The 139338-nt window shown below is 40.8% G+C and overlaps 1 protein-coding gene across 3 annotated transcripts; it reads left to right on the forward strand.

The window, feature by feature from the left end:
- The first annotated feature begins 25440 nt into the window (after positions 1-25440).
- MET (MET proto-oncogene, receptor tyrosine kinase) lies at positions 25441-116398 on the forward strand. 3 transcript variants are annotated; one of them, XM_062609611.1, is made up of 22 exons: positions 25493-25624; positions 26888-27025; positions 45322-46536; positions 60819-61010; positions 71883-72017; positions 73410-73583; positions 79346-79506; positions 81216-81318; positions 81526-81662; positions 84076-84240; positions 85119-85218; positions 93687-93905; positions 99940-100086; positions 101994-102150; positions 102950-103090; positions 105444-105674; positions 108072-108152; positions 108770-108951; positions 110378-110487; positions 112724-112889; positions 113795-113931; positions 114053-116398. In XM_062609611.1, exons 2-22 carry the CDS (start codon positions 26957-26959, stop codon positions 114261-114263), a joined length of 4233 nt encoding a protein of 1410 aa, XP_062465595.1. In that variant the 5' UTR covers positions 25493-25624; positions 26888-26956; the 3' UTR covers positions 114264-116398. The 3 variants fall into 3 exon arrangements, with proteins under 3 accessions (XP_062465597.1, XP_062465595.1, XP_062465596.1); XM_062609612.1 differs by lacking the exon at positions 25493-25624 and adding an exon at positions 33849-33931 and having other exon boundaries at positions 26927-27025; XM_062609613.1 differs by lacking the exon at positions 26888-27025 and having other exon boundaries at positions 25441-25624.
- The last annotated feature ends 22940 nt before the right edge of the window (positions 116399-139338 follow it).

Below are 139338 nucleotides of genomic sequence, written 5' to 3' on the forward strand. Positions count from 1 at the left end.
GGATTCAGGGGAGACTTAGCAGATAAGAAGTGCTTATTTTTGGCATAACTGAGTAAAACCCCTTTCTCTTGCCAACAAGCGAATGATTCAACATGTGTACTGCTTTGTCCATTAAGATGGAACAGTCTTTCCTATATTTGATTGCTGTTATTATTAGACATACTAAACCAACAGATAAGATGCATATTAGCAAGAAAAGCATCTAAGGTTTTCAGCACAAACTGAAACAAATTCCACAAGTGCATGCTTGAAAACGCAAGGCAGCACAGCAAGGCAATGTACTTTAAGATTACTAAAAAGCTCTTGTTCCATCAACATCGGGCGCTGGTGTTGTTTACCACTATGGGATTTCTTGGCAGCTGTGAACTCGTAAAGGCTCTCAGAAAGTAGGCACAACCTTAGGGTCATATTGCAGCATCTTAATGGAGTTTTTCCAGCAAAATATTTGCTGCCCAATGCTTGTAACAGTCAGGACCTTTCTTTCCTCTCGGTGATTTTTCAGCACTCTCACCAACCATGTAAGAGGCAGGATAAAAATGAGCAGCATGGCCCTGAAGAACATCACCAGAAGATGGGTGACAGCAAGCTCCAGCCCCACAGGCCGGCACCTGGAGGGGTGCAAAGGACAGGCGACCAGGACAGCCAGCCAGCCATGAAGCAGCCAGGGAGTCTGTCTGTAATTGCTACAGCAGTCCTGATGTTTCAGCAGCCCTGGGATGCAGAAAGGCTGACAGAGGTACATTAAGGAAGGGTTAAGTAATAAAGACGGTGGCTTGCCAAGAGTAAAAGCCAAATCCAAAAAGGAAAGCCTATAATAGCTAGTCAAATCTATATCATAAATCAAGAAACTGCAGGCAAAATCCCCCATTAAAGGATTATATTTGAAGAGCTGCCTAAGAGAGGAGAATGTCTGAACCTTCCTACATTGCTGTTGACTACAAAATTCCTATTACTTTTTCTAGGCCATTCAAACTTTCAAGACAGATTTTTTACAGGAGTTCTATACTTACAAAAAAGAAACAGAATAAATCAAATGAAAAAAGGTGCAATAAGGAAGGTTTGAATGATCAATGGTTCATTTCTAAGCTGTCTAGTGTTTGCTGCCTAAAATTTTTTACAGCAGAATTTATAGATAAATATATTTCTAATTTTACAGCTCATAGCACTTAGCTCTGTCTCTGTATATTCGTTCTGCCTTAGACTCTAAAAGATCTGTTGGAATCAGACTCCTTTCCTAAAAACTTTATACCATCACTGATTTACATTTCCAGTCTTCTTTCAGATAAAACATAGTCCTAAAATACAACACTTTCTTCCCCAGAAGCTACATTTGAAAGAATATCTGCATACTATTCCCTAAATCCCACTTGTAAATGTTCATCCTTTAGTTTGTCTGCTGATAGATGAGAAAAACATGAAACCCCACACTGTTTATGAATTCATAAACTAGCATTAGGCTTCTGCTTATGCTGTGAGATCAAGACAGGCTTGCAGACAAGCATGAGGACATGGAACCTCATGTCATGCTCTCCATCTACACAGAGATGCTTTCCATGCATATCCCTGCTTATTTTTTCATTCAAAGCAACTGTGTTTAGGGCAACCCACAAACAAGCTCTGGCCATAGACTAGCCTGAGGAGCCTGACCTCCTCATGCACGTCTGTTCAGGTCACCCAAGAAGGCACAGGTACCAAGGTGGTGACCAGACCCAAGCTTTCCTCCCTGGTATACACCGGTATACATTCAGATATACATCTGAGTCCACAGCAAAACTCATACCTGCTCATAAACAACATGGAGGCTGGACTTGAGCAAGAGTTTGAAACTAAAAGCAAGTTAGACACAACAGTGGTGTTTCTTCTACACACAGCTGCAGAAGTTTATTGCACATCACTCATCCATGTCCATAATTATTTCCTCAGGAAAGAGCAGGTCTCTGTAAAATTCATTTTATTTGCAAATGTATGCGATCAGTCAGGCACAGTAGAGAAAACTATTACTTGGATGCAAACTGTGCAGGTTGTATCTGCCTATGACAACAATAAAAATACAACACTTAGGTGAAATTGCTGACTCCTTGGTCTTTTGGTTTTAAAATATGTTATTGGTATTGACTTTAGATCTTGCCTGTTCTACTTTAATTTGAGCCAGGCCTCTACAGAAACCTGTTGCCTAGGTAACAAATGCTGTGCATCATAATAAGGCAAATTGCTGTTGAAATAAATAGTAATTATGCCCTGGTTTCAAAAGTATTATCTTTCTCTTGATTTTAAACTATCCTTGGGAAAGCTGTAAGCAAAGGCTTTGTTCATTGGCATCATCTCATTGCACGGCAGCTGGGGGAAGGGGGAAGCCTCCGCACCCTCCCTCTGCTCCCATGGCAGCACTAAGCCTACATGTATAGATATTTTCAAATGGTATTTAATTCCTCAAGGGTGCATCAATACAAAGTGCAAAATTCCCATCCGGAAAGAGCAGGGGTTGACTTTACTCCTCTTCAGCATCTCTTACAAATGAGCACCATCTCGGAGTGTTTTCCACTCACCCTGCGGAATCCTGCCCTGACCTGGGGCCTTGCATACCTGTTCATATCCATCGGGTGCTGGATTTGTTCAGTGTATATGGCTCTTATAATAGTTTGGTGATTCACAGACAAGTAGGAGCCTGAAGGAGTGAATAACAATGTCATGCCTAACATTCATCCATTTGTACTCATAAAAGTATTTGCACTGGAAAAACAAATGTGAAAGAGAATGTGGATGGCTGCTTCACTTTTTCCCTTATTCATCAGTTTTTAGCAGAGTATGGTGGTCTCAGTTTTCATAACATACCAAGATCAGCCACACTGCGGCTGCCCATGGGTGCCCCAAATCAGCCATGAGGGAGCACTTGTTCACATGTGTCCTGAGACTCCTGTCACAGCCCAGTACAGCATGCAGCTGAGCCAAAGTCCCCCACCTTTCTCCATAGTAATCAGGCCCTAGAGCAAGGCAAACTATTGCCAAGCAGACATGTGAGGAGTGAACTGCAATGAGACCACATGAGAAACTGTAACCCCATCAGAAGTGGGAGCCATCAGCCAACACATCTGTGGGAAAGGAGTATACAAACTCCCTGCTTGGTCCTATTGCACACTCTGTGAAAGAAGGATGCTCAAGCTATCACTCCACACAACAGCCCCTCTGCAATCTGCAGACAGGAACTGATGCTCCCCATGTTTCCCCCTGCACACAGTAGGGTGCAAGAAGAAACACTTACTCAGCTGTAGAAGAACCCAGTCTGGAAAGAGTGACAGCAAGTCCATCCCTAGATATACTTTCTACTGACACCAGATTTACTGAGTTGTAATGAACTAAAACAGCTAAGCTGCAGAGCTCCCAGGTTGGTAAACCTCTGGAGTAGTGGCACTGTCTTTAAAACACTCTTCATCTTAATGATTTTCTTGTGATTTCCCCAGTGTTTCTACCTCTGTCATGTGTTTGCTTACCAGAGCTTTCAGTCATTCTGCCTGATAAACTACTATAGATCCCAATTTAATAACATCGATGTGACAGCAGCCAAGGAAGTAAGACAATATGAATAAAAGAAATGTTCAAAATGCCTCTTTGCTCAGAAAGATGTCTTCTTTCCTTAAGGAGAAGCTAAGTCCGAGGGTGAGGGTGGACTTGGCTTCAGGCAGAAGGCATAAGGCCAGTCCTCCTCTTGGCTTCGCCTCCGGTCTCAGAAGGAGCTGCAGCCCATGGGGACACCCCTGCATCAGGTTTTTCAGGTCAAAGCTCCTTCAAAATGAGACCAGAAGAACATTGTGGGTATCCTTATACACCTACTCCTGGTAAGGTTTGCACACCTCTTTGGAAATTCAATAGGACTTTTGAAAGTAAATGGAGCTGAAGTGGTGACAGTCATTGTGGTGTAAACTGGGATACTGCCCAGTCAATGGCTGCTCAGTCAGGCTTTAAGAACTCCAGGCTAGAATAAAAACTCAGCCATGGAAAGTGAATTTTCACCTACTTTGGCTACTTTCTGAGGCTTCCAAAAAATGTGCAGAGCATGTATTCATTGCCCTGTTGAGAAATAATGATATTTTCCAGAGCTATCAGCCCAGCTTATTTAATGAGCCCTGAAAGCATTTAAAAAGTGTGTGTGTGTGCGTACATGCATGTATGTACTGGAAGGCAGGGAGGCACTGGGAATCAGAGACACTTTATCAGAGGACATGATCTGTTCTTTACAGAGTTTGACACACACAATCTTATCTAATTGTTCAGAACATTTAACATCACCTAACCCCAGATAAAAATCTCTTACCTCCTCCCCTGCCCCCTCCTTGCTGAAACTTAATACACAGAGACTAATACACCACAAAACCATCTCATTGAGCTTTAAGATGCAAGACGACAACTCGTGACCTTTGCCATTGATTGCTAGCCAAGTTACATATGTCTCAGAGTCTCAGTGGGCCACCATTTGTTACCGTGCTGACAGTGAAATACAGCTCAGCCCATTGTTCTGCAGCAGTAACCCAGCCCAGGCCACCGGTGATGGGGGGCAGTTTGTAGGACACTGTGCTGTGTTCCCCCATGGTGTTCCCCCCAGGAGACCCTGTTCTGCTATGCACCCTGGATAATCCATGGAGTTTGGGAGAGGCCACAGACATCCTGGCAATGATGAGAGCTATTTCTTGGAGTAGTTTTGGAAACCAGGAGTGCCAATATTGCCAGACCAGAAAGGGTGAATAACCATCATGCTTTCAGAATGATCATTATATCTTGGATGAAAAAATGAAAAAGAAAAAAGCCTTCCTCACCAGTACAGTGTATTTCTGCATTAAGCTGCTATTTGTGATTCCTGTGATCTCCAGACTGGGGGTTGCCAAGTCCTTCCTGTGCACATTTCATTTAGGCAAAGGAAAGAAACTCTGAATCAGACTGTTTACTTGGGTGTAGCTGCTCTCCCACTATGCTGGCCAAATTTGCCTTGCAGGCTTAGAAGAAAAGCTAAAGGCCAAGCAGCCTGTCAGACAGCTATTCTTTATCATTTGGTGCCCACAGCTGAGCAGATACAATTATGAGGACACTTTGCATTATGTAAACCAGGCATGCATGCAGTCCAAGCAATCTGACTTACACTGTGTGGGAAAGCTCTCTGACTCCAATCACTGTCTTCACAACAGGGACTGAGCCTCCTACCTGACTCCTGAAGTCCCAAACTGACTTCCTTCAAACCTCCACTTAACACTAGAGACACACACAAAAAAACCCCTCCTACCTTTCTACATTTCTGTAGATGGGTATACCAGAACCACCTACATTTTGGTAACACTGAACTGCTTGAGCACACACACATCTTTCATTTAAATCCCAATAGCACTGCTCTCTACCTAGCACCACAACACTGTGGTCTTCGGCCACCCTTTGAGAACTGACTTTATAACTGGGATTTCATTTAATCCCATTAAAACCATGATGTGATGAATATACTGATATCCTAATTAATGTTCTGATGAAGTACCTATTTGCACCTATTTGGGATGGCAGTGGTGCTTTCCTATCAGAAATAAAATATCAGAAATAAGAAATAAAACTGCAAGAAAGCCATGTGCAGCTGGATCAGTGGTCCAGTGACACCAGTATTCTCCCCATCAGTGGCTGCGTCTGACCTTCCAGTGTTATCAACTGGACTGCTGGGACCTAAATAGAGGTACCCTTAGTTCTTCTCATGTGAGGATGCTTCTCATCACATGCATAAAACATTCAGGGGAGGCAGAGACTGGCTTTTTTGCAGCCTACATGAAAGCTCTAACTGCCATTCTTACAATGCTAAATATTTATGCAGAAGCATATGCACAAGAGAAAATGGCCAGAAACAACTTCAAAACGTGAGATCTGGAGTCCCACCCCACCAGGCAGTGGAAGGATCTGAGTTCTGATCCTCTTCACCTCAGGTGAGTCTGCAGACTGCCAGGTTACCAGACAAAAAAATAGAAGGAAAGCTCTAGATGAGAAATGAGAGGGGGGAATCGCAGCTCCTAACTTAGCCAATGTTGCCAAGCTTCCAGCCCACAGGGTTGTACCTGGATATGATACCTTGCTATCTTCTAGCATCCATGGCTGCCAGGTTTACCTCATATGTGATTCTATATTTAAAAATGTACAAGCGCATATGCTATGATAAAAGAATAAAAGCCTTAATTCTAAGTGCAAATATTTGTACTTCTGCTTCTAAGCACTATGGTATTTGAGACTGCTCAAATTAAAGCCCCAAATGTTAATCCGAGGATCTAGTAGCAGCAGTATGAATACAAGCTTTCTTCTTTGTTTTCCCAGTGACCTTAACCATTCTCCCTAGAAACAAAAATTCTTCCCTAGGATGCCGCCATGATTCCTGGCTCGTCAAAGGAGCTGTGATAAATCCAGTACGAACTCTTCTGTCACATGTGAAAAGACTGACTATTTCTCTTTCTTGCGTTTAGCCATATATCATTGCAGCATAAAGAGGAATGGAGTTTGGTGGGTTTTTTCTATTTTGGGTATTGGTCTTTTATTAGAAAAAAAATGCTAATTATTAATTACGCTGGGGTTTGTAATTCATGTCAGTATTTTCAAACTCTAAAAAACAGATTAATTAGATTAGCCTCCCTAAGACAGAATTCAAATAATTTAACAGTAGAGCAGCCATCAGAAGAATATGATAAAACCTGCGACATGTCAGATGGGTAGGTCCACCCAGCCCATTACTCTATCTGACAACAAGCTAGCTCAGAGGCCTGTGAAAGGGTGCTGAAACAGGGTCAGCACCCAGTTATACCCACGCAGCCTCCAGCAGTTCGCAGATGCTGAGATTCAGTTTGTGTATAATAAACCTTGGTGGGTTTTTCTTCCTTGGGTATTTCTGGAGAGAAAAGTCATATGTAAGGCTGGAAAATACACCGAGGAAATGAGATAAATATCAGAACTCTGCTAAAGTCAATAGATTTGCATTTGAATAAAGCTGGTAGTAAAAAAGTAAAGGTACATGTTAAAATAGACTAGGCAGAAGAAATTGTCTTGACTGGAATCACCAAGAATATGTCATGTATTGTTTTATTCATCTTCAGGCTGGCTCCTAGCTTCTGAATGTAAACTCCAGACAGTTTTCCTCCATACTGTTGAACATCTGCATTCTTTCATTTTATTTTATTTCAGCACAATTGGGGTGGTTTTATCACAAAAAAGCAAGGTCTATAGCAGTACAATTTGTGATTTTATTTCTGTTTGAAATCAAGCTAATACCTCTTAGACATGATGCAAATCATACATAAAAATAAATAATACTGCCATTCATGTGCATTATAGGTAAAGACTATGGTAGAAAAGTCAAACCATCTCAAAGAATGTAGTCAACTAACTTCTGCCTTCCCTATGCACAGAGCTGAATCAGTGGTGTTAACACTCCTAACCAGCTGTGCTGACCACTTCTGAAGAGTGGGTTTGTTGGTTCCACCATCTCCCAGGATGCAGGGAAGCAGTGAGTGTGCATAGCTTGTAACTAAGACTTGGGTGCATTGCAGAAGTTCAGAGGAGCAGACAAGAAGCCTGGCAGCCAAGGGTGGGATAATCTGGAAGGTGGCCATACAGCACTGGCTAGGTCTCTGCCAACTCCTGTGCCAGGAATCTCTGGAGGATTAGCTACAATCCATCTCCTTCTGATGATACAATTGATTATTGTCTTTCTTACCTTTTCTCTTGAGAATTATCCAAAGCAGAGTTATGCCAGCAAGAGCAGAGGCTCATGTAATCATGGCTATAATACGTAAATGTGCATTTTTACTGTCACAAGCAAACTGTGCTGTCCTCCTAAAATCCTTTGCATATGCATGTGATCAAGCTAAAAATTGTCCTGAGAAATGAGAATGTTTGAAATCTGAGTATCTCGAGGATACTATAACCCTAGGATATATCTCCACTATACTTACTATGAATTCTTCCAGTTCTGAAAGATGTTTCCAAGATAGTTTTAGCTTAGTTACGTTGAGTACAGACAACAGCAGAGCTAAGGAGACATGGACTATAACAGGTCAAAATACTTAAGGTTCCTGGCAATTTTACAGTTCATAATGAAGCTCATTACAAGAAGGGCAGTTCCTTATTGCCGAGAACACTGATCATTAACTTGTGTTGTGTAAAACATGAGGAAGAGGTTCAGTGCTGGGTATAACCATCCATCAACTGCTGTCTTCTGAAGCCATTTCAAGAGTCTAAGCCCATTTTCAAGTAAACATGTTCAGACCACAGAAACACTGTCACACCTTGTACCTTCTCACATCTCCCATGAGCAGTTCCAGAGGGACCGTCCTTTTGCTCTGAGAAATAGCTCCTCTTTCTCCCACTGCAGTTCATTGATTCAACAGTGTTAGGGAGAATGTGATTAACTTCTTCAGAAAGAAAAATTCATACTTGGAGTGGCATTGCTTCAGGGAGTAAAATTTTAAGCAACCCCTCCCAATTTCAAGGGTATAAACAAGTCTCTAAACTTCTTAAACTACAACTGCCTGAAATAATACATTCTCACCTCCCATATTTCTTAAAGTAACAAGAACAGTGTTTCTGTGAAAAGCAAGACAGGATAGCCAGTAGCAGACAAAGTCTTATTCATGAACTCAATTGCATCTTTGCAGCTGAAATGTAATCAGGGTTAGATTATGTACCCATATAAGAGTTTCTCTGGTCTTCACAGTCAAACAAAGCCAGATTAATTAAGCAGCCATCTAGTGAAATCCATTCCCTTCATCAGGGAAAGAAAGTGTATGTATTTATATATCTGTATATGTATATATGTATGTGTGTGTGTATATTTGGAGAACTAAGTATAAAGGTAATTTCAAATAAAGCAACACTGGCATGTTACCATGCTGATGACAATCCCTCTAGTCCCAAGCTGTGTTTTACAGCACACTCTGTGAACCTTTTTATGGAATACCTACCTACAAGTTTCTTGGTGCTATTTCAGAGGAGCTAAAAAAAAAATAAATAAAAAAAAAAATGGAAAAGAAAAAAGAAAAGAAAGAAAAAAGAAAGGGAGGTGAGAGAGGTGTTCTTTTACAGGATGTCTTTCCTGTGTTAAAGAGAAGATTTGATTCACTGTCAAGTACAAAGGTGGCTCTTCATGGAGGAGCCTTGGAAGAGAAGGCCTGAGGTAGTTCTCTCTGATTGTATAGGCCAGCTACAACATACATTGCATAATGTTATTCTGTGTGTTTTTTCCTGTGCTTTCTAGAGCACAAGTTAGACTGTATCATGAAAGGTGTCAGTTATAAATGTATAATTATTACCTGGAACTTCTTTCTAAAATAGAACATCAAAATGGCAATATCAGATTTGAGGTGACAGTAATCACTCCTGTTCTCACACTTTAATATTTATTGCAAGTAATAAAAAATCAACTAATATTTAGGATAATTTAAAAAATTAGCAGTAATAAGCTTCTGGTATCCATTTTAATAATATTTGCGTCATCCTTGAAGAAAAAACAATACTCTCGTGTGGAAAATGGGAAAGTTTACTTGGTAGGCAGTATACTTGCCTCAAGAAAAACAGCTGTTTCTCTACGAAAAGGTAAGTTACAAAAATTGCCAATTCATTCCTCAATACTTATTTTTTAGAAAGATTCTGTTTATCCAAATTTACAAACTTTCATTTTAAAATTAAATATTACAAGGTATATCAAAGATGACTTGCATGAAACAAAATGATGAAATCTTTTTCTAATGCACTTCCTAAATGATTTCCAACTCTCAGATTTCTCCAAAATACTGTTTAAAGTGCAGTTATCAGGAAAATTTTGTTATCAAAGTCTGTAATAAATTAGTTTTATGGTTGCCTAATCATGTAAGTCCTCTCTGCCTTCATAAAAACCATTGTGCCTCTTCAAATAGTTAATTACAGTTGTAAGAGTCAAAATATTATCACAGTTATTACAGCTGGGTTTGCCTTTCACTTTTACCTGCAGTGGTTTATTTGTTGTCTCAGGTTTTTTCTCTATTTTTGTTTTATTTTTTTTTTCATAGGTTCTTTCTGGAATTTATGGTGCTGTCTTGCCTCCAAACACTCTTTTATAGCATACTTCCACTCTCAAAAGTATTATGGTAGTTTCTTCAGGTTATGTGAAGCGTTGCATTAAGAAGTGCATTTCTATTTTGCAGTCCTGGGAGTTAGCCTTGAGATAAGAGCCACTGCCCTATGGAGAAGTCAGCCTCATATAGACTAATTCATTCATCGTCTTGCAGCACAGCCACACAGCCCCAAGCATCCTGCACCAAACCTACTCCTTGACAGGTAAGGTGTGCCCCTGGGGGAAGGGAATGAAGGCAAGGAATTTGAGCTTTCTGAGGATGCTGCTCCCTTCATCCAGCCCCTGAACTCAACCAGAGCATGCATCCACATGTCCACCCAGTGAGCTGCTGGGAAGAAAATAATACCAGTCTGAAAAATGCCAAGAGAAAGCTGAAGTTGCAAGAAAATAGAGCTATATAGGATGTTTAATATCTGCTGTCTGAGAATCACTGCTGACTTACCTTTTAGTTTACATCTTTCTGGGTTACACCTTTTATAAGAGTTTGAGTAATGACCATCTTTCTACTCCTATACTTTGCGCTTCGAGTGAGGAGTCTAGTTACAAGGTGGCTCCAGCTGCCTTGACAATAATGGGACTGGCTAGGTTATGTGTCAGGCTTCCCCTTAAGTTTCTCATTTTCTGAAGTAAGCTTGTCCCCTTTAGAAGTAAGTTTGTTTTCCAGTTGAGTACCAGTCACAATGGCTCTCAGGATGGGATTCATATGGCGTTAATGCTAACTTTCTAAGGAGTCAGCTCTACATTTGTTGTCTGGGCTGCTGAAAAAACTAAAAGTGGAGGCGGAAGTAGGCAGAATGGTCACTGTCCAGATGAATCCATCTCTCTTTGTAGACTACAGATAGGATTTCACTAATTTACATTACTAACCAGACTTTTTACACTCTCAAAATTAGATGAGGTGAATCTCAATTTTCAGCAATTACAAGAGCTTGAGCTTTACATTTTGAATTCTGAGGTGATGAGCTCTGTGAAAAGAAGCTCATCAATGAAATCTGGGGGCCTATGTCAGCTTAACAGCCTTGGTGAGTATCAACAGGAGGCAGATCCAAGCACATGGTTTCTTCTGAGCCCTCTGCTCTGTTCAAAGGTGAGGTGTTGACCAGCACCTTTTTTCTTTACTTCAGGTTTTAACCTAAGTGTGCTCTGGGCAATCTTCTCACTATAACTATTTCAATGGTAATAACAGCAGCATTTTCAGAGGTTAGTAAATATCTTCACAATAGCCTGTGAAGACACAGCAGTATAAACCAAAGCACTTCTTCAAATTTTCACTCTGAAGTCCACCTACACACAGAGACAAAAAATGTTACCCTCCTGTGGAAGTACCTTGAGAGCAAGTAAATTATCCCACTGCAGACTACAGTTAGACTCATTTGTTTTTTCTCAACCTGGTATTTTGCAGCAAGGATGCTGACTAACTCTGTTGAAAGCTGATAGTCTGCTAGTACTTTGCCATAATTTCCCTTGAGGGGTAAACAAATTTTCCCCAAACTCACTGATAAAGCACAAGGGCTGGGAATTATGCAGCCAGATAAACTAAATCAACTGTAAAAACAGGGAAGAAAGTTGTGCACATGTGGGTGTGCAGTTTACACCCGGCTTGTATTAATTTGGCTTCTGAGACCTGGGTGATGAACTCTGAGGCTAACTTTGAATGAAAACATACTCCAGAAGAAATGTGTGTATTCTCAAAATCTGAAACATTACATTATTATGAAGGAAAGTTTATTGGTTTGGAAGAGGTTTGTTTTCATGGGCTTCTGGGACTGACATAAAAGCGTGGTGGAAAATAAAAAGGCTTCAAATGCAGTGACAAAGATGATGTCCAAAAAACCTAAATTGGTTAAAATTTGCCTACCGTAGTACTTTTGAGAGTGGAAAGATGCTATGAAAGAGTGTTTGGAGGCAAGACGCCACCATAAATTCCAGAAAGAACCTAAGAAAAAAATACAACCTAAGAACAAAAATAAAGAATGAAACTGATAAAATAAATAAAACACTGTAGGTAAGATTTAAAGCTTGGAAAAGTGACAATAAGAGGAAAATGTAAGAGGTGCAAAGAAATTGAAGCATCACAGAGAAAAAAAAAAGAAAAAATATTCATTATTTCTTAAATTACAGGAGAAAAGATCAAACAAAATGACAAGGCAGAGGGGTTAAAACATACAGGAGGAAGTGTTGGAGATTTTTTTCGCATGCAGATTTTAGCTTAACAGTAGAACTCACTGGCAGAGGACACTCAAGGCAAGAAGTATACACAAGTACAAAACATGACAGGAAAAATGGGTTGAAGAAATGTCCACCAAGAGTAAAGAAACAGAATCTTGAGGAATCAACAGTGAGCTCAGAATGTTCTCCAGACACAGACTGTTGGAAACTGGGCAGGAAAACTGGGGAAAACATTCCTCTATGTTTTCCTTGTTCTTGTGCTTCTTCCCCAAACATATGCTGTGGTGACTGTCAGAAGTTTGATGGGTATTTTGGACTTTTGTCCTAATCCAGTGTAGCAATTTTTATACACTTACGTATTCGGTGTCTCTTCACTGCCATGTCTATAAATACTTTCTGAAGTTTGCCAGTGTAACCACACTTTCAAAGTGCGTTTTGTCAAAGCTGGTGAATTTTCTAATATTTCCCAGGTCCATTCTTCTCAAGTTATCTATCAGGCCTTTGTCTCCACAAACTCACTAACTTTGTCGTATTGAGTCACTCTGATACATATTTCTTGATACAAGCTTTTGGATATAATGAGACTTCCTCCTCACATGTGTCCTTTCTTAAACCTTATCAAAACAAAATGAATATTTTTTGTGAGGGAAATAGGAAAAATATATTTACTGGTATTCTTGCCAATATTAAACAATCAAACTGCAGTAATGAGTAAGCATGGTATGAATAACAAACAAGACAAAAGCAATGATCAAAATACATAAACAGAAAACTCCTTTCAGCAATTTGAGGACCATATTTGATGCAATGCATTTTTTAACTAGCCAGCAGAAGTGTGATCATGAGTAAGATGCAAGAGCTAAAACCAAAACAATAAGCCAGTGTTCAGACTTTCAGAAAAAGGAAGTATGAGCAACTTTAAAAGCAAGCAAGAACCGGTAAATAGAGAAAATAATAAATGCAAATAAATCACAGCTGCGGAGGGAATTATAGAAAGTTAAATGTTTGATGATGTGAAATCTAAGTAGTTTAATTCTAAGTGTTAATTATTTCAAGTGCCTTTTGCAGCATGCTGAGTCTAGTGAAACAGTATGAATCACTGTCTAGCCTTAAATATAAACCGTAATGGAGTTTATCTTAGCTCTGGTGCCTGTTTTCCCATTTTTCTACTAAAGCAGTCTTCAGGCATTGTTTCTTTAAGGGTTTAAGGTCCTTCCCCTAGCTTCTGCTTTGTCTTTGTACAGCTAAACAGCTCTTCTTTCACAAATGTCTTCATAGCTGATTTTAAATACGCAGAAGTACTATTTTTCATTCCACTAAAGCAAAGAGCTATCTTGATACAAATATTGATATCACTGTTTTATTACAGCTGCCAATATCTCAGTCTCAGAACAGATCCATGCTGCACATCAAGCTGCAGCAGTGCTTTACAAGAAGCTCTGCTTCAGATACTGGCTGCCACATGTAAGGGGTTTGGCCATCCTGGTGCTGTTCTCAGTAAACTCAAAAAGCAAGGACAGCACTGAAGTTGCTGTAATATGTGTTTTTTTCCTTGTGCCTCCATTCATTAGGCAGTCACTGGTGAGGTCCTGAAGGAATAGCACAGGAACAAAGAGATTCTGTTGGGGATTTTTACTTTTTCTTGATTCATTGGGTCCAACAGACTAGAGAACTTGTCAGTCCATGTTGTTTAAATACTAGAAGACCACAAGTGAAAGTATTCCTCAGATGCACATACCCCAGACTTTCTCATAGGTGAATTATGAAATTCAGTTTATATTACAATGAACAATTACACATGGAGAAGTCTTTTATTAGCAGCCTTCAACAATTTTAGAAGAATTAAATCCCAGGCACAATTTGCAAGAATCACAGAATCATAGAATCATAGAATCATAGAATAGTTAGGGTTGGAAAGGACCTTAAGACCATCTAGTTCCAACCCCCCTGCCATGGGCAGGGACACCTCACACTAAACCATCTCACCCAAGGCTTTGTCCAACCTGGTCTTGAATACTGCCAGGGGTGGAGCATTCACAACCTCCCTGGGCCTCACCACTACAATCACTACATCTCAATGCAATATTAGTTTTTATGGATGTATAGAGGAACTAATTGGCAAGTTTAGACCACTACTGCTTTATAAAACACTGTTTATGTGAGAATATACCTTCTAACTTTCAAACAGAAAGAGGAACTGAACGTATGGAGTTGCGTACATAAATCATAGTAAGATGCTCATTTGTACCATTAAAAGTTTAAATATCTAAAAAAAAAAATGGATTTTAGATTCCAAAATTCGGAGGGTAAGAAAAAAGCTATTATTTGGCCGTGAAGTGTGACATATTTATGCCATTATGTAAATAATGATTGTAAAATATGATCTAGATGTTATCTTAGAATCCACGAGGTGGCAGTGTCACAGTTTTCTTAGTATTGCACCCTGAAACATGAATTTTCTTTTTCAATATCTACATGTCATTGTGATATTTATCACCTCAGTTTTGACAAATTTTGAAGTATTTGAGACATTTCCCTCATTTCCAAAACCTCACAATTATATTCCTAAGAAAAAGCAGAAACTACCGTGTAAAGATGAGGAGCTGGCTTCCTATGAGGCATCTGTCCTGTTCCTGGGTGTTCAGTGCTGGGGTGCCTATGGAGTCTTGTGAAGAATGCTGAATTCAAATGTGATCTTATCCTGCACAAAAATCAGAACATCACACCCTGAAATCCACTAGTCCTCAAAGCATACTTGCATTTACAGTAGTAAGAGTAAAATAAAAATTAATGGCAATTTCTCCCTATTTCAGTCTTATTTAGAAAGCCTTGACTTTGTTATTTAGCCAAACTAGTGAATGTTAGGCCCGTGTTTGCTTATATCAGATATCTTTATAAAAGGCTCCTTATTTTAAAAGTGGAATATAAAATATGCCCCTATATCCCTGAAAATGTAGCTGCATCATATTTTGAAAAACACTGAGAACGCAGAACTACTAAGAATGTCTAAAGGGAGAGATACCCTTGTCCTATTCTAGTCTTCCCCTGGAAACACAACATCCCTATTGCAAATGAAGGAAAAGGTCACACAGCATTTAGCAAGTGGTTTCATTTGAATTCCCTGGCTGCCATTGCCTTTGCACCCGCTGTAAGGCAGCTCACAGACTGTTTTGCTCTGTCCTAAGGGCTGGGGTTGTGGCCATCACCCTGGCTGCTGGCTCTGTGCCACAGTGGAGCAGGGTGGCCCATGCAGAGTTGCCATCACATTGAGAAAATTAATGAGATTGGATAGATTGCATCCGTCAGGATCTGTCGGATTCCCAGGAGAATGATTAATTAGTGTAATCTTATTTAAACACAGTATATCAATTCCAATCTTTCCTACATCCAGTGTGAGTTTTCCAACCTTATTCTAGCAAGCCCTTCACAAAATGCCAGGGATGTGGGGCCAGGAATATACAAACGTTCTCAACAGAGCCGGCACCGGGATTTCCTAGCCACCTTTTGGAGCAAGGGCTGCACAGTTGGCTAGCTTAATCTGCCACCTCCTTCCAAAACAACTTGTTAGGCTCCATGACAGTTACAGTCACCTTCTTGAAAACTCACATCTGTGATTGTACCTCTTCCTTCTCTCCTGACCATTCGTCAGTGTGATCTTCTCCTTCTCTAGCTCTCCACATGTCTCTGCCTCTTAATCCCCTTCTCTGGTCTCTCTCCTAGGGTAATCTTGCCAACACGTAACATCCCAGCTGTGGTCCCAGCTCTTTTGCCATTCTTTATAAGCTCAGTGATGGCACCCATGTGGAGGTGCCCACTTGCAGCTGCCTGTGTGTGAGCTGGGTATGGAGGTGTAATTGATACAGTCAATCAGTTCAGGAAACATCCAGACATCTAAAATGAGTCTCAGCATCCACAAGACACACTTCACCCTCTGTCTAAGTCAGCTTTTCAGCTTCTCCAGCAGCTCAGGTCAAACCTGGTTAAGACACAGCTTTCAGCCTTCCTCAAAGCTTTGTCACTCATGTCCTGCCACAAGCCCAGAGCACGCCAGCACCTCAAACCTACCTCCAGATGCTCAGACCTGACCTGTCCCTAAACCGAGGGTTCTGTCTGAGGGAGACCTCTGTAGCCTTTCAAACCCATCTGTAGGTATTCAGAGCAGTGGCGCTCAGCTCTAAGACTGTGCAAAGTGAATGGGGACAGCAGAACCAACTCTGAATCCTGGCAAAAGGCATGGAGGCTGCTTCCCATCCAGGAAAGAGGCATGTGAGGTTTACACTCAGGCTGACGAAAAAAATATCAAGAATTGATTAGGAAATACTTTACTGGAAACTTGCAAATTTGAAACTGGCAACCTGATCCACATAAAGTAAATGTTGAACAGACTATCAGAACTGCCAGGATACAGCAGCAGAAGAGAAACAAAGTGGTCCATGAGCAAAAATCTCTGTCATCTCTTCATGTCTATTTAAGAACTGTCTCCAAAACCACTGTGTCAGAAATATATCAGTCCAAAGGTTTCTCATTAATCATACCCTTAATGAAACTTTCATGATATTGCTAATTATCACAACTAGTTAAATTATCCCTGTATACTTTGCTGCATCTTTAAAAGACAAAAAAAAAGAGACAGAACTGTACAGCAAGGTCTAAAGTTACCTTTCATAATGAGAAAATACATCAGCAGTCATGATCCAAGAAATTTAGGAGAAATCTAGGAGCTGTGTAAGTGTTGGGGTTTTATGTTTTTATCTTTCTCCCTTGGAACCAAAATGACCTGCTTAAAAATGCCTTGGACAACATTAGAAATAGCAAAACTTGGCTAGAATATTTACATGGAGACTTGATCTAAATTAAATGGTTTTGAAACTTCCATCTCTTACATTTGCCTGAGTGCTTCCTTCATAGCACCCCAGGCAAAAAACCTAGGCTCTTCTTGTATGACTACCCATTTTTAACTGAGACTCAGATAGGAAGCATTAGATGTCCTGCATCTTGAATGTAGTGTGTATGAAGAAAAACAGTGAGTTGTATTTTAGATATGCTGAATTACATTTTCCAGGCATTTTTCTCTGTGCTGCTGTTTACTATAAAACGAGACTAGAATAACAAGATTCCTACCTTGGGCATCTCAAAAGGCACACAAAGTGAGCTGAGTCTTGCCCAGGTGAGAGGAGAGGCTGGTGGCAGAGGCAAACCCACTCCAAACACAGAGGCCACCCTACAGCGAGTGGGGTGATGGGGCTGGAGACCTTTCTTTCCGTCCTAGAAAGGAGCAGTGTTTCCTTTCTATCTCCAGCCACACCTCCACCCTAACTACACCCCTGACATGTTTGGGTTGAGATTAGGCCTCTTTCCTGATTAATGCCAATAGGATGTGTGCAATGAGACACATTGCAGCCTTTTAGGATAATGTTTACAGTTATTACATCATTATTGTCATTAAAGAACACTAACACATACCAGCAAAATGTTTGCAATACATTTTAGCTCTGAGAAAAGCATTAAAAACTACTTTAAGATGTAAAAGATCTGTCTAGGCTTGCACATTCAGAGGAAATTGAAAGCCCCCAACAAATTGCCACTCTTCCCGCATTGTCTTCAGTGTAACTTGTGAGAGTTCTGCAGAACTGACCCTTAATTCCTCAGGGGACTGAGAGGATAGGCTGAAGTGACCAGGATGCTTCAAAGTGGCCAGCTGACTTCACAAGCTGACTTGACCACGGCAAACAAGGTGACCTTCTTCATCTGGTGATCAGGATGCTCAAGGCACATGTTCCAAGTAATTCTGATTTCTTCTCCATTTCTCTAGAAACAGTTGCAGACAAAAATCCATGGTTTTCACAAAAAAACAGATATGTGAGCAGCTGGCTAAGAAAATAAGTTACTAATGCACAGATGAACAACACAACATTGGCAAACTGAATGTTTGCAGGATTAGCTTAATAATGCAAGGTCCCAATTTCAAAGTTGTCTTTAATTTTATTTTCATATGAGTCTTACCACCCTGATATATTCAGGCATCAACAAAAAAATGTTTCTCTTAGGATTTTTGGACCTTCGGAAAGATAATTCTACATTAGACCTACTTTCCTCCCTCTGCCTCTCTAGATATTTCCTTCCTGTTTTACCTTTGACAAGATAGTGGTTTTCTCTGTTCCTCAGTTCTTTGTTAGTAAATGAATCTAATAGGACTTCTCAGCAGTGGTTTAGGGGCAGGATTAAGGCAGCATGAGTTTGAGATGTTCTTCAGCATGTTAGCATGGGAGACAGCTATAAGGAAGAAGAGGGTATATGAGAAAGAAGGAAAAAAAAAAGGTAAAACCTTTCTTGGGAGTCAAACTTTGGGAGCTAACGTGGGAGTCAATCAGAACTGGATTTGTCCTGATGGTAATTGCAGCTTTTATAGGATCATTTAAATTGTCTGTCAAATGAAAATATTTCTGTATAATGAGCATGCTATTAAAAACACCCCTGCCAAACCGAGGGCAGACACAGTCACCATATCTATGAGGGGACTGGCACAGATGCACAGATACCACTGAGCCAGGTGAAGAGCAGCACACAATGCCCAAGTATTCCCTGGCCCTCTGCAGCAGGCTGGGCAGGTAGGCAGGGCCAGTACTGTGATTTAACTTTAAACAAAGCATCAGCTTCCAGTTCCTCGTATCTGATGTACTCATTATAAGGCTATATCTCCTGAGCTGGATGGGTTTGTCCTACCAGTCCCCTCTTTCCTGCTGCCCAGTTCTTGGTGGGGTGCTTTTGTTCCTTCTTAGAGATAAAATTAAACCTATGAAAGTGACCGAAACCAGGAGGGTGTTCTTACAAAACCCACATTTTAACTTTGAATTTTGCCTTTGTTAAAAACTCATAGCAGATAGACGAAAGTGAAACATAAAAATACAGTGCTGAAGTAATCACTTTTGGTTTGGCTCAGTATTACCTAGAAACTCCTAGTTTCATTTGATTTGAAAATGTTCCCAAACTCAAAGTTAAACTTTAAATTCGTCTAAGTCTGTGCTGGTGTGTTAAATGTGCCTTCTCTTTGGATGTTATGCAGCAGTGTTACTAGGTCCCAAAGGAATACAAAAGGTAAAATCTTAATAATCGTACAAGGACATTCTGATTTTTACGTTTATTTTTTTTAAGAAACATATTGCTAGCAGTATAGATGGATTTTGAAGGGCACAAATATTTCCTGGCTACACATTATGGGTGTGCTCCTGCCTAATGTAAAATAATGGGATTTTAACATTGACTTTATTCTCCATAGTATTAGATTCATGATCAACACATGTGTCTGATTAAATTATGAAAGTTATTGAAAGGAATAATGGCCTATCAAGATTCTTATGAGCTGGGCCATATCCTAAACCAGCCTTATGAAATACAGCTTTTGGCAAATACCATATACTTACATCACTACAGAATCAACAATGTTATTCTAAAGTGAACTTAAAAATGCAGATTCTTTAATGATAATGAACCAAATCCAGGCCGAACTTACAATAAATTGGCTTGGCCACAGAATACATTTCGTTATCTTTAAAAATGTATCAGAATACATGTTGGACATAAAATGCAATACATTCTAAACCACATCTGTGAAATAGCTCATATTTAATGACATTAATTAAAAAGTCACTATGAGTTGTTAGAACTGTGTTCTTCTTCCTGGCTATGTAGAAGACAAATTTGATACACTCATATGTGTGTAAAGGACCAGGTTTTCCAAATCAATGAATAATTCTGTGTATAACCCCCTAGAGGTGGTGAAAAGATGATGATGAAACCTAGACACAGTTCTCAAAAACTAAGCATGCCAAGCAAATTCCCACTATAAACTACATCGGTCTGAGCTTTTGCCAAAGACCTCCACTTTGGTAGTTGCAGAGAGCTAAGATGCAAGCTCCCAAGTCTGCAAGAACTTCTGTATGCAGTTGATTTCATGAACAAACATGTTCTATGATGCCTTGCCTTTCTTTATACTTGATGCCTGGTCAACAGTATGACAAGGAAATACAAGTTGTATATATAAGGATCTATTTTTTTTTTTTTTTGTGCATTCACTGGTGTTTTATGGAAGTTTTACAATGATAATTTCTCTTTTTTTAAAGTGCTTTCCTCTCTCTCACATGTTGAACAAAATAATTCTTCAAGTTAATCTGGTAACAGGCAAGTGCTATAAATGCAAGAAGTCAGCAGAAAATAAAGGGAATTCTCTTTCCCCTCAGATCTGTCAGTTTCACTCCTCTGAGACAGTGCAGCATAGTTACAGCAGCATTACCTTAGGCAGTAGCATTCTGAGATGCTTTCAGATAAAGCACTTGACTTTGGACTTTGTGATCTTAAAGGTCTTTTCCAGCCTAGCTGATTCTATGAAAGAAGAAATCTGAAGGTGACAGCTCTCTTTCAACGTGCAGGAGCTCACGAGGATAATACTTGTGCAAATGGCACACTGTGGAGCTGCATCATGGCCTACAATGATGAGCACAACTGCAGAAACCAGGTTGCAAATGCCTGTGGCTCTTGGCACCATCAAACCTAGGTATGTACTTAATTTTAGGCATCTGATTATCTCTAGTGAAGCTTAGTCTTTCAGAAGTAGTAATGTTTCCCAAGGAATTCTGCCAACCAGCATCCTAAATAGGCCAAAGTCATCCCTTCAGAAGTCTAAGGTGAAGGGTTTGCTGACCTTCATCCTGATTTCTCCAAGGATTGAAAATCCAATTATTTTGTGATCACTTTTCCCAAGATGGCCTCGAACCTTCACATCACCCATCAGTCCTTCTCTGTTTGCAAACAGCAAATCTAGCCAGGCATCTCAACATTAGAAAGGGAGGCAAGGCTAAGGTGGGGAGCAGCCCTGCAATCCACACCATCTCCTCCCAGTTCCCCTGCTGCTTTCCCAAGGGTCAGGTCCCTCTTCAAACTCATGTTAATCTCAGTTGCTACAAGACACCCTCCTCCTCAATCTCTGACCTCGTCCTTTTGCAGGCACTAGCACTCATGTTACTGCATAGCAGATGGATTTGAAGGGCTGATCTGTCTGTAAGCTAATCTTTGTTCTTTTGAGTGATTAATTTTTGCTGGGTTCTTGAACTTCATGTATTAGCTTCTCACATGGTCACTGAGGCTTTGGGGCTGGCACAACAGGGCCACAGACAGTGGCAATCCAGACTTCAGATGCACTAACCCCATCCATATTTTTTTCCATCCTCAAGCAGTCCAGTTAGTTGATGCCTGCACTATCCAGATTTTGGAATCACCAATTTGTGGTGTTCATTTACAAATAGAAAGATAATGAAGGAGAAAAAACCCGTCAAGTTAAACAAAGGGCTTCCCTTTGCTCAGTCAATAAATAGAGACAAGAAATCACCTGTGATCCACAGTGTAATGAGTGGAAACACCTTTGGTTACTATCTGTACTTCCATGCAAACAGAGAACTGCCCGGAGTATCTTAGTGGTTAGAGATTAGGATTTCTAACTGTGGTCTTCTATTTCTGGCTTTGCAAGGAACTTTTGCAACCTTCAGCCACAGGCTGAAATTTCTTCTGGTGCCATTGTTGACCCTCTCACAAACAAACAGAAAGTACTTATTTAGCTTGCAAAATCTACAGGCTTAGTTAATAAATGACTAGATAATTAGTAAATAGCCATAAAGCATAGTGATGATCAAATCTTTGGAGCCTACAGATATAAGTAGTGATTATGATACTAAGTCTGGTTTCCAGAGAGGCAGAACAACCATCACAAGCATGCTTTCTCCACAGCCCAATGCCCCCATCAGCACTGTCTGTCCCTGGCCACCATATGCTTTTAGAGCCCAGGAAAGAGTGAAAGCCAGATGGTGTCAGAGTGACTTGACAGGACAAAAGTAGTCAGAGGGAAATGTGCCTCAGGCATAACCCCTTCACTGAGCTGCCCCTGGCATTTGCAGCCAGGCTGCCTTCCAGTAAACATGGGTCTGCAGGAATTACAGTTCCACATTGCCCCAGCAGCCTCTTGCACTGATATTTTACCCTTGGATCACTGGTTTGTAAGGCAGTTGGTTTGGATGGAGTCATCTAACGCTCCTTTCTTTGTGTATGACCTTCCAGGGAGACTCAGACTGAGCTACTGGCAGTCTGTATTGCAGGGTACTGAGGTAGGAGGGTACCTGTTACCTACCGCTACTGAGCTCAGGTCTAGAGATCTTTGTCTCATGTGTTCTTAAGCATTAAATTAATTCCTTTCCAGAGTCTTGCTCTTCATGAAATCATTTACTCATGAGTAAGCCCCGCTAAGGCAGAAGTCTCTGGAGTCTCACAATGACATTTGCATTTTATATCTGCTCCCAAAGGTGTGAATGACTGCAGCAGAGGGCAAAGAGCAAATCCACTGATGGTATCATATAGCTGTGATGCTACTTAGTGTAGTGTGATCCTGCAGAAATGCATAGTACACCCATGTTTGATTCTGTAGATTTAAAAAAGGTGGTTAGATCAGATTTACAGAAATGTTTAAATATCTTCTTCTTACTGAAATTAAGTAGAAATCAGCTACCTAGGTCTTTGGACTCCATTTTGCTACCTGCAGGTATGATAAATCCTTTTTTAAGCTCACAAAGCCACAGTCAAAAGCATAGGACTGAACAGGGCCCCTTAGTGTGTTGAGAGTGCACTGCTGCCAATGCATGGAAATATAAATCGTCCTGTGTTTTCATTCCTCATCTTTATATTTGAAAGTTTAACTTAAACACAGCCTTGCAATTCACTTTTCTAACTGTATGTTTGTATCCTTGGACAAGCAATAGTGTTTTCTCATCAGCTCCCTATCTCAAAACACGTCAGGGCTGGGAAGCACATGCCAATGCTCTCTCCAGTGTGTTCCAGTTCTCTTGCTGAATAGATCACCCATCAGACTGTCCTTTACACTTTTGAATTGTTTTTTCCAGTGCCGTCAGCTTTCTAAAATGTGCCACACTGTCATACCTATTCCAGATGCCTTAACAGGTTGCAGAGGAGCAGCTCCATTTGGGCAGGAGAGAGAAGCAAGGAAAAGTGGTAAGAAAAACAGGATCAGAAATAAGAAGGTCATAGTTTCTTTTTCACCAGTTCCTGCACCTTAAAGTTGCTTCAGGCCCTGGAGAAGCTGTTCATGGTGAGGCCATACCATCGGAAGCACAGTGAAAGGACTATCTGAGGATTATCAAAGCCCTGCTGCAGTGTAGTTGTCTCACACAGCTAACCTAAAATAACATGGCATGAGCATGGTCAAAATGGAAAGGAAACATCTGTTTCTCCTTTTTATGTTAGTGACAATCCATTTGTTAGCTTTAGAATAGCACAGGCTGTCCCACTGATAACAGCCCGGGCTCTGGCTGTTCAGCTTGGGCAGGTAAACGGGGAACTGAGGAGCAGACCAAGAACAGATAACATGCGGGGCTGTCCCAAAGAGGATGAACACCAAGCTGAAATCCTTTTCTTTACCACTTTCCTTCAGTATTAATAAGGAAGATTCTTCTAAACCTGGTGTAACTGTATGGATGCACACCAATTAGCTGATCACCAGCTGAAGCCCAAGGAGGACTGCAATCTAACCATAACCATGCCCTTTAGGGGCTGGCACTGTGTGTGCCGCTTCTCAGTCTTCCTTTTCTAAATACTACTGACTATTGATTGAAGCAAAAGTCATTGAAGCAAATGGACAGATTTCCAGGGGCTTCAAAGAAATGAGATCAGGTCAGAACATCTCTATCACTGGTTAGCTTTCTAGCAGTGAAGAGAAGGGACTTGGCTTTATTTTCAGTAGTATAAATTTTAGCACGTAGCTAACATCAATGAAATTAGGAGGCAATAAGTATAACCTCACTTGTAGCCATCCTACACTTTCCTTTCCTTATTGAAATAGGCTGTCTTGCTGTCTGTTGTCAGAAGATAACGTAGAGTAAGAATTTCACAAGTTAAATACATAAAAGGTTACATGCTGCCTTGATCACACATTTGTTTTTGTGGAAAATTGGCATATAGCTAGGTTAGATGTCTTTATTAGTAGTGCCAAAAAGCCCGTAGGAAAGAGGAGGCAGATAAACAAATTGTGAAAGTGCTGCTGATGCAGATTAGTGGAAGGCTGGCTAACTGCTTTTTAAAAGCATTTTGTTCTGATGTACAGCTTTGCCTGTACACACATCACGGTGACATCCCAGGCTTAAACCAAATACATACAATACTTTATTTAATTTTCCTTTTAAAATGTATTGATGTGAAGTCTGACATTTTTCCCATGGTTAATCATGAAACCAAGCAGTGTTTCTTGCAGTTCCCCGTACTTTACTCATGCAAAACACTCATCAGTTTAAACGGTATGATTAAGGGCAGCAGAGCTGGGGCCAAAAAAGGAGGCATGCAAAGGGAAAATAGATGTCTCCAATAACTTCGATTGGAATATGGAACCTTCCACTTAAAATCTGGTTTAAATCAGGAGCTCCTGAAACTTATTACCACAGAAAAGAGGGGTTCTCTGGTGCAGGCCCCAGTGTTGAGACTTGCAGACCCTCAGCAGCCCCGCAAGTGTACATGGCATTGCTTAGTCACTAGGTTGCTCTGCACCACTAAAAGATGATGACACCATCTGCTTTGCAAACCTAGAGAGGGATTGATCCCAGCCTGCGCAGTTAAGTACCCAAGGGAAGCACATATAGGTGGGAAGTAGCTATGTGATGGTCCGTATGAACTGAGGTCATTTACTCTGGGATACACGTGAACCAACGTTCCGTGCACAGCCAGTGCTGACATCATGACAGGGGCAACATGGGCTGAATTTGCTCACTGCTGCACAACCTGTACCCCGAGGGCTCCAAGGAGAACCCTGGAGGTGCCCAGGTCTTGTCCTCTCAGGGTAAGGCTTCAGCATCAGCCTGGCGCAGACACCTGCCGGGCCCAGCAGCCGAGTGCTCCCGAGTGCAGCGTACAGTCCCCCAGGGTCCCCCGGTGTCTCGTGTAGGGAGACAGCCGTCCCTCCTGCCCCCGGGCTGGGGGAGTCTGGCCGGGAAGGATGGGGGGAAGGAGGGAGGGAGGGAGGGGAGAGGGAAGGAGGGAGGGAGGGAGGGAAGGAAGGAGGCGCCCCCTCCCTCCTTCCCCCCGCCGCGCACCCGGGCTCCTGCGATGTGGTGAGTCACAGGCAGGTCAGGACCGCGCCGGAGGGGCGGAGGGAGCCGAGGGGACCGGCTGATTTACCGCTGGGAGCCGCCACCAGCGCGGCGGAGGCGCCGGAGGGAAGGGCGCGCAGAGCCGCTCCGCAGCCCAGGTGCCGGGCGGGAGGCCCCTGCTCTCCGGGGCGCGCAGCCCCAGCCGACACAGGTAGGGACGGCGTTGCGGTACTGGGATGCTGCGTCCGGGGGGGCGGAGGGGCCGCGGGGCGGACTGGCGAGGGCAGAGCGACGCGGGGTCGCGGAGGTACGCCCCGCCCCGCCCGCGCCGGGCAGGGTGAATGGGCGAGGAGTTCAGGAGGGAGGGAGCCAGCCCGCCCGCCGGGGTGCAGCGCTCGCCTCTCCGGGTGTCGTGCTGGCGTTCAGCGCGCTCCGCTCCGGTAAGGACCGAGGGGAGGACGCGGGAGCGGAGTGAGCCGGGGGAGGGGGTAGGACGGGGAGCGGCCCAGGTGCTGTGTTCTGCCCCGCCCGATAACTTCGAGGGAGCCCGGCGGCCGCCGCTGCCCTCCCCGGGGCAGGCAGGCGCAGCGCCGGGCGAGTGCCGCGGGGCAGGTGAGTCGCGGTGCGGGGCTGCCCCTGCGTGGCCGGGCTCCGCCGGATGCCCGCACCGCAGGACGGCCGCCCAGTCGCCGCCGCGGGCAGGGGCAGGACAGGGCGGGCGGAGCACGGCGAGCGCTCCAGGGCTGCTCTCGGCGGCGGCCGCGCTGGTTGAGCGCTCTGCGCTGCGCCCTTTCCTGCGGGAGCCTCCGCGGGCGCGGCGGGAGCGCGGAGCGGGGCCGGCGGCAGCAGCGCCCGCGGCTGTTTAGCGGGGCTTTCTGCAAGCGCGGCGGGGAAGTGCCCTCTCGTGAACGGTGGCTCCGAGGTGGAGGCTTGTGGTGGCCGGTCTGGCAGAGGCTGTGAGGCTGAGCTCTCGGGGTGAGCCCTCAGCATTCCCTGAGCTGGGGACTTGTACTTTGTGGCTGCATAGCGTTCGCAGCCTTCCTCGCACTCGTATTGCTGTTTGGCCTTTTTTCAAATATTTTCTTCCATTTTTAAAAGCATAATTTGCTTAAAATGGTAAATAACTTGCGCTATAGAATGGCATTCCACACTGTTTCTGTGTCAGCGTTAAACTAGGTGGTCTTTGGCTTTATAAATACTCGATGCACTCCTGAGAAATTGGAAGTTTGGCACATACGTCTTAAAATAGGACTTAATAATCAAGTGACAGCGATGTTTAACAAACTGTGCGTTTGTAACCTGTAGGAGGTTATTCAAGCTGCAACGCATGCTTTTCCCAAAGAACTTACGCCATATGCAGTAGTTCATTTGCTTTCATCCTACAGGTGCTTTTTGCATTGTCCGCAAAAAAAAAAAAAAAAAAAAAAAAAAAACAGCATGGTGATTTTTTTCCTCCTTTTTTTTTTTTTTTGAGATCTGAGAGGTTTGGATTCATAATCAGGCAAGATAAAGTGTCTCGCATGGTTCTCTAAGAGCTGGTTAAATGTTTACAGATCATACACTGCAAGAGCAAAAAGCCAGCCTTTGGCAGGAGCTGCACACTGAAAACAAAGTAAGTTAGAGAATGACTGTCTCGCTTGTTCTTTGTGTGCCCTAATCCTTCTTAGCACTGTCGGATTCTTTTTGTGACTGTCTTCTAATGCAAATTGAATCATTTGGAGAAAGGAATATTGTGTAAAACATTCATCTCTCTATTTACAGAAAAGGGAGTCAGCTTCTTTGCCTTTTTGGTGGGGAGGGAATGAATTGTCTTTTTTTTCCTATAGGGCTTTCTTGTCCTTCCTCCAAAGGATAAACACTGCATGGCAGTTCTTTACTGGTAAACTAAATTGCACATGTGGCTGGAGTGTGGTTCGTGGAGGTGCCGTTTGCTCCGGGGAGATGGCAGTGCAGCCTGTAGATGGCCGGGAGCACAGTGAGTCAGGGCAAGCCAGCCAGGAAGCCAAAATTCAGCAGAGGTTCAATGAACAGCTCATGAATGCAAAATTGAGTGGCAAACGTTGTCATCCCAGGACTGCCTTTCCCATCCTGATTTTCCTGCATTTATCGTTTTCTGGTACCTTAACTGATGACCTGTAACCTCCTCCTGCTGGTCCAATGCAATTGAAGGGGCCAGCCCACCTACTCTCATTCATTTGTGATCTGCAAGGAACTGCTTTGTGTTTTTCAACTTGGAGGAGAAATTCAAAGGCTGCTGCCTCCCAGATCTGGCTTCCAGGACTTCAGAGACCAACTGGCACAGCTGGCTGCGGTGCAGGAGCAGCAGCCTTGCCTTCACAGCCGCAAAGGGAACCTAATGCCAGCAGCATGCTGCACTGGGGTAGCCAACTAGCCAGAGCTATGGCGGTGGGAATCCCAGGCCTCAGGGTGATATGCTTTGTACCACAATTGCTTTGTGGTGGTGGTGTGTCTAGATTTCATTCACTTCAGGCGGAAAGCAAGGAGAGGTTCTGCATCTCCATGTGTGTTTGTGGATTATGTAGTGTAAGGAAGATCTTGCTTGGGCTCTCTCAGCACTACAAAAACACACATCATCTCAAGTGAGAAAGCAATAGGGTAGCTGAATAGTGTTCTACAAAACTACAAGAACACAAAACCCAGGAGGGAGTTCCAGGATCTGTTTAGTGCAAAAGAGAAGGAATGGGTTGCAGTGTGTGGTGTTTCAAACAAACCTTCCTAAGATTTTGGCTGGCAACCACACCTCCGTGGCTGGTTCCTATGAAACCATTGCATCCAGGCTTCTCACTTCCCTGTTGCTACCTCTCTGGCTGGCCTTTGGGCCGAAGTCACAATTTCATGTTTCACTAGGCTGTTACCCTCAGCGGAGCCATCAACCTGGGAATCTTGTCCACCATGGCCACAACCTGTGATTTTGCCTTCCACAAGAAGGCTGTAGCTGGTGATTAAACCCGTGCGGCTCCCCACTGACAGTCACACCACGTGGTCCTGAGCAGCACACCATCAGCAAGGAGGCAGGACCATGGCTCGGGGAAGACTCTGCAGATGGCACCTCTTTGCCATGGCCAAGCCATGCAGGTTCTCTCCTTGTAAAAATGTTGTGTTTCTCTTGGCAATGGTTCTAACAAATCTGTATATCATACATAGCGACTGATGCAAGCACTTTCGCAGAAGCCATTTTTAAATCAGTTTCCTTACCCAGGGGAAATGTAGTATAGACAGGGCCTTCAGGAAACAAATAATTAGGTGACCTTTTTCCCCCCAGAATATCAGGTCTGTTTTATGTAGAGCTGTTTGAAGTCACACAAATTCTCATTACTCTCCAAATCTCTAACCTTGCCTTGTTTAAGATACCTTTTAGGAAATCAAATCAGTGTTTCAATCTAATTTCCAAAGGCATTCAAACACATGGTATGTGTGCTAACTTGTTTCCTCTAGCATTAACAAATCTAGCAAATTGCCAAGCTATTTGCCTTCAGGAAAACTATGATGTCGTACAACTAGATAGAGGTGGGTTTTTTTCCTCCAATTTTAAACATTAGAAAAATAAAGGAGAGGTAAAGTTATCAGACCAAATTGGTCTAGGATATAACTCTTTTGAAGGAAACACTGTTCCCAAGTAGACTGCCAACTTTTTTGATCTGTTCTGAGACCTTTTAGTCATGCTGTGATCTTTTTCAGCCACTTGATGTGGCTGGATGGTGACTGAGTCCCCTTGGCTCAAATGGACTTTCCTTGAATTAGTTGTGATTGAGTATACCAAATAACAAAGTGGAGAATAGAAGTGGAGATGAAGAATTTGAGGTGTTTATAACCCTCATATTTTAAGGAGAAGCTGTGTGCAAGCAAGGAAGTGGTGAATGCCCTGAACCCTCTCTTCCACCTTTCCCTGTACACCAGTCTCCAGGGAAGCAAATGCCTCAGAGCGTTTCATTTTTCAAGCAGGTGTCAATAACAGAATAGTTTCTGTAATGCTGAGGAGTTTAATAAGCTCTAAATACTTAAACAGAATACTGGGTTTTTTTGCACCCCACAGCTCTATGATAGTCTTTTGTGCTTGTCCCAAGAAAATGAACATGCAACTGGCCTTTTGAATGGGAGGCAGCAGAAGGAATCTTGTTTGAATTCATGATAAATTTGGTCACAAATGCATGCAAAAGGAAAATTGCTGAATGCTTTCAGAAGATTTTCATTTTGCTCAAGTGTTCACGCTGTGGCCATCACCATGGTATTTGATAGCTATCCATTTTGTTGTGCGCATTGTAGCTTTAACCTCTCTCAGAAGGGTCACATCGGCATATCTTTATTCCTGTAGTCACAAAGAAATAACAATTTCTATGTAAGTTGCTTTCCTCTACCATAGCTCCTTCATTTTGACGTTTATCCAGCTAAATAGTATCAGAACCTTTTTGACATGTGCGGGTATCGTTTCTGTGAAGGCTCAGTGACCTAGCTTGATAAATTAAAAAAATCAGCAATATAACTAAATATGTGACAGTTATTGAAATTCATTCTTTGCATGAAGATACTTTCTTTCAAAAATATTGAGAATAGTAAGGGATTGCATCTGCAATTTGATTAAATCTGCAGTTGTTACCATTTGCCTTCTGAAAATTGATTCCCTCCCCTCCCTGTCCCCCAGCTTGACATGCTTATTGATTAAAAACTCTGCACTGGCCTAAGCCAGCACATATTTGTTAGTGTTTGTGTGCTTCCCATGCAAGTTTGGACAGGCCATGGAAGCCAACTCTATTCCTAAGCTATTGGAAATGGTAAGGTTCCTTAGCAATTGTTTTAAACTATATGATGACACATCTTTGAACCCCATTGTACAAAGGAAAAATACCTTCTGACAGGAGAGAGATTTCCTGTTTATGTGTGTGTTTGCTGGAATTTAGCCTTCCCTTGTGTGCTGGCTGAGTATTTTTACTTTTTTTTGTAATCCAAAATGGCAACATGGCAAGTCACCTTCAGAGTTTATTTTTTGGACAGGATACAGGTCTTTTATTTTCAAAATAGCATGGTGCTGGAGTTGATGATGAAGCAAGCATAGAGGCTTCACAGTTACACTTCTGCAGGCAGACTCACTTAATTGAGGCGGCACAGTTATAAAGATAGCTAGATTTAGGCCATAAGTAATTAACTTTTATTGACAATTTTATACAATGTAAGCTCTCCACTTCCCACACGGGAAGTTTTTTGCTTCAGCAGAAGATCTTTTAGCATAAGGATACGAAATTTGCCAAATGTATGATTTATTTTATAAAATGGTTAGAATCACAGCTTTGGTTGCGCTTTAAGTGAGTCTCATAAAAATCTGTCTGAGCAAAGAGGCCCAACAGGTGGCCTCCAGGCAAAAGCCCAACTGCAGGAGGATTGCATGCAGTACCTGAAGGGTCTTCAGCTGTGTAGACATGGGCAGGTGACCAAGGAATAAAGCATATATAATACCCCTGCCTCTCACTCTCTGGGGTGCCTAGGTTTGTGACATTATAGCTTGCCTCCACACCCTACATGCCATAGCTGAACCCCCTTCAGAAGGGAGGGATGGTGTTATGAGACTCAGAAAGGCATGTTGCCTGTAAATGCAGCGAGTCTGGACCACCCTGAATTTAGGCAGTAAAGTTATAGTTATTTATTAAATAGAGTGTTAAGGCTTCTGGTTTGCTTCAAATGATGCTCATTTTAAACAACTGTCTGGGACTGGGAGAAACCTGGACTAATGGACTGATTACACCAAGCATTTGTTAGGGCTGAGAGCCACATGGCCCTGGTGTGGGATGTCTGCGCCCAGCCCCAGCTGTGCCGCTGCTGCCCCTGCCCACATCTGGCAGAACATTGCCCATAGCTGAATTCCAGTCCCTCTATCACCCACCACAGTGGCTCGGACCTACAACACATGTGGATCTTAAGCAACTTCTTGCTTTTTATACCTCCTTCTGTGGTTGTGCTACTTGGCCGGTAGGAACCGTGAGCAACACTGTGGCCTCGCAGTCGTCCCTGGGAGTTCTGCCACTGACTCTCCATGGATGCTGGGTTTAACTCTGCCTTTAGGTGTGTTTGCACAGTATTGGCAAAAAGATTTCCTCTCCTTCAGCTTTAATAGGAGATTGAAGCATCTTTTTCCACATGAAATTTTTCTCATTAGTATTTTATAAATTGATAATTCCTGCAGGAATTATTTATTTTTGTGGAAACAGAAGTCCTTTCTGAGCATGTCTAAAGAGCAGATGAAAATAATTACCAGCTACAGATAGAATTCCAAACTTACTTATTTTCCCCTTATTTTGGTATAAAATATTTGTTTCTTTGTTTAGTTTTTAGTGTGTTTGAGCTGGATGCTGAACCTCACCATTCATTTACTTTTTTTCCTTATTGAAACTATTCTAGCTAGCATGGTTTCAGTCTTGGTAGAGGTCTGCTCTGCCATGAGAATGTCTGGAGACATACATGTTATTTTGTCTGTAGCATGAGTAAGAATGCTTTTTGGATTGTTTGGGCCAGTCTAAATCACTAGAATTTCAGGACCATTAGAGATACTTACTAAGTCACTGTGGTTGGCTTCTCCCCCACTCACACCCTGACCATGGATGATCCTATGAGGATAAAGGTAGAAGGTTTCCAAGTAATCCTAGCTTTTAAGAAAATTCCCAAATCTGTGGGTTGTCCCACATGCATGACTAGGGAAGAGCATGTTTTGCTCCATAAGATGAAATAACTTCACAAGCTTCACCTGTTTTCAGATATGTGTTGGGTTAACTGAGGCTTGGATTTCTCTGTAAGACTTACGCAGCCAAAATTGTGTTAGGATTTATGTTATGGAAACTGTATATCCTTTTATCTGTTATTATATATCTCCATATCTGTTATGGGTATTATTATATCATTTTAATGTGTCTTCGTGACATGTTTCTTCTCATCCAGAAATACCAGATTCTCTTAGTTAGGTCTGAGAAAGCAGGATAAAGCAGAGAGGCATCTTTGCTGAAGACAGTGAAAGGTGTTGGTAATTGAATTCATGTCAAAAGTTGATTAATTGCTCTTTCCTAATGTTGCTGAAAGTGTTAAATGAATTGCTGGAGTTATAGTCAGTTTTTCTGTCTACTTCTAGAAAATGGGTACTCATTTTAAATGTTGTATATTACCATCCTGCAAAACCTTTGCTTAAACTCTAGGTTTATTGCTTTTGCTCTTTGGATTAGAGGCTTATCTTTTTCTGTTAATACTTGGTATTCAGTATCATTCTTATAAATGCCCAAAGCTGCAGTAAAAAATAAATAATAAAAAGAAAAATAAAATCACAATATTAATAATGCATTAAAGAGTCGGTAGAAATCAAACAGTATTGGACTCCAGTGAAGCAGTGAGCCACTGTGGAGCTCCCTATGAGGTTAGGGAGAAAATACATCTGCAGCAGAGAAAATAATCCAAATTTCACTCTGAAAAATGTGTTTGCCTTCCATTCAAATCAGTGAAAAATGTTGTGCGTGTTTGAAGATGCAGTTTAACCCACAGTAGATGACAGAAAACTTTATCTTAACTGTTGTTTAACCCCTCTGATAAAGAAAAAACTTTGGCATTCACTTTGCTGTTGCCTTCCCGTATGTGCTCAAGGCCAGAGTACTGCATGATAATGAATTTTATCCTTGTTTAAGTTTGCAGTGCTTCCAAATATTAAATGGAGTGTTCCCTCAGCCAGGATGCAGGTGCCTTTAGTTAAACTCAGGGTATCTGGATCACCTTCAGTGGAAATTATGCAAGTGCTGAGAACAGGTACAGGATCCACAGTAGTACTATGGCTTTATTTCTATGCTTTCCTTTGTTTTCCTTATTTCATAGTATTTAGTGTTTATTAAGTATATTGTAATCTGAATCTGAAATTCCCAAATGTCTGGTTTTCCTGGTATTGCAAGCACTGGCCTTACATACGCATCACCAGAGAACATGACACAGTGGCAGAATTTCACTGTATCATTTTGCCTTCCCAGAGGATTAAATAGCAACTTCTCTGGGGTTGTCCTCTCCTCTGACATTGTCTAGAGCTTGCCACATTGCCACCTTGGCTCATTGGTCAGATTTCCACAATGGGAAAATCCTATCGAAGATACTCATCATAGGAACCTTACTATAACTTTTTGAACTATTCTATGAAATTTAATATTGATTCTGTTCATGCTTCAGAACTGCAGTGTGTTAAAATCCCATTACATTTTATTTTCCATTAAATCCCATAGAATTCAGTTACTATTCTTTATATCGAATTCCATTGGATTTTTTCCCTTATTATTCCAACCTTATGTATACAAAAGAGATGGATTGCAATGCATGTCCGTTTGTGAGAAGGGGATGATTCTCTCCCTCTCCTGGTTATATTCAGACAGATTTGACCAACGGCAGTTATCATTTTTCCTGGATAGCTATGGCAGGCTATGTGAGAGGAGGAGCTCTGAATGCAGAGCGTGCTTGTAGCTGCTGGGAGAGATGAGAGCCAGGCAGGAGGGTAGGTAAAGTCATCACAGTGCACATAAAATCACAGAAATCATTAATGACCTTCTAATTGCAGAACTGAATCCCACGGAAAACACCGTGCAACATCATTATCAGTCAGAAGGACTGTTTACCAGTTCTCTGGAGTTTTCTTTCCTTCTGAAAACACATTTACGAAAATAAGTACGTGTTTGTTCTTCAGATGTAAGCTGCCATGATAAAATCAGCTGGGGGAGAGCTCAGAGACATCTTTGCTGCTTCCTGAAAATTACCGTGTGTTTTCTTTTCCTTTGTTTGTTTTCAAATCAAGAGGTTTTCATATAGCATGCTTTGAAAGAACTCCTTTTATGCAAATAATACCGCACTTCTTTTGTAAACTAAACACAAGGTGGGCCAACCTCTGCCTGCAGATAAGCACCCATGGCTTCCAAAGTTCCCCGAACTGCAGCAGGAGGGCTTCCTGCTTATCTCAGGAGCCTACGAACCCGAAATCCCTGTAGGGCACTAAAACAAGGTAACAGCCAGTGAATTGTTTTCACAGTACAAAAAGCCTTTCAGGAAGCAGCAAGGAGCAATAAGAGATGGCTAAAGAATAAGAAAGTACCACTTTCCCATCTGGAAAAGGCAAATCTAAAGGTAGGTTATTTACTAAGACCTCCATCACATGCTATTAATAGGGGTAAAAGCCCATCAGTCAAATATTTGACTAGGCATGGTTTATAGGGATTTCAAAGACATATGAAAAGATAATGCCTGTGTCCATTAGCTAGTTACTTGGAAATGCAGTGTAGGTTAATTCAGTCTTTCTTTAAAGAGTAATGATTATCTTCATTAACAATATATAAGATTTTTAAAGATTCACTCTTCTGCACCTATCATCCCTGTTAAGTTATGCCTTCTACATCTCAGTATTTACCTTGTATCATCTATTGCTCATTTTAAATGAGGTAATATTGAGATTCTGTCATGTCAACAGATCTTCTGCCTTTCAGGCTGTTTTAAGCACCCCGTTTTCTAGTCCTTAGTCAGCTCAACTATCGCAGAAATCAATGAGGATATTGTTTGCATGAAGACTGTGGAGTCAAGTCTTGGAAAAGGTGGCAGCTTCACAGTAAAGGAATGTAACTTACACTGACAAACCTTAGGTCCAAGACCAGGCTTTTGTGTGACAGTCCAGTTGCATAAGAGTTTAGATCTGCCACACTGTCATCCGCAACAGCTGGATCTTGTTCAAATTTAAATTGCTCAAGTGAGTAATTATTAATGGCATGAGTAGTCCAGTTTTTTAACTGAACAGGACATACCTGGTGGTAATATTTTAAGGAGGAGCAGGTGTGTAAAAGAATGTGTTGAATTAAGTGGTATCAACTGCTTAACAAAAACCTCATGCTCAGAAGCAATTGTAATATACAGTTGTACATTAAATGATGTTTCCAATTTTATCACTGCCATTTTATTTTCCTTCTGGGTAAGCAGACCAAGCTTAAAATTATGGGTAACATCCAGACAGGCTGCTTTGGCATCTAAAATAGGGTTTAGAGTGAGTTCAGGGCATAAGTCCAAGAAAGGGATCCAGAAAGCTAACACTTCCTAGCCATGAAGCTCTCAGGTGCTTAGATTAACTGGTGTCTGGGCTTTGTGCTGAATATTCCTTGGATCTCACCTGTGCTTGAGTTCCACAGGAGAAAAAAATCACGTGGAGCAGTAAGAGGCCCTCGGTCCTGGCTGGGTTACAGCTCCCAGTTAAGCTCGCTTGCAGTGCCCAGACAGGGTGGAGCCAGCCACCACAGACGGGTCCCACTGCTGACAGACAACCTCTAGTCCCATCCTCAATCCTCTCTTTTCCTGCTGGCCTACTCTGCTCTAAGGCTTGGGGACCACTTTGCCTGGGAGGATTCACATCCCTGCCTTCCACTGTTTGTCTGCATGTTCCCACCAGGACAGGAGGAGAAAAGCAAGGAATGGCCATCAGAGTGGGATGCTGGATCTCTCATGGCAGGAGGGTGCAAGCATGGGCTGCCTACACCCCAGGGAGGGCAGGTGGCAGAGAGGGGCAAAGCCAAGCCAGGTGGCAGAGAGGGGCAAAGCCAAGCCCTAATCTCAGGTTTAGATCTTTAGCCAACCTGTTCTTGTGGGGGTGAAGATCATGGTTTCAAATCATCCTTTTTATGGCAAGCACTGTCCTACAGCTCAGCCTTGCTATGTTGTGCCTGTTGTAAACACCAGCACTAAGCCCTTCATATTTTGGAGGTGTTTTGTAAGAGTAAGCTAATTTATCCTCATGTCACCCCTATGAGAAAGGTAAATACTGTCTGAAGTTTGGAAACAGACTCTTTGCTTATCTCACAAACTCCTTGAATCCGGCTCCAGATTTCCAAGGGAGACACTCCAGGATCTGAACAAGTCCAAACCCTGGTACCAGGCCCTGTACAAACGAGAACCCCAGCCGGTTGCACGTTTAAGTTCCTCTGGTCTCCCCAGGATGAGGGGAGGGGACAGGCTGAAAGGAAGTAAATGAAGCAGCTGAAAAATACGTTCAGAAGGAAAAAGCCAAGGCCCTATTAGCATGTAAAATCTCAGGCTGCTCAGCCATCCCTGAGCACCTTCTTCAAACTGTCGAGCTTTTCAGCATCTCTTGAAGGTCAGCATGATATTTCAGGCTAAAAGCTGTGGCTGACAGACCCTCACTGAGGGACATCTGCCAAAAAACAGGAGCTGAGGCTGCTCCAGATCAGCCACTCTGCTGATTGCAGCTGTGACACCGTTGCCTCTGGTGAGAGCCAGGATGTCAGATAGGCTGGTCCCAGGCCATTTCGGGATTTATGAACACCAATACCGTAAAGTCCTTGGAAGCAGATCATGAATCACAGGTTCACAGCACAGCAGCAGTCATGCCAATGAGCCATCATTAACTCAGTTTCTAAACTGAGTGAAAGTAGGGCATCAGTTAAAGTGCATTGCAATAATGTAAACTTGCAGTGACAAAAGCGAGGTCAGCATTAAAAGAAAAGGTCATAACCTCCTAACCAAACACAGATGGGAAATGAACACTATCCTTCACATTGCTCCTCTTTGATTATCAAAAAGCGGCTATGAAGCTAAGTAGACCATCAGGTTACTAACTTTGATATCAGGTAAAGGATGTGTTCTGCTAAGCTAAGGCATAAATACAGACTTGCTTTTATTTGCTGGTTTACAAACAGAATCTATTCATCTTTATTTGTGGCTGCTCTGAGAGTTTGCACTGCTTTTTTTACTTGGGGCACAGACCACCAAGTTAGTTTGCATAGAGGCAGTTAGTGTTTGGCAGGGGAAGTTATCTCAAACACAGTACTACATGATCATGGTTATACTGATTGTGGAGCCAGCTTGGGCATGGAAAGGGTGCAGCCTACTTTCTAGCACTAAATGTAATACATGTGGACAAATCACAGTATCAGGCCAGCGGGCTGTGCCAGGCCACACTTGTTCAGCAGCCTCATAAAAGCTCCTGGATGCAAGGAGGAGGCTTGGAGGCAGCCTAAAGGTGTCTGTGCAGGTGCACAAACGGACCTTTTCCCAGTTTCTCCTTTACCTGGATAAGCCACCCCCAACAGGCTGCTGAGTAAAAGAGAGCTGACAGTCTCACTCCAGCCCTTGGGTGAACTCTCAGTCAAGGAGCCTAGCTCATGTGTACAGATGAGCTGCTTTCACTGGGGCTCTGCGTGAAGTTTGACCGTGACATTTCATCTTCATGAACAATATATCAAACAGGGCAGCAGCAACCTACTGGAAATCCTTGACCCTAGGTTTTGTCACCAATTTTCCTTGTGGCTCTTGGAGACACATTGACTGAGAAGGGTGAAGTCATGGCACCCCGTGGTATGCTTTATGTGCGCCCGTGGAGCTGAAAAGCCACTGCCTGAGGCTGTCCTGCTTGCTCTTTCAGAGGAAAAAACAGAGCCAGCACAATTTCTTTTGCTTAATATCGTAGGTGTCGGTACCACACCTGGAAGGAATTCAGGGACTTACTGGGTTTTAGTTGCTGTTATTATTATATTTATTGTATTTACTATGTCATCAGAAGAAAACTGGATAATTTGGTATGCATATAGATCCTTTGGTACAGTTCTTATGTAATTTATCGTCACCATCTATTGATGCACAGAACTTGTTATATAAAAAAAAAACCAACATAAAAGAGATTAATGCTTGCCTATGAAGAGTTATTGTCTCAGGGACTCCTAAGAACCATTATCACCAAATGACAATTAAACTGCAGGAAATGCCCTGCATCAAGATTGTTCATAATTGCTGTTGGAACATTTAGATCAAATCTGTATGCTGTCTTGGTTACTCATGGGTATCTGCCTTTTAATCTTTTTCATTTTATGACCCATGCTATTCCTTTAATTATCACAGTATGGAAAGCTATTAGCTTTACAAGACAGGAAAGGTTTCCAAGATCTGCTCTGCATTTCAATACAAGAATTCCGGTAGATGGATATTATAACCAAAAAGCATAAAGTAGAAAATCTAAGTAAGTGCTGAGAGTAGTTAAGGGATTGAGCTAAAACTTGTGCTCGCAGCCAGGTTTGCCAACTTGGCTCTTCACGAAAGGAGGAGCTACATTCCAAGGAAATTACACTGTCCCCATTCCATACTGGCAACCACAAAATGCTCAGATTCATGCAAAAAGTTGATCAACAAGATTGACTCAGAAGTACAAGAAAACTTCTTTTTCCTACTGTGAGGTGTACTTGCATCTTTACCTGAGCTTGTGTGACTTCCTCTGTGAACCAGGCCACATGTCTGCATTTGTCTCAACTAGCTAAATTCGGTAAAGGTCTTTGCATTGTTTATGCATTGAGAATATATTAAGTGATTAATTAGTCTGCCCAAACAGACAAAAAAATGGGAGGGAATTAGTGAATTGGGTTAGTGTATTCACTAACCTGAAGCAGAAGACCAGCGTTACCCTGTGTTACTGGTCATGACATGTAAAATAACAAGCACAGCATGTTATTCTACACACACACACACCCACCCAGCCAGCTCCTTTTCTACTTGGACTGAATAAGATGTTCCCATATCAGTTGTCAGACTGAATTATTTGCTGCAGGTACCAAGCTTACTGCTAGAACTGGATTTATTTTATTACCAGTGTAGTGATAATGGGCCACAATAGCATCAAAAGTATTTTCTTAATGAATGTCCACAATTGCTGACTTGCATTTCAGATGAATGGAGTGGATCAATACTGTTGTGTTGTTCAAAGTTCACTTTCTATTTTCCTGCCACACAATATAATATTTTCACTAAACAATAGAGTAATAATAAAGTCCTCCCATCCTTATACATGCAGATGTGGAAAGCTGTCCTCCTGTGTTTAAAGATCCAAATCCATCTGGAAATATAAGCATGAAAAAAAAAAAAAAGAAGGACCTACCTTATTGTGGGTATTTCCTCCCTGTTCTTCAATTATTCTTTGTGTATTTTGAACTTCTTTTTTGGTTCCTGTTCTTTGTGGAATTGATTTCTCAGCCCTTAGAATGAGTACCGCTTCCTCACATGAGAAATTTCCCTCAATCACAACAAATGCTATATACCAGCTTTTAAATTAGCCTTTTTGAGCAATCTATAGCTCTTGATCTGATCCACTCATTTGTAATATAGTGGTGTTTGCTGAGGCTCATTATGAAAGAGCCTGTAGCACCATTGTAGCCCATGACAGCAGAAGATGATTAAATAAATCCAGTTGTGCTACAGACCCAAGACATGAGTTAGCTTCAACATGTTAAGGTCTGAAGCAAGTTTCAAAGAAAACACTCTGTGCTTCATTGCAGTGCAGGACACCTACAGAAAATTAATTCTAAATGAGTATAAGAATAAAATATTCTCCACTGAGAAGGATGGGTTAGTGTTCTTGTGCTTTAATGCCTGGTAAAAATAAACCTGGCAGACAGTGAAAATGCTTCAGTTGGTAGCTGCTGCAAATTTCAACAGTATGTTGGACCCTGTAATGGACCATATATATTAAAGAGTATATTTTATGCAGGGAGAATTTGGATTCTTTTTTCATGTTTGAATGTTGTAAGAAAAGGATTACAGATCATTTGAACATGCTAATGAAAGCAATTTCTTCTGACACACCACTGCACTGAATATGCAAGGGACTTAATTAATGGTAGACCCTCCAGAAATTGCCTAGGCTCTGTCCTGCCCTCCAGTTCTTCACCATCAGCCATCTGCACACACACTTACCTCTCGGAGTACCGTAGAAAGCTCTCAGTACTTTTACGAATGAATTCATGACCTAAATCACAGCTACTAAGTCCTGTGACTCTGTTCACTGGGAAAATGCATCATGTTAATGTATGTACCATGCTGCAAAATAATTATGTTCCCACTCTAGTCAGCATGAGTACCCTAAACTAGAGTTGAAACTAGTGCTGAAGACAAGGGAACATAGATTTGAACTCAGATTAGCCATTTGAAATCAAGTTGTGGATCATTTTTATGTTTGTTGCTCACTTAGTCTCTCAAATTTCCTTGTTCTCTCTGTTATTTTAACTAAAATTAGCTAATTCAGGCTAGCAGTTCTGGCTTAAGAACATTTTTAATCTGTGGACGTAGAGAATATGTGCAATTAGTAATTGAAAAGTCTGATGAAGACACGTCCACTGTGGGCTTAGTGTGTTGAAGCTAATGCCAGTGCCGTGACAGATTTGCAACAACAGATTAAACTGGATGGATGGAGCTGTTATCATCTCGCCTTCTCATTTGCCCTGTCCCGTTAAATGATGCTGCTGTCTCCATGGCAGGGCCACTGATCCACAGGGAATCAGGTCCTGAACTGGCACAGATTTCAGATCAGGGTAGAAAAGCAAACAACTTTCAGGAGCAGTTATCACTAGGGTTATCCTACATAAATTTGCCAGCATGAATCTGTCAGAGCCCAAAGTAGCAAGATGTACTGTCCCACTGGAATAAATATAAAACTATACTATCACGTATTTCTTTGAAGAGGGAAAAGGCTACCATTTGCTGACAGTAGTGATTTTGAAATATAAAGTAATATGGCTCTGCTGTTACCTTACATAACTTGTCTGAGGACTAAATCTGTTATACAAACACGCTCTATGTGGGATATGCAGGACCCTGTCATTTCCTTTTCTGTAGTAAAACAAGGAAAAATGAAATGCCTCAAACTTAAAAATATGCCTTCATGTCAGTATGTTGTCTTGGCTTGTGCAGATCCATGGAGTGCTTTGTGATCAGAGTCAAATGGGACCTGAGTTGCTGAAATGAGGGCTAGGAAAACAAGCATGACTGTGTTTTCTGGCTTCATTGCATATGACAGCTTGAACATTATTCCACAGTAAGACCAGGCCTGACTTGTCAGTACAATGGCAAACAGTGTGAAAGAGAGACAGGATGTTCAATATTTACAAATTATCACCCAGGCCATAATTAGGGAGAATGAAACTTGTCGGGAAAAGTTTGCCATTAGGAAGCCGTTAATGGTGCACAAACACTCAAGACCAAGCCTGGTGGGAAGCATCAGCCATAGGACTTGATGTTGCCAAGCACAGTAATATGACACATCATTAGTAGCCACTTGCAATGGTTGACCAAAATCCATTTTCTCATCAGTTACACAAGCTACTGTCTGCTGAGGGATGGAAAAATGAGCACATCATGACACAGGCTTTGAAAATATCTCTTACAAAAGGAATAATCCATCCACAGCTATTGCTTGCTGATAGTTATCACAGGCCAAAGCTTGCAAGTCTTCTGTAGACACATGAAAGACACACTGACACACAAGTCAGGGGAAGGTCACAAAAGAATGAACAGCATCCATCATTCAAACCAGCTACAGAAACAAAGGGATTACTTGTTTTCCTTCTGAAAGTGATAGGCAGCAGCTAGTTCTTTGACCTGTACTCAAAAAGTATATTTGTAGCCTAAGTATTTGGGGTTTAATTCAGCAGAATTCTAGGTGCTTAAGTTCGCTAAAACTGCATTTGAATATGTGCTAAGGAGAACTGGGATTGTTGAAGAGAGGTGAGACTGAATTTTTAACTTTCCCTAGTTCTCCTTTACTTCAGGAGGCATTCAGGTAAAGTATGTTTGCAATGACCTGGTATGGAGGTTACAAAAAAGCAGCTCTGCACTGGAGGTTGCAGCAGTGCAATAGAGAAAGACCCTGGGGTCAAACTGAGGTAAAAATAGGCACCAAACGTCATGGGAATCTTACTGAGGAACAGTGGAGTTCAAATGGTGTGAGCACTGTGAAAAAACAAATACCTAAAAAAAGGAGTTGCATATTGTACTTTTCACATAACTCCTTTGTTCTGCCGAAGCTATAAATGTCTCACGGTTAGAACACGTGCCTTCTGATTTCAGGCATCTAGAGGAAAGATTCAAAGTGTGTTGGCGACAGGCATTGTGAGGAACCATCTTCCCTAGAGCTGCCTATAAATATGAGCCTGAGCTTCCCATAGGTGCAAATCAGCAGATTTCTGTCTGGGAAGATGCTGGAAATGCTTCAAAAGCATACAAAGGAAGACACAACGTTGGAGCTCAAATATGAGAGCAAAGATGACTTGTTTTTCATTTATTGCTCATATTTTCCTTCCTGAGGTGGTGAAATACAGTACCTATTATTCCTGGCATCCTTTGTGTTACACTGAGTCCCACCCTTGCTCTTACTGTTAGGCTTTTTGGTTCCAATATCCTGCTGAAGGATTCTAAGGAGGAATTTTCTGTCTCCAGAGCACAGTTTCAAACCAGTACTGTTTCACCAAGTGCAGGCAGAGTAGCCTATCTGAGGATACTGGCCTCACATCCCAAGATGTGGTTTGAGGGAAAGAATAAGTCAAGATGGTATTTCTGGCACTAAATGTCTCTGTAGTGCACACTGGCATTTGCTGTTGGACAGCTAGGGATATTCTTTCTTGGATACTGAAACAATGGGGAGGATTGTAAATTTGAAGACCAAGGGGCATACTGGGTGGAAAATCTATTTGGGAACACATTAAAGCAGGAGCATAGTCCACAATACACTGCAACAATGTAAGTGTCTGTCAGGTAACCTTGCCTCCTTTTTCCTGTGTTGATCATCAGCCTCATCTAACTATTGTCCCACCTACTGTTTTCTCTCTCCACCGCAGTCCCACCTTTGTTATGTGGGTTTAAACTTGTTGCAGTAAGTGATATGCCTGCCTCCACATTGTGTCAGAAATGGAGCACTTTTGGAATTCTCTTCTTGATCTAGTGTTTGTCAGAACTCGTTGGCTTGTCAGAGTTGAATCTGCAAGAACGCATCAGTTGTAGCAGTTTTCTTGGGTAGAAGTGCTGGCTGAAGGAGGCAGACAGTCACAGCAGGCTCCCGCTCCCCCCACTGCGGGGACCTTCCCTGGCTGGCATTCCCTGGGAAAGCAGGGATGTGAACCTGGTTGTTCTTGGATCCGGTGTGACTTCTGGGTGTTTCACACAAACTTTGAAAGCTCTTGGTTGCATCTCAGTGCGGAGCAGGAAAAGTTCTGTACCAGTAAGAAATTTCAGAGGATGAAAACTGCCCTGTACAATACAGAGGTCACTGCTCTGGGGCTATTTTCTAATTAGAGCAGTCTCCCAGCTCTTTTTTATTGCTGTTTTATTTTCTTTTTATCTTAAATCCAATTTTGATTTGTTTCCAGGATTCTGTTATCACTAATATCAGAAAATGTTGTTGATTTAAAGGAAGATCTTCATTTCTCAGTAGCAGAAGTGTGACTTGTTCTTACCAGCTAATACTTGCAAATAGCCCGATTTTCCGATTTTTATCCCCAGCTCTCAATCATTATTCTTATCAGATAACAGGGAAGAAGAACAATTCTTTGTTTCCAAAGCCTATTATTTTGTGTAATTAATGAGGTAATCCACAGAAAGAGTTCTATGGACACTGAAATAAAATATGACAAGGCAGGAAGGAGAAATATTATATTGATGGACTGTTTTAAGCAGTCTTGTGAAAACGCTGAATTTACACACAGCTGAAACAGCTCTGGTCTGTAGTCATATTTTCATTTTTCGTAGCCTTAATGAGGTAAAAAGTCAGTACATATTCCTTTTATTAGTTTGTCATTTTGAAGGTTGTCTATTTTAAATCCTTTCAGTAATCATAAGTATTTTTTTATTAGCCGCAATTGCTTAACTATAGGCAAACTAGAAGTGTTTTGCAAAAGTATGTGGTCATATTGCTGTTAGAAAGTATAATTGTTTTCTCCATGGAGCATCTAAATTTGGCTTAAGAACTGTGTCATGGCACTAACAGAAAACGTCTGGTGTGACACGGCATAGTGTGGACACTGCCAAAACGCTCATAACCACAGTTCATTTAATTGATCTTTGGAGGGGGTGAAATATCACACTAGTCATCTGCCTTTGGTTTTTCAAGCCACATCAAACAATTGTGTGGAGAAGTAAAAAAAAAGAAAGAAAAATGCTAGGTTGTTTGATTTCATCAGTTAATGGCTGTAGGTCACTTGATATCCCTTTGTTTACAATACAGTGATAACGCCTGTATCTTGTAAAGGTTCACCAGAGTGACTTACTGCTGTGGTACGAGACCTAAAATAAAACTTGTACATGTCAGGCACCACATGATGCATAAAATATTCTAATATATTACAAAACCTTGTCAACACTAGGGAAAATGGCTATTCCAAGAAGTAGATCTGGCTGAAAAAAACATTCTTTTTTCCAAACTGGGCCCTCATGAAAGACAGTGATTTGGGATTTCAGGGGAGAGAGAGGAGGGTTTCTTCCTTTGGTCTGGTGGAAAAAAATCTCTTACTTGGTTAATCAAAAATGTCAGCAGAATAAAGAAGCCCACTTCCAGCTCAAATCTTCACATAATTTTGTGTCTTTTCTATTTATCATTTTTGAGCAGCTACACTAAGAACAAGCTCAGCCCCTTGAGGAACGTGCCAAATGTCTTAAATCTGCACACCAAAGTGCTACAACTGCTTTGTGTGCAGTTGTGTCCTGAGTGTCCTGAGCAGCTTTGCTTTTAGCTACCTGTGCACCATCCTGTTCTAAACCCTATCAGTCATCTGGTTCATTGCCAGTATGGAAGCAGTCATCTCTCTTCTGCTGTTGTACAACACACAGAGGGGTTTTGCAAAATTTATTGTAAGAAAATCCTTCTGTGGATTGTTCTAAAAGCAGTGAAATGTGTACCCACAAAAACCAGTAATTGTAAGAGTTTCTAGCACAAGCCTATTAATTACATTAAGCAATATTAGAACACTTTTTAAACTGAAATAGTTGTGCTAATAAATGCAGCCTAGAAACAGATTTGTGTTGACTGATAAACTGGTGGTTCAGTATATGAAATGTAATCACTCCTTTCCTTTAAATATATTTTGACAGATTAAATCTCTGACAATGAAGCCTTTTACTCCGTATCCTTCTGGGTTTATTGTATTCCTGTTTGCCTTGCTGCAGAGGAGCCATGGACAATGTAAAGAAGCAGCTAAAAAATCAGAGATGAATTTGACTGTAAAATACGATCTTCCTAACTTCATCGCAGAAACTCCGATTCAGAATGTAGTTTTATACAAGCGTCATGTTTATATTGGAGCAATCAACAAGATCTATGTACTAAATGAAACCCTCCAGAACATTTCTGTATACAAGACTGGGCCCATTTTGGAGAACCCTGACTGTGCACCGTGTGAAGACTGCAGAGATAAAGCCAATCTTTCTAACAGCGTATGGAAGGATAATGTCAACATGGCACTGCTCTTAGAAACTTATTATGATGATCAGCTCATCAGCTGTGGTAGTATGTCTGGAGGCATCTGCCACCGCCACATCATTCACCCTGACAACCCTGCTGACATTGAAAGTGAGGTGCACTGCATGTATTCTCCCCGGGTGGATGGAGAACCTGATAATTGTCCTGACTGTGTTGTAAGCACTTTAGGAACCAAAGTTTTGGTGACCGAAAAGGACAGGTTTGTCAACTTCTTTGTTGGAAATACCGTATCTTCCACATTTCAACCTCCCCGTGTGCTGCATTCAATATCTGTTAGAAGGTTAAAAGAAACACAGGATGGTTTTGAATTTCTCACAGATCAGTCTTACATAGATATCCTCCCTCAGTTCCGTGATTCATATCCCATAAGGTATGTCCATGCCTTTGAAAATGATCACTTTGTCTATTTTCTGACTGTCCAGAGAGAATCTTTGGACTCCCAGGCTTTTCACACTAGAATTATCCGCTTCTGCACTTTAGACTCAGAGATGCGTTCGTACATGGAAATGCCTCTTGAGTGTATTTTTACCGAAAAGCGGAGAAGGAGGTCCATCCGAAAGGAGGTATTCAACATCTTGCAAGCTGCCTACGTAAGCAAGCCTGGTGCAGCTCTAGCCTATGAAATGGGCCTTGGGTTGAACGACGATATTCTCTATGGTGTTTTTGCACAAAGCAAACCAGACTCCTCCGAACCGACCAACAGATCTGCTGTCTGCGCCGTCTCCGTGCGAACCATCAACGAGTTCTTCAACAAGATTGTCGACAAGCAGAATATGAAATGTCTCCAGCACTTTTATGGGAAAGAGAGCAAATACTGCTTGAACAGGGTAAGTGACAATTAATTTGTTGCATTTTGGGATTCTCCTCATCTCTTTGCCTACTCCATGGCCAAGTAGCCATCTCATCAGTTTCAGTTACAGAATGTAAGCCCCTGATCATTTCAGATTACTTGGCACTGCTACTGATGAATCTCTGCAAGGTTTAGTTCTTGTAAACTGAGTATGAAAATCACTGAGGTCCATATTATGGAACTAAAAAAGTATTAGTGGAACGGGAAGGCGGAGGGGGGGGAAATCCTTGTTTTTTTTTGTTAATTTGTAAGTAATTGTGTTTCTTGACAGTGTGATGCAGATAAATGGAATATTTAGGCAGTTATTTCTTTTAATATGTCAGAAAAGTATTCAGTAACATTCATATCCATGTGCACTGAGGAGTCCCTGAAAGTATCACTCATATTTTAAACTATGTTAATGCTGAATCACTGCCCTCCTTTGAAAAAAAAAAATGAAAGAGCTTGTTTGGAACATGCCATGAAGAGCCAAATTGTAATTCAGTTAGTCATATTTGATACAGAAACAGTCCCACAGAAAACAGTTTTCTTAATGAAAGAAAGACCTATGGAAAGTGTACCTGAATGAGGATACTGGTAGTCTCAGATGGGAGGGTTGCCTTTCTGTACACCGTGTGTTTGGGTGATTGCTGCTCTCCAGCCATCTGAAATATTGTGAGTGAAGGCAGCACAGAAATGATTTCTTCCCTTCTGGCCAGTGTCTGTGCCACTGTCAGTCTTGTAAGGAAATACAGAATCTGGGAGTCGGGTACTTTTAACATTTATTTTGAAACATGAAACATTAGAGCTTTGAATTGTACCTGCTTATGCCGCAGGACCTTGTATGTCCTCTCTGGAAGCTTTCTTTTCTCAAATGCAAGAAAACTGGAGCTCATAGCTGGCATGCTGTCTTCTACCAGAGGGCAGGGCCAGAGTCATTATGATGGGGCTCTGCTGAGCCTCACAAGCCGAGAGGAGGCTTGTGTCGGGATGGAGCAACAGTGAAGGTGGATGGAACCTATCATGTCCCATTGTTGGGATGGCTGGAGTGAGGGTGAAAACAGCAGATCATCACCCCAGTGCCACCAGAGTCCTCCTCAGCACAGCTGCCCAGCATAGGGCATCAGGACAGGATGCTGACACATGCCCTGGTTGGAGGTGGAAGTGTCTTGCATGCTAGAGAAGGACTGCTTGTCACTGCCAGGGGTGAGACAGGGTGGTCTGGGGAGAAGCATCCATTACAGAGCTTCTGTGGTGCCTCCTCAGCAGCAGAATGTGCTCAAGGTGGGATACAGCCCAGTCTGAGCTTCATCACCACAGGGGGACAGCTGCTTATCACAGGCTCCAGGTGTTCGACACAGATATAGGCATCACCAGCGGATTCTGATACAGCAACCACAACAGGCGTAGCATCTTATTCCCTTTCTTTGGGGGGAAAGGCAATTTTCAGGAGCTAAAGGCCAGTTAGCAGACATTTAGTACAGTAACTTCTTATCTTTCTTCACTGTTATTGCTGTCCTAATTTTTCATTTTAGGTTTTACCATCCTTTTTAAAATATTTTTTCAGTTCATTTTAACAATGAATATTGTTTTTCTCTGAAAGTACTTTTTTCTCCTTATTCCTGGGGTATTTTATTTGTGAGTGACTGTCTTTAAAGCTCGTACCCTTTAACTTATCTCATTCTGTACTTTCCTGTACACCCATTTGATAAGGTGATCTTTTCGTAGCAAAGTATACCATTAAAATATTGACAGAATAATTTGCCACTTTTCACATGCTAGGAAGTACTTTCCTGTTTCAGAAGCTTTTCCAGGGGCTGCTGCTGCTTTGCATATCAGAACTGAATGTCTTATACTGCAGACATGTTTTAGTCGCCCACTTCCAAGAAATGCCATCAGAAACCTGATTTCTGCTGCATTAAGCTGATAAAGAGGAAAATGTTTCTGTTATTTCTTGGGGTTCCTTTAAATGGCATAAAGGCAGGCAGAATTTTTGTCAGGATTGTTTGCTAAACATTGAAATATCAAGACCTTCAAGGTTTGTTGTTCCATTTCCTTTGCTTTATTCCAGAGGACTCATTATGGCTCCAATAAAAAGTGTCCTTTGAGTTTTTTTCAGGTTTTAGTTGGTTAAAAAGGCTGGCAAGTATTTGCCAAGCATCCTTTATACACCTGTTTTTCTCAGGTGTGTAAAATAGACCTACAAAGTTGGAAGGTGAAGAAAGGGAAAGAGCAGGTAGAAGGAGGAAAGCATGTTATTTCTTATGCTTGTGTCAGGAATGTCAAATCTGGTCTTCCTTGATTTTGCTGGAGATAAAATAATAATGAAAGAGTCCCAAACCCCTCAACTCTTCTTAGGCCCTTTTTTTGTATAATATAAAAACGTACATGAGGTTATAACACATTTTTCCCCTTTTGTAAGTCATCTTCAACTTAAAAGAAAGCTTTTATAAATTGTGAGAGTTTGTCACAATTTATTTTGTGAGAGAGTTTATTTTGGCAAATTTCAAAACTTGCTTTTTGTAATGTAGCCAAGATGATCTTTCTCTTTGATGTCGAGAGAATGAAACCACAGAACACTGATGCAAGTGAAAGGCACTGACCACTGTGAGATTAAGTCATAGGACAGTGAAAACAGAGCAGCAGTGAATATGGTATACCACTAACTTCAACGTTAAAAAGAAAAATGAGCCTTTAGCAATGTTTGCAAGAGACTGCTATCTGATAATTTACAGTTAGAGTTTGATTGATGAAGGCCATTTCATGTTATCAAAAGAAGTCCCACAAGACAATTGTACATAATTTTGTTGGACTTTGGGTAGTCCATCTTTTTAAGTGGCTGTCCCTCAGGACTATTTAGTCTGGAGCTTCTGAAGGTAGAATTAGGCCATAATAAACCAGAATAAAACATCCAAAATACTTCCTCAACTCATGCTTCTCATATTCTAAACATTAAAAAAATAAATATCTCAACTCATCTTGATGTGGTTGACAAAATTTTCCAGTTTTTAGCCTTGTTTCCTAAAGGAATGAAGCTATGTGGTAATGCTGCTACATACCTGTCTTTCTGGCAGTTGACCTGACAGCTGCAACAATAAGAAATCTTAAAGATGTGAATCCACGTTTGTATCCAGAGGCAGATCCAGTATATGCTCAGGCTATGGAAACTGAGGAAGTTTCCTTTACAAACACAAAAAGGACACACAGGGACCAAATCAGGTATTACTCACCTATGGGAAAAGTCTCTGTCAGAGCTTAGCTGGACAGCAGAGTCAACCAACCACAAGATGTAAGTCCAGGAACAACTGTGCTTTAATTATTCCAGTGCTCGTGGAAAACTTTACAAAGTGAAAATAAAACCTTTCTAGTTCTTTTTAAGTGACATACATGTTAAGTCAAAGCCTGGGCTCACTGAAGTCAGGGATAGGAAAAGTGAATCTGATGGCGCATCTGATTGATATCAGATGTACCTCAGCAGAGCTGTGACCAGTTAGCACTTCCTAATAATTTCCTTCAGTGAAGAGCTGGCTGTCACTTGAGTGACAGCAAGGAGGAAACAGAACTGGCTTTGAATTAAAAGGAAAAGCTGGAGTAATAGTAACAGGGTTTTATTGCCTGAGTCAGGACAAAGGTAGCTGCTGTGGAGGGTTTTGAATCACTGTTCAGGAATCTCCTCACCCACAACGAAGAGAAAACTGGATGTAGGCTTTTAGCAGAGTTTATTTGGTCACCATTAGTCACCATCAGCCCTGGTATGGTACTCCTCAAAACAGAGAAGTTACTTAGAGGGGGTGACAAATGCTTCTTACTTCATTTGAAGACATAGTTCAGTAGTGTGCACCTCTAGTGTGGATTAAACATGATTCTCTAAGTGAGGTTGAGTTTAGCCTTGACAATTTCAGCTATACATTTCAATTGTCAATAGTTAGTTCATGATCTTACAGGCTTTGTTTAGCCTTACTGTGTCTCTTATGTGCTAAACAGCCGGGAGTCCAGTTGTCCTCTGATACCTGACTTCAATCACTATTGACTTCCATGGAAAAGCACCTCTAAAAAATGAAATCCAAACTTAGCACTGTGAAGATCTTGTGGCTTTGTTTCTTCTGCATCTAAGTTCATGTGAAAGCAGAAAGTACTCCATTCACCTCACAGGAAAAGAGAAACAGGCTTTTGCTACCATGTTCCCAACAAGTGTCCTAAAGCAAGACCAACTGGTCACAACTCCTGTCAATTGAAAGGCACAAACAATTGGAAGAACATGAAATGAAAACAGAAGATCACCAAAACAAAAGATAAAGTGACAGTAAAATAAACACATGGTGATGCTTCTTTATTACCATTACACACATGATAGATGAATAAAATTGGGTTATGCTTATATTGTAATGGAAGAAAATAATTGCTGCATTCTATCAGGAAACCGCAAAGGCACTTATTGATCTGTCATCCTAAGGGTATGTCTAGGAATATTTAATAAAATCAAGTGAGACAAATAACTCTTTTGAGGCCCTGTAATCATAACATCCAACACCACTTGGCTTAAAAATTTTTTGGCAGGTTTAAAAATAACACCACATCTCTCTGATTAGGAAGAGTTGGTGTGGCTTATTTAGATAATCTCACAGTATTGGAGATGTTTTTCGTATTGTGAGTGGAATGTGCCTGAATATTTTCCGTAAAAGTCAGGCATCAGAATCCATCAGATTGGTTCAGTCATATATTCCTCTGGAAATGCTGTAGCAAATGGCATACAGCACTCTGCCTGGGCACAAAGCCTGTTCCTGACCGTACAGATTTTGTACAGGCTTCTCTATGGAGTTCTGATGTCTGAGAAGAATAGAATCATACAATTACAGAATTGTTAGAGTTTAAAGGACCTTAACATCATCTAGTTCCAATCCCCCTGCCATGGGCAGCGACACCTCATACTAGACCCGGTTACTCAAGGCTGCATCCAGCCTGACCTTGAACACTTCCAGGGATGGAACATTCACAACTCTCTTGGGCAGCCTGTTGCAGTGCCTCACCACCCTCATGGCTGAGAACTTCTTCCTTATATCTAACCTAAATCTCCCTTGTTTAAGTTTGAACCCAGTACTCCTTGTACTATCGTTACAGACCCTGAAGAAGAGGGACTGGGTAATGAAAAAGAGTAGACGAAAAGGGGCTGGGTGATGGTCAATGTGTACTGACACCCTTTCAAACAGGCTTAAACCATAATAGTAAGCTGACAGGCTGCATCTGTGTTCCTGTTCTGTGCTCACTGCCTGCCTGCTGAAAGCCCAGACAGTACCCCAAGGCTGCTGCCCTGTATGATGGAGTGCAAGGCAGGGTGTGCTCACCACGCAGCTCCCCACCACCAATAGGTACATGACCATCTAGGTACCTGGCCATGCAAGACCCCCTAACTGGGGTAAATAGCATGGTGTAACATAAGGACTTCGTACTGGCCATGTGGACACCATCACAAGGGAGTTCCCAAAAAAAAGGCAAGGCAAGGAAAAAGCAGGTCTTGGAGTTTCTTTGGAAAGTATCACACCACCTGGAGTGGTAGGTATCTTTAAAGACTTTTCCGAGCCCCAGGAGCTATGGAGTTTGGGGGCCAACCTCTTGGTCCCCAAGTGCTGCAAAAACTACATTTTTTTTTTCTCCTAATGTCCTGTTAGGGGCCTGTCTCTTTTTGCCTCCCAGTGCTGCTGCTTGGTGGTTTATCATCTTCTTGATGAAAGCTGGATTTCTCTGTGGAAAGGTAGTATCCGTTAAACTACCATTTTCTGCAAAGGGCACAGCCAGAGTTACTAATACTGTTCCATTTCTAGACTTTTTAATCAGATTCTTCCACTTAAGGTAGAGTTCCGTATTGGTTATTAGTGCAGAAGAGTGACTCTTCTGCTTTTCTCTGGAATTGCACAGAAATCATTCCAGGCAGAAAGTAATTTTTATTTTTTTAGCATGGATATCTGGACATGTGTATTTTATGTCTCAGGTTTATGAAGGCCCTTAAATAACTCTGAAGACTAGAACTGGGCAAAGAATAATTTTATTATCCTATGTAACTTTTCAAAGTTGGAAACCTTTACAGTCCCACGAGATGTCCAAAATGTCGACTAGGAGGTGTGTAACACTGAAGACACTCACTAGAGATGTGTAATATTCAGATCTAAGATACTTTTTCTGGGTTCAAACCAAATTCTGAGGCTCTTTTGCCCCAGAGTAAGTTCCTGTCTAATCTGCTCATGGCTATTCTGCAATGGGACTGTCAGCCACTCCTGAGAGATCTGCCTGGATTTCTTTATAAACAACTTGATGTTCCAGAGAAAGAGATGCTGATTCTGCAGTGCACTTCATGCAGATCTAAGTCCTGGACTCATCCCACCTGGCTTTGGTAGGTAGTTGAAACATCTAAATAAGCAATGAATTTTCCCCTGGTTCTGCTGCCAAATGATGGAGAGACATAAATCCTGACAAAGCAGACATCTGCCTTTCAGCTCACTCAGCACCAACCTTACCTCAGCAGTTTCTCTACTTACTCTACTTGTTCTGACTCAGGACCACATATTGCCGTCATTATTGCTCACTAAAGCAACAGTAGGTAATTATGATCCAAGAGAGTGCTGTGTTACTTGAACTTTCTAGGTGGCATGTGGGTTTCTGACCTCAGACAGCTTTTGCATCAGAGTGGAATTACTCCTCATCTCCAAACATACAAGTAAAACCAGAGTCAAATCCCACAGTAAATAAATTAAAAAATACTGCTAAGGAAGACAATCCATGGCATAAATGGTTCAGAAGACCAGTGTTGGTCACAAAGAAGCATTACTTGCACAGTCTATGGAGTGGGTGAAAACAATGAAATGTTAGAGAGGAATGATCTTGGGGGAAGTGATAGTAAGAGCTTCATTTTCTTCAGGCAGATGTTACCATGCATTCGTACACAGCCTGTGGAAATCAGGGCAAATTGCATGGTTTTCTCCTACTTTTTGGACTCCTTTGTATCCCACATATCTGTTGCACCACTGTTCTGGCTAGACATGCAGTTGTGCAATGCAGTCTTGGAATAAGAGTCTCCACACTCCGCATCATCTTAGGATAACTGCTCTACTGGGAAATCACAGCTTTTCAATTTCATCACAGCTTCCATGTAAATAAGGACTTCTATGAAAAATGCACCTGATGTACACTACAAATTTTTATCAACACAACAGCTCCAATGCATTGTTTTATTTCTTCAAAATGTGTAATTAGTCAACACTTGTCCTTTGATAATCTGTATACCGAGTTAAATGCTAAATTAATATAAGGGAAATCAGCAAAATACAAAGATTACTTAGGTCCATTTTATCTGCTGAATCAATAGGATATACTTAGTGCTAACGCACTAACCAAATTATGAGAACTAATGCAGCAGTGTTCAATGACAAAAGCAAATAACTCTTTGAATGATCTTGACAATAGCACATGTAGTCATCTTAATTTGTATTAACTAATTACATTTAACATGGATGTTTTTTACCTATTGCCTTAAGTGGAGCACCAGTTCAGTAACCTCCTTTCCTGCTCTAAATTTAGCAGTGAAGTAGATCAAAGCAATGAGTATTAAGAATAAGAGGGATGATACTATGTAAAATACCCCATCCCTGGCCAGTGTTCAAGGCCACGCTGGAAGGGGCTTTGGGCAACCTGATTTAGTGGAAGGTTCCCTGCCCATGGCAGGGGCCTTGGGACTGTATGACATTTAAAAGAGTTCCTTCCAACCTGAACTATTCTGTGATTCTACAAAAATTTTACATCAATGGAGTTCTTTAAAAAAATTCTCTTTCTCTAGGGGTCATAAAAATTTGTGTCATCTTTCCATTTGACTTCAGTGCGTTCTAGATCAAGTCCTTGAAATTGAAAGTATAGCATAAAGATAATTAATCCTTCACTGATTCCCTCTAAACTGTTCCTTATTTTGCAACAAGTGGTATTTTGAAGGGTTGGTTTCCTGTGTAACTCGGACCATTTCCAAGCTGTAGCAACTTACAGTAGTGGCCACTGCATAGTTAGGATTGCCTGATTTTTTTCCGTCTTAAAGGACTGTTTCCAGTTGCTTGTTTTCTCTTCACGTCTTCTACTTCACAGTTGAGATTTGAGACATTTCTTCTCATAAAGGGAACATACTTCTATATTTTATATAAAAAAACCTCTCCTTTGAATTGCTTTCAAATACATGAGGAATATTGGGAAGAGAAGGAAGGAAGAAGAGGGAAACAATTCTTTTTTAAAACAAAAAGAGGAAAAAGCTCTAAAAGCCTTTTAGAGTAAAGCTTCAGTGCCTCAGCAATTCTTAGAAACAGGAGAAACCAGTACCCTGCCCCAGGCATGTTCAGTTTTCCATGGACGCTGGACTGAGTTCACAGCACTTACACCCTTGAGTTGTCTTTCACTGGTCAAGAAGAAGCCAGAAACCTGGTCGATCTGCATCTATGGGAAGTGTTTAGCACATAAATTTGTGTCCACTGGCAAAAATCAAGCTGTTGCATTTATTATTTGTTTTTTTCCCTTCCTTAGGATTACAAGAAATGCTTGGTAATGATGTCTGGTGCTACTCTGCAGAAATGCGCCTTACAAAGCGCATAGCATTTTGAATACTGTTTTCAAATGCTTTTCTCTTGTGATGTGATTTCTGAGTGATTTCTGTTACATTTCTCAAGAACATGGAGTTCTTGAGAAGAATAGAGCTTGAAGAAGAAAGAAATTCAGCATACTTAGTACCTATCACTGCCACATTAACATGGAAATTAGCTGTCTTTCTGTGCTGTGAGAGCAGCAAGTGGGCTAAGCACTGCATATCCCCAGAGACTGCTCTAAGCTGGATTTTGTGCAGTCCCTACTGCAAATAGCTGCCTCATCTGTTTGGGATCTCTCTTTCTGAGGTCTTACTGCCCCTATCAGTGTGAATAGGCGCAATAGTTTGATACAAAAGACTTGATCTCTTAATTGAGAATATTTGATAAACAGAGTGAAATGCATATGAGTGCAATGTAACGGTGGTGCCAATAAAGAGCACTCTTCATGTGCGTGTGCTACTGAGCAGTACATGTTACTAGTACTGATGCATGGCCAACCCTATTTTGCTACCCACAGTTGCTTCTCTTGGAAATGCAGCAGCAAGTTTTGGGAAATCACACTGTATCTATAGTGACCCATGGGGTGAGGAGTCTCCCTGTAGACTTGCAGTTGATCATGTTGGCAAAAGCCAGCATGCTACATCCAAAGAATTTCTGTTTCTCATGTTTCTCAGTTCTGGCTGGCTTCTCTTCTGCCTGTTGTACAGTGCTGGAGTTTGTTCACAAGAGATTCTTTTCTGGTCAATTACTTCTAAAAAATAAATGCATCCATGTTTTTTTCTCTGTGTCATCACTGAATGTGCTCATAACAATAAAGAATTCAGACATCCTCTGACAGTTGTATATAGTGAGAACAATAAACGTGACTATGACTTTTTTGAATTGCTAGTAGTAAAATTTTGTCCATTTCACAAACTTCCTGTCTTGTAAATTGCAGAAAAAAAATACTCCATTGTGATAGCATGGTAGACAGCTATTTATATGTTTCTCCTTTTCTCCATTATTCTTTACTCGCTCTGGCCAGCTATGGCATGAAACCACATAAGAAAGGAGGAGGGAGATAGTCCCTTTGGCAATGGAAGAGACAGAAGGCATGAAGTGATCAGAGCATGTAAATGTATCAGAAGTCAGAAAGTTTGTCCTGCTTATTTTTTTCTTCTCTCCCATTTTGTCAAAGAGCTGTAAGTACAAGAACCTTAGTGGTCATCTTTAACTGAGTTCATAATTTAAAAGACTGGTATGTGACAGCTGGGAAGATTTATGAAATTTAAGGTGCAATTCCTTTCAAAGATAACAATAGACAGGTTAAATTTATAACATCCCTCACTTTAATCTGTATGGGCCTAGGAAACAGACAATATAGGTTCTAAATCCAGCCCTCTAACAGACCTCCAACATGATGGTGATCAAGTCACTCATCCTCTTCAGGCAAAACCCTGACTTCATTGAGTCACTGGGGCCAGAATTTCACTTCTTGTATTTCACATGGGGAGAAGCAGTGATCGAATACACTTCTCACCTAATGAGAAATACTGCAAACTGCCCAGAAAATTAAAATGTGTTATGCAACAGCAAAGCTGTGTTGGCTAAAAACACACAAGAATATTTAGAGAGGAAAATCTGGTAAGATTCTTCTTCATTCCTCACAGTTACTCTTCCTGTTCAGAGTCTGCTGTACCTGTAAATTCTTCACCATTATGTGCCCAATTCCAATAGGCCACACTGCTGAAAACTGTAGTTCTATTATTTATCTTAATTCACTGACCTCCACAACAGAAGAGATAAGCAACTCATACACCCTCTCTGGTTTTAATCATCTTGGGAATCAATTTGTTACATAGAATCATCTATCCATTCACTCTACAGCAGTTTCTTTGAAAAAAATTTTTACCATTTGCAGATAGAAGGATCCAGCTCATTTAGCAATAGTTCGTTTCCTTCTGCTCCATGTTATACATGGAAAAGCTCAAAGGAGAAATGCTGTCAGCACTTGTGGGTACCTACTTGTCTTGAGAGATACTTCCAGGATCCATAGCAGAAAACAAAAGCTGATACTTAGGAATCTGATTCCTGACAGCCAACAAGTTAAAAGTGATATAAACAAACCAGCAAGAAATAAGACTCCTGCTTATTCCTGCTTTCACTTGAGTTCTTTGTAACTGTAGTATTTTGCAGCTGACACTAGGAAATTTTACCTACTGTCTTTCAGACCATTTTTCCAATTTGTAAGATTAAATTTTAAATTTAATGATGTCCTCCAAATCGTTCACAAGACAGCATGAGATGTTCTGCTATGATTAAGACATTAATTTAAGACATTAAACTTAACAACAGGACATTACACATAATACGTCTTTCTAATTGAGCCTTACACTTAACTAGGAAGAACAGGTTTTGGCCAGCTCTGGAAGGATGAGCCTGAAGGAGTGTTTCTCCACATTGCAGTTGCTGCAAATATCAATTTTTTTGCTCACAAAAAGTTTAGGGTTAAAATCTTGTGTTATTGTTTGTTGTTTGTTTTTTTTTCCTCGGAGTCTTGTATTCAGACCAGAGACTAGACTGATTAGTTCTGACACTGACCTAACTGGGTAATTTCTTTGAGATATTTATTCAGGACTTGAAGATTTCCTCCCTGCTTTGCAGTTTTGGCTTCAAATGTACAACTCTGTCCAAAATATTATTTTTATACTCACAGAATATGACATATAAATAATCAGTTAACTGCCAAAGAGTGATAGCTCCTAATAGCCCAGCCCAATGATGTCTATCTAGAAGGACTTTTTAGGTGCATTCATCTTCTGTGCACAGAATCAAGGGTAAATTCCAAAACACCACAACTTCCCCTATGAACAAATAAGATAGCTATCCCCTACCCATCTGAACTCTGAGAGGCAGGGCTTGCCCACACCTCATTGCATTCCAGTGGCACACCTACACCAGTTTCACAAAGCCCTCACTATGAATCACAGGCACAACTGGCACCTCTCATCCTACAAGAGAAGCAGTATAGCCCAACCCGAGCACTTACCCCCACTCTAATCGTCCATTTCAATAGTTGTGTGATTTGTCACTGGAACTTGGCATAATATCCAGAGTGCATCATCTGACATCAGTTATTTTTCCACATTGGCAGCCAAATGGATACTCGTGTATACTGAGAGAGAGGAAAGAAGGGAGGGAGTCAGGCTTCAAAGAGTTAATTTAAAGCAGCTTCTTTGCCGAAGTTTTCTGTGTTATCAATCTTCCTTTAGTTTTCTAAGTAGCCTTTTAATCTCTGCATTTCTACTCAAAGATCAAAGTCTTCCTATTTCTTAAACAGCTAACCTTACATTATGGTTAATCCATGAAGCGCCAGGTTTTGTAAGAGAGCCATATGTGGAACAATCTGCAGGTCTTGGGCAGATACCCAAAATTACGACATCTCTGAGGAAGGCTGAGCTGACTTTGTGGTTGAACTGACTTCGGGGAAGCTAGGAAAGGTGTTAGGGCAAGCAGGAAAATTTAGCCACTTGTTAAAATGGGCTTGAACAGGGTTTCTTCTGGCATGTCAGGATGTTTAAATTGTGTCAAGATGACTGCATAGGAGGAAGTACTTTTTTAAGTTTAGCGCAGAAACATCTCTCCCCAGAGCCATTTGCTTACAGAAGAAAAGGAGCTACAGCAAAGAGCAGAGATCCCAGGTTGGGGGAGGGTAAATTCACAAATCTGCCTTATTTCAAAAAGCATGAAAACTGTACATTTTCTTCACTTGAACTGTTCATACTCATTGTATGAGTAATCTTTGCACAGATGTTTCAGAAATACTTTTAGACTGGGTAGGATATGAGTGCAAAAGAATAAAGCTTTTAGCTTGTTTGCTGACCAGAAAAAGGAAAAGCTAAATTTGTCTGTTGATGATTTAACCCAGTCAAATACTGGGTTAAATAATATTTAAAGTGTATTCAATGTTCCTAGTGAAAAGTGTTAGTCCAAAACACACCGTACATTAACAATTAATACCAAAACTAATATAGGAAACCCTTTAGCATGTGGATAACAAACTGTTAAGTCACTGCTGTATCAGGTCTAATCTAGAAGCCCTCTTTCTGCATCATTAAGGCACTGTGCAGAGATTTCAGTTGCTCTTGTTTGGTCTTACACAGGGTTTTGCCTAAGTGATACAGTAAATGGACAGGGCACCTGGAGAAAAGCTGGCAGCGGTGCTGGCTGCAGCTCCTAGAGATTGTAGAAAGCTTCACCTGCCAGTGCTGTTGCTGTGCACAGTTCAGAAATGTTGTGATTCGACAGCAAAGGACTGAGCTATTAGGTTTAGCATTTTGTTAATAGCATTTTCAATGCCTTGGGCTTTTCCTGGAATTCACCAGAGTTAAGCCAGCAAGAAGTTCTTGGTGTATTGTATGCTTTCTCATAGTACTTTGAGGGAAAACCACCTGAATCTAGAAAACAAGAAAATAAAATTTTACTCCTACATGTTCTTTTAGGGTATGTTCCAGATCTAATGAATTTGGTGGAAAGACTTTGACTTTCTTTAAAAGGTTTAATTCAAATTTTTAAAACATGTTTGTAACAACAACAGATCAATTGAAAACATAGGAAAAACAAAGCTCTTGATTGATTACAGCAGAGGAAACCACCATAAGATCCTTTATAATCTCCCTACATGTTTATTCATAAAGTATGTCACAGTGGGACACAGTGGGAAAATGCTAGATGACTTCCAAATTTAAGCTGCTTAGAGATCCTTCAAGGTGTTCCTGGTTGTTATCTGTACGATCTCATGAAAACAGATGATGTAGTATCAATAGTAATGGAATTATCAGTTAATAGAGTACTATTGAATTGTCAGGACAGCAGGTTATATTCTTCTCAAGCGATAATTTAAACTGTATTGTGCAAGAATTTTTCCAGTGAAGACTAAAAACATGTAATCTCTATTCCCAAACTGAAAGAGAAAAATCCTACAAATGCAGCAACTTTATAGTACACTCAAGACATACAGATATTGGACAAAGTAGTGCACAAGGCATAGATGATCAATACAGTAGCCTAAGTAATTATCAGAAGCTGTCTTCCCCATCGTTTCTTTCAAATGTACAATCAGAAGCATATTTCTCCTGTCTTATCTCCCTTTTCTCTTTCTCCATCTTTTTCTCCTCTTTTCTGTTTTATCACTGAAAAAAGGTGCTGAAAAGAGAACAGGAGGAGAAGAGTACTGGAAATTGTTATTTTAGTGCAAAAAAAAAGGTTAAAAAAAATAGCAGCATTTTCAGAGCATCATTTTCTAGGAATCGGTGTTCTAGGCGCAGGTGTGTCACTGGGCAGGCTTTGCAGCCAAAGAATTTTGAGACCCTTGAAGAAGCAGCGTTATGTAAGTCACTAAGAGAAAGGATACCTTGATACATGTTCTTGTACACATCTCATCTGGTTAAATAAAGATCCTATGTCTTATAGCCAACAGACAGGATAAAAAGAAAAAAGTTAAAAGAAACATGCCTGTAACTTTAAGAAGCTGTTGCCTTCCTCATGGAATATCATAACTGATGAAGCAATTAAGTTTGAAACATTTTAAAATACTTTTGGTCAAATGCATTTGTGCTAAATGACTTCACTCTGACAAAGATCTATTCCTACTCGTAAAGACAGTACTCATCTGTACTTCATTTTCTAACAGGCTTTTTCAAGAAATGCTTCATACTGCAGAGCACAAGATGATGAATATCGCTTAGAAGTTACGACTCCCTTGCAGAGGGTTGACTTGTTCATGGGCCAGTTCAACAGTGTCCTCTTAACTTCAATATCTGTCTTCACCAAAGGGAACCTTACCGTTGCTAATCTGGGAACTTCAGAGGGCCGCTTCATGCAGGTAAATATGTTACACCTTCACAATAAAAATACGTGCTAGAGTTCAGCAGGATGGTGATAAGTGAGGAGCATTATTGGCCCAGTTTAACAGGGCATTAGAAAATTGAAATTGCTGAGTAAAATAGAGCTTCTGGAATATATACAAAGTGCCTAATAGAACATTCATTTTAAGTATCTATATGGGCTTTGTGGCTTGGAACATGGTTTTGGAGCAAATTCTACCATGATCTCCACTGAGTCCAGCTGGTTCAGTTCACAGAGCAGTTTTGGTCCATACAAACCAGATTTTTTTCAAAGGAAACTAAACTGAAAGCTCTGTCTTGCATACGCATAAAATACACTACAACCCTAGATGGGGCAGAACAGTGCCTGATTCTTCAAACAGCTTCAGATATACACTTCATATGGTCATTTAGTCTAGAGGATCAAATTAAATCTAGTTCAGTGTAAAATGCCAAGACAGTTTATAATGTAGAAGCAGGAGCTTCAGCATGACTTGTTTCTATGTACTGATCCACTCCTCTGGCACCAAATTACTTGCTAATGTACCCATAGCCTGTGACTCAGATCTGTAGAATTGAGATTTGTTCTTCTTCTACCTGCTTTCAAGTTTCTCTAAGTGTGTCTTAGATTTTCAGGCCCTTGCTCATTCCTGTAAGTAGGGTTACCTACTGTCCCCAGTATATGCACCCTTTCTGGACAAAGGGAATCCTACACCTCCATCTCTATCTCCTGTACAGACAGTGCACAGAACCTGCCCCATAATGCAAATCCATAATGCTCCTGCAGGGAAGGACAGATGAAGAACTGGAGAAAATCATGTCTTTTTTCCCCTAAACGATAAGAGTTTAATAAAATGTTCAATGACAACCATGCCAGTTTTACCTGAACTTCCCATTCAGTTATGACCACCATAACTTTAATCTGCAGTTCGTCTTCAGTGCAGGAAAGCCAAATGCTAAGATCTACCTACTGAACACAGGACCAGCCTATGCTCTGTTCTTAAATATAGGTAACTGGCTCACACAGCAAACATGAACAATTTGTTTAACCTTTCTGAAGCCACTTCCTTATCTACAAAATACAGTTTAATAACTACTGTCTTACAGCTTTTCTTCTCAGCTGTCACAAAGCTTTTAGGGAGGTTTGGTAGAGAGCACAAGGCAGCATTATGCATCATTGTTTTTATCTGTAGCATTCTCTAAATTATTCATTCAAATCCTGCACCACACACTTCATTCAGATATTTGCCTAACTCAAGGAACAATTAAAACATTTCCAGAATACATTTCCCGTTCCAGGTTCAGTTACGGATCAAAAGAAAGGCTGTTGTGTAAACTGCATACTGCCATTAGCAGAAATATTCTCATCATTGAAATAGATTAGCTTGAGCTACAGGGGGAAGTCAGCATTGGACTCACATTGTAATAAGTAGGAGCTCTTTCTTTGAGGGTTTGGTGAAGCCAGCAGGAGAATAAGCATAATGACTACCTTTGATGAGGCTACTTCCAAATAAAAAGGTTAGTATTTGTTTTGCCTTTAAATGATCTTGGAAAGGCTACAGGTCTGTTGCATACAGAAGGCACAGCTTTTTTCAGAACTTAATGTTCACTTACATTAAATCCTTTTTTTTTTTCACTAATAGTTATCTAGGAAATGCTTTCAAACATGTTCATTAACAAATGCCCAACTAAAGCAGATTTGCAGTGTTTCTATGGAAATATAGCTATTAACTGCAATGAGATGGAGATCATTAAAAATTGAGCTATTAAACAACCATTACTGAAGTATAATGGGTTAAAAAAAATCAGGATAATCTAACAGTGACTTAATTTATCAAAAAATATCCCCAAACACTTCCTCACATTTTCAGCAAAGAAACATAATGATGTTCTTTTTTGTTTCATTCACAAATCTGCTGGAACATATTGCAAAGAAGCCTCAGGTTTTCCCTTTTTATGCACCTCACTTTTGCACAGTCATTTGCACTTACATTTTCAGCTGTTTATACATGTAAATAATAAATTTTCCAGTGCAGTCTCCTTGTAACTTGTACCTCTTCAGAGTTAACGATATCTCTTCAGATAGGTATGCTTTCAGAGAACACCAGCTGCAGAATTCTAACTATCAGGGAACCTGTTGTAAAACTGGTTATACTGTATTAACATCTTGCGAACAATTTTTCATGCCAACTATTTAAAAGCAAATGAAAAAAGTATTCATATATAGGTTTCTAAAATTAGAAAATAAGCCCAGCCCTTCCAGTGAATTCAGTTTATCTTGTATCCTCTTTGAAATACCAAACCTCACCATATTTAGACAATATAGCTTGTGACATCAATTTCAGCATTAGCAGTCATCCATGAGATTAGAAGAAAAAGTAGTACAGTAGCTCTGTCTCTTGACAACTGCACCCTGAAGTGCCCAAATATGAAGCAGCTTGGTGAAAGTAATGAACATTTAATTCACATTTTTGCTGTCTTAATTTAGGGTTTCCTTTAATTGTTATGAAACACTGGGGGGCGGGGGGGAGAAGATGTTTAAAACATAATGGTCATGTCACCAAAATTGAATTGAAGCTCTGAGCCTGTGCTGTAGCAGCCACTGGATGCAGCAGCAAGCTACTGGTACTGAACCTGAAGAAATCTGTTTGAAAATGTTTCTCATATTCTTGCTTATACATGATTAGCAGCCAACCACTTGATTCTCCTTCTTCTCTTTCTTTCCCTTTTCTTGCCATCTTTCCATCTCCTTTTGCATTTCTTCTGCTCATCACTTTCTGCCTTCCTACTGCCCCCTAATCTGTCTCTATTTCCGTCTCCATCCATTTTTTTCTCTTTACCACAGGACACTATAGCACAGCATTGCTGCAGAAGTCAACAGAAGGTTTAGCATGTAGTTTCTGAGAACAAAGGTTTTCTTTCTGTAGATGATAGCTACCTGATTCTGGAATTTTGAAGTATTTAGAGACATATTACAGTTCCTATCTTTACAAGTGATTCCACTGAAACTTAGGGCATTACCTGTCAAAACTGTGCTAAAGGTCCAGCTCAGACTATAACCTATATTCCTCTTATTTTAAAGAAGTAATCTGAGGAGCCAGTAATATTCAGAATGCAAAAGCAGGTATGTTTTTAGTCACCTGTTGTTTTCTTCTTGCGCTTTTAGTTTGATTGAATAGAATTATTCACTTAAACAGCTCTGGAAAGCACTAATACTGGAAAGGAAATACAACCTCCTTCACTATTTGTTTTTTTCAGCCCAAATCTAAAACTAAAATACAGTCAATGTGGATGGTCCAAATACAGAAGATTCATGAGTTCCTTTAAGGAGGATAATTGGGGCCAGGAGGTGAATTCCAAAGCTCTCCTGGAGAGTAATTGCAGCCCATTGACATACTGAGCATATTTTGGCTCCATCAGAAATGTTAAATCTGTATTTGGCCATGAATAGATTGGAGTTTGTAGTTTACCAAATATTGTGGAGTTTCTGTTACAAAACAGAGCAGTAATATTTTTTCTAAGACAGCTGACATGGGTGAGACAGAAAAGAAAAATGGTTTTACTTCCTTCCTAAGCTGGAGCCTGACAACAAGCTTTCCCCCCCCCCCCCCTTTTTCTTTTCTGTTGAGAAGTTGCAGCTGTTTCAGCCTTTCTTATTGTGCTTGTTTTCAGAGTGTGACTGGGAACAGAGACTGAAAGTACAGCTGTTGGGTGTAAAGTGAATCAGGTATTTCACAGTGGTTATTTGATTAGAAAACAGCACCCAGTCACACTGTTATAGTTGACGAATCAGATTTTCAGCTGGTGTAGAGCAGGCTTGCTCTGCTCAAGCCAAAGAAGCTGTGCTGAGAATACAACTCACAACTGGAAAAGACACTTTCAATACCAGGCAGAATTTGGTGAAATTATGGTGTGTAAAATAAAAACCCCCATGATACATTGAAATAAAATATCGTCTGGTTTTGCTCACTACCAGTGTGATTTCCCAAGCCCACCCCCCACCCCCGCCTGGAGCTTGGTATTATTTCAGAGAGTGACTTTTGAGTTATGAAGAAAAGAGCAAAGTTCTTCAGGAAGGGGAAATCTTTCTGATAGCTCTGGGGAGAGTGGGATATGGGAAAGTTTTGCAGGATTTATTCTGAAAAGCTCACATTTGGTCTGGCCTTAATGAACAAGAGATCGATGCCCTTCACATGTGCAGAAGTTGGTTTTCAGCATAACGCTGTGCCTGGAAGCAGAACACTGCATGTGCTCCCTACACTTGAAGGTAAAGCCCAAGCAAATGCACTGCTTGTTGGTGCAAGCAGAGCACCAACTTCTCTATCCTCCTCATAAAGAAGAGAGTGATAGAGAACTTTTCACTCTGTGTTTTACAACTACTGTGGGAAACCACTCTCTTCAGATGCAATTCTGGCAGCAGGGCCATCCCATCCTTCTGACTATACCAGTGAAACTCAGTGCACAGTGGGGCAGCCCTAGGCCACATGTGGAGTGAGGACTTCCCCCATGTGCCCTCTCATCTTCATGGGCCAGTAGGACAGCCATCAGTTGCTTCTGGAAGTAAGGAAAGGGTTTTCCCATGGGCATACATACTCGTGAGATGCCGTCAGCCACATTCTGGCGGCAGTCGTGTCCAATCTAGCTGGACATGGGCCAGCTCTGGCTGTGAAGCCAAGTGTTAGCAAAACATGGTAATGCACTGTCATGTCTCAACAGATTCTGGACTGAAAATGGCTTAGGGCACAAGAACCAAAGCATGATGGCACAGACAGGCCTTGCTGGAGTAGAGCATGTCACGCAACAGGCTACTTGCCCTCGTCAGAGCCTCTCTGCACTTGTAGGACATGAAACAATAGAGAATCATAAGCCTTATTCTAGGGAGCAATTATATTCCTTTTTTTTTTTTTTTAAGCCAGATTTGTAGCTGAGAAGGGATGTATGGGGTTAGAATAAAGGTTCAAGGAGCAGAGTTATTCTTGTCTCTGTCAGGGGCTACGATGGGTGAAGGAGAGATATGAGGCAAGTAAAAGCACACTGATTCTTCTCCCAGTACTCTCCTTTCTGACACGCAGTGGCCCAGAGGTTCCCTGAGCTGGAAATTGCAGCCATATCTGGCATTTGATAGCTCTTTATGGACTTCTTTTCCATCCATTTTGCTTATTGTTTTTTGAAATTATTGTTTTGCCTCCATGGTCGTCTTTGACAATATCTTCCATAGTTTAATTCTGCTTTGAATGACGAAGAGCTTCCTTTGGGGTTTCCTTAACCTGCTGTCTTATAATTTCATTTGGTGCCTCTGATTCTGTCTGATGAGGAAGAGGGACAGGGCTCTCACAGATCAATGCTTTGGGAAGTTTTCACACACTGAGCTTCAACTTGTTGGCTTCACATTGAAGTAGACAGAACAATTGATAGTCACATTCATTTCCTAGGAGCACTTGAAAACAAACACCATCACCACCAACAAACTTTAACACACATCTCATTTCTCTGAAAAGAGAGAAATTAGCATGTGTCATAGCTTCTTTCATAGATTACGTGCCAGGGAACATAATGCATGCTACAAAAGTTAGTAGAGACAAAAATAATCACATCTTCTTTTTATTTGTAACTGCAGTCAAGGCTTGGAAAGCTTTCACCCAGAATTCAGCAGGAGGAGAGCCAAGCCTTCAGCATTGCTCTCCTCTTGGAAACAGCAAAGTGACAAGTCCTCACCACTCCAGGAATCAAGGCTCAAAGCCATGGTTCCTATCAGCAAAATGAGTTGATACAGAGCAAAGAAGTACAGAGCTTTGCAACTTTCAGCATGGTTGTTCAGATCCAGTTTATATCATAGTGTACTGGGAGCCATTTCTACCTTCAAAATGATCAAACTTCTTTTGATTTAGTTCTTGTCCCACTAGACAAATATAGTCATAGCAAAACCCACCAGTGCAAATGGCAAGCAAGTGGCATGTTGGAGGCAAGTGAGAGGAGGTTAAGAAATACATGAACGTGGACCTTAAGCCTTACAGAGCCAGAAGGAGGAAGGAGTGGTGGGGTGCCCATGGAGTCATTGCAAAGGTTGTCCTCAATGCTTGCTGCTGTCCTTCCTCTGTGGTCCAGCAATTCCCTTGGCTTTTCAGTACTGGCAGTCTGACCTATTTAAGGCTAAATGCAAACTGTGCATATGTGCATTTATAGGAATGTTGCAATCCTTTCCACTTTGTCATTTTTAAACAAACAGAAAACTGTCAAACTCTTGATAAGTAACATTTTCATATCTATAGCTTAACTTTTAAAAGTTTTGTAATAGCAGTTTTTTCTGTGGTAAAGAACGTATCTTGATGGTGCCAAAAAAAAACCATCAAATATTGCATAATGCAAAATCCATATCATCACATTAAAATTAACACCTGGTGCCAGATAACTGTTTTGAGAGCACACATGTTTTAATATTCGGTTTGAGTAGTAAAGCTTACACTTTTCAGAGGAGATCCATTATACTCTCCATGGATTAGAATGATATACTGCATTTAGAGAGCTACATATGTGCCCTTTGCAAGGCTATGCTGCATATCCCAGCTCATTGGAGGCATTACACAATAAAGCTAACCCTGAGCCTATGTCTTGCTGGGTAATGGCATACACCTGCCAGACATCCAGGGAAAAAATAACAATATGATACTTAGATGGGATTGATTTTAGAAAGTCTCTCATTTTTGCAGAAGATATTTCAACATGTAGACAATAACATTTGTAATTCAATCCTGCTGACTAGCAGAACTGAGCACCAGAATGATTTTTAGAAGAAGCTGTTGTGTGCTGGTTTTTGACTCAGGTTTTTTGCAGTCTTAATTTGCTATATTATGCATAAACAAACCTGAAGTCAGGTCTTGTTACTAAACATTAATACTAGATGATGGCAATGAAATAATACTTAAATGAATTATTTTCGTACTCATGGAACTAAGTGATCACTGACTTCAAATATAAAGAATATTAATATGTTTATTAACTAACTGTTCACTGTTACCTTCATGGAAGTGCTTTGAGCTATGTTGAAAGACCAAATACTTGTTTGGTTTTCTCTTAGAGGACATTATTATGTTTGCTTTGAGAAGGATATGGTTGTAGTTACTGGTAATGAATGTAATTCTCAGGAGAGCTATTTGTACAAACATCAGAAGAGCCACATGGGTTTAAATGAAAGGTCCATCTAGTTCAGTGCTCTGCCTCCAGCAATGGTGACAACTGGATGCCCAGTGACCCAGGCAACATATGTAATACCTTCTGCTTCAAGCCTCCAACTATTTTCCATTCTGGGGATTTCCTGAGCTATTGGGTTTTGTCTGTTTAGGGTACGTGTACAGGTTTCCATGTACATGTGAAGTTTCCCTTTGAATGCATCCCCTTCCCTCTTGCATTGACATCCTTCAGCAAGGAGTCCCCATAGGTCATCATACATTGCTAGGAAGTCTCACTGTTTTGTTTACTTTGAAGATGACTCTCACTTTTGATGGTGTTTAGTACTTTTATTAGATGAGAGTAGGTAGTCTCTACCCACATATGATTCTGTATGCCTTTTTCATATCATTTCCACACCTACCCTTACTCAGTCATGTATTACAACCTTTTCATCATCTTTATTATCTTTGTTATCATCACTTTTGTCATCATCTGAACCTTTTCTCATTTTAACATACTCCTTTTGTCATGGAGCAGCCAGAACTGCACAGAGAATTCATGGTTTGGGCAATCCATGAACTTGTATGACACCAGGATGTTTTCTAATCGCTTTCCAATAATTCCTAAGCTTTTCTTTGTTGGGGTTTTGTTGGGGTTTTTTTTTTTTGACTGCTGCTGAGCAGTGAGATGATGTTTTCATGGAACTATCTATCATATACCACTTTAAATTCATCTTCATTGTATTTTAGCTGACATTTTATTGCCTTGACATGCTGTCCTGTAAAGTCCTTCTGCCATCCTTCATAGTCTGTCATTATCTTTATCACCTTGAATACCTTCAGATCATCAGAAAAGTTTGTCACTGGGTGCTCAATGACATTTCCAACTCATTTATGAATATGTTGAAGAGTTCCTGGCACAGACACCTTGCAGAAGGCATCTGCTGACTTCTCACTATTGCAAGGCTTGACCATTTACTGCTAACACCTGCTTGTTCTCTTTTGGTCAATTATTTAGCTGTGCAAGACCTTCCCTCTCTCCTAACTGCCTGAGTGCAGGCATGTAGATACTCTTTCTCTGATGCTCTGGAAAATGCTTAGTTATTAAATTAATTATTAAAATGTATAGAAACCCCAACACCACCCCCCCAAAAAAAGAAACAAAACCAAAAACAAGCAGAAAATTAAATCAAGACTTTACAGTCTTTGCAAATAGAAATACTTCTGTAGTACTGAAGCATTTCCATGGTAGAAGTAGCCCATGCATGATAGTGTGTCCATGGCAGATTAAAGCCACACTGTATGCATACTAGTTCAGTCCCAAGCAATAAAAATCAGAGGTTTCTGAAGTCCTAAGTAGCCTCTTCTTCCTGCTGTAGAAGCTGTCTTCAAATTGCTTTTTTTCTTAAGGATTATGTTGGATTAGGGTAGGATAGAATTTCAAAGACTGGGCTGATGGTGTAAAAAATGCAGTGTTACATAGACTGAAAAGAGCATTTTTGCATCTAGTATGTGTTATGGCAGCACTATAGCGTGGTAGCAAACTCCTAACTTTTATTCCATAGTCCCAAATGAGTTAGGAAGTGTAATTTGAGCTCCCTGTGTGTCATAAGGTCAGAGTCTTTTTACTTGATCTTTGAGCAGGTGATTTGACTATCAGCCTCAGTACGGTAAAGGTCAGTCAGTGTTTAAAGTACCGAATAATTTTTCCAAGATTGTAGAGATAGGATCCAAATTTTTATGTACTGCTCTGAGGTCGCAATGTAGATGTGTTTAAAGGGTTAACACTGTGGCTCAATCAGAAGGAATGCTTGGCAATAAGAGGAAGCCTGGATTAATGATGGAGAAGAATTCTTAGCATTTTATAGCAGTGGGTATTCGAGATGAGACATGGCTAATGATCAACGAAAAAGGTATTTGCAGCTGTGGTGCTACCTCTCCTCATAATGCCAACATTAATCAAGTTTTTTCATGCAGCTTTGCAGTCCATTCTATTTTTCATTGTCCTGAATATAAAAACAGAGCTCATGCCCTAATACACTGGGAGACCATACTTCTGTGTCACCAAAATGATCACACCTTATTGATTTCGAAAAGCTACACTTTCTGTACTTTGAAACAAACTTGTAGCAGTCTTTAAAAAAGCCAGGTTCATTTTAAAGAAAAAGAAAAGCCTCTTGTGACACCAAACTATAAATACCTCTGGGATGTGAGGCGCTTATTGCCATGAATTAATTCCTCATATATTTTATTTAAGTCTTGAATTACAACAAAACATCAGCTGTAATTACAGCATCTCTTAAGTCGTTTTGGAGTTCGCCATTTTGTTGAAAGACCTTGGCAGTATGAAAAGCCAGTGAAATCATGTAAGTCAATGTCCTAGCTGTTCTGATGCTGCCTTCACAGTCAAAAGAAAAGCTTCATTATAGTGAAAAATTAAACATTTGACATACAAGTTATTTCCAGAATGGCTTCAATCTTTTTAAATAATGAACCCCATTCAATCTCAGCAAATGTTGATTATCTAAAGTCCTTAAGCAAACTACACATGATTCAGCTTTTGAAACATGAACATGATCTTCCCTCGTGTAAACAATCCTCTGCCTTTGTTGCCTGATGCTATCACATTTGGGCGCGCATCCTTCTGGATCACAGGCACAAGCCTATAAAATCTCACTATCAAATATCCACCCCAATCTGCAGATGCTTTATGCCTCTGTTTAACAGCCATGACTCATCCCATTAAAGTCAACAAAGTTACAGTAGTAAAGTTAAGCGTGTGTTTGCAGGAGTAGGCCCAAATTCTCAAAAGTATTTAGGTAACTCAAGATGCAGAGAGATGACTAGTCGGGGAATTTCATGCTGGTGTGACTAATCTCCCTAAGATCTCCTAAAGTTGAGAGAGAGAGAAGGCTGTTGCAAAGGAGCTTCAGGACAACTAAATTAGGCTCCTGTTTTGGAGCATCTTCCAAAGAAGTCTCCAGCTCTCCCTGTCATTTAAGATGTGCTTTGAGCACTCTGTCCTGGACACCTGGCTCCTACAGAAACCAGCAGGACCCACACCTCAAGGTGCCCAGCCACATTTTGCAAGGAGCTTGCCTACAGCAGCAGCGACCTCACCAGCTCTGGGAATCAAGCTCCATGTATTTCTGGCTCTGTAGCACTGCTCACAGTGGTGACCTGTGCCTGCCATAGGTTTGCATTCTAATGGCCCCACGTGCATCAAGACCAGATACGGTTAACACAGGGTAAACTTTACTTTTCAAACTGAAGGACCAAAGTGAAAACAAATGGAAATACCTTTGACTTTTGAAAGCCTGGAGTTTTAAGATTCTTTTAAATTGACCTTGTAGATAAAATTCTTCTTTCCTCAATGCACCGGGCTAAGTGACCCATCTTCATTTTTTAGGGTTGATTTATAAATACCTGAAATTAAAGATGAGAAAACATGCAGTGAGTCCTTCATATTTTAATAAATACAGTGTATTTTGAGGATCTTCCAACAGCCATGATTTTGCTGTGTTAAATAAAGTAGATTTTATAGCTCTTTAATGAGATCATGATGGAACATTATGCAAAATATTATGCAATGTAATGTAAAGTAATTTATGCAAGCAGGGAAGCGGTAGGAATGCAAGACCACTGAGGAGCATGCGTTTGTGTCACACACTGCCTGCTGACTTTCCCAATTTATTTCTTTCTTAGATAGTGGTTTCCCGTTCAGAGCCCACAGCTCCACATGTCAGCTTTCAGCTTGACTCCCACCCCGTCTCTCCCCAAGTTGTCGTCAAGAATTCATTAGCAGATGATGGCTATACCCTGGTAGTGACTGGGAAAAAGGTGAGTGGTTCATAATCTAACCCTTCTGTGCACTGTGGAAACTTGCCTTCAGAACAACAACTTTCACTAAGAGCAACTGTTCACGCTGCTGCTTTATGCTCTGCATCCTCCCAGCATCGCCATTCCCTTGGGAACGTTCGAGGGGTAAGTTTCCTCCAAGATTATTCCCCCCCCAATTAAACAAACCGATGGCCTAATATTGAGAAATGTTTAAATAATGTAAGAGCTGTGATATAAACCAACAAAAGCCAGGAAATGCAAATTTTAAGGCTGAAACCCTGTCCATAATTCAAGTGCTTGCAAAGAAAAAACACACAATGGCTTAAGAAAAGAATGGTGCTCAGTTTCCTGGCTTTTGTTGGTTTCTGTCAGAACATCATAACTTTTGAAGGAGGGGTATGTGTGCAAGAGTTACGTGGGTTTGTTTAAAATGGGGAGTCAGTGTTCATAGTAAGGTTTGAAAATTGCTTTAGCGTGTAGTCTGCAAAGGGTTAATAAAAGATGAAGAGCTGTCATAAATACGCTATTGTCAGAAGTAGATATGCATTGTAGAATAGGTTTAAAACAGCAGCAGATAATGTTACAGATAATCTAAACCATAATCGTAAGCAATAATTTGACTTCTTGAGTTCTATAAGAATTTACAGAAATACATCAGCCATTAGTAAAGGTGGTTATTAATCATTTATTAGAAATGTATGAGATATTTACAACAGTAATCTTCAAGAAAATGTCCAAAATAAATTCAAGGAATGGACTGAGATGTAAAGTATGATGTACTTAGGTAGTAATTGCTGATTTTAATATTTTGACTAAAAGTAATTGTTATCTATTAAGAATGACTGTTATCATGAATAGCCTGATATCTTAAATAATATACATTTTAATTCCTATTTTAGGTATAATGTAGGGGGGGTTAATATAAGTGTTAAAAAACAAGTACATGGGCAGTCACGTGCTGGAAATGCGTCACAGACATTAATACAGCCTTGCCAAGGTTGAAATACCCATCATGCCTATTTTTACAAACATATGAACTAAGGCACACTGAGATACACTGTTTTTTCCAAGAACTAATGCAGAACTGGGAGGAGCACACTGCTATTTTCTTTTTCCATCAGCAAAAAATGCTATCTTGCTGTAAACACCAGATGCTGTTAGTAACTGTATATAACAGTAAGATGCCTTTAGGGTTTCTCCCAAGCGAATTTAAAATCATGTCAGTTAAATTACTTATAAGATCCTATAATTACTGAGCTAAAGAGAAGTCAAACCGTGGCTTGCACATCTGAAATCTGAGTAGCACCGTGGCGCACTGCATAAAAAGAGACTCTCTCTGCCACTTAGTGTGTGTATTTAGAGGATCTGTGCATCATGTCTTTCCATCTACAGGTAACAAAGATCCCGCTGAAGGGGCCAGGCTGCCATCACTTCAGGTCCTGCAGACAGTGCCTGCTGGCACCTCCCTTCATGGAGTGTGGCTGGTGTGGCCAGCAGTGCCTCCGGTCTGCTGCCTGTGCCAGCAGCACCTGGACTCAGGAGACCTGCTTGCCTAAGGTTTATGAGGTAAAACGGGGGATTTCACATATTTATCTTTGAGGGAAGAATGCAGTCTGTGCTCTGGGGGCATTTTCTGTTTATTTCTATGCAGTTATGATAAATGAAGTGTCTACTTTCCTTGACTTCCCCTTGGACAAGGTATCCATAAAGCCTTTGGCTGGATGCGCATGCTCTTACTGAGTGCGGCGGGCTCACCTGCTCATGAGAGGAGGGCCAAGAAGATGCTCAGAGGGCTGGAGCACATCTCCTGTGAAGACAGGCAGTGAGAGCTAGAGTTCTTCAGCCTGCAGAAGAGAAGGGTCACAGAGACCTTACAGCAGCTTCCAGTGCCTGGAGGAGCTGACATATAAGCTGGAGAGGGGCTTTTTATAGAAGCAAGTAGTGATAGGACAAGGGGGAATGGCTTTAAACTGAAAGAGGGTAGTTTTACATCAGATATATGGAAGAAACTCTACTGTGAGGGTGTTGAGTCACTGAACAGGTTGCCCATAGAAGTTGTGACTGCCCTATCCCTGGCAGTGTTCAGGGCCAGGCTGGATGGGGCTTTGAGCAACCTGATCAGTTGTCCCTGCCCATGGCAGGGGGGTTGGAACTAGATGATCTTTAAAGTCCTTTCCAACCCAAACCATTCTATGATTCTGTGGTGGACAGGTCTGTTTGATCATCCTGGCTTTCCACAGGAGAGCCTTATCCCTGCGAAGCACTCATAGGGGGGAAACAACATGGGTCCAAGCCAGCCTGGCAGGGATCTGATTGGAAAGGCCAGTGAAAAAGGAGCACTCTTCCTTTCAGAACCCTTTCAAAGGGAGGAGGTAGAGGCACGCATTTCCCACCCACAGGTGCCACATCGTGACCTAACACAGGAACTCTCCAGCCTTGCTGCTCTTCCATCCCCATGCAGCTCCAGTGCTGGAGGAAGGCATGATGTAGGGAAAAATCCCTCTGTGCCCTACCTCAGCTCTGTGACAGAGCAGTCAATCAAAGCACCACCCTGGGGGAGATGTTTGTTCCTAACTTCCCTTCTTGGCTTCTCAATCCAATGGGGGGAACCCCATAGGGGTGCCTGTAGGTGCACCCCTGCCTGGGACAGGGGACAGCAGGAGGCTGCTGCCAGCCAGCCAAAGCCCATCAAGGGTGCGCGAGAACACAACCGCACGGATGAGCTGAGGGCCGTGCTGATGCAATCCTGTTTTAGTTTAGCTATGGTTAATGTAGGATCCATACCGGCCAGCTGTATGTGTAACCGAATCATCCCATGTGAAGTGTGACAGTGCTGTGAAGGTGCAGGCTTGTGGGGCACTTAACAGACTAGAAAACTGAGGAAAGGACAAGCATTAAACTTTCTAGTAGCATTTGTACCCATTTGCTTTTGTTAGTTCATTTAACCTACAACATGTAGTTAAAAATAGATTTCCTTTATGGGCATACAGCTGATAAATGGAAAGTTTGAAGTGCTAAAATCTCAGAGAGGGAGAGAAGGGAGAGAAAAGGGTTGTTTTTTTTTAAGAATCATGTGTTTCTTCCAACCAGGCAGATGACTTTATGTACAACAACTTTTTAAAGAGTAGTCAGGCACAACAGCTAATAATCTAGAAACAAACCTAGAAACACATGTGTATGGGTTGTTTTTTTCTTTTCCGTTTTCACCTTTCAGATGTAAAATTTAGGACTAACACAGGCAAATTCAATGAACAGTGAAACGTCATAGAAATCAAACATAAAAGAGATGGAAAGGGGGGTGTTTGTGTTTGCCTTGCCTTCTGTTGCCATTTACCTTTGCCCAAAGGAGATGTAAAAAGATTGCTAATGCAGAATGTGAATAGTTTACTTTTCCCTTGTACAAGAACATGTTTATTTCAAAAGGCAGTATTAGATGAACAAATAGTCATTTCTGGCCTTTGTTTGAATGAAACTAATTCAAAGGGCTACACTGAGAGTTAGGCCTGATACATTTTAGAAGACTTCTGCAGGCACAAGCAGCATCCCTTAATGCTTTTTTCTTGGCAAAACTTTCCAGCAATTGTTGTATGTTGCTGTGCCTCCTAAAAGATTGCAAAGGCTCTGAACTGCTTATTTTCTGATTTTCAGAGGTGCTGAGCTCATGTAGCCCTCTTTAATTTCAATTATGAGTCTGTGCACTCAGCAGTTTTAAGAACCAAGTGCCTGGAACCTGTGCGGAGGTGCCTAGATGGAGATGTGAGTCCCCAGGGCCACCTCTGCATCCCTATGCAGTTGCTGGGTGGACGAGAACTCATCCAGGGGAGCGTGCCTTGGATGTGGGGCAGTGGGTGCTCCCCTTCCCCATGTGGCTCAGCCCTGCCAAGTCCAGTCTGCCCTTGTAATGAATATGCATCTGTGGCACTGATGGATCTTAAAGTAAATCTTGAATTACAGCATGCCCACATTGGTAGAAATTGCTTCTAGAAGGCTTGTAAGGGAAAAAATGCAGCTGAGTACTTAAATCCCTTTGGATTGCTGCTGTTAAAACAGATTTCATGCTCTACTGGACCATGACATTTAACATGATTACTGAAAAAAAATATAAAACAGATTATTCATCATCTTCTGATCTGTCTTTAAACCCATATGTATAAAATATGAGAAACAAGCTTGTTTTGTTCCTAACAAACAGAGGATGACCTGCTTTGCATAGTATCTGAAATTCAGTCTGAACATCTCCCGAATATTTTGCAGCTTTCAGAAGGAGAGGTTGCTTGAGATATGTCATATGATCGCTTTAACCTGAGGGGAACAGAGGTCTTCTCCAGGGGTCTGGTCGTGTGGACTTTAGCTAGCTAAAGTCTTCAACAAAGTTTTCCCAGGTTATTGCACAAGGTAGTGCACAGTGGAAAAAAATAATTGGATTTTCATCTCAGGAGTGATGGCAGAGAAGAAACCCAGTGTCCTCCTGTGGAGACCTTTGTCTCTCTGCCCTACTTTAAGCACTTCCCTTGGAGCCATGGGTGGTGGGGAGCAGCCCTGCACTGAAAGGGCTCTGCCCAGGCATCGCCCAGCTACTGACGGCACAGCAGGGCTGGCACCGGGACATGGGATCCCACCCCACACCTTGGCACTGTACCCCACTCCCATCCATCCCTCTGCCAACAGCAAGGCGTGTTTTGTCAGACTGGGCAAGTGGTGCTAGAGGAGATGTGGGGGACTCGAGGGAGTCTCCTTGAAGATCGCTTGTTGCTGGAACAAATTGCAGGCGTCTGCCTGCAGCATTCAGGTCACGCTGAAAGGTGAACAGTATGTAAGAAGAAATAAATTGGTCTCCCTTTTGATTCTTTGTTGTGGTCAAAAATCTGCCGTGGTTTGTTGCTGTTTTTAAAGTCAGTCAGTTTAGCTGGCTTTCGTCTCAGACATTTCGAGAACATCAGGCCTTCTGCTGCCTGTTTAGATTGGAGGTTTTGCTGGAAATTCCACATATGGCCTTGTACATGTTCCTGCCTCTTAATTAAAATGAACGGGCTGATGAAACTTGAATAAATAGATACTTTCTTCCAACAATTTATAAAGTATGTGAGTGGATATTAGCATAATGGCTGTCAACATAAGCAAAAGGAAAACACAACGCTTTAATTTTTTCCAAAAGGAAAAAGTTAACTTTATTAGCCTTAAAGTCCAGAGAGCAGCAGGGACAAGCAGAACGTCAGGCCTTGCAGCAGGACTTGCTCCATGTTATCAGTGGAGTTTTCCTTGCTATGGGGAACTTTTATACCCTGAATTTCATAGCATTTATAACTGATTTGGGTTTTGCTTACTTTCTGCTACTTCCTGTGCAATGTAAGCGCACAGAAGATGCCTATGTATACCTCGGTTCAAAGTCCAGGAGGTTTTCTATTGGTTCAGTATTCATTCCTGTAAACTCCCAAGAACAAGTCTGGGAAATCTCATTTAACTTTCAGAGGTTTCATTGTACAGAACAAATGGAACAAAAGTAACATATGAATAAAAACACTGGGGGAATTTCTGCAGAATTTGCACTTAGAAATCTCTGCTTAGAGGTCTTGCCTCCTAAATTTGCTGGCAGAGTGTAGTAAATACTTTTACTCTCCCTCAGTTAAGGCACATGGGCTGCTACCACAAGTCTCTTTTGGCAGGTAAGATCACTCCAAACCAGTTAAGTGCCTTTGGTTTTTATTCTGTATGGCTTAATGAAGCCTGATTTTAACGCCCTTATTTTGCTAACTTGCGGATTACATTTCAAACTCTTCAAATACCACACATCAGTGCACTATTGTACAAAACATCGAGACATCCTGTACCCCCACAGAGCAATTTCAGTTTCTGTTCGGGTTTTGTTACTCCAAAAATAGATAGTGTGCTGAGATATTAGGCAAAGTGGAAAACTGGGATCTGAAGTCAATCCAGATTTTGAAGAAAAAAAAACCAAAGAAATAGGGAAAGTTAAAGTTGGGAATAGCACAGACTCCATGGGGTACTTACTGCTTGCTCTTGGCTGCAGTGCTGTGTGTCAGGGAGCTGTGCAAGCGTCATTGCCTTTTCATGGGTTTTGTGCAAAAGTACTGTTCCTGCATAGGTTCCCTCTTCTTTGCTTATTGAGAACTGATTCAAAGCTCATTAAAATGGGAGAGACTCCTACTGGCTTCAGTGCATTTTGGATCAGACTCTTTGTCTGGTTTCTAATGGGGGCAGTAAATTTCCCTATATTGAATATATGGTATAATTCTTTTGAAGTATTCTTCAGCTGCCTTTCTATCTACAATAGTTCATTTGTAAGTGTCTTGAAGTATAGCTGCAAGAGAGTTGAAAAGAAATGTGCTGTCTTACTGGATTTCCAGATGAAATAATAGCCAAGTATCTCTCAAACACTTTCCTTTCAGCTTGAAAATTAAGTTGGGTCCTTTGAAAGGCACAGCTGTATTGCATTTTAGGGGAAAAATTAGTATCACTAAAGCATTAAGTTGAAGACATTTAGGCACTATGGCCACAAGTATAAGTTCAGTCTTTCATTCTGTGTTGTTTGTCCAGTGGTACTGGTATGTTTGCAGAATTAAGCGGTATTGTTAGAAGTCCCCATAAACTCTGAACCAATGTCTTTTTCATTTTTACTTTTTCTAATGGCAGTACTGACCAGTACTTTGGCTGAGTTTGTAAGACTTTTGTAGTGTTCCTACATTTTTCCCACCATTGTTATATTTTACAGGACAATTTACAATATACAAAAAAAAAAGCATTTCCTTTGTAGATTGTCTCTGTGTTTCTGAGGGGTGTTTTATTTTTACCTCAGAGTTAGAGGTGACCAAATGTAAAAGATTTAAGGAAAGAACAGCAGAAGTAATGTTAACTTTATCACAGCCAATGCGATATCGGATTATGGTGTCTTTGAAGCTACTTCACTCTGAACCTCACTTTTATCAAGCTGACAAAAAATGGTCATTTTGGGACTCTTTTGTGTTCAGCATTCAGCTTCTGAAAAATAAGTACGTTGTGTGTTTAACATGCCAGAAATAAGATGTGAAAGACAAGAACGGTAGGATTTAAAAGGCTGTTACAATGCACAGCTTGTCCAGTGCCCCTAAACACTATCCTTCAAAGCTTTCTAGTATAGGTTTTGTTATTTATTGCCACTGTCAGGGAAAGCTCATAATGTGACAAATGGAAGGTGAAGAACAATTAAGATGAATGGTAGGACATAGTCTACCAGAAGAAATGCTTTTCTAAAATTATTCCTTTGCACATTCTTTAACTGCATTTGAAGTTCAAGAAAACCTGATTTAACTAACACAATATTTTTTTAACAGATTCTCCCGAGCAGCGCTCCCTTAGAAGGTGGGACAAAACTGACACTGTGTGGATGGGACTTCGGATTCAGCAAAAACAGTAGATTTGAATTAAAAAATACAGTAGTCCATATCGGAGGACAAGTTTGTGCCCTGGAAGCAAAATCTAGTAACAAAAACAAGTAAGAAACCTCAAATAAGAAACCTCAAATAAGAATTTCCCTTTATACAGATGTTCTTTATGTGGTATGGATTTTCACTATAAACATTCAGTCTGTAAGTGTCATCTCTGATCCTGAGATTTCAAACAGGAAACAATCCCTTTTGATTGGTTTGATAAGCTCCCCAAGAAAAAAAAGGGCTCAAAATGGAGATCAAATAAATCTAGTTAATGCTGATAGCTCCTACAGCAGCTTTTTCTGGTTTGTCTGCAAAATGCTGTTCAACATCTGTGGGAGCTGGCAAGAATGAAACTATTCAAAGGTTTGAAAAGGGGGCAGGTTCCTTTGGCCAGGATCCCACTGGACTCAGTTATGTCACCTCCGTCTTCCTGATCTGTGAAGCTGCTGGAGAGAAATGTGAGAAGATGCAGGTATTTCGTCATCCACAGGCTTGTGACCCTCAGCTGCACCACTCCTCCTCCTTCTCAGAAAGAAGAAAGAAGTATTTGAGACAGTGGGATAATGGCTTAAATTTAAGACAGAGGTTATGATGGTTGTGAGATTCAGTGAACATCCTCTCTTAGTTCAAAGCGTGTGACTACTACCAAAGCAGTGTGCAAATCATGGCACAGCTTCTCGATTTTCACATACATAACAGCGAAAAGGTCACCCTGCAGAAGTACTGAGCACTTTCCCATCTGCTGTTCTGAAGTCTTAATGCAAACAAAATTATTTAAGCAGACTAGCTTGTGTGTTCAGTTCTGGGCACCTCACTGCAAGAGAGGCATTGAGGTGCTGGAGCAGGGCCAGGGAAGGGTAAGAAAGCTGGTGAAGGGTCTGGAGAGTAAGTCTTATGAGGAACCACTGAGGGAACTGAGGTTGTTCAGTCTGGAGAAGAGAAGGCTCAGGTGGGACCTTATCTCTCTCTACAACTGAAAGGAGGTTGTAGTGAGGTGGGGGTCAGTCTCTTCTCCCAGGTAACAGGAGACAGGACAAGAGGTAACAGCCTCAAGCTGCAGCAGGAAAGGTTTACATTGGATATCAGGAAAAATTTCTCCGCAGAGAGGGTGCTCAGGCATCGGAACAGGCTGCCCAGGGGAGTGATGGAATCACCATCCCTGGAAGTGTTCGTACACCATGTAGATGAGGTCCTTAGGAACATGGTTTAGTGGTTGCCTTGGCAGTCCTGGGGTAATGGTTGGACTTGATGATCTTAAAAGTCTTTTCCAACTTAGTTGATTCTGTAATTCTATATGTGAGACTTTGTAGATGTAACATAATACATTGACACATGCTGCCACAAAAGATCAAGTTTGATTTTTGGTAATATTTAATTTTATACAACAAACTTGTGTATATGATGCATTTTTTTTCTAATCCTTTTGTCTGCCAAAATTTGGCACATAAGGAAAATTCCAAAAACCAACTCAGCCATTGAATGGGAGGTATTTGTTTTCTCTAGCATGCTTCTTTCTATCCAAAATGCATTTGATACACTAAAATTATTTTCTCTGGCCAAGTATAAACACCACAGTGTTTGTATTTAGCATTAAAAAAGACAACCACAGTTCTTTTAGCTGTTATTTCTGAAATGTTCCTGACACACATAGATAGATGATTTGTTTGGTATGGATCCTCCATTGTTATGAGTTTAAAGTGGTTCTATTTTAATACAGAAAATCAAGCCAGAAAAAAAGATGTAATCCAATCTTTTTCCTTGTTTTCCAAAGGTTGGAATGCACAGTTCCCGCTGCAAAAAATCCAAGTTTTAATATATCCAGTAGTGTTTCTGTTGGACATGGCAAAACACTATTCAATACATTTTCGTATGTGGTGAGTACTATGATTCAAACTTTGTTGTCAAAATTAGCTTCAATATTAACTGGAAGGAGATTCCTCATGAGTCCAATCCAGTATGGTAATTCTATATTCCTGTTGGCTTTATTATTACATCACGGAAACGCTAGTAAATGTTTTAAGAGTCTTCCTCTTCACATTTTGAAAATAATGTAACACTGTTCTTATTTTTACCCCACCCAGAATCCTGTAATAACAAGTATCTCTCCAACGTATGGCCCCAAATCTGGAGGAACATTGCTTACTATATCTGGAAAATACCTTAACAGTGGAAAAAACAGAAGGATTTTTGTTGGTGAGAAGCTGTGCACCTTGCAAAGGTAAGATACTTACTAAAAAGTGATGCCTATGATACTGGAATGGCTTGATTAAAATGTATTGGAGTAAGAAAAATACAAGCATGCATTGCTGTCCTCCCCTTGTGTTTCATAACAGACAAATGATACTGCAATAACCTTCAGTTCTGGATTACATCCTGAATTTAGGATGTCTGAAAGGTTTCTAGAAGGAACAACGGTTCCCTGGAAGACTTGTTTATTCCGTGAAGCCTTCATTAACCTCATTAAAAGGTTACATAAAGAAGTAGCAAATCAGTCTAATGGATTAGAAACTGCCCATCTCCCATCATTTTTGTCATCCCAACTTCCATACATTCAGCCCCCTCTTTTGTATCAGCTCCCAGTGAGCATCCATTGGGTGTAGGTTACCATTTCCTACTGGTTTGTTCTGTGGAAACCTGACCAGTGTGGGAGTGTGGATCGCAGATGAGCAGTTATTTCTGCACTACTATCAGTGAACAGCCTCCAGACCAGCATCAGTTTGGGACTTTTCCTGCTGTATGTAAAATTGTTTTGAGGATCAAGCCAGAATTTCTTGTGGCTCTGTACTGGATCCAGTAGAAGCTCAGTCAAAAATCTTTGACATAGTCTGTATGGAAACGCCTTCAATCCCAGCTGAATATAAATGTTAAATACTAAGTACATACTCTCTCCTATGGGCAGAGAAACATTCTGAATTTGGTAGCTGTTCTACCATGAAGAAAATCCTGCCTAGTCCTGTTTTCAGGTACAGCAAGGTGGCTCTAGAATTGTCACCTCTGTGGCCAAGGGCAGAATCCTGCTCACTGTATTCCAGAAAGAGGATGTCCAGCAATTCCTCTCAATTTTGGGTCTCTTCTAATGATTATGAAAGTCGTAGTGGTGAAACATCACACTTGCAGAGAATGTGGGGAAGCAATAGCCTATTAGTTAACATCAGACTCAGTCAGGAAAGATAAATTTTATTCTTTGCTGCTAGATGATTTATTGTATGCTCTTGATCAAATCAGCTAAGACTGACTAAATCAAGAAGGGAATTTTGGTATTCAAGTCTGATATTTAATCACTAACAAGATCTATCTTCAGCACTTCTGTTCAATGGCTACTTAATAGTTTAAGATGGCATTTATTGATGTCATCATTTCAGCTGATCAGCTAATGGATAAATATATAAACCTTTAGGGAATGATTCGTCTGATCCATTTGAGAAGTCTGCTGTGGGGGGGAAATGACAGCCAACTCAGAGGCAGACATCTGCTTTGGTCAGGTGGACCTGTAGGTATCAAACCGTAGTTGGGGCTTATCCAGTTAGCATCGCCAGCACCCCTCTTTCTCACCAGCCTTGGAGACTTCTACACAGGACTTAGCCAGTTTCTCAGGGCAGGTATTTCTCTACCTAAACTGGCAGCTTTCCACAGTTCTGAGGGCAGCAAGATCAAGGGGTTATTTTTCCCTTTAAAATATGGTAAAAAGCTTCCAGATACCTATGAACAAGCCATTGAACCCTATGGCACCTGGTAAACCCCACCTTCCTGGAAAGCTTCAGAAGTGCCAGCAAATGCCCCTTTCTTCTAATCTGGGGGCAATCTCTCACATCCCTGGAGAATGGCCCCACTTGGAGGGCTCCTGGAGGGGCCCAAATCACTGAAACCAGGTGGTAGAGTTACATTTGCTTCTCCAATCAGTTGTTATCCTTGCTTCTCATATGCTCTGCTCCCTGCAGCCACACTTCATGCACTTCAATATCCTTCACACCTCTGCTGCCCACCCTCCCACTGAGCTCAGTGTAGGAGGAGGACTTCCAGGGCCAAGCATGAGAGAGACAGGGAAAGGTGAATATCCCAGAGGCCCTGCTGCTGTGCTGAATTTAGCCAGCTCTTCCTGAATTTTCACCTTCTCCTCCCTTCTGCTTGCCCTCTGCCTACCCCTTGGCAGCACCCCCAGTCAGCAGGTCCCCCGAAGGCAGGACATGCTGGTTCACCCTCCTCCAGCACCTTTTCTTGAGGTTTTTAACACAGAGTAAACCCTGTGGATTTGAAAGAGAATGACATTATCTCATGGTTACAGCAGAACAAGTCATTCTCCTTAAACCTGGAGCGTGCTGTTGTTTTCCAGGCTGGAAGCTGCCCTTGCAGGGTGCAGGGGCTGATGTGTCTGTCACAAGCACTAGGGAAATACCTTGCAGCAGGCGAGGTGATAGTCAATCCAATTAAGATGAATCCTGAGCGTAAGCGGTGTTGCTGTTTCTCCCTCACACCATGCTTGTTTGTTGCAGTACGATCATCCAGTGGGAATCTCAGTGACACTTTTTTAGAAGTGGATCCTTAGGAGAGGTTGGGGCTCACTGAAGGCCAGTGTTTTAAACCGAGTACATGTTTTACAGTGCTGACAAGTAAGCCTTTTTCTGCCCTTCCAGTGTATCAGCAAGCACTGTGGAGTGCTACACTCCGGCACAACGAATTCCCCAGGAATATCGTGTGAGGGTAGGAATCGACAAAGCCATTCGAGACGTGAGCGGCCATTTCACATACAGAGAAGACCCTGTTGTTTTAAAAATTCATCCGGCCAAATCTTTTCTTAGGTGAGTAAAAGTTTCTCACAGAAATAAGAAAAGTAGGGAATGAAAGAAGAATGGCTACGCTGTGCAGCAATCTATTAAAAGAAATTGCATTTTTATCTCTATCTGCCATGCCAATTGCTTCTATTATGGTGCAGTTGCAGAGGGCAGATCATTTCCTTTCAGAGGTGAAGGAGAAGGGCACCTCTTTTCTTTATGTGATTTAACTCGTAGCTGCTGCCGAGTGTACCTGTGATGTCCTGCTGAGATGCATACGGTACAGCTAACCGTGTCTCCTACACTGCGTCTGGACATCACACTGATGAGTGAGGAAAATCATTTAATGTGACAAGTTAGCAGGACTCAGGAGAGCAAAAGGATTTTAAAACAGTCTAAATCCAGGCCTACATAAATATTATGAATATACATGTATGGTAGCATATGTGTGTTTTTAAGTGACATATTTATGGTCTCAGTAGCTCTAATCCAAGCCATCTTCCTTTGCCAAAAAAATGTCAGCAGTAAAAAAGACACCTTTTTCGGCACTGTTGAAAGCAATAAGTTACGTAAGTTAGCAAATGCTAAGCACAAGTATACACCCTCCTTTAAAATGTATGCATTTGTTTTACATCCTGCAATGCCACAATTTTAAAAATGATTTTTCTTTTTCTTGTATTTGATTAGTAGTTATAGCAAGTGTAAAATTTGTCTCCCAGAAAAATAATCTTACTGCTAAGAGCCATGTATTTGCATTCACCCCATATATCCCTAATTCTGGCTTTATGTTGTCATTTACTCTAAAACATAATTTGTAATTAAGATTATCATAGCAGATGTATCATTATCCTACTCATCTTCTTTTTCCTTTTCCCTTTTTTTTTTTTTTTTCAAATCTTTCCTAGCGGTGGAAGTACAATCACAGCTCAGGGAATCAACTTGAACTCAGTGTGCTTTCCTCAGATGGTGATTACTGTACCTAAACTGGGAATGAACTTCTCTGTGGTGAGTCAGTCTTGGAGAAGACAATCTGTTACCTTGTCATCTTTGTGTGGTGAATGGCACAGAATTTGCAGTCAAAAAACCTTGATTTTTGCCTTGGAACTTCAGGGCTTCCACTGACATGTTGGTGTTTTCTACACAGACTGTTTCCACTGCATAGACAAAACTCAGCAACAAATTTGAAATTAAACTGGCTATAGAACAAGAGTTACCAAGGAGCTTCTTCCAAAGAAATAAAGCTTTCACAGTATCCAGTAAGATTTTTATATTGCAGTTTAACAGTGTAAATCCAGTGACAAACAATGCAATACAGGTATGTCACATTACATGGCAAGTTCAGGTGCTACTGTGATAGGTAGGAAATGTATTTAAATTGTGACTGTGGATATAGGAGGAAAATGGAACAAGCATCAAAGAAGGAAATAAAGTAAATACATAAAAGCAAAAGTAAGTATTATTTTGAAGAATTTCTGATTGCCAAATTACCTACTGGAGCAAATCTTTCCTAATTTACCAAGTTCAGCCACTGAGTTTTAAGAGATACTAAGGCTTTTGCAGTTGGGCACCTCTGCACAAACAGAACATCAGTTAGGGCCTTCTTTTGTTACCTGCACTGATAATACACTGTCTAAATCTAAGTGTTCAGATATGACCATGTGATCTACTTCAATTTTTGTAAAGCAACGATGACATTTATTGGCTAGTTGTACTGAAACTGTTTCCTGTAGGCTTTTGCTTACACATTTGTCTTGTACCTCCAACATTTTCTTATCCTGTAGGGCCTGTTTAGCCTAACTGGAGCTAAATTGACCTACACTCTTTATGACAAGCTACGTGACTGCTTATATTCCTGGCTTATTTCTAATGATCATCGTACACTGTTTCCTGTATTGAATTCTAAGTATTAGACCTAAGTTTGCTGAAAGCATTTTAAGTGGTATGTCTGCAAATTTGCAGTCTTTCATAGCTTCAAGGTCATAATATTCTTCACGATCCTAATTTGTATAATACTGTGAGTGTCAGGACCTGAATTTCAGCTGGATGTAATCGTGGCTTATAACTTAATGGGTTCAGATTTTAATCTGAAAATCAGTGCCCCTGCAATGAAACACAATGTTCAATGTTACTGAAAAGACACTTTACCTACAAGTCAGAAAACAAAACATTCCAGTGATATCAACCAAACTCAAAATTTATTAGGTTTTAAGTAATATGGGCATGATTATTTCTAAGTACAGATGTCCAAATAAAAGATCATTGCTGAAATTGGCTCTTTGGATTTTGCTTTATATGGATCTGAGCAGACCTTTGTTTGAAGTAAAGATCATTCAACTTTTTCAGTTATTCTGAGACTGTGCAATGCTGCTTCTCTTCAGGCCCTGGTTCTGCATACCTTGCTTGTCAGACACTTGGGACTTCTCAGAATTTGAAAGTATTGGAAGTTTTAAAGAACTAAATTCACTATGCAAAAGTGACTCGCAACTCCAGGCAATGAACACTGTAAAGTTTATTCTCTTCCCCAAATATTCAGGAGCAACCTTTACTTTTAGCAGCGGTTTCCTGCCATCCTGCCTTTTAACCTGCTGTTGAAAAAACCTGTGGACCTAGACAGAGTTATCTCCCTTATTCCTTTTCTTTTCATACCTTGCAGTGTGCATGATATTTGCAGACACACAAGAAGAGGCAGGTCTGACCCCCTCTTCTATAGGGGTGTCTGTCTCCCACCACTGCTGATCTCTAAGAATCTGCCCCAGTGTAAAGCAGCTGTACAGAAATACCTTCTCCCTGCACAAAGTGTGCAATAGCTAATCTGGAGTGTTTTATACTTTGACATTGCCAAGCAATATATTTTGCTCTATTGAAATTAAAGGCTTCTGGCACTCAGTGGCTTTCCCTACCTCTGTGACAGCCCAGCTCTGCTTGCCATTTGTTCTGCCATTAGTCTTTGCCTCAAGCTTATTTCTCAAGGAAGGATATTAATTCTTAGGAAGAGGGGAAGATTTATAAGTGGCAAAACAAGATTGCACTGTATAACTGAGGAAATTGCTGGTGGAGGATGCCTATGGCTGCAGCCTGCCCCATCCTGCACTGGAGATTCTGGGCTCTATGCATAAGCGAGATGCCAAAAAAACAAACTTTCATCCAGTCAAAACAAGAATCAACAATGATGAGGAACTGTTTCCTGCAGGGATCCAGAGCACTGCAGTGACCAGCTATCCCATTTGTAAGGGAAAAAACAGGTGTGGTCCTGAATAGAACCAACCCAGACAAACAGTACAATATAAACCAGATGATCAAGAAGTCCTATAGCTGAGGTTATTTATCTTTTTGTTTCCTTAGCTGGGGAGAGGACAGCTAACTGAGTCATTTTTTTTTAATAGTTATTTAAGCCGTTTTTCTTTTCAGTGTTCTCCCACCAGCCTCCTCCAAGAAGCTGCTTTTGTCAGCATTCAGAAACTCTGGCTCTTGGGAAAAACAAAGCCAGCACTGAAACACATCCCAGAGCATCAAAGGAAAGTACGGCTAGGAGGGACCACAAAGACCTAGCCTGGCCCTGCTTCCCTGCGGCAGAAGCAAATGTATGCAGACCACTGCCTGACAGATATTTGTTTAGGTTGTTAATAAAGCTCCTTGTGAAAGAAATTTCACAACCTTGCTTAAACAAGCTTTGGAGAGCTGCTTTACCTGCTTAGCTAGTGGTTTGGAAAGACTCCTTTCTAATAATTAACCCAAATCCTGGCTGCAAATTAGCTATCTTCTTGTTTAACCCTCAGTGGACACAAACAAGAGATTACCAGTCTCTCCTGCTAATTTTTCATATTTGCACTACATTATGATTCAGCCTTTCTCTTCTCCAGTTAAAACAAACCAAACCACTCCAAATTCTCCTGCTAAGTGTTGTTTCCTAGAGCTCTCCTCATTTTTCCCACCACCTCTGAGGCCTTCTCCCATTTGCCTAAAACTGGTGGTGCCCAACTTAAAAGAGGTCTCACCTTTTCCTGTAAGTTACCTGTCCCTCAGGCTTAATTGTAGCCTAGAGTCACAGTGTGAGTGCAGGGTCACTTTTGTAAGCAGCAGGAGCTGTTGGGGATGCTCTGGATCCCAAAGACTCAAGGAGCAGAGCCAGCTGATGTGCCCTCGGGTGTTTGTTCTTCTCTGCCTGTTTCCATCCCAGTGGAAGAAATGAGTGGTTCAACTGGTAAAAGAGCTTTTCTGGAAAAGCATACCGTAAGAAATGCAGTTTCACTGAGACTGAAAGGTCTTGGGGGCAATATGCCAGGCCCCTATAGAAGAAACATTTAAGTTGAGCATTTCAGCTTTCATGTTTGAAGTTCAGTGTTTCTGAAACTTTTCTTCCATAAGGCAAAAAGGCCTTCTTTCAGTTTTATCATTTTCATTTCATATTTTTTTAAATTTCCTTAAAATTGTTCAATACTGTGTTCACACTACTTGTGTTTGTATTACATTTTATGTTAGCACTATCAAAATAATACATTTTGCCTTCTTTGAATTTGATAATTCAATGAGTGAAAAAAGGGTTTAGATTTATTGAACCATCTGTTTCAATACTTGCAATGTGTTTCTTTTTAATTTCTATATTACGAGTTCTTTTGACTCATGAGTTTTGACTAGGAACAAAAAATTTAGGTAGTGCTGCATAAATTCCCAAGAGTTCTAGATAATGTGTAAGGATACACAAACCCTCTCACTTCTGCTCACATGTCCAGTTCCCTGTGTGAGGTGCACAAGGGAAGAACCAGCTTGTTCCTTCCTTTCACTCTGCATTGTGCCTGTGAACAAACTGCACAGTTTGGAGTGGTGTTTGATCAGAAGCCTGTTTACAAAATAAGTGTCTTCTAACCTCTGCTATAAATTGTGCTTCTGAATACTTCAGGCCAATATTTTCTCTTTGAAAGCCTGTACTTTGCATTGAGTCCTCAATAGTGGATAAGTGGTCATTCAGGGATCCTTTGCTGTAGCATTTGGATATAAATTGGATATAAATTCACACTGCTTAATCTATTCTAACCACAAATATCCCAAGATATGCATGATTGTAAAATCAGGGAGAAGCGATCTTCTCCCTAAGGTTTATAAACACAATATAAACAACTGACTCTGTAGTTATGCAAGATCATCTCTTTCCACAGACTTTTAATTATTTCTTTACTAAGTAGTCTCTTGAATGATCTTTAGCATTTCTTAATTGCTCCCTGCTAGATGCCATTTCCTGCTGTATTACCGGTGAATTTTAAAACACCCTGAAGTTCCTTCAATATTTACAAGTTCATGAACAAGCCATATGTCTAATACTCATCAAAATGCCTAGAATTCACTTGCGAATGTCTTCCTTAGATTTATTAAATAATGATAGAAGAAATTCTCTGAAAACTGGGGATGGTGAGCTTGTATTTACTGAAGATTTCCCTGACTATCTATCCAAAGACAGTCAGGGTTGGGTCCTCTGTCTGTCTTGACTCTGTGGCATAAAGCTGCTGCAGAAACCCAGCAAAGAGTTTCCTTCACAAAGGGGAACAACTGGCCTTTGTTTGTGTGCCAAAACTGCATCTCATGCACATCTCCTGCCAAGGAAAGAGTGCAGCAATTGGAGTCAGGGAAAAGCCTATGCTTTGAAATCACCGGGATGCCAGGGATGTGGTAGTAGCAAGGCCATCCAAAGACCAGGGGGAAATTTAGACTCCTGGTCAGTATCGATCATGTTGTGAGAAGGGCTGGCTTTCAGACCCAGGAGCAAGGGAAGTTTTACTCTACCTTCTGTTCCAGTGATCTGACAGACTAGAAGTATCATCTCCCATGCCTTCATCCAAGAAGACAACTAGAATACAAATGCTACCAATCCATTAGGGCCATTCATTGTACTACCTGAAATGGCAGCAAAAGCCAATGAGTTCTTCAAAACTTGAAGTGCTTGAGTGTCACTGCTCAGTTTCTCACCTACACAGAAAAGCCTTCTGAATGAGCTTTCCTTAAATTGGACCTTAATTCTCACCTCTTTCTATTTAGAAATCATTCTTTGGCAAAAGACATTTGGAGAGTCTCAGTCTGTCTTTAACCTCATTCATCTTTCATTCCTCACTGAAATCCAAAAGTTTACTTTTTGTGAAAGGACAGATTGGCCCTTTTCTGCCATCTGACTGGGGCAGATCCTGTAATACACATCCAACTGCCCCTCTCTTTCCTGGGTCAGCTGCTGTGAGACCTCTGGAGCTCAGAGATCCTCCCTCATACTTTCCCTGTTGTTCTGTCAGATGAAAAAAAAAAATGAGTTGGGCACCGAGGTTGAGATTCTGTGGGTCAGGTTCGAATTAATTGCTTCAAGGGTCATATTTTACAAATGAAACAAGAATACGTTCCTTTAAGTGGTGAGTCATATGCATTGCGCAATAGATTATTATTCCCTTTGGGGCATAGTATTTACTTATGCTTGTGAAGTGCTCCATAATTTTTACATCTTTTTTTCCTTACTGTCTTCAGGTGTAGATTATAGTCACAAGAAGAATACAGGCTTAGCTTTTAAAGTGAATGTACTTTAAAGCCTAATTAAATAAAAGTTAAAGGTGCTGGGTGATAGGCAGTATCTTAATTGAGAAGGCAATAGATTGAATTAGGGTTTTTTTCCTATAGGTCCTCAATCCAATATTTCTTGAAAACTAAACCGTCATATTCTTCAATTGCTAAAACCAATTTCAAGGTAAAAATGTCATGTCAAATCATGTACCAATAAGGGCATCGCAAATAAGATTTTTCTTGACCTTACCAATCAGTCACATTGCATCCCCTCCAAATAGTATTATTAGATTTTTATCATTTTCTGAAAGCTTCCACTTCAGAGACCAGCCTGATAAAGTAAAGTATCTGATTCTAATAGATAGCCACAAACAAAGTTATGAATACCACTGCTATTCATTTAAGAGACATCACTACTCTACAGTAGATAAAAAGTCTAATGAATTTACATTAATCAAATAAATATAATGATTCCTTGGGACATATTTGGTTTTATAACAATATATATTTTAGTAATCCCTTTTTAGAATAGACACAGTATGATATATATCTTTATGAATATTCATGTATCATGGAAAAGTACAGCTTGATCATCCATTATACTAATGATGCATCTTATTATTACAAAAGTGATTCAAATGAATTTCTAGGTCCATGTGATATAATGAAGCCTGAGATATGGTCAATGGTGTATAACAAGGTATTCAAAAGAGAAAGAACAGCCTAATACTGTAAGCAAATGGAGCGAAAATCTGCCTTGTCTTATCCCAGAGATTACCTTGTTGTCACGGGGGATGCACGAATATTTCTGAATTTGTGCTAGGAATCAAAATGGGCTGTTTATTAGGCGGATGCAAGCCCCTTTAGCATCGCTGAGAGCTGCAGCAAGTTACTTAACTGAGTGTCGAAGTCACAGCTCACAGGCAGCTAACCTTTGTAGTGGAGTTCTAAAACTCTAGTGCTCAGTTTCAGAGCCTTGAAAATGTTTCCCTTGGCAGATTCAAGATTTCACAATATTATGCGCAGAAACATGAATTGCTGTGTCGGTAAGAAAACGTGCTGATTTGTAGACAGCTTTATCCTGCTTTTCACGCTAATGTGGGTATATAACTGAAGCAACTTGAATGGTTATGTCACTCATTTGAAACAGCAAAATTGCATTAATTTAGCATATTAGAGACAAATTTAAACTAATTTCACAGCTCCTTCAGCAGCATTTTATATTGAGAACCAATTTAATTTGAAAAACCAAACAAAAACCATGTGTTTTTGGCCTTCTCTGGATGCACAAAGGTATTCAACAGCACTGTTGGTTTTCCAGGAAAATTCTTTGTGGAACAAATGTAAGATTTATGATGATGAGGAGCTAAGCCCCATTCTTACCAGGGCATATGTCAGACACTGTATTTATTTTTTTAAAACTGTCATTTCTGCTGTCAGGGAACTACTTACAGAAGGTTCATACAATTTGAACAGAAATGCTTCTGTGGAGCTGAAATAACTCTGTTTGTGCCCGAGTCCTTCAACCATATCCACAGTAGGCATCAGGAAAGGGAGGCACAGAGAAGGGAGTACATAGTACAGTCACAAACAAGCCACTCTGCCGTTTGCATGATGCTGCCCAGCACCCACCGTGCTTCCCATCAGTGCTTGTAGATGTGCTGTTGACATTATAATCAAATTAGTTATATAGAAATCTTCACAGTCAAGGCAGGAAGCTGACCCTTCTAGAACACTGTTAATCTAATTGAAGCTGTTGTCTAAAATGGATCAGATGAATCCCACTCTAGGTGAGCCTCTTTCCCTCGGTTGACTGTAAAGGTATTTTAGACAACTGCAACACAAGTGTCTGGATGCAGGCTTCTTGAATCCCATCTGCAAGAATCCGTATTATCTCTGCAAACTGCCCAAACTCAGCCTCAGATGAAGTTGCCTGCAAATCACCTCTGTCCTTACTTGCAACACAGCAATCCTGCAGGAAGGGCCTGGGTCCATCTTGTCTGTCTCACGAGCCCCGTGTCAAGGTGGTATGGGGTAGAGGGAAGCACCTTGGCCAGACATTTCACACTGGATCACAGCCCCATGGCACAAAAGCTCTGTCAGGACTTGTGGAGTGTGGGGTCCACCAGCAGTTTGCCCCAGGAAGCACTTCCAGAGCAGGCCCTCATGAGGACTAACAGCAGAATGTGGGGCAAGCATGGCGTCATGCCTGTTGTCAGGCAGCTCCTGCAGTGCAGTAAGAGGCAAACATCTCATCCCCACTCATCTGAGATGCAGTGTGAAGCATGACACCTGGGGCCTTACACGTACACTTTGCTGAGCTTTCATGACCCAGCATCCCATGGTGGCTTTGGCTTTAAAGCGCTTTCTCATGAGTTCATAGTGCCTTTCCAGAATCATAGTGACTTAGTTACTCTGTCAGTAAACGTTGCTTTACATCTGTTTTCTTCTATTTCACATGTATTCATTGGCCCTGTATTTACCTTCTCCTCTGGTCCCTTGTTCTTGCTTTAGTAGCAAAAAAGGAAGAGAAATCCATGTCTCAGTCACTCTGACACAGGCTGGGTAAGCTGAATTATGGCTGCTCAGTACACCAGGCTAGCCTCCTGATGGTTCTTGGCTTTGGAAATCATTTTCCATTAATTATCTGCAAAATATTTACTCTAAAAGTGCTGTGAACAATCAGGCCAGGAAGTTTGTTTACTTCAACATTTCCTCAACAAGAGTGCAAACACCATTGACATGAAGTTTTATACTTTTCTCCCAGCTCTAAATAAATGCTGTGTAGCACTGATCAGGATTTTGCTTTGGTCAAAAGAAGAACAAGACCCCTGCTGTTTATTTTCTCAATATATATGTGCATTGTTAAAGAACAGTTATGTTCATCAGTGACTTCCTATGCACGTACGTACTGCAATTGCCTCTTTCTTTCTTTCTTCTAGCCATGTAGCCACCGCTCCAACTCAGAGATAATCTGCTGTACAACTCCTTCACTGAAAGCCTTCAATCTCCAACCACCCTTTGTAACCAAAGTGTTCTTTATTTTTGATGGTGTCAGCTCTTTGTATTTTGATTTTGATTATGTAAATAATCCTGTATTTAAGCATTTTGAAAAGCCAGTGTTCATCTCAAGAGGCAACCATAACGTTCTGGAAATTAAGGTAAGAAATGTTGAAATAAGTTTTTCTATTATTCAGCAGCATAGTGTGGGACAGGCATTTTGATGAAACAAGGGAAGCTCCAAGGAGGAAAGGGCAGAGAGAGAAGCGTGTTAGTACTGCATTCACTCAAACCCCCGGCTGTCACAGCCTTGAAGATGTAGAGCTGAAAACAGCAGGTGGGGTGGGAGAGGGGCCTTCCTTATCCTCATGGGAGGACCATGCTGCCTCAGCTTCTGGTTGCGATGGGCGGCATCATCAGTTGAGGATTGAACATGGCCAGCAGGTCAGAACCCGAAGCATGTGGTCTGCGAGCAAGTACCGGCTCTCTGTCACATGGGTTTGTGTCCTTCCTCATGAAAGACATGGAGTTGCCTTTAGAAATTGGCCAGTGGCTTTGGCTCACTACAGTTGAAGGAAACTATGGCCTGTGCACAGAGTCACTTACGAAGATCAGTCACCACTGTAGCCTAAATATTTACAGATCTATGAAAAATGCAAATCTGATGCTAAGTGGCTCTTAAAAGAGCATTGAGAATAGCCTACATGGCTCTGAGAAACCTCTCTTAAGAATTCGGGGCCCTCACAGGCACAGGCTGCTCTCTAAAACGGTGCTGTGGGGAAAGTTAAATGCATTCTGTGGGAGTCCAATTTCTTCAAATCTAGTGCTTTTGTGAGTTGGAGTATCAAACAGAAAGAATATAAACACAGGTATTTCTTATCTACAGTGAATGTTTATGAAAATTTATTGTTGTACATGTATTTTATATAGAGTATCTATAATTTATACAGTATATGACCTATAAAAAAATGCTTTATGGAACAGTACCAGTCATAACGCTGGGGTCATCTCTTCATGTAGCTCTTCCATAGTTCTGTAAGCCAAAACTCTTTTCCCCTGTGACAGTCATGAAATCTTGAAGCTCTGAGGTCTTTAAGATGGCCCAGGAAATCACAGGGGATGACTTCAGAGCTGCTGTCAGCCATCCTGCATTTCAGGCAAACTCTCTGAATATTTATCTGTCTCCACAAAGTTCTTTGAGCAAATTCCAAAGAATAATCAGTCTGATTTTTCTTTTTTCCTTATTTTTTTTTCTGCTTGGAACTCTTGGCCATACAATCACTCCTTCCTCAATGCAGAGCAATCCTCTTGTTCAGTTATAAAGAAATGCTAGAAAGAGTTCTGGTGTGCAGGTCAATGGAGAGCTGGGAATATACAGCTGCTGCATGGCTCAGTGCCTCCGTACACTGACAGCAGTGTATTCCAGTATTTTCCAGGTCATGTATATCAACCAGTTGTAAAGATAACTAATTTGAGATGAATTGTAGAATAATGTACATTGGAAGGATCCTCTGGAGGTCTTTATAGTTTAACACCCCTTGCTCAAAACAGGCCTAAGTTAAAAATTAGGTCAGGTTACTTGTGGACTTGTCTAGATGAGTTTTGAAAATCTCCAAGAGTTGAGATTTTACAGCTTTAAGAAACCCAGCTCCACTAGCCTTGCATGGTGCATCCTGTGTTTCAGCTCCCTTCCTAGCTTAGCGGCCCTCTGCTGTGCTTCATCCAGTTTGTCAGTATCTCTCTTCTTCTGTGGGGCTCAAAACTCAACACAATTCTCCAGGTGTGGCTTCACAAATGCTGAGCAGAGGAGAACAATCACTTCCAATCTACCAGCTTTGCTATTGCTAAAGTATGTGGTAAGCCTTCATCTTACAATGGCATTTTGCTGCCTTATTTCACCTTGTGGTCCAGTATATATCAGTCATTTTCCTAGATGTGGTGTCATCTGAGAGTGCAAGGACAGTGCATCCTGTCCCTTTGTCCAGGTTATCAATAACATTTTAAGTGGTACTGGTTCCAGTATCAGCCATTCATGAATTCCAGTTTTTAGACTTCTAAGATCTGAGCTAATGGCTAGTCAGTTTTTCACTCACCTTGGAGTCCATCCATCCAGGCCATGTCATATAAATTTGTTTTGCCTTGCTAGGAGAGATTGTGTTGCAAACCTTTCTAAAATCAAGGTAAACATTGTCCAGTGCTCTCAATCTACACAGCCAGTCATCTCCACATAGAAGGCAATCAGGCTGCTCAGGCAAAACACACCCTTGGGAAACCTGTGCTGGCTGTTCCCAATCACATGCTTATCCTTCCTCTGCTTGGAAATGCTTCCATGAGGACTTGCTCCATAGCCTTCCCAGAGACTGAGGGTTAAAAATCATTGGAACTTTTAACTCTCTTTTTGTTTTACTCTTGAACATTTTATTCTCCTAAAGGGAATTCTCTAGTGCTGTGTATTGCTGGGAAGCCATTCAGATGAGAAGGGCTGGCAGAGGACTGTCCCACTGACAACTGACCAGATGCACAATTTTGTAGTATTCATGTCACCTGTAGTCATGGTACTCAGGGCAGATGTCAGCCTAAACCTAATGCCCTGGTTATATCCCAGCAACCAACTGGATAATAACATTAGAGAAAGCTGGTCTCCTAGAACAAAGCATGAACAAGCACCAATTCAACATCTTCATCTAAATAGAATTAGCTATAATGGGATGCTTCTATCAAAACAGTGAGGCGACTTTCAGAAATTATAATAGGGCCAAAAGATCATTACAAGCCATATTAGCAACACTTTTCCCTTGTCCCATTCCCGCATTCAGAAGCACACACACAAGTTTACATGCCTCATGGTTATATTTTGTGCAGTAATTAAGCAAGCTCAGCATGAAATTAAATGGCAGCTTGCTTCAGTGAACAGTCTGTTCCACCAAACCAAAGTTCTTTTATCTTTTTCTTAATTAGTTTCAGAGGGGCGGAGGGAGCTTTTATCACAAGTTTTTCAATCAAACTAATGTAGTGTGACATATCTGGCTTCCATCAAATGACAGTGGTACCGATTGAAAGGTTCTGTTTGGTTTCCCCTGATCACCGTAAGATAATTTTGTAAGAAAACGTTACACACAGGAAAACAGTAAGTCTTCCATGTAAAACACTGGGCAATGTGTGCTGTGAATGCCAGCCCTTCTTTTCTTCAGTGCCAGCCCTTCTTGTCTTCAGTGCCAGCCCTTTTGTCTTCAACACTACAGAATCTCTCAAGGTCCCACATTGTCATCCTCTACCAAGTATGTGGGTTTTCGAAGTCACCACCATGCCCAGTCAGAGGGGTCATGGCAGAGAAGCTTGACGCACTTCTCTGCTTCAACACCGTGAAGACAGTACTTTCAGAAGTGCTCCCATCTCCCACCAACATGGGAAGCTCTCAGGGCAGAAGTTCTGGTGTTTTGCTGCTGGTGATGACTGAAGATCTGAGTCTGCTGAAAAGGACAGTCTCTACTTGATGACTCCCACATAAGCCACTGACCCAGACCTGCAAGCTGGACTGCTGACAGCCCAGTGTGTCCTAGATGTGAAAAAAAACCAAACAAATAAATAAGGAAAGAAACAGCATCAGAGCAAGCAAAAGAGGAAGCTCTGCAGCTGTGGTAACTCCTCATTCTCCCCAAGTCAACCCACTCTGTTTAGGAAACTCACAAATTCTCCTTACACCAATCTCCAATTGCCACACCTTGGTTTGTCATCCTTTCTACTGCTTGTAGACTTTCACCCAAATTATTCCAGTCTCTCTAAAGTTGTGAGATAGCCGATATACCAGTTTGGTTTGCAACAGCTACTAAGTCCAGCAGTGAGCTTCACCAGCTTGCGATCAAGGGCATTGCTCAGCTAGAAGGGAGTAATATGCATTTAAAAATAGGAAATACTGTTTCCCAGTTCTCACAGGAGCCAGTTTCCTCCTTTTCTTAAAATTGTAGGCAAATTCTGTGGTTAGAGCAAAACCACTGCTCAGAGAGTTTTGAAACTCTTAATATAGTTATATTATAGTTAATGTATTTGAAACTATGATATATTAATGGTAATATATTGGTAGTGGTAGTAAGTAAAAGTTATTACCTTCATTGTAACTGGCTAAGGACCACCTTAGGAAACATCAGTATAGTTTTCTTCACCTTTGTGTAAGTATCATCTTTGGTGGAAAAAAAAAAATCTAAGATTTGGTGTAGCAGAAAAAGAGGCCACTTACCCGCACTCCCCAGGATAGCATTTATCCTGAAGATGAAAAACTCATATTCAAGTCTTCTGAGGTACAACATTCAAAGGAAAGATCTGAACATGAGTGGCTCACAATCTTCAGCAAGTCTCCATACTAATAACCAATAAGCAGTCAATCACATGCTCCCTGGCCCATTCCCATTGAATATTTACTTAATTAACACCAAACAGAATGGCTTCAAGTAGGCAGAAAACAGAATGCAAAATTGACCTTTTTTTGACTAGCAATTAAAAGCATTTACCTGAGGTGTGGCTTTGCCAGTCAAAATAGGACATTAAACTGGCTCTCCTACATGTTGATTAAAATTTTCCCAGGGTTCAGCCAGATTCTGCAGCAAACCTAAAACATATGCCAAAGTAAGCTTTCTTTTGCCCCTCAGAATCGGATTCTTGTTTCCTTTCCAGTGTATGGGGCATCATAGCAGTGTCAGACATGATGCCTTTCTCCTTCTCATGAAAAATTCTCAGATCCAGCCCTCATGAACAGTGTAATTCCTTATCCTCCCTTCTCCCTTTTAATCATGCTTACTATGCCTGTTGTTTCATCTTAACCTGGCCTGTATATGGAGTAGAACATCTTCTTAAATCCTGATGCACTCTTGAGCACAAAAGATTATAGTCATAGAATAATAGAATAGTTAGGGTTGGAAAGGATCTTAAGATAATCAAGTTCCAACCACCCTGCCATGGGCAGGGACACCTCACACTAAACCATCTCACCCAAGGCCTCGTCCAACCTGGCCTTGAACACCGCCAGGGATGGGGCATTCACAACCTCCCTGGGCAACCCATTCCAGTGCCTCACCACCCTAACACAGGAAAGAACAACTTCCTTATATCCAATCTAAACTTCCCCTGTTTAAGTTTTAACCCGTTACCCCTTGTCCTGTCACTACAGTCCCTAATGAAGAGTCCCTCTCCAGCATCCCTATAGGCCCCCTTCAGATACTGGAAGGCTGCTATGAGGTCTCCACGCAGCCTTCTCTTCTCCAGGCTGAACAGCCCCAACTTTCTCAGCCTGTCTTCATACAGGAGGTGCTCCAGTCCCCTGATCATCCTCGTGGCCCTTCTCTGGACTTGTTCCAACAGTTCCATGTCCTTTTTATGTTGAGGACACCAGAACTGCACACAACACTCCAGGTGAGGTCTCACGAGAGCAGAGTAGAGGGGCAGGATCACCTCCTTCGACCTGCTGGTCACGCTCCTTTTGATGCAGCCCAGTATACGGTTGGCTTTCTGGGCTGCAAGCGCACACTGAAGCCGGCTCATGTTCATTTTCTCATCAACCAACACCCCCAGGTCCTTCTCTGCAGGGCTGCTCTGATTCTCTTCTTTGCCCAACCTGTAGCTGTGATCCTGAACTTGGTCTTTGGACACTACCAGAAGGAATATTTCATCCAAGTCTGGGATGTGAAAGCAGGTTTTCTGAGTAGGGAGTGCACTTTTCATGCTGTCATCTTTACCAGGGTTTGTTCCCTTTTGGTTTGTGAATGTGATTTTAACAGATTTTTTGCATTTTTCTGATTATAATTAATTAGTTCTTTTTGAAAGCTTCACTCCTGCTACCATAACCACTTGCAAAGCAAGAGATGCCTTTAGTTTGTGGATAACATAATGCCAGTTTTTTGAGAGACCAAGAGGATTTATCCCTCAGCCATTTACATCTTTTGGAGTCTCTATGGGCTGTATGAATATTAGTGACAGCAGATTTTATCCACAAACTTTATCATCCCTCTCTAGCCTGTCTGTCAAACTTCTATTTACATGAAAAAACATGATACCTGCATACTGACAGGGCAATGTCAATTTGCATTAGTCTTTTATTCCACAAATGTTTTTCCATTAAAAACATTTTCCAAAGTAATAAAAGGACTTCTCCTTAACTTTTATGCGAAGTTTATGTAATATGAGATTGATTTTTTTTTTTCCAAGGGAAATTACATTGATTCAGAAGCTGTTAAAGGAGAGGTGCTAAAAGTTGGAAATAAAAGCTGCGAAAACCTCCTCCTGCAATCAGAATCCATTCTGTGTACAGTTCCCAGCGATCTCCTGAAATCCAACAGTGAGCTAAATATAGAGGTGAGGTAGCTACACCACACATGAGATATTAATACCATTTTTATTATCATTCTCAATGTCATTATTGATCCTAGAAACTTTACATTCAAGCTTAAGTCTGTTTACAGAGATATCTCTATCCCTGTTTGGGGTGTTTGGGATGGAAATACAAATATTATTGACTACTTTAAAGGAATATTATCATCATTGTTGTTACTACCTGTTTGTATAGAGACGTCCTGGACCCTTAGGTGAAAAGTAGGACCTAAACTAAGCACAGAAATAAAATGGTAGTTACTAATCCAAACACAAGAAGAAACATATGGGGAAGAACGGGAAGCTGTAATGGAGTAGGTTTACTGTGGAGTTCACAAACTCTTTTTTCAGCAAAAACTTCTGCTGCAGTCAAGAAGAGCAGACCCTTTCTTAAAGAATTTTTTGTCTGCTTTTTCAGTTTCATTGCAATTGTTTTTGTAAGCCACAGACACTTAGCACAAATGTTTGAGTTCCACTGTTGTTCTAAAGGTGGTCTCACTAGAGTTATTCAGAGTGCTACCTCAGATTTAAATGGCAGTTTCAACCTGCTGATTCCTAGAATAAGACACAAATCTTTCAGTATCTTTGTATCTTTTTAAATATGAAATGAAAGGAAAATTACAGCAGAATGGGATTATCTTTAAATTATGAAATATGCTGATCATGGACTCTGATTCACTGAAAACAGTGGAGACTTTGCCAGTCGTGTAGGCATGATTAGGATTAAAGTCTATGTCTTTATGTCATTCATCTCAATAGGATAATATTCCATCCTATTGATGGCTGTGAATGGTATTCCTAAGTGCTACTGCAGTCTAAGGAAACAGCAATAACTGATTTGCTTTATTAGTACAGTTAATAGTGTATCTGTTTCCTGGACCTGTAGATTCCTAGTTTCATAAAATACTTGTGCACATGTTGCATTCTGTACCTGTTCATATTTTTACATATGCAGCCAGAACTGGCACTAAATTAAATCAGTTTTATGATGTGAAATTTCCTTAACCTCTAGAAAAAGATATGTGACATGTATTCTATATGTAGAAAAGAACACAACATAAAGGGGTTAAATAAGGTTTCTGCTTGTTTACTGGCAAGGAGCCTCAGAAATTGCAGTCTGCCCAGCAAAGAAGAAAATTTGCTCTTTTGACGGGCAAATCCATCATTACAGTACCCAGAGGAACGAATTCCACAGGAGGAAGAGAAAAGATGGCCAGATGCATTCCAACTGACTGAGCTAGCGCCGTGTGACCTGAAACAGTTTTTCCCTGTTAGCTGCTTGGTGTTTGTTTGGTTGTTGGGTTTTGGTGTTTTTTCTTGTTTCTTTTGTTTTGTTTCTTTAAACTGTCAACAAGCGAGAAGCTGGCAAGGGACAGGCTCACGTGACCTTGGGAACGAAAATGCAGGCACGCTGTTAACAGAGAGTTTGATGTTACAGCGTATTTATGCCAGAAGGACGCATACTAAAGACATTTGGGCTGGTTTTCTAAACATACATCTCAGCTCATATATCCATAGGCCTATACGTTTCCATGCACCACTTGAGTAAAAGTATGAATTTAGCATTTTGAATTAACAAGTAACAGCGGGACACAGTTATCCAGGGTGCATGCATGTGTGCATGCCGTGTGTGTGGTGTAGCACGTATATGGCTGTGTCGCTACCAGAGCTCTTGAAGACAAGTAATGAATCATCAAAATGTAAATCTGCATTCACATACACCAGTATCACAGTTTCTCCACTCCCAGTGTCTTATCATAGCACAGCATCACAAATTCAAGACTTAATGCATATGGGACATATAATCTCTTGCTTTAGTACTAATACTCTAGTTCTTGTATTTTGAAATCATTATACTATTATACTATTTTTTCTTTGGTTATTTTTTTCAGTGGAAGCAAGAAGTTTTGTCAACAGTTATCGGAAAAGTGCTGATCCAGCAAGATCAGAATTTCACAGGACTGATTGCTGGACTAGTTTCAACAGCAGCTTTAATATTTATCTTTTTCGTGATTTTCATCTGGAGAAGGAAGAAGAAACAAATTAAAGGTCCATCAAATAATTCCATTATTATATCTTAGACTTTAAAAACTGACATCAATTAATGCTTTGCTCAACTGCCATACAATGCCCTGTTGTAACCTGTCAGCAGAGGTTTCACAATCAAGTCCAATGTTTAATTGTATTTCAGCCCTTGGCTCTTGCCCGAACTGGGTGAAGGGCCACACACTATGCCTGAAGGAGAAGGATTTGGGAGGAACTCTGAGCTACTAGGAAAACTTAGTAACTTCTCTTCATCAGTCAGCCCTGGGAGAGGGAATGAGTAAATGACTCGTGCAGAATCACGAGTATTTCAGCTTCATCTGGTTGCCTTGTAGTCCTCCAGGCTGTGCCTAAGTTGTGCAAGACGCAGCGCGCTGCGGCATCCTGGGCCCCGGTTCACCCAAATCGGGAACTTGGTCAGAGTGTGCCTCCTCTCTGGCCCCCCGTGTCTGGGTTTCCTTCCAGCGGGAACTGCTGCACTACACAAGGGAGGAGGAGCAGGAGAGCTAGAGACCAGGGTTTGTTCTGACGCACTGTCCCAGTCAGATCCTGAAGCAGACACCAGAGGTTTCAAAGCTCTTTTGGAATTTCCAGTCTGGCCAAGAGTGGGGGGTTAACACAAATTACAGCAAATCTTGTGCTGTACAAATAGCTCAATTTCAGGTCCTGCACATATCTGCTTCCGCAATAACCCAACCCTCTTCCCAGCAGAGCAGAACATCTAAACTTAAATAAATACCTAAGTGAATATTGACACACAGTAAACATAAGGGGTTTCTAATATTTCTTACTCCTCTCCCTTCAGATCTGGGAAGTGACCTAGTGCGCTATGATGGCAGAGTGCACACCCCTCACCTGGACAGGCTGGTGAGCGCAAGGAGTGTAAGTCCAACCACAGAAATGGTTTCAAGCGAATCTGTAGACTACAGATCAACTTTTCTAGAAGGTACACCGCTATTCCGAATCCTGTGGATGGTGTTTTATGCATCTTGCTTTTCGTATGTCTTCAGATGGTAGATATTTTGTTCAATGTCTGAATTTCAGTTTCTCATCTGTTTTGTCTGTGTCTGCATTATTCGGGACTTCCATGTGTTCGGGGGTTGCTATTTGAACTGAGCTTCTCAGGTGCTCCCCAAGATTAAGGTACAAAGGGTTTTTCTCTTACTCAGGTTGGAGGAATAAATAAGATACCATTAATAAAAACTCACTGTAAGTATGCTTCAAAATTTATTAGGAGCTAGTGGATTTAATGATTTTGTGTTATGAGGTCCATCACACCATGCACAAATCCACTCTGAATAAAAGCAATTTTAAGGGTAGCAAAGAGTGGCTGTAGGCTCAGTGTGTCTCAGTGACTTCATACAATCATTAGAAAGCAGTTCTGTCAGTAGGGGACATGGGGCTTTGTAGGCTGATATTCTTCTGTGCATGCCTGTCCTATAAAATGGCACAAAAGTGTCAATTTTAAAAATAAAGCTAAAGGGATGTGAAAACTGCAACAAATTGAGTGGAAGTCCATGTGTACTGAGATGCCAGTCTCAGAAAACACACTGTTCATTTTCAGACCTGTGGGCATGAAGGAAGAATAACCGTGTGCTGAACATATTTTTGTGCCGTGTAACACCATTTTGGTATTCTCCATAAGAGCACTCTGCTGCACTGATCATGCCACTTTAGGCTGAACATGTCCTTTAGACATATGGAGACCATGTTCTGTGATTACTGTTATAGAGTTTTCAACTAATAGGAGTGACCATATTGTGATATTTGAGATATCACAGATATTTGTTAGCATTGGTATAGACATAGTCTTGTGCTATTTCAGGTGCTGCTGTATACAATTCACTAGAAATCACTCCAAATCCTTATTCCACCTTTGCAATCACCAGTTGTGGAGCTGTCTGAAAGCCAGGCCCATTCCCAGCTTCCTTTATGATTCCTTAATTGCTGCTGTCAGCTTACACAGGAAGTTTCTTGATTGAAGTTTCTTCAGCGTGCCACTGGTTAGAAGGGAAAGTGGTGCATGAGACAAAACTATGCAAAGAGACTTGGTGGAAGGTAAATCTGCAGTTGTCCTGGGGCCACTGTGCACTGACAAAGCATAGCAGAGAGCACACCCAAGAAGGAGATGCATTCAGTTAATGTTTCTATAAGAATGTTTACGTTAATTACTGTCAAAGAATAAAATGACAGGAACATTAGAAAACATGCACATGTACATGCAGCAGCTGTAAAAATTATTTCACAACCATGGCTAGGGTATTTTACTGTCATTATTAAATAGGTACTTGCCCTTGGTGATGTAAATGTGGCTTTGTAAATGTAAGAGAGTGTATTTTTGCTTCTAGATAAAGCAGCACCGAGTTTTTCTCAGCAGCGGGAGTGCTAACAGCCACTATATGAAAATTTCCTACGTTTTATACATAAATATATAAAATGTGTGTACAACTTTTTGTGATAAAATTTCTGATAATTTCTGTTATTAAATGTATTCCCCTTTTTTCCTTTTGATTCTGGGCTAAATTCTGCTCATTGACTCCACTGGAATCCTTCCGGAATGAAATTGGTGTAAATTAAACTTAGTTCTTGATTCTATTACACAAAATACTAGAAGAAAATCTTTTAAACAAAAGCAATTTAAAATACCTGAACAACATGCTGTTGATAAAAATAATTTTCTCAAGAAATTCTCCTTGCTTGACTGATACATTTTAATTTCTGCTATTTTGAATCAGCTGGCTCATGTTATTTTCATGAGTAGCACCAACTGTATTATCTTCAGCAGTTACAGGATATGAATCACCTCTAGGCATTTCCCTGGTTGAATATTTACCATTGGATAAATATAGCCAGTCACCAGCAGTTTGAAAACCTTCATGACATGTAAAGTTCCCTACCAAATTAGAACATGACAATAGTAAAAAGTTTCATGTTCACTACTTCCTCCTGCCATATTGCTGTCATTTTTCCATGTTACTCCCAATTACTAGAAATGCTATAACCTACACTTGGCAAGAAGTGACAAGGCTTCCTTCCATCCCCTCAGAAAAGTGGAAGTTTTGCCATTTGCTTTCACAAAAGTAGAGCTGAGACAAGCAGAAGTTTCTACTGACACGGTTTTCCTGGAGTTTGGCAGTTCAGCAATGCGTATTTTCATTTTCCCTTTGTGACCAAAACTTCCGCAAAGCCAAGCCACTTCCAAACTGATAAACTGGAACTTTCCTTACCAATGCAGTAAACCTTTTCATTTTCCAAGGAGAAGTCTGAAAGGATTATAACGGGTTTTGTTCATCTTGCAGATCAGTTTCCAAGCATGTCTCAGAATGGATCGTGCAGACCCGCCCAGTATCCTCACTCTGACCTCTCCCCAATCCTCTCTAGTGGGGACTCGGATTTAGCCAGTCCACTTCTCCAGACTAATGTCCACATTGACATCAGTGCCTTAAATCCTGACCTGGTCAAAGAAGTGCAGCATGTGGTTATTGGTGCTGACAGCCTGATCGTGCACTTCAGCGAAGTAATAGGAAGAGGTAGGTGCTGCAGCTCTGACCTGGCAAACTGCTGTTCTTTTTGCACACCCATTCATTACAAAGCCTTCTGAATAAGGTGTCCACACTGAGGTTTTTCAAGCTTTTTACTGCATCCCATACACTGAAGGGCGGAGGGGGGGAGGAACCAAGCGGCTGTACTGTGAAGTCAGATGAAGGGTTGTGCATTTCATCAGTTGGAGAAGACACCAGAGGGAGGGAGGAGGCTGCCAGTTGATGGGGCTCCTTTAAACTCAGACTTGCGGGTTCCCCATCTGCTGCCTCACTCTCTACCCTTTCAGGGCTAAAGAAAAGCTCAGCCAGGACTTCTGATCCCTGAGGCTGCAGTTGCAGGAGTGAGGGTGCTGCAGAATATTGCACAAGCCTAAAGCACACACCTAAGCAGCAAGGGATGCTGAGGCAGGGGCACCAGTGTCTTAAACTCAGAGCCTGAGAGCTGCAGGACACAACACAGAAAACTGCAGGCACTGGTGCAGCCACTAAAGGTCCCCATGGGCCAGGTGATATAGGCTTTTCCCTCCACAGGTTTCCCCCAGCTCTGAGGAATTTGCTGTTTGTTTCCTCTCACCAGAGGCTCTCCATTCCCCCTCATTTCTCTCTCATCCCAGCTGCAGCGATGCATAGCTCCTGATTCACTTCCCCTTAGTTTTGTCCCTGATATAGTGAGTCTTTTATTTTCCTGAGTTTCTCCCATCGTTCCTATCCCTCTCTGTAACCAGGTTCCCTCCTTCTTTCATAGCCCAAGCCAGTATTTCTGTTAGGAACATTTGTTAAACTCTGTGCTATCAAGTACCTATTAGCAAGCCAAATAGAAACTGGATTTTCAGTACTTCTGCAGGTCATGCGTGAGGGATCTCTTGTTAAGTATCAGAATACTGATAAAACATTGGCTATAAATTATATTGCTAACGCCTTTTCTGCAGGAAAATAGCCACAAATTAAACAGTCTGTGTGTTTCCCTTCCATGTATTACACTTCATCATCCCCAAAGTAAGGGTGGGCCTTTTTCTTTTCTTTCTTGTTTTAGAAAAGTCCAAGCAATTTCCCATTTTTTAAGTGCTGCAAAATATCAGGAATGACACCAATATTATTAACCATTTTTAATTCTCCTCCATAACTAGAAACGGGCTAAACCCAAATATATTTTAGACACACCCAATCCAAGCTGTAGGATTTGTGCCGAGGCTCCAAACAGTCTGTGGTGTGATGAGATTTTAGTTGCTTTTATAAAACAAACTTTTTATTAATTTTATCCCAAGCCAAAATCAAAGCCAGCTGAGCTCTGACCAGCACTTAATGACTGGAAACTAGTAGAATTAATCAGATAGTCTTGTTCTCTGCAGAACTCACACTTGACTAAAACCTATTTTGCTTTCTAACTGCAAATATTAATATTTTTAAAATATGTTAAATATTTTTAAAGTATCCTGTAAATAGTACATCTCTGAAGGAAAGCCACCATTATTTGATTTGGATAAATTAATGCACATGCCTGGACGTCAAAGTTCTCTGTTTCCCAGAGAGGTCCACCTGACTTCTCATAGCAGGTATCCCCATAGCAGGTGTCTTTAGACTGCCCCATTTGCTTGGCAGGAAAGCACAGGATCAGGAAGGATTTCTGTGTCCCTGGCAGTTTATTTCACTGCTTAGACTGTGAGAAAGAACACAGGTTTTTTTAGGTCATAAAGTTTTTTTAGCTCATGATTTTTTAGTGACATTTTACAGTCAGAACTACACCATAGCAGAGACCAAAGACTGCTGCCTAGTGATGTGGTCAGACTGTGATCAGGAGAGCAACTCCCAACCTGTTCATGGCCAGCACACCATGTTTAGCACTCAGCGTGTTCCATGGAACAGTAAGGCCTGAGAGACTGTAAGCCCACAGTGACAGTTTTTATGCAGCTTTCTACTGATGATGCATCAAGGCTGTACAATCCAGTGCACCACATAGCATGGGCTTACAGACCACCGGGAACTACCAATCCAGTGGTCAGGTCAGCTCCTAACTGCTTGCTTCTGCCTTCCAGTGCCCTCCTTTGACATGTATCTTACAGGAGAGTACGGTGGGAATGGGCTGGCATGGTTTTTGTACGCATAGTCCTTACAAGAACATGAAGCAATTGTGGTGCCAGCCTTGTCAGTATTTATACTCTGTGTCTAGGTTAAGAAATGCCAATTATGCTGCAAATAGAGTTTTCATTTTATGTAATGATGGTTTTATGTAATGGTAGTTTTATGTGTTAGTTATGAAGTGTACATTACAAGTGTTGGGAAATGGACAGAAACAGTCTGATCACCTTCTTAAAGCATAATTGCTACCCAGTGGAAAATACCAGAAAGCTAATTTTACTTATTAAATCTTGCTCATTTTTTACACAGGACATTTTGGGTGTGTGTACCATGGGACATTGCTGGATAACGATGGCAGGAAAATCCATTGTGCTGTGAAGTCACTGAACAGTGAGTTGCATGTTTAATAGTGAGACATTATCATAATTCCAAAGGTAACCAGGGTGAACTAATTATTACAGTGAACTGTACTTTCACAAATAAAGATTATTAGTTGTAGCTGGATCAGATGTATCTCCGAAGCAATTTCAGTATCCTCAGTTTACCACAAGGCATTGGTATATATTTGTACATCAAACAAAATGCCCATATATTTCCTCTACAAAGAAAAGGACACAGGAAAATGAGGAAAAGGCAGTGTCATTTTTTATTCTACTGACTACTGAAGATTTGGTTTTGGAAGTTAAATTGCTAAAGAGTGGGCGAAGCTGCTGGAAAACCAGGAAAATACTATAACAACATTTATTAAAGGCTTTACTCAAGTGTTGTTATTCAATTCTAAATAATTCATAATAAGAAAAGGAGAAACGGAATTAAAATCTCCAACAAACTATATTTGGTCAGTGTAAGAAAACCAATGTACATAACCTCACTGTAATGCGGGTGGTGGGGAGCATTTTTTTAGCTTCTCATTATCACTTTGTTGTGCAATGACATGCTGCACAGAAATGAAATGTAGCTTGTTTGGGTTTCTTTTAATTAACTCATTTTATTACTGGATTTCTCAGGGATAACAGACCTGGAAGAAGTAGCTCAGTTTCTGAAAGAAGGAATAATAATGAAAGATTTCACTCATCCCAACGTTCTCTCTCTTCTGGGCATCTGTTTGCCCAATGAAGGATCCCCCTTGGTTGTTCTTCCATACATGAAACATGGAGATCTTCGAAACTTCATTAGGAATGAGACTCATGTAAGTACGTAGTGAGGTCTACCAAATGGTAATGCGAGCCTAGCCATGCCCTGCTCCAGCACCACAGGTTATAAGCTCTGATAATTACATTATGTCCATAACTTGCTGCTGTTACTACACCTTAACCTTTGGCACTTGCTTAGGTTGGCACCAAGCCTGACCACGGCGCTGCCACTCCTTCCCTTCCCCCTCAAATTCCTCTCTAGAATGTTTCCCAGAAATTATCAGCAATAACTATTTCTCATTTCCCATCCATAAGCCCCTTTATAAACAAATGTGTTTATGAAATCTAAGTCAAGGGCCCCAACCATCTGCTGGTTTAAACTGGAGTATCTCTGTTGACTTCAGCACAGCTGTGCCAGTCGTCACCATCTGCTCTTCCAGCTCCTAGGTGAGGGATCTCCATGTCCAGCTAGTGTCAACAGTCCTGCTATTATCAATATTTTTTCTTTTTATCTTAAAGAAAACCAATAATTGTTGCACAAATACTGTATTGTCAGAGGTTTTCCCTGCTTCTACTGAAGGACTGCAGATTTCCCAAACGTGCCTCAATGCTTTCTCTCAAGTATGAGACCACAGGTCGTGCCTCAGATAGTGTAAGCCCACTTTATGCTGTAATATTTTACTCATTTCACAGTGCTAGGACAATAGAAAGCATTCTACAAGCACCAGGTCCCTTTTCAGCCAATAGTGCCATGATCCTTTCTGAAATACATATAATAATGACCACAGTTGAACCAGATTGTTACAGAGAAGAAAATTATATGGAGCAATGCCAACAACACAAAAGTCTGTGGGACCTTACTATTACAAAATAATTCATGCTGCTGGATACAAGAATTAGAGGTTTTTGTTTATACTTTTTTTGATACTTAACATTTTTAGTAAGGTCTCTTACCGACCAGCAGAAAGAGTTACCAATCTTAGTGGAAAATCTTCCTCTGGTAGCTGCTAAGGCCTCATTTACCTTTTCCATGGTATTATGCTGATGACAGCTTGCACTTATTTTCCACCAAATAGGACTCTCTCCTTTTTTGGTCATTTCAGGTTCATGAGTGCCATGTTCATAGTTAGCACCTTCTACTGAGTCACACGCTATTACTACAAGTTCACAAATGTGAGTTTTGTGTATCAACTGTGATGCTGAGGTTTCAGCATACTGTTTCACTTCCTAGCTCAGGTCATGCTGCTTATGCTACAAACTCCACGCTTCGGGAGCCTGTCAGGCTCTTTGGTTTCTTAAATTTGTTTCCTCACTGGAGGTGAGAATTTGACCTAAATTTACACCAATTTCCTGCAAGCACCAACCTGTCTTGATCATTCTGGTGGCAAGATAGGTGTGTCAAAACCTGAGAGTCACAGCAAAAAAACAGTCTGCTCCTTGGGTTTCTGCATTCATTATATCACAAATGTTTGTGTTTTACAGAACCCAACAGTAAAAGATTTAATTGGATTTGGCCTTCAGGTCGCAAAAGGGATGAAATACCTTGCAAGCAAAAAGTTTGTCCATAGAGACTTGGCAGCAAGAAACTGTATGTAAGTATAAACATCCAATTCCAGCCACATTATCACACTCTTCTGTGTAAGACAGTGAGATGAGATAAATGAAAGTTTTCAGGATTCCGCTTTTTTAGTCAAAACAGGGTGATTTTTCATTTTTCCGTAATTATACTGATGTTTGTCTTGCATACTGATGAGCTACTCAGCTTGCTCAGGGCTGGCTTCTTACACATAAGCTTTTTTCGAGTGTGGGAAATAAGAAAAGCTGAGGTGAAAGTGTAGCCTCTCAAAATCATTGGTGAGAGAGTTTAAAAGGCATCTCCTAAGGGAAGTTAAACTGTGGTTGTCTCAACTTGCTGTGCTTCCACCCAACCTCTTCAGAAGCAGCACGTCTCTGCTGCCACACCTAGAAGGAGGGAGAGGAACACAGGAACTTTGTGAGAAAACCAGGAACACAAAGAAAACACCAGTGAGACCTCTTGACAACAGTCTTTTATTACATAAGTATGAGCCTCCTTCAGCTCAACTACACACACAAATTAACATTAAAAAATCAGAGCATGCAAAGAATCTTACTAGTGTCTGGGTAGCCAGACAGTTCAGTTCACACACAGACTAACTGATACAGGAGGCGCTGATACTATTATGCTAATTCATACCTGTGCTGTGAATTAATGAGGTACAGGATTAAACATTAGTTTATTTTTAGCCCATCATAATCTGGAACTATCTGCAGAAAGGTTATTTACCTGTGACATCAGATTTCTTACTCTTTTTTCAAAGGGTGCACACTCGTGCAGCTGAACAGCCTCTGAAAAAGAATGTTTCCTTACAGCTGCTGTTTTTTTAAGGGAGGAAAAAAGCCACAAGGAACATGATTTTCAGGTTTCCTAAGAAGAAAAGAATTGGGTTACTGGATAATAAAGTCCTGGTTCATCTGATCAAAGTCCAAAGAGTGGCAACAGGACATTCCCTCTAGCCTACTGTCTCTTCCTTGGGTGAGGAGGGAACAGCTGTCAGGATGTTTCACATGGCCAACTGAACGGCTGCTTTTGTACTTGTGAATGGCTCAGCACTTCAGAGCCTGGAGAGCTGCTGCCATGGGAGCAGAAGGTGCGGGGCTGAAGACCCATATTCCCCAGTGGCCACAGTAGTGATATCCATCAGAAAGGAAGCCAGGATGCAAATGCAGTCCCTGTGGACTCATAACTCTATTCCACTATCTTAGAAGAGGTGCAGGAAGCTGCTGTGGCATTTACTGTCCCCTGTTGACCCATCAAAGTTCCCTTCTACTCCCTTCATTGGTACTGGTTTGGTTATTATGTCAGTAAATACAGGAGATGGTTGTGTGCCATTCAGAGGGACTTCAGCGGATCAGAGAGTTGTCCAGGCAGAAACCTCATAAGTTCAAGAAATGCCATGTAGAGGCTGAGAGAGACGGGATTGTTTAGCCTGGAGAAGACTCAGGGTGATCTTACCCATGTGTATAAATACATGCTTTAAGCAAGGGAGATGGTGGTGAACTAGATGATCTTCAGAGGTCCCTTCCAACATCACCCTGTGAATGTGTGAGTCTGTATAAAAGCCCCAGTGCGGGTGTATGCTGTAGCTAGATCTTCAACTATAATGAAGGATAGGCCTAAGCATGCCAAGACCCATGCTATGACTGTTTTCTGACAATGATAACACTTACCAGGACAGACACAAAGCTTAGGAGGAGCAGAGCTACAGAGATCTTCTGGTATGGCTGAGCTGTAACCCCAGCAGAACTTTCCTTATGCACCATTCTTTCCCAGTACAGGCACCAAACACATCCTTAGTTACACAACTACATTATCATATATGGGGAGTCATGGAGGTAACGATGGGTCCTTCCTTATCAAAACTGGGAGTAAATAGGATGGGTGGTGCCTTGTCTTGGAGATAAGGATAAGAGGTTTCTAAGGATACAGAAGATAAAAACAGCAGAGGAAGAAATGATGTAGACTCAATCAGGATGTATAGGCTATTAGCAAAAAAAAATTTTATACAAAGTAATTGTTTTAAAAGAACTGTAATTCAAATTATATTATCAAAGCAATATCCGTAATTTCCTGAGTTCATTCACTGTGTTAAATGGGTGTCAAATATACTTCACTGCACTTTTTGTTTCACTGTTACATTAGTTAATAGCTCCAAAGTCACTGTCTCAAAAATGCAAGTCATTATAATCCACCACCACTGTAAATCTTGCCTGCTCAGTTGCAGATAATACTTTTTGTCATTTCTCTAGGTTGGATGAAAAATTCACTGTCAAGGTTGCTGATTTTGGTCTTGCTCGAGATGTCTATGATAAAGAATACTACAGTGTGCACAATAAAACAGGTGCTAAACTGCCAGTGAAATGGATGGCTTTAGAAAGTTTACAAACTCAGAAGTTCACAACAAAGTCAGATGTGGTAAAGTACAAACACATTTGTATCACCTATTAATTTCTCTTACATGGCCTGAGGCATCTCTCTAGTATTTAATGAATGGACTAACTCCAAACCAAAATGTATATATGAATATAACTTTAGTTCACATAAGAATAAGAAACTTTTTCCACATCCCAAAAGGGTATTTGCACCAATCACAAAGCAACAAGTTGTTGACCTGATTATCTGTTATGGCTCAGGAAAGAATCAAGAGTTTAATTCTACTCCAGGGGAAATTAAGGACATGCCAAGAAGCTAAGTTGGAGCTGAACCCTGCTATAGGAGGGGCTCTGGAAAGCTTGACAGAACAGGTTAACTTTGAGATTCGTGAAATTTAATAGTTCTCAAAAAGACTTTATTTACTTTATAAATGCTTACTGACTGCCTACAGCAATCTCAAGTATTACCTGGCCATTTATGAAGAAAAAATTATAAGATGAAGTCATTAGTTGGCTGGATCACTCTGTATTTCAGCTCTCCTTTCAATCCAGATCCAAATTAGCCTGTGATGCATAGAATTTTCACCACGTATATTCTCTTCAGTATGTATTTACACAGGGTTAGTCAGATCATCAGCTCATGTAAATTGGCAGAGCTCCATTAACCTCAAATGAGGTCTGCCAATTTATACCAGCTAAGTAGCTGGCCTATAGGCTTTTATTTTCTTTCATTTACTTAGCTGAGTTTCTCTGGCTCTACTTTAAGTGGCTCCTCAAGTCCCCACAGCATTTATTAGGCCACTTAAAAGAAAGCTGAATGCAGTGAAATAACTTTTCAAAGGGAAAATCCATGCATTTGAATGTTTAAATCTGTCAAACCATCTTCTAAAAGTGGAATGTAAAGCCCTCCAACCCTACAACTTACTATTTATTTCTTTGTTTTCTTAGTGGTCCTTTGGTGTGTTGTTATGGGAACTTATGACAAGAGGGGCACCACCTTATCCTGATGTAAATTCTTTTGATATAACTGTTTACTTACTACAAGGAAGAAGGCTGCTGCAACCTGAATACTGCCCCGACCCACTGTAAGTAAACAGTCTGCAGAGCTGGTTCTGATGTTGCAGTAAGCGAGACTGTGGGAGGAAAAAGGGTTTTCTTCTTTTTACATGATTTCATAATTAAACATTTCTTTTATTTGAATGGCAGGTATGAAGTCATGCTGAAGTGCTGGCATCCCAAACCTGAGATGCGTCCAGCATTTTCTGAACTTGTTTCAAAAATATCAACAATCTTCTCCACTTTTATTGGGGAACACTATGTTCATGTCAATGCTACTTATGTCAACGTGAAGTGCGTTGCGCCCTACCCTTCTCTTCTATCATCACAAGACAACACAGATATGGATGTTGACACATGACGGGTAGGTCTGAAATAGAGGAAAATCCCTTAGTTATATGAACAAAAAGCAAAACATTTTGTCCACTTGTTTTTACTGCCCAGTCTTTGTGAGAACACTGTTGCACATGTTTATGTTGTTGCCCAAGTTGCACTAGTACAAGAACGTGATATCAGATTGTTTAAGGCTATGGGATTCTGTAAACCATCACGGTAGTTTCCAAGTATTTGGACAACTGCATCAATTTACCAAATGGAAGCATTGTGTGCTACTATCCAGAGTTAGTTCCCACTGGCTCTCATTAATGTGTGCTCAGACCCAAGAACAAAGATTATCATTAATGCCATGAAGGAGAAAGTAGAATACCAATCAGTGCGGGTGGAAGGACTGGTACTGTGCATGTACTTTAGGATAAAGAGCAGTGCAGAAATGGTTTTCACACAAAAGGCTAAGACAAACAATGAGAGTTGCAAGAGTTTAAAATGTATTTTCCTCCCGCACAGTCCAAATTTTGGATTTTTGCACTACGTCAACAAGGTTTCTTAGAACACAGGCAACCAGGAGAGCCAGTCTCATGGTTAATGTCCAACAGAAATCAATATCAGAAAATGGTGTGCAGTAAAATAAGTATGCCAGCCTTGCCAGTCCTCTGCAGTAGTTAGACGGTACATAAAATGAAGGGAAAATCATCTAGCTTAAAGCATTCCAGTGTCAACTTCATTCCAGCATTCAGCCACTTTTTTGAATCAAACAGCCTATATTGACAGATCTCTCACTGAAAAATGCAAAGCCTCCATTCCTTGCAATACAGAATTATCTACTCTCTGAGAATAAAAACTTGAAGCCATCCATATTCAGTGCCAGGCTAATCCCTGGGATGCAGTAATACAGGCTGCATTACTCTAGCGAGGAAGAAGAGACGGGCAGGCTGGCGACCTTACGGAGCTGCTGTTGGGTGAGTCAGATGGCAGCAGCTGAAGCTCTGCCACCTACCCTTGGGTGGAGCTGCTGCCAGCGGTGAGTAAAGAGTGGAGGCGTTGCAGCCAGCCCTGACTTCAGAAAACACTGCCGTAGCAGGAATGCTGATAACTTCTTTGTGCCAGCCCAAACGAGCTGAGAATACAGACCAAAAGAAGAAACAGAGCCCCCCCAGCCTCTCCTTGGATCACACAACCCAGTGAATTAGGATACCTGCGTTCATTTCTAAATTATGACCAGAGAAAGAACTTTGATAAGAGATAGTAAATAAAACTTTCATCCATTAGGAAAGAGTACTATAGCTCTAGGGCAAGCATCACATGTCATTTCTGTTCCTGTGGAATTCTGTGCATACTACTGTATAGCTTGTTGAGTATAGGATAGAACTGGGTTTGTTGGTGTAAACACATAAAGTATTCTATTTTTATATTAAAAAAAAAAAGTTTATTTTTAATGACATTTACAAAGTTTGGTTAGGCCACAAAATACTGCACTGTGAACATTTCAGAAAATGTATGTCAACATACATGATTCATAAATTGTAGCAACCTTAAGAAAAGATTACTGTGTAAATATTGAAAAGGAAAAGAACTGACTGCAAACACACTCCACCCTAAGTATAATGTCTCTGTTGCTGTGAGCCAACCATGTTAAGCTCTTCAGAGAGAGGCAGTGCAGATACAGAAGTGATATAAGGGAGATACATTGTTCGTGGGAGACAGTGTTACAACTGAAGGATTTATAATGAGGGCAGAGTGTGTAAGCAAACTATGAGCAGATAATATTGTATTGTGTTTCATCACGACTTTCGTTTCAGAAACGAACTTTCGTATCTGCTGAGAGCAATACTAATTGTAGGTTGCTCAAGGACAAAAGGCTTTGCTGCAGGCAAAAAAAAATCATCTCTATGGTTGTTAAAACAGCTAAGGAAGTTTATGACACATAGATTTGGGGAAAATACTCCAAACTTGTACATACATGCTTGAGGAACGATGCAATGTGAAATAGGGGACATTTTTACTATTTATAAAGTTAATGTTGTGTCTGGGACACCTGTAAGAATATGTGATTCTGGTAAAGATTTGATGTTAGTAAGTTCATATATCTGCAAAGAGCTGAATGGTACTTATGTTTATAGTTGTTGTTATGACCTAATAAACATGTTATTAAAATTGGAATACTTTACGCTTCGAGTGCTGTAATTACTGCCCACATTTGTCTGCTAAGCTGATAAAAGTCCATATGCTTTTTCTGACTGACATGGGAAGAATGACCTGTAGAACTGTGCATGAGAGAGGAAACAACTCAGAAACATAATATAAAGAGCATACCAATAAATCCAACACGTGGTTCGTCAACCTCCTACCCATTAACAGATAAGAGGAGGGTGCAGAATATTTGTTGTGAACAACTATGGCATAGTCTGAATAGAAAGTCTCTTGCTTAACCATGGGCTGCACCCATGCAAAGCCTTAAAATTCTTCATCTTCAAAACTCATCCTAGAGTTGAGGGATGACATCTGGAGCTCAAAATTAAGACATCGTAAAGAGTACCTGCATGGCCCACCAAGGATGCTAGCACTTGCTAGCACTTGCTAACTAAATTGTTAGCATCTGAGTCTGTAACCAGTAATCACCCACAGGAAACTTCAAGCACCTGAATCAAATACCCCTCATAGTCATCTGTAAAGTGTTTAATCTCTGCAAGATGCTTTGTTCCTGTGACACCTGAAGAGAGAAGGCATGGCAGCCCCAGGGGTCTTGTTTCTTCCAAGGAACAGGAACCAGCCCTGCTCTTCTGCCACACATTTCCTCCGAGCTGCATTAGATGCCTCCCACCGAATCCACAAGTTCACTTCCCTGAAGTGTATTTTGAGTGGATACCCCACAAACACTACAACACACTCTCTCATATGCCACCCTTAAACAGACGATGCTACAAGCACATCCCTCCAGCAGCTTACCTCAGGGGTACATTTTATAATTGACTCACTCAGAAATATTTTAACACAGTCTCAGCTGATTAAAACCAGCATTTATATGACCTTGTAATTTAAAATACCAAGCAAACCAATATCAAACCACATTTTCTCCAGACACATTTGCTTCTTAAAATGTATATGCTAAGTTTCAACTCAGTGTACTTCAGGGGAAAAAGGCATTGAAAATAGCAGCTAAGGGTGCAAACATTCTTTTGTTGTATCACAAGCCCAAGCCAGCTAAAAAGTTTAAGGTTTTTATTCTAATTACTTACATCCAATTTATTTTCTGATTACATTTTTAGGATTTCGCTGAAAGTCAGTAAAAAAGCTCAAAAGGTTTTATCACAGTTCTCTGTTAATACCAGGTCTTCAGTCTAAACCAGCAAATGATGGTCTGAACTGAAATACCAGATTTGTAACACATTCCTTTGATTACTCCTCATGATTTCCAAGGGATGCTATATATTGCATTTTTGAAAGGGTCAACAGAATCACAAGCTTCCCATGCCCAGTTTTTCATCCTAGAAGCTTTGTTTATACCAGGTACACGTTGCAGCAGATCTTCAGCTGACTTCCATTGGCAGCCTTCTCCCCACATGAATATTAACAGAGAACATAGCCCATGTTCAAAATGTTGCATAATAGATACCCTACACAAAAGCCAAGAGGTTAAAAAAATAGGGCAGGATATTCTCACCCCACAGAAATTTTCCTGTCGATTAGACACAAACTTTTTAGTGCATCATTATCCATTTTCAATAATTTGCATATGCTAAGGAAGATTTTTAATACCCCCAACAATATTAAATTTTTCTAAAATCAAGGGAAATGGTACACGCTACCATTGGGTTGCTAAGGCTTTGTATATTGTAATTTTCTGTCTCTGGTGTCAAATTCAATTACGAAGAATGGACCTACATGCACTACGTGAATAGATGAAGGGGAAAGGTACTTGCAATTCTTGTTACAGTGGCAGAAGCAGTACAAGTGAGCAACTGCAAAAGGGCATCAAAACAATTTTAAACCTAAACATAAAACTCTCCCTTCAGAAATTTCATTTCTGCAATCCAGCCATAGCAATGTATCACAGGAGGTCACAGCAGACAAATGAAATACAAATGCTAATGGATTTTTACTTGCTAAACAAAATATCCACTGAGAAATTCCAATTTCCATTATTTTTAACAAACAGGTCATGAACTGAGTATTCCGAGCATCGAAGAAAGACACAGGAAATCTAAGGATTTTGCCAGACCAATTACTAAAAACATTTACAAGAAATTGTGATCTCACAGGCAGCAGGGAGGATTCAGAGCAACTGACTACACCAGCCCAGAGGAGATCAGTCTCTCACCCTGGAACTGGAACTGACATTAAACCTGAATTTGCCTGTTGAAATCCCAATCCACCTGCTAGCACTCTAGGTGTAATCATTTCCAGTGAGGATGCCAAAAGACTTTTTCTGATTACAGTCAAGCACTTGTGGCCACTCCACGACCTCCTGGGGGACAGAGAGAAAAGGTTTCTGGTTTGCAGGGAACACTGCTTCCCTGGCTGGTGTTTTATTAACTTTGGTGCTTTCCTTCCCAGAGCTGGCAGCCTTCTCACAATATACCCTGCCCAGGGAAGGACCCTCAGCTGAGGGTAAATCCCTGCCAGAGTCAGTCCTTGGAGAACCTCCTGGCCAAAAAGCAATCAGGTGCAGTCCAGCTGAATCATGCTTAACCAGGAGACTGACACGCGGACCCTGCTGGACTTTGGTTTTTCAGTTGTTAGTCTATTGGGGGTTACAGGGAAGAGGAGATTTCTCACTGCTGTCACCTCACCTCTTCCTTCCCAGCTCTGGAGTTGACACAGAAAAGCCTCTAGCAGCACACTGACTCTCTGGTCTGCATCCTTATGAGGCTCCTGAGGTCAAAGGAGCATAGCTGTGGTTAGGGATTCAAGTGAATATAGCCAGAAACTGTAAATCAGGCTTGATAAGATTCTGTTTGCACAATCCAAGGTGAGACACCAAAGAAGAGTGATTTATTTAATCTGGTTTCCATGCGCCATTCTCTTTCAGTAGTAAGTGCTTTGCCACAGCCTAGTGCCACTAGGAGTTTCATTAGTATCTGATGAACGTCTTCTCACATTCATCACGACAATTCAGCACGGAATTCATCCTTGTTCTGGCCTCTGAGGCCCTGTGCATTTCTGCAAACACTCCATATTAACACTTGCCAGAGTTCTAATTGCCAAGCGCATGTTGATCCCGTCTCTGGTACAAATGACAGCTGAATATCCTCCTTTAGGATGTGAAAAGTGTTATTGCCAAAAACTCTAGGGTGCATGACCAAACATGGACACCTCAGCTGCTGTGAGGTTGGAGCTCACTGGGGCAGTTGGCATGCTTTGCAAGCGCGACAAAACTGAACACCAACACTAAAAATACAGATCGAGCTTTAATTAGGAAGGCAAAAAGGCCTTCAGACAACAGCGGTATATTCCCTATCTTTTGTGCCGCTCAGAAAAAAGTAAAGGCAGTTTAAGAGAGGCAGCAGCCTGCTGAGGTCATGGTGCAGAATTCATGCAAACACATGCAATGATGTGACAACACACATACCCTGCTCAGCAAGTGGGACATAGCAAGGAGTGAGTCACAGCCAACTCCAATTATATGCTAACGGTTTTCTTAGAATAGCTCTTTCTTAGACGAGGTTACAGCTACAGGAAGCACAACCATCTTCAGAAGTCAAAAAGCCTCTCACCATGTAACTTTTGCATTCTGTAGAGAAATGTAATTATCTGCATATCTTCTTCATTCATTGTCAGTTACTGGAAGCATATCTATTGAAGTTAGCTTGTCTGTAAAGTTACGGGCCATGCCCGTGGTCTATACCTGCCTCCTGGTCACAAGAGCCAGAACAGTAATCAAAGTATTTTCCTCAGAGGTCAACAGTTCAATAGCAGTCAATGCTCCAGCTTTGCTCATGTCCTCTGTATGCCTCCAAGTACCAAACCGTTGCAGCTATCCGCAGAACTTTTGAACAGCAGCTCTGAATTATGTGGGAGGGAGGTAGAAGTTTGTCAGGCCCACAGTCCCCATGAGAGTTGAATCATGTCACTGAAGTGATAAAAACAAACTCACCTCATTGACAAGTATAACCTGGGCTGCTATAGAAAGAGCAGGTAAATAAAGGGCACCTAGGTCAGGACTATTTCTCCTTTGTTTTGTGAATATTAAATTTACTTGAAAATATCCTGGAAAAATACTTGTACATCTGCAACTACAGTGATAAAATATATTTGCTACATGTCTTGATATGAACTTATAGCAGCAGGATATTCTTAACACCACCACATAAATACAAAGTTATTTTAAAATATGTTTAAGGCTATAATATATGTCTAGGAGAGTGAATCGGCCAGCTTATTTGGATAAATGAAGGGAATTCTCTTCTATTAGCCATTCTGAGCATCTTGAAATGGGTTTCGTTTCTTCTCAAAACTGAGTTGGTAGGGGGTGAGCCCAGGGAAAACTATTTTGGGTTACTTGGCATAAACTACAGCTCTCAGCAATACTTGAGGGTTCTTCCATTCACCAGAACTGATTTACCAAATACTTTGCCCTTTTTCTTGTCTCCACTGTCTTCATTCTACCAGAAAGCATCACGATACGGAGATCTGTGTCCAATTATCTACCCAATATTATTTTCTGCAGACAATATTCAATAGGAAGATAATGTTTGGGTTGTGATGTTCAATATAAACAAATTGTTATTGCTGCACCAAAAAAATCATTATCAACATGGCATTTTTTCTCCTGCACCCTCTTCCAGTACTTACCACAACCACATTAAAATTTATGTAGTCCTGTATTTTACTGCATAAACCCTTGAATGGTGTTAAAATAGTAACTTCATTGCAGGGAAATTGGTGTCCATGAAGGTTAACGGCCCGTACTGAAAGCCAATAACAAATGTCCTTCCTTAATGAAATGCTTGGTGTAGATCACATTTTTCATACTGTACTTTTGCACTGCTCTGCCAAGCAGATATTATAAAGCAGGCTCATTCATAAAGTACAACACACAGGAGCAACATTCTGGAATTTTTAACCTGTATTCAAACTAAGAAGGTCTCATTTCAGTGAAAACTAAAAAAATCAAAACCAAAACCAAACTTTCTTTACCACCTGAATAAGACTATAGAAACCTTGTCCATCGTTCATACATTCAGCCACAATCAGGAAATTACAGACTGCAGTGAGATCAAAGGATTGTACTGCTCAAGGTACCCAACACTATTTTCTACCAGTTTAATACCACTCCTCCCCACCCCCTTATGTAGTTATGTAGTACCCCTAACAGCTAGGTCAAAATTTATGAGGAGCATTTCTGAAAGCTGGAAGAGCTCTCTCTGGAAAGAAGCCATCTGTTTGAAGTGTTCAGCTCCCCCAAGATCTGAAATGCTTCTCAGTGTTTTTTCACTTCCCAGATGTATTGCATGTTCCAAACATCCAAGCATAAAGTGACAGACTTGCACAGTTGCAAGGGAACTTCTATTTAGTAGTAGAGTACCACTGAGCTGTCAGTCAGATAGACAGGATCTGAATGAGGAGGGTGGCTGCTTTGCCTTATCACCGTTTTGCAATGCCAGTGTTGTACCTTTCATTTACATGAAAGGTATCCACAACTTCAGATGCTTATGTTGTGGAGTGGGTTTTCTTTAGATACAGATTGCATATACAAACATCTTCCCAGAGAGGCAAGATATACTTAGAATATATGAGGAATGTTACTCAGCTAAAGATAATTTATACTTCAAGCCAAGAGAAAACTGATAAAGGCTGCTGAAAGAGAGGCAAATCCATCCTACCTCTGTGATCAGTTGAGATGACGTCAGTACATTGTCCAACATGAAGGTATTATCCAGTAACAGGGACTACAGCATACAGCTCAAAAATCAATCACTCTGAGGAGGACTGGTTAAGGAAATAAGTACCCAAATTAGTGTGATTGGGTAATACTGAAACACTGGGAGAATTCCCTAATAGAAGTGTCATCGTAAAAGCCTCTTTGTTTTCTTTCTTGATGCTTCTAACCAAACACTCCCCTGTTTAAACAGCCAGCGACAAATCCAGCCTGCTATGATAATGCCAAGACCAAAGGAGGAAAGCTGACCAGAGAATGAGCAGAAAGAACCAATTTTGGAGATAAGAGTTTTCCTTTGTAACTACACTAAGAAGAAGTATAAAGAAGAGTGGTACCCAGTTTGGAGAGAGATATTTCACAAATAAATTTCAAGGCACTTGCACAGAAATTTAGGACTGGAAGAAATATCAGAAGATCATTTGGTCCACCCCATGTCACTAAGACAGAGTGAATGCACCTGAGCCACCTTGGCAACAACTTGACTAATATTTTATTAAAAACAAACGAAACAAAAAACCACCTGTAAAAGCCAGGAAGATTTCAGGGCTTCGTTATTTGTGCAGTGTTAAAGTTCTCCTGGATTTGTTTTCTAAATCTTCCTTGCTGCATCATAAGCCTCACCCCCTTTCTTTTTGGCCCAGCACTGGCCCCATATTGAACAAATCATCGCCATGTTATTTATAGACAGATTTTAAGCAAAGGTGTCCCACCTTAATCTCATTTTATCTAAGCTAAAAAGGTGCTGGGTTTTGACCCTTAAACATATCCTAGCTTTTATTTTCTAAACTTCTTAACTTTCCTCTTGCTGTTTCTTCCCTGTCTACCCAAATTTCTTAAGGGTGGTGCCAAGGATGGACTTGGTACTCTCAAAATGTGCTAGTTTATGGAATTATTAGGTCAGCAGCTCTGTCGCTCATGGCTAAAGAAAGCCACCAGTGATACAATCCAAGTAGTCTGGAAAAGCAAGGCACTACACCTGGCACATGATGTGCTTAGAGGTTTTGTCCACAAATAGATGTAATTGAGACCTACGGGTCTAGGTGCTACCAAGGCAAATTAACTTGCTTGAGGATCTTTCTGGTTATACAAGTTAGCTGGGTCTGAAATTCTCTGACTCCTCTATTTTTTAAGTGCATATCCTACATTTGTCTCAGGACAACGTCCCTTCCCTAATTAATTCTTTTGTGATTACCTTAGCTGAAACATTGTGGTCAGGAAAGCTGCCTCACCAGGAGGACAGCTTTCATAGAATCATAGAATACTTAGGGTTGGAAAGGATCTTAAGATCATCAAGTTCCAGCCCCCCTGCCATGGGCAGAGACACCTCACACTAAACCATCTCACCCAAGGCTCTGTCCAATCTGGCCTTGAACACTGCCAAGGATGGAGCATTCACAACCTCCCTGGGCAACCCATTCCAGTGCCTCACCACCCTAACACAGGAAAGAATTTCCTCCTTATATCCAATCTAAACTTCCCCTGTTTAAGTTTTAACCCGTTACCCCTTGTCCTATCACTACAGTCCCTAATGAAGAGTCCCTTCCCAGCACCCCTATAGTCCCACTTCAGATACTGGAAAGCTGCTATAAGGTCCCCAAGCAGCCTTCTCTTTTCTAGGCTGAATAGCCCCAACTTTCTCAGCCTATCTTCGTACGGGAGGTGCTCCAGTCCCCTGATCATCCTCGTGGCCCTCCTCTGGACTTGTTCCAACAGCTTTCACTCAAAAGTGCTACAGCAAAGCCAGGAGCAGGACTCAGGTTAGTTGGAACCCCAGTCCTTCAATCCCTCAGTCTGAATTACCCAATTAAATACACTAAAAGAACGATAACTCTACGTATTTTTGCATGCATATGTATTCTCGTTTCACACTTACTTCCTCTCTATTTTAACTAGTATAGATCAATTAACTTTGAATAACTTGCATAATCCAGCCAGGCAGTGCCAGAGAACTAGAAATCTCTGGTTTCTAAAGAGTGCTATAAATGAAAGAATTTCTGAGCACTTACTCATTAGATGGGTCAGGCAGAAACCAGGCCAAACCTAGGGAGCAGAGCAAAGCTAAGAGCACAAAAGAGACATTGTAATGTAATAGGAAGTTATAATATTTGGAAAGATGGAAACATCAGACTTTGGTAGGTAAGGGAGGAGGTGTGCAGAGGCTCTGTGTTTGCAATGTAATACTAGTGCTACTGCCAATCTGTCCCTCATGTCAAACCTGATGCATGGAAAAATGCCCGGGGGCCCCAGGAGGTGCCTCTTCCTAGCAAGTTCTCTCTGAGGCAACTTGTACTGCCAGAGAGCTCCACCATGCCTGCAGCCAGTGGGTGAGGGATGCAGAGGTACCCCCTCACTCTGGTGAGAGAGGATGATTATTTCTTCAGCAGTGCTTACACACACACTCTGATGGCTCATACTGTACAAAGACTAGGACAGCAGTAAGATCGCATGTATGTACTCACTGAACATCAGCTCCCTCTACTGTAAATACATCAGTATAGTTAGCCTGCCATGCCATCACCTCCCAGAACGGTCAGTTTTGATTAAAGTACTGTTCTGAAGCACCATGACTGAGATCACTGGAAAAAATGCATCCTGCAGAACCAACAGACAGAAAGACAGCATGGATTTTTCTTTTCAGCTCTTGTGGTTATGATAATTGGGTTTTCAATCCTCTTGTATGCTGCAAATATCCATCTCTAGTTTGTCTCAAAACTAGAATAAATTTCATGATCTTAATCTAATAACTTACAAACAACTGTAGACTACAGTCTACAGAGCAGTCTGCTGCAGTAACTGCAGTCTTGCCTTTATTAGTCACAATATTAATTTCTGACAGAAAATGTATCGGCGTGGACCCTAACCTCTGCTGATCATTATCCTACTTATGATGTTTTGTCTTCCTGCAAAGGTTAAAAAACTGACAAGCCTCAATAGCTGATGGCTGTGCCTATCCATACTGAGGGCTATTCTTGGTTCCAGCAGAAATCAGAGACGTTTGCAGCACAGCTCAGTAACACAGTCTCATTAACGGATAAGATTTACAGAAAGTACAACTCAGAAGGACAGAAATTGTGGTTCAGTCCAGACTGAATTCAATTAACAGTTTAAGCCCAAAAATACAAGAGGCAGGCTGTTTTTTTTTTCAGAGAAGGAAAATATTCTTTATTTTTAAATTAACCTTATTTTTTAAAGTTAGGCTAAACAAAAGTTTAATTTCAGATTAAAACAGTGCTCATGGTTTTACTTGGCATGGCATCCAATTAAATGATCAAAGTATCAAAAGTTGGCCAAGAGATCAAGGAAGATGAGGACAACAAAGAGGTTCTAAGACTTGCCCAAGAATGGATAGCCAAGCTTGTAGTGAAATTTTAATGTAATAGAAATCACAGACACTAGATCAGAAAGAATCCAGACACCTGGAGAAGTGATCAATGTCAATCCATGAAAACGGCCCATTTATTCATTGCAAAAAAGGAGCAGGAAGATGATGTTAAAGTCATAAGACAGGGATGGAGAACTGAGTGTTGAGATTCTCATTTGTTTTAATGTTGAAGAACAGAGGCAAGGAAGAAGATGAGAGAGAACGGATGAAAATAGGATCAAGACAGGTCAGCTCAGAGGACATGGAAGTGTCAGGGGGATGGGCTGAAAGCACTGCAAGTATTGAGCTAGCAAGTATCTCCAAGTAAGGAAACTGAGAGATGGACAGAGATGCCCTAGACAGTACAGGAAAGGGAAGGGGGGCCAGGACACCAGTGTGCCCCACAAGCACAGGTTGGAGAGATTTCAAAATTCCCCAGCTCCTTACGGTATCCTATGCGCTGCTGCACAGAGGGTCACATCTCATTGCTAGCTGTGGGCCCTCAAGAGTCCCTGAAGACAGATAATGAGAGAAAAGGGATAAAAAGCAGAAAGCAAGTTTGATCAATTTAATGTTGACTTTGTACCATTCCTTTGATAGGAACAGAATAGTCAAAGTAAATAAAGCTGCTTTGAAACAGGAATTGACAAGACAAAATATAGAAAGTACATGAGAGGAACTTTATCAGAATTACGCCACAACTCATTAATCTGTATCACAGTAATAATGTTACTTTAAAGTTAACACCGGTATTTCAAAGCAGTAGCTCTTCTGGATCTCTAGCAACTCAGTGCAAACCCTTTACAGCTAATCAGTATCATTGCTTCAAAAGAAATTAAACTGTCTCCACCCAGTAACTACTGGCATTTGATCTACAATTGGCTTGAAGTTAAAAATTAATTACCCTTCCAACATATTGATTACATGACTATAAACATAAAAGCAGCAGCCCAGAACAATGTACACTGACACTGACCCTCTGTTGAAACAGCATGTTTGTTTTCAAAAGGAAGCTAATTAAGACAAGTTCCCTGGAAGACAACAGTAAAACTAAAACCAACAGTGCCATCTAGTGCATCGCTGCGTTCAAAGACCAGAACGCGCAGTCAACATCATTCTTTATTTCAGTTGTTAAGTAACAAAAAAGGACTGATAAATTACTATCACACTCAATATGCCTGAAGTTCCAAGGCTTACCTTTGGGGAATGCATAACTTTTAGGTGAAGAAAGTCTTAAATCCTATTTACATTTGTATAATTAATAAAACTATACAGATAAACCTACTTGATTAGTAGATTTAACTACTGTGTATTGACAGTAACTCTTGGGTTTCTAAACTGTTCTGTTTCAAAACAGACACACTGTAACATCTCTGTTGTCTTTAAATGGCATCTTTATAATATGTACTAAAATAAATTAGATAAGAATCTCTGGATATCTTTTATGGCCTTTTATTAGATGGATATGTACACACACCACTGAGCAAAAATAGAAAGCAAAAAAGGACAGTGCCATTTTAACTTTTTTTAGTTAGTATCTGCTTTAAGACCTGGTAAATACACCCCTTGCTAATGGGAACTGATAATTTTTATTGGAAAACTGTAAGCCATTAACTTTTCTTTACCCATATGTCACTAACAAAGCATGCAGGGCTTGCTCCTAAACCCTCTTCCCTAGAAGAGCCAGGATCCAACTCAAGTGAGGAGCCCTAGCAGAAGTCACAAGTTCACAGAATTGCTCTCCCATTTTGTTGCTACCCAATTTTAGCTTCTCTCTGGCTGCTTTAATGTCCCTATTATTAAATGTTCCCTTTCAGGAACAATGAATGCTGACTTGGCTACCTTTTCCCAAAACCCTGTAGAGTCCTCCCACTGCATACAGCATGATCCTTGGCCCTCTACATTAGATTAATGTACATTCATTGTCAGCTCTTAACTACAAAAGGGAGCCCAAAATAAAGGCTGTATATCCTGCAGCAGGAAAAAAAATGATTACAATCTCTATGCCAATTGCCTCAGATTCCTTTCCACCCCAAGGACTCATATTTCACAGGCTTTTCAGCACCCATAGCCTGGTATCACTAGTCTTTAATCCATATGAAAAAGCATCAAGCACGTCCCAGATGACACTGGCCACACAGATGTGTGTGCACAGTAGTCAAGCACGCATCCTTCATATTTTGCAGCTTAGTCAAAACTGAAATTCCTCTATGCCTTCTTTACCACATTCTTCCTTGGCATCAGGGAACTAGTATTCTTGACACCCACTGAAACCACTTCACTATCTGTTTTGGTTTCCCTTTTGTTCTGTTTTGCCTGGCTAACAGAAATTCCTGTAAATGTTAAAACATAAAACCCTTGGGCTGACACAGACCTGGCCTGTTTTAGTCTGCTCCTCTCCACCCCACACAATGGGCAGAAGCAGGCCCTCATCACCATCCCTTTCAGCCTTGGCTATTTGTAGGGCTGGTCACCAGCAAGTAACTCCACCAGGTCCTACACTGTACACACAGCAAACCCCAAATTTGTCAACTATAGAGGTCTGCAACAGACTTTCACAACTAGATGGAAGGTTTATTAACATTCTATTTGAAAAATCCTTCCCTGAAATACAGCCCATGACAAGAGCAGGCTGAATTGCACGGAAACTGTGAAGGGTAATATGCTGTATGGAAAAAACATGACATGAGACATTCTTCCCTTCCTCCCCACCTTCCCCTTTTCCCATTCCTTTCCTAGGTTTTCTCTTTCTTCTTGCAGAAGTCCAGCACACAAGGCAGGGAGCAATGGTGACAGCAGCAACCTGATGTGACTCAGACCAAAGAAAAGATGGTGACTAAAAGGAATGTAAGGCCAAACTCAGAAACAAGTAAATAGCAATGAAAAGCTAAAAACTATCAGAAACAGGTCCAATCATCAAGTGTTACAGAGAAACAGCCAGAAAACAATATCCAGCACTGTGGGAGGACACAAGTCACATGAGAAGCTGGACTCAGTTACAGCAGGTCTGGCAAATAAGTTCGACTAGGTTTAGAAGCAGCTTTTCATGTCATCATGTCAGCAAACAGCACACAAAAAGTGGTTCTCCTGTGTCTCACCACCTCTTCCCTGTTATAGTTCCTTCTAGGTCTTTCATAGGCTAGCAAAGGCCCATTTTCAAGAAAAATCTCTGTCTTCTCCTGTATTACACTTGAAACACCTCTAAAAGGCTTATTGCTGCTCTCTTTCACCAATTTCCAAAACAATTACTTTTGACTTGAGGGCTACAAAAATTTCAAAGAGAATAATGAGAAGAGTGAGCTCTCTTCATCACATTAGATGGTGTTGCCTTACATATCTGTATATCCCACTTCTGTTTGCATCTCTTCATCACTTCATTCTACTCATTGCAACAGGGATGAGACTCTTTTAAAAAATTTTATGTATATCCTGATTTGACATGAGAGACTAAAATCAGAAGTTCAAAATCTTCTGGTGAGGAAGGAAGTGGAGCACAGCGTTTGCACTAACTCTCCACAGATTGCAAAAGCCTGAGCTTACCATCTGGAAATCAAGTACATGAGGCTTTCTGTCAGACTGATGATCTATATCAGTCAGGGATATCATTATAACAACAGCAACAGGAGCTAAAACAGGCACATATATACAGCAAATGCAATTCTCTAAAAATCAAAGAACTGGTTAAAGCACATGTGGAATAAAACTTTGTTCTCTTTCCAAGATCAAAATAATTTTCCTTGGTTCAAAATATTTCATCTAGATATTGAAAATTCATAGTAAGTTATTAATTACTACCAAAATACAGTTCTAGGTTTAATACTTTCCACTCCCAATCAGTTCACACAAAACACTTGCTGAAGGATCACAAAGAGGCAGCATTATTTTCAGAGTAAGCACAATGTTTTACTCCTGTGTGTATTTCTTGAACATGGAGAAATTAAAGTAGTATAACCTGACATTTAATCTTTGTGTTACTTTTCTTCTGAGTTGTTCTTCTCAACCAAAACATTACTTCTTCGAGGGAGTATTATGGTGGGACATATTCCCTTTGGTTTAGCATTAGACTTTTTCAGTTGCCTTTCATGCCAGTTGAGGGAGAATTTGATCAACTATCCCTATATCCCAATTTACTGTAAAAAAAAATAGGAAGAAAAGTCTTCTTTTTCTTTTACAGACTTCTCAAGAACAGACAGAGTTCTTAACCTAATCATCATCCCATTCCCATAGAGATAGTCAATAGCAGAAACGCTTGGGGAAGCGGGTGGGAATTCTTCCTTGCAAACCATTGAATAAAGGGGCGTCAATATGAAACCTATGAATTTGATCACAGCTGAATACAAAACAAGCATGAAACACAATGATGGATAATTCCTGCACTGAGCTTTTTTATGCTTCTGATATTGATTTTGGTCTTTGCAACAGACCTCTGTTGCTCTATATAACCCAATTATGTGTAAAATTGAAGCCTTAAAATAAGAAAATGGGGGTTTTCTGAAGTCAAACAAGATATATGCTATCTTGAGACAATGTACAGACACATAAAACTGTACAGATGGCAGATCTCCCAAGGAAGCAGATCTTGCTATGGAATTATTATATATACATAGTATATATAGTATATATCCACAAGGCCACAGGTGAGTTCTGACTACTATAGGCAAATAGTACCACCATCAGCACCAACCTTCCGTTAAGCAGTGCAGAATAAATTAAGTAAAAAAACCCTCTCTTAATAGATGGATGTCATCTTATCAAAACACAAAACAGTAACTCTTTAAAAAGTAGATGACTGAAGTTACATTCACACATTAACACTGTCCTGATTTTCACAGGTATTTAGAGTTCAGAACTGTTATTGAAGTCAGAAGCAAGTATACTCAAGTACTAATTCTGTGCATCATTCAGGGGCCAAACAATCAAAAGTAAAATTACTTTGCTTTACATCAAAATTCCAGCTTCTCTTCCTACTATTTCTTCTCCACACCACCATTAAGCAGTATGAGGAACCACTGGCTCTGAGGCATTTTTCTCTACAAAGGCACAGAAATTCTCAGCCCTTCCGTCACATCTGCTTGCATGGTTTACCTTTATTGAGATTTTATCTTTATAACACATTCAGTTATACAGAGAGTAAAATAGAAAGGAATTTGGACTCCTCCAGTGAATCTCAACTCCATTAAACAAATCAGCACATTTACCATTTCCTGTTGAAAAATAAAATTGCCAAACAATGTCTCCTTTAAAAGGAAAATAAATAAATCCAGCTAGAAGCCTACTTTTGTTTTTCAGAAAGGAATAACTAAAAATATAAACAGGAACCAGGCTCAGTGAGAGGGAAGGAAAGTAATTTTTGTGTTTTCTCATGAAGCTTTTCAAAATCAGCTGGCTGCTCTATTCCTGTGAGTTAATGCTTTATTCTTGTAACAAGTTAATGGCTGGGGAGAGCAATGTTCCAGCTCCTTTTCTTCCCTCAATTTTATTTTCTTTCTCCTAGCACCATTTTAGCTTTCTCCTGGTCCTCCCTTCTCTTCTCAACCTACCCCAGTACAGAGCAAAGGCCAATGAATGATGTACACCAGAGAACAGCTGGACTGGTTCAGACTGAAGAAGTCTCAGAGCTATTGTAAGGCACACAGTTATCTTAAAGTCCCTCTTCAGCCACTACAGGGTGCAGAACCCTTACACTTTGCTTCTCCCCACACCTCCTAATCCCAATCCTGTCCTCTCCCTTTGTTAACCCTAATCCTGCTCTATCTCTGTATTAGCAATAGCTATTGATAGAGCATTCCTGATGTCTGAGTAGGAGCTGCAATAAAGGCAGTACGGAAATACAGTACTGTACCTCTTGGTACAAAGTCCATTGTGGGTGTGTAATTTACCTCTTCAAATACAGATTCCTGAGGAGCACAGAGCAATGCTGAATTACAAGTATAGTCCTTTCTCCCTTCCCTTAGCCTTGTTAACTCCAGCTGTCCCTTGTGGTTTTCCCTTAGCTCTTGTCCCCCTTCCTTGGTTCATCACCTTCCTGCCCTTTGATCTTCTAACACTGAAAGGGGATTTGGCTGTCATAACACAGGCACCTAAATATTTAGACAGCTGGATCTGAACTAGCCACCTCATTATAGCCAATAATCTTATTCTAAGACAGATGTCTTAACTAGGTCAGATGAATCTCACCCTTAGAGTGCTTATTTCTCCCTGTTGATGTAATGGCAGCCGATGGTCCCCAGCTCAGACTTGGGTGTTTGTATGTTAAGTGTCAAAAAAACTCCCCAGATAAACCCATTTCAATACTCTACTTTTCTACACACCTTCAATTTTACCCTGGTGTTCACTGTTTCATTAATACACACCCTAACCTCAGTAATTTCCCTGGTACTTTTTCTCTGCACCTTTTAAAAGCCAGATCCCCTTCTGCAGTCCATTCTTGCTGGATCCAGCTCTTTACTATGCTCCAACTACACTCAAATTTCTTCTTTGGCTCTTCCATGGAACCACTTCTGTTCTCACAGTTTCTCTCCATCAGTTGCTGAACAGGAAAAGTACCCAGAGAATTGTGCCGTACAACGTCAGAGAGGATTGCTTCAGGATCTTCCTGGATACCTTCTTCTGCAACACAGGCTACAAGACTCGTTAAGTCCTTGCTGAACTGTAGAATATATCTTTTAGAAAAATGGTCAATCCTTACTCTAAAATTGCTAGTGCCAGTGTTGCCTTGGTTAAATAGTTCCAGTAGTCAACTACACTGTCAATTAATACTAAGTTTATTTATTAATACTGAGTTTATTTTTAGCTGAATTTGTCCTGTTTTAACTTCTGGCCATGAATCCTGTAGTATCCTAATACATCAAAACATCCTATTAATAACTTTCTGATCTCCCTAAGTACTTACAAATCTTAGGGATTTATCTTTGTTGATAAATTGTATTGCTTACATTTTCCAGTCTCTGATTATTCTTTGAACCCTTTGCAATTCATAAATGCTCTCCTTGAATCCCTCCAGCTATACCTGTCTATAGCAAATTCATTTATCTTTGAAAAACAGGCTGTAAAATAGACATGCTAGCACTCTTCTTTCCAAAGCACTGTCACAGCACATGACTATGATGTAATTTATTACTAAAATATTTATCACTGTAGCACAGACTAATGTTTATGTTAACAACCTTTCCACAGACACTGTAAGCAATGCTAGAGAAAACTTTTGTAGTTGTTTATTTTTCCTGAAAACCTTGCTGCTGTAATTTAAAGCCCTAAAATTGCTCAGTACTTGCACTCCATCATGCACTGCTAACTTCAAGAATACTTGTAGGAAAAACTTTTACTACACTGTTGTTCCTTGTGTTGCATCAGAATTAAATAAATTGGCACCAAGAGAAGATACTGTGTAATGAAAGATGTTTTCTAAGCAGTGACTAATTTTCTTTCCTTGACACTACTTCATTTTACAATTCAGAAGGAAATCAGGATTCTTTCATCAGGAAATTTTGGATGAAGTGCTTTTGCAAGTCTGACAACTTTAGCAAACAATATACTCAAAAAGTCAAAGCACAGGTTAAGAAAAGAAGTTGGCATGTAGAGATAACATTCTAAAAGCCAATGCTGTGGCTTTTAAATGGTTAACATGCTAAGACAGCAAAGATAACAAAGATGTTAACAGAAACCTACTGACACATATTCCATGTATTAAAATTACAGGCTTCAGAATCAGTAGAACATTATTTTTTCTTTCACCTCTGAAAATCTGCACAGAATTTTGATTATAAAAGCATTGCTCATTCCAAAAGATAGCTTGGGACAGCCTAGAACCTAAAAGCAGGTAGATTAGTATGCAGCACTTCTTCGTTATCATCTTCTTGTTGCCTTCAGCTCTTTGCAGATACTGCTGCACTATTGCCTGTTGCCTTCAAAGACCTTCCAACTTCCTTAACTCTACTGGAGCAAGAACAGCAGCCAGCAAGACTTAAGTGTATTTCCTCTCTTTTGTTGCCTTCCTCTAAAATGCTGAACATCTGCGCTTTTTCACCCCACTTTTGCACATTCCCATCCTTGAATGAAAATTCAGTATCACAAATAAATAATCCCACTCTTATTACTCGAAAGATTGTATCTGTCTCGAAGTACCCAAATTTATATGAGAAATTTATATATTTATATGAGAATTTATATATATGCCTTGTTGCAACCAGTGAAGCAAACTACTGACCTGCATTTTAAGATAAATCTAAGAAAAAACATAGGTATCTAATTCCTAAAACATAGGTATAAGTCAAAAGAAAGGCAAATGCAAGACTTTGAATTTGAATTACACAAGGTAAAATATATAGCTGACTATTCTTGGAGGGGATGGGCTGGAGAAAGAAGCTGAGAAAACTCCCAGGAATAGAAACAGACTAGAAAGGCAGAGAGGAAGCCTGGGTAAGATCTAAATGCCATCCTAAAAATAACCTAAAAAGAGCTTCAAGGGCAAATATGTTAATGAAGGCCCCTAAAACTGGCCCCCAAAAAAATCCACTCTACATATTGAGTTTGTCATCTAAATAATTATGAATTGCACAGTCTCCATGAAAAACACAGAATATGATGCAAAATTAATAAAACTTGTAAAAATACTACGGTTGTGAAGCATAAAGAATGTTGTGACAATCTTAAAAATGTCACAGTAAGCAAGACCATGAACTTGATGAGAAAGGAAGCCAAAGGACAGTAAATTCTAAGGTAGGAACAAAAATCTTGATATAAGAAAGACATTTTTCACAGTGAGAATAATCACTAACTGTAATAACCTCCCTAGGAAAGTGGTAGAGTACCCATCACTGTGAGGGAGGGGGGGGGGGGCTCAAGATGCAGTTGAGCAGGGTGCTAGATAACCTCACCTATACTCCCATTCCCATCAAAGGGACCAGATGATCTTTCAAGGCCCCTTCCAGCCTCGGCTGTTCTGTGACTCTAAATGGGACCTCCACAGTAGGTGAAGAGCTACTAAGCCATTCTGTTGAATGCCTGTTGTGACCTGACAGATTCTATGTGTTATCTAAGAAGGAAGCTCAGTCTCAGGTTTGCTCTACAGTTGCCCTTTATTACAGTTTTATTCCTGTCACAGCCTTCTTTTCAGCACTGTTGTGAGGATTTAACATTCAACTTCTCTAGAATAAATCAAATAGGTTTTGCTGCACAGGGTCTATAAGATGCAAAGCTTTGTGAACACTGACTCCCCCAAAATATGGACACAAATCAGCAGGTGATTCCCAAGGCCCTAAGATCTGACACCTATGTGGGAGTCTCCAGGACAAGAGTATTTTTCCCACCAACCTCACAGGAATGTGAGGATTTATACCAAGTGCCATGATGCAGGAAGATGTTTCCCACAGAAAGGAGCCAGCAGAAGAGACATAGCCCACTACACCTTTCTGGCACTCCTCCTGTTCCACTGCCAGGAGCACCATCTGAGCAGGGCCCAGGGCTTGGCCAGAGTCCACCTTTGTCCTAGGAAACAGAGCATAGTATATCCACCAGATTAAACATGTAGGCACCAAATATACCTCTCATCAAATTGTTCTCTGAGCAAATATACGTCTCATTTAAACTTGTCCTCCTGTCCATTTGCAACAGGTCAAATGTCAATCACCTGTCTCAAATAAGAAGAATAAAAATGCAAATTCTTTTTTTCTGTATTGTTTATTTCAATCTTTGGGCCAGTGCAGAAGGACAGAGGACTGTGCTAACCCCCATGTCACACTGCCTCCTCACCAGTCTTCACAATGGCTTTAGCACAGAAACAATACTTCTCTCAAGCCATTTTGAAAGCCCTGCAGGAGGGATTGCTGTGCCCTTCCTCCCAGCGCTACCCAAGGGCCAGGGGTCTGGCCCTACAGAGTCAGTACAGAAAGAAATTACAGCAGCAGTGCAGCAAAACAGTGAGATACTTGATTGGTACCTCTATCATGTCTGAGATTAAGTGGAACACAATAGCTGCTTTCTTTATTATTATTATTAATTTGTTTTTCTCTCACTGCATCAGTAAACCACACACTGCTCATCAGACAGATGTGATAGCCTACAGTAAGCTTCATGTAGCGGGACTAGACATCTACTAAGACATGAGCTAGCTGGTTAGCAACAGTAAGTTTTGCTGTTCTGTATGCGATTGTAGTGCAAATTAACCTCCGGTCAATGTGTAGAGATACTGGCACATGAAAAGGACTGCTAACGTGGGTGAATTTCATAGCATGAGAATTTTCACTGGTGAAAATTGGATGCGTTCAATTTAAAACAGAAAATAATGATGTATGACTTCAGATAAGATGCACACAAATTCCAAACTAACTTAGGTATCACTTTATTTCCTAAATCCCTTCTTAATCTTAACATCCTTAAGCTCACATCCTGATTTTTTTTCTGTATCTTCAGGATTACTTTTAGTCCTTCTTTAAATCTCCTCTGAAATTTCCATATTCTTCCTGAAAAGACACACAAGCACTGCAAAACATTGAGTCACAAGGCAAGAACAATACTTATTTCTGTGTGATTATTCATTTCCCAGTAAGTCCTAAGGTCACAGTAAAGCACCTGCCAGTGTACTATACAGAAGGTTCCCAGGAGTACCTACGATGACTGCACAGTCTTCCCCTGAATCATTCACTTCATCATTCTAATTTCAGCAAACTTACAGAAAAAAAACTGCTGTAAACATGATACCAACAACAGATAGATATATTAACTCACAAGAAAACTATTCATGTTTATCTGCTAAGATCTACCTTTTTGAACTATCCTCTTATTACGTACTAAATAAAGCAACATCCTCAGCAACATCCCCTAGCTGGTATATCCCAAAGTGTGTTAAAAATTAAGAGACCTCCTCAGCTAGCTACTGTTGAGACTCGTGGGTGGAACCTACAAATTCCTGTTGCATGAAACTGAATGTTGGGCAATGCTTTCCCCTGCTACAGACTATTACCTTTTATTATTGATCACAAATAATACATGTGTGATCTTCCAAAGCCAAATGTCCTTTAGATGTACCTTTTCCACTCTACACTTTGCCATTTTGCATCTAGTAATGATCTATCAAACATTAGGTTTGGTTGTCCTTTATTTTATTCCTGATATGAATAAGCTATTGTCTATGATCTTTATCCTCTGTGGCTACAGTTATTTTAAATACTTGTAGACAATGGGACTTCTCTGAATTGGTCCTATTGACCAACTTGTACATTCATTTTGATTTTATTTTTTTTTTTATTTTCATCCTTTGTTCATATATTGATTTTCAGTGGCATTGTAATTTCCACGGATCCATTTGACTGTAATGACTTCTTGTGCTATATCACTTCCCTTGATTTCCATTCAACAGCACTGTTAGGGTACCTAGAATGATAGTCTTGAATAATACTACAGATATGAGTGATATTTTGCTACACTGCATGTGACAGCATTAATGATTGTGTACAAATACTCCTGCAAAACCACAGATGTAGATGAACTCTAAGGCATAACAAGATCCTTTGAGTAGAAGCTGGCTAAATTCATACCACTAACCATGGTACGTATGTAACCGCTAACGACTTTGATGTATCTTGACACCTGTGATTTTCTAGTCAATGATCAACTTTTCCTTGCCCATCATAACTGGGACGAAGTACACTGTGATGGACATGAAGAAAATGCATTTTTTAAATGTTACCAAAGAGTTATCAGGTTATAATTCCTCCACCATACTTCCTTCAGTTTGAAGTAACAACACTTTATTCTTTCCACACATTAGAACAGACAGTTAAGAAATTCAACTTCTTTTCAACAAGATCAGGCCATATTTCATTTAATGAATTAGAACTTTAATTTAAAAATAATTAATTTCTTATTCTTCTGAAACTTCACTGACTTTGAAGCAGCCCATGTCCGCTCTGGCATAATACACCTTAGCTATCCCAAATGAACAAGGTCCAACCATCAATTTCAACATCATGTGAGACTCTACCCACTAGCTTTGCTATACTAATCATACAGTCTTTCTCAAGCTCCAAGTCGTCATACATATTTGCATTTCCTAACATTAATATGAAGTAAACTTAAAGATGTAAGATTGATGTAACCCTTACAAACAATATAACATTTGGATTTACTTCATTAGGTTTTAGGGTCATCCTTTCTTAGAACATGGAATGAGGATATTTATTTTGTTCTCTCAGCTGCTCTTGATCTTGTATCATCCACAAATTCAGCACTTGTTTTAATGAGATGCAGCCTACAGACATCCAATTTTATTCATACTTTATCCTAGTGTTTTCACAAAACCCAACACTCTACTTTGCTAACAGCAGTATTTCCAATGTTCTGCTTTTGAACAAGTGTTGTGGTTTAAACTCAGTCAGCCACATGGTCTTTTTCTCACTCCCCCCCCCCCTTCCTCCCCTAGCTTCCAGAGGGATGGGGAGGAGAACTGAAAGAATGCAGCTCACACAGGTTGAGATAAGAACAGTCCAGTAACTAAGGTATAACAGAAACCACTGCTGCTATCACCAATAATAATAATGACAAGGGAAATAACAAGGGAAGAGAATACAAACGCTCACCACCCACCAACTGATACCCAGCCTGACCCCAGCAGTGATCTAGTCCTTCTGGGTAACTGCCCCCACTTCTACACCCTGGGCATGACGTGTGGTGGTATGGAATATGGCTAGTTTGGGTCAGGTGTCCTGTCTCTGCTTCCTCCCGGCTTCCCCTCTTCCCTGGCAGAGCATGAGACTCAGAAAGTCCTCGGTCAGGGTAAACATTACTGAGCAAAACCTAAAAATATTGGTGTTATCAGTGCTGTTCCCAGGCCAAAAGTCAAAAACACAGCACTGTACCAACTACTCAGAAGGAGAAAAACGACTGCTACTGCTGAACCCAGGACACCAAGGAACAGAAAGGATTAAGTCATCCAACTTTTCTTTCTAGTTCCTTTTTAGACCTCTTCAGTTTTTCACCCTCTGCAGCACGGCAGAGACCGTGACTATCACTGCTGCCAGACCAAAGCAGCTTCTCCTGTTTTTCCAATTTCTCAGTCTGCTTAGCTTCTGAACAAAAACAAAACTTCCCACTGTCTACCAGACCCTTGAAGAACAGTTCAACAACCCATGTTAGGATGAAGTCGCTGGGGAGGATGACCATCTTATGTGTCATGGCTGGCTGGATGGGAGGAGCTTTCCCAGGAAGTGCCAACATGTACAGCCTTGTTCTCTCACCACTCCCTGAGCATCTGCTCCTAGGTCACTGCTAGGAGAGGACACAGAATTTCACTAGCTTCAAACCCACATGGTTTGAGCCACACAAATATTGTCTCTCTTACAGTTTCCCACATCTATTTTATCTTCTTCCAGTGATCCTTGCAAGCCATCATCTCAAATGTTCCTCTGCTACCTGCAGTGTCACACGGCTAGAAGATGCTCTTCACATTTTCTTACTGTTACGGTAACAAGTTCTGGGCCCTTCATTACAAGAGAGGCATTGAGGTGCTGGAGCAGATCCACAGAAGGGCAACAAAGCTGCCGAAGGGTCTGGAACACAAGACTGGTGAGGAATGGCTGATGGAACTGGGGTTGTTTAGTCTGGAGAAGAGAAGGCTCAAGGGGACCTTACTGCTCTCTACAGCTGCCTGAAAGGATGGAGCCAGGAGGCGGCTGGTCTCCCAATCTGCAAGTAGTAGGACAAGATGTAATGGCCTCAAGCTATGCCAGGGGAGGTTTAGATTGGATATTAGGAAAAATATCTTCACCAAGAAGGTGCTCAGGCACTGGAACAGGTTGCCCAGGGAAGTGGTGGAATCACCACCTTTGGAAGTGTTCAAAACCTGTGTGGATGTGGCCCTCAGTG

The sequence above is a fragment of the Pezoporus occidentalis genome, unplaced genomic scaffold, assembly GCF_034315485.1.
Source record: "Pezoporus occidentalis ecotype Australia unplaced genomic scaffold, CSIRO_AGI_Poc_V1 ctg14, whole genome shotgun sequence".
In the NCBI taxonomy this organism is placed as follows: Eukaryota; Metazoa; Chordata; class Aves; order Psittaciformes; family Psittacidae; genus Pezoporus; species Pezoporus occidentalis.

What these genes read in the sequence shown, in the direction of transcription:
- MET (XM_062609611.1), top strand. Translation starts at nt 26,957, where the DNA reads ATGTTTACAGATCATACACTGCAAGAGCAAAAAGCCAGCCTTTGGCAG. An exon ending in TGGTAGTGACTGGGAAAAAG is followed by an intron (nt 72,018 to 73,409) that starts GTGAGTGGTTCA and finishes TTCCATCTACAG; the next exon opens with GTAACAAAGATCCCGCTGAA. An exon ending in GCTTGCCTAAGGTTTATGAG is followed by an intron (nt 73,584 to 79,345) that starts GTAAAACGGGGG and finishes TTTTTTTAACAG; the next exon opens with ATTCTCCCGAGCAGCGCTCC.